The following is a 142,555-nucleotide window of genomic DNA, read 5'->3' on the forward strand; positions in this document are numbered from 1 at the left end:
GCAGAGTGGGTGCTGCTGGGGGTGTTTTCTGGCATGCACAAGTAATGGCTTTGTCTGGGTGGGTGCTCACCTCAGGCAGACGGACTGGGAGCACCTTGCATCTCCAGGAGAAGTGTCATACCTACCAGCCCAGCACCAGGCACCCAAAACAATGTGCATGCAGGATTTGCAAGATTTGTGTGCAGCAGAAGGGGGGCTGCCCCATGCTAGGATGCTGTGGGTGAAAGTTAGATGATGAAGAGAGATTTGGGGGCTCATTCACTTCCCAAAAAACCCACCTTCTCATTTAAACCTGTGGGCTCTACAGCAGCTTCTCTGTGACAGTTCAGGGATGTGCAGCCTGGTCAGCCTGACTCTGCCCCTGCCTGCAGTGGCACAGCCCTGTCCCAGGGCGAAACTACCCACTCAGTGGCAAATGAGGCAATTTCCAGCCTCTCAGGGGGACAGTGAGGAGGACAAATGAATGGCACAGAGCACAAGCCCTGGCAGACCTGAAGAGAGGGGTGCACAGGTACCAAGCAGTTCTGAACTCCAGACTCTGCAAACTTTACAGTCAAAGCCATTATTGTATCAAGCAAATACATAAAAATAAATTAATTTAGGTGGCCTGCTTTGCACAGCAACGTACTACATGTACTGGGGCTGAAGTCTTTAATGAGTTCCTTCCACAGTAAATTCTGATCTTTTTTATTATTATTTTTAATTCAGCACAGTTCCAGAAATGTCATCCTATTTCCCACTGTCATACAAAGTGCCCGAGGCCGTGATGGAAAAAATCTTATGAAAAGACTCATATTCTGTTTCTAATCTGATGCGTTTCTGTCTTTAGAGCGTCTGCTAGTTTCTTTTTGCCTGCATGCCTTTTCTATTTTGATCTAACCTCTTCCTTTCCTCCCCCTGCTGCAGTACCTCTGTCTGCAGTGCTGGTTTCTTCTTCACAAGTAGTTAATGCGAAAAAACTACATTGCCCCATATCTGGGAGGTCAGCTTCAAGCACTCCTGAATCACAGCTTCAGCTGATGTTTATGGTGGCTAACAATGAAAAGATTTTTTTTTTTTTTTTCACACTGAGGATAATGGTGTATTTTGCACTGTAAGACAAACCTTAGATGTAAAATCATTATTTATTTAATAGGAACATCAAAGAATACCACTGGAGAAGGGAACTTCAAAGTTTCCCAGACTAATCAGATTTCTGGTATTATGGGGGGTATTTTTTCCTCCTAACTCTGTAATAATGAGAAATAAAAGTGTAGTTATCAGAAATCATTGAAAGCATTACCAGATTGAGATAAAAGAAGAATTAATTTCCTTAGAAGCTAGAAACCTAGTAAGCAACAGGACTGCAGGGCTAACGAGCGAAAAGACATCCAACTTGGAGCGGACTGCGGTGCTTCCGAAACCCACTCCCGACCTCAACAAAGATTTTATTTTGGGGAGGAGGAGAAGTACCATTTGGAAAGCTTGTTGCTCCATTTCCTACAGGACTTGCCTTAATTAAATGCGTATTTAAATAAGCAGGAGCTCAGTAGTGAAAGTATCCTATAGCACCATTGTGCATTGTGCTCCAGGGGTACAGAAGCACCACTGAGGGCAGCCCCATCCCCAAGCATTGCCTATTCTAGGTAGAGAGTGCCACAGAAAAGACATCCTTTGTGGCTCTCCCCTTACAGATTTGTCTGAACGACTTTCTAAAGCCTCTGATGACTGACTGTGAAACAAGGCCCCAGTTGATTAAGGAACTGAGTGGCTTGGCAGAAGAATGGGGTCCTTCAGTTAAATTCAGGCTAGTTTCCGTTTTCTTAGTCCTTTCCATGGCTTGCAGAGAAATCCCTCAGAATTTTTTAACCCTTTGCTCTGCCTGGGTGAGCTCTGGGAAGACATGGGCTGTGTGGCTCGCCATGAGCTTTCTTTGTCGGCAGCACCTTGCCGCTGGACCAACCTGGTGGCCCTCTGGAGCCCCAGCGCAGCAGGAGGAGGCTCTCCAGGTAGGGCTTGTGGGAGAGGTGGGTCCACTCTCCTGATGGGCAGAAAGGAGGAACCGAGGGGAAAAAGGAGGCGTTCAGCAGGGGAAGCGTGTATCTTCCAGCGGGGAGCATGAAGGTCCAGGTGATGCAGTCTGTGGCTGGGAGGGAAGCTTGGTGGTATCTGTCAGCCCAAACCCATGTGCATCTTGCTGGCCACATCTGTGATCTGCCCATGTCTGATGAAAGCCAGGATGGAGCATCTCCTGCTGTGTGTGTGACATTCAGCAAGCAGGCATTTGTGTTTGCCGTTTATATACTCAGCTATTGCTCCAGCCCAGGCATGGTTGTGGCCACAGAATTGCCAGGTTTTGACAAGAGCTGTGAAAGGTTTCTTCATCCCGAAAGAGCAGGGTTAATTTCCTATTCCCACAATAAGTGCACTGTTTGCATTTGCATGTGTTGGGAAGGAAGAACAGTGTCCAAGTGGGTAGGGCAACGATCAAGGTCTCATTGGACCTGACTTCTTGTCCCACAGCTGTCAAGGTCTGCTCCATGGCCTCCAGCAAATCACTTCACCTCCTCATGGCTCAGTGTAGCTATTGTGAAACAGAAATACAGGTGCTGACCCTTGGTAAGGTTGATGATACACTAACTCCCATTAACAGAGAGTATGGGAGGTTATACCAGTATTATTATTACGGCATGCATAAGGAGAACAATAGACAGAATTGGAACAAAACCAGATGAAGTGGAGGAGGAGAAGGATGGAACTTAGACTGGAAAAGAATATTTTATAGCAGTGACAGCAGGCAGAAAAAATAGTTAGGTGAGAACATGTCCTGTCGCCTAAGAGTAACCAGTGCTGCCTCTGTACCTCAGGAGACGTGGGTGACCTCTTGATGTCCATGTCTGATCTCCTCACCCAGGCAGGCTTCTTGAAAAGAATGTGTGTGTTGCAAAGCTCTTCCCAGCCTTTGGTTTCATTGCTCTGCATCCTCGGGCAGTGCTCCATGGTCAAGGCAGCTGCAGCATGCATGGCCCGTGGTCCCAGCTCACTGCTGGCTGCTTGTGCTGCCACATCTCCCCAGCCTGAGCTAATGAGCCCTGTGAGGGCTTGTGGTGGTGCTCATACAGGCACGTGGCTTCTGGCTGGCTCACAGGATGGCTGTAACGCACTCGGGCATGCCTGCATAGGGCCTGTCAGGGCCCAAATGGGATCTGACTTGCCAAATGACAGCTGTTTTAAAAACTGGCTGGTGAAGAGCAGTGACATCTCCAAAGGCAGCTTAAGCTGCACGCTTTTAGGTGTCCAGGAGCTCTAGCCAGGACTTCACCCTTCCAGGGATGGCCAGTGCCCTCACCAAGCTGACCAGGGGCTATATGCAGCACAGGAATGTTTCAGTGTGGGCTGGGCTGCGGAGGGATCACCAAGTTTAAACACTCGTTCTTATATAAAGTTTGATCCCAGAAATATATACAATTCTATAAAGGTACTTTAATATCAAATACAAAGGTAAATTTTCCTTCTTCCTAAATATCACACTTTTAAAATGGTTTGTGGCTCAAGGGGGTCCAAAGCACATGACTGCATGCTTTTCAGACATAATCATCTGTAGGTGTGTTCCACCCCTGGACAGTGATGGATCTGCCACAGAGCGTCCTTCCCACGTGGAAAGGGGCTCCTTTTCGTGGGATGTGCAAAACAGCAGGAATGCAAAGCTTCAAAGGATATTGATCTGTGTATAGGTGGCAAAGATACTGTCAGTTTAAAATCAATGCAGGCACTTGTAATGATTCCTAATTGCATGAAGTGTGACTCTTACATCCTTTGGCATTAGGGCTGGTGAAGTCAGGACACAGAACTTAAGTGGGAAAATAGTACAGCCCTAACCATGCCAAAGGACAGGAGAGAAGGGCCAGAGTTTCACAGTGTAGTTCTCCACCAGAAGGATTTTTATGAGGGGTTAGGAGAAATAAAAAGGAGGTTTATCCTCAATACAGTACAGTATTTTGGGGAGAATAAGACTAACAATGATAGCACATAGAGCTGTTGTTATAAGGACAAATTTTTGTGGACCAATTTTAAGGAACAGAGGCTGGACCAAAAAAGCCCTGCAATAACATGGGCGATAAATACAATACCTTTCTGAACCTAGAAAGCAAAATAGAAAGGCTGGAAAGAGTAGTATTTTGTATGAGAATTGTGGTATTTTTGTGGAGAACTGACTAACAAGCACATGATGTGCATCTTGGAAGAATTGGGGGAAAGTGCTGGGACAGAAACCTGAGCTTTCGGAGAAATTAATCTCACTGACTTTAAAACAACCTCAGTTCAGACATTTGGAGGAGAAATACTCAAGTGCCAGATTTCTAATTAAAAGGTAGCCACGATCAAGCCATGAATAGCAAAGAGGCATGGCAAAGGTTTTTTAAAAATGGCAACATATTGAGGAAAATCTATATGGAATATGTTGGCTCCAACTGCAATATTGAGACAGCTGTTGAATTGCAGCCTGAAAAAGCGTAAAATATTGAGAACTGGTAACACAAGCTCCAGTTCTGAAATACTTGTGTGACAAGCAGAAGAGAAACTCGTTAGGCAGCTGAAAATGTCACAGAACTAATTGCTTCATTTTGCTAGCTACCTTCTGTTACATGCACATCAAAAACCACTCAGTAAGATGGGGGAATATTCAACTTTTGAGGAGCAGTAGTAGGTTCTGTGGCATCTGAGCACCTCCATGCTCCAAACTTCTGCTTTCTGGCACCACAGTAAAGAAATGCCACTATTCCCATTTTACAGACAGGGAGGCAGATCAAAACAAATGAAGTGATTTTTCTAAAGGCTGCACTGAGAGTTTGTTGGCATGTCAGGGACTGAACCCAAGTCCCCAAAGAACTAGCTAAATCTTTAGCCACTGGAATTTTTTTTGCTGAATTGTGAGACAGGTCATTGTTAATAATCCAGAACTGTTATTCTTTTCTCCTTTGACAGATTTAAGGGCTTTCATGTGCCACCTCCTTGTTCTCTTGTGCGTTTATATGGAGTAGGCACTGCATATTTGGTTGAAAGCCAAGTGTGCCCCAAGTTCCTCATCTGCTCTTTTTATGTTGCAATTTATCTCCTATCCCACCTCTGCATTATCTTTTATAAGTGTATCTCTAATCTTAAGCGCCATTTAGCAAACCGAGATACCAGTGTCACAAGGGGTGACTGCAACAGTAGTGCTCCTCATGGTCTCCTCTAGTGTGCCTATGGAAAACTCGAGCAGCCCTAGGAACAGAGCACTAGGTGTCTGAGATTATTTTCAAGAACCTTCGCTAAGTATTCACCAGGAATAGGGAGACAGCTGTTAACACTCCAGAAATACCAAGTGAAGGTTTGAATGCCAATCCAGAAAAGGAGTTGAAAATATAGTAGATGATTTATCAAGGGCATATTGGAGAAGTGTGAATAGAGATGGTGCTGTCATGATGTATCTTACAGTACCCGATATTGAAATGACTGCTTAGAGATTTTCAATTTGATATGGCAAAATTTATGATAATTGCCAGTGTTGAGGGAGTCTATGTTAAATAGGTACCAAAAGGCAAACTGTGAAGAGCCTGAGGACAATGGAATTTGTGTGGTTGGGTTTGTGGTTGGTTTTTTTTGTTTAGTTGGTTTTGTGGGGTTTTTTTTGGAACATTCTGACAGAGATTATTATAAAAGAGGTAAGAGGAAAAAGACATTTTATCACCATCCCACTTGCCATCCGTGGCAGTTCTCCCCCTCCCTAGCTCCAGAAATGAAAGGATGGAGAGAGGACAGAGGTCTGGAGAAGAAGTGCCTCGTGCTTCATTGCAGTGTGGGTGGTGGGGACTGAGCATCTGCTGCTTTTGTTTCCCCCACTTTGTCACTGCTGGTTTCAGAGGCAGCTGGGAGGTAGCTAGTCATACAAAGGAAGTAACTTAATACAAATAATAGGCATTGGTAATGAAGTATAAAAGGATACTTGGCAAAAGGGTTGTACAAAAGAATAAATGTTTTAACCTGAGGTGGGATCACACCTGAGGTGTGAATTGCTGAATGCAGTGTGTTTAGGAAAGATAGATGCAAAATTGAAGGAGCTGCTGGCACTGCTTGAGTGATACGTGAGCTCGGGTTTGTCTATGTCACTTGGAATTGGCTTTTAGCTTCTGTTGCTCTATTATCTGCACTGTTTTGACAGTAACTTAAAAAGAGTAGGAGCCAACTGCTCCGAGGGATCTGTGTGTGTCCAACCTGGGTGTTCAGTCCAAGTCCAGGCTGGTGTCTAGCTGGCCATGTGTGTGCACAGATGCCACTTTTATGCACACAGTTGTTATGCTAGTGCCAAGAGATGTGGCATGCGCAATTTGTGCAGGCACATATGCAAGTAGGTAACTCGAAATTCTAGTCTTGAAAGTATTATGGTTATTACCAGAGATGTAATTTACCTTGAATCTGTTTAATAATAGCATTTTAGAATGAGTCAATCCTTATGATTACAAAAAGAAACCTGCAATAGTTTGTCCTCACATGTTCCGTTCATTTTGAATACGGTGTATGGATACTAAGCTCCGATTCTCTGCCTTTGATCCTCAGGTAACTATTTATTCCTACACAAACTGGGCTCTAAATGCTGCTGAACTGGAATTCAGTCATCCTGTGTTGCTCTGCTGATGTGAACAAACCACTTCTGAAAGGTGAGAGAGCTCTGTGGTGCTTGGTGGGTGCCTGACACTGGTTCTACGTGTGTGTGAAAGGCTGGGGTCAGACTTGCAGTGATTGACTGAAACGCTCAGGCTTAGTAAAACTGTCTTTGTTTCACCTCTGAAGGGAAATCATATCCAGTAGCCAGGTCTCTGCTCTTGATGACAGTGAACACTCAGTACAAATGATGTAATATTAGATTGCTCAACACTTGACATGAAAAAAAGCTTATAAAAATTGGGTATGTGAAGATTTATTGAGATAAACTGTGGCAAGCTACCAGGAATTCTTTTGTGTGAGAAATAACCACCCTAAGAAAGAGCCCAGAGCACCTCTGAGGACTGGGCTTGCCAGAAGTGACAGTGAGAAATGGCTTCTCTGGAAGCAAAGGGAATTTGAAGTGCTCTTAGAAGAAATGGATGGATATAAGAGGCTGGTGCTTTGAGCTGTCTCAAAGCTACTTTGAGCCTAATTCCTGGCCTTTCTCTTCCAAGTTACTAAAAACAAGCGTTTGATATATGCCATCTTTTTCAACACAAATGATTGTTCAGCCTGAACAAATACCAATCACAGAGGGCAGGCATAAAAGCACTGGGCGAGATCGCTACCTTTGGACTAGTGTATAAACCAAGTGGGAAGTTTCTAAGAAAAGTTAATATTGCTTTATGCAGCTCATTGCCATCTGGAATAACTTCCTCTACCTTTTTGATAACAGGCAAATTTCCAAAAATAGCTTCCTCTGATACTGTAGGACACAAGAACCAGTAACACAACGCCCAGGCTAATGCATGTGCCTCCTGTTGATTCATTCACTTTTTTCCCCTTCCCTCCCAGGGCATAATTAGTAGAATCCTCAATGGGGGGACTTAACTGCAGTCATTTTTAATCTGGGTGGATGTTTTACATGGTCCTCCATGACTTCTGAACCACACAATACACCAAATGAATTACAGATATTGGCTCCTCCAAGGCATTATGACTAAAGGGAGGTACACCCACATTTTACCACAGAAATACAGCTCTTGGTGTCAACTGTCCAGGAACTCATGAAGTTAGAAACTCTAATCCATGTATTTATGATCTTTGAGTAACTAACTCTGGAGACAAGCCAAAATGAGCCAGCATTTCTGCGGTGATCTTTTCTCCTCGAGCACTGACAGCTTTCCTGAGTGCTGTCATCTCAAGGGAAGGCACCGAGGCTACAGCATCAATCATTTCTGAAGTGCTGTCAAGCCTGATGGGGCAGAGCAAGGCTGAGCTGGGGACGCTGCTGGCAGCGTGCTAGCTTTCTGACTTAAGAGCTTATCCACTGGGCCCAAATGGTGCAACTGGAAAACAAAGCAGCAAAACTCTAGCTGACAAAACTGGACGGAGGCAAGCCAGGACTAGAACAAAACAAAAGCTGCAAATAAAATATAGATCATCTCAGCCCAGTTAAAAACAAGACTCTCATGCGGCTGGGAGAAATCTATGCAGTGTTGGGCACAGAGCGGCCTCAGACGTTGATTTCTGTCCCCTCTTGTGATGCTGAACCATGGTAGGGGAAGGCAGAGCTGTCTCCCCAGAACAAAAAAAGAAAAAGTCATGTTTGTTTTCCCTTTAGAAGGAGGTAACATGAGACAACCCCAGGTTCATTGTGTCCTGTCTTGGTTAAGGAATAGCTTTGATCTCTGGTCTGCTGGGGTATGTGTGTTTGAGCGGAAAAGGTGCTGACCCAAGGAAGACCCTGAGAGAGAGACTTTGGTGCAGAGCTGAGGTTTTCTGAGGCTAGCCCACAAGCCTGCCAGCTTACATGTGGTTTCAAAATGCAGACAGCGGACACAGCTTGGAGATAGAAGCATATCCCCAAGTACTGTTATCATAGCTGTAGAAATGCCAGTCACCGTCTGCAGAGCTACAGCAAGATGGATCACTGTGGCAACATCCTCTGTGCAGGAGGAGGCACTCATGGTGCTCAGGTACCAGCCAGAGGTCCACACTTGCGAGGGAAATGTGCTCCACCAGAGCTGTTCAGACCCATAAGATGACTTCAGTGTGCTTAATTGCTTCTAGAGGGAGCCATCAGCTGGTCTAACTGTCTAACCTCCTAACTTCTGGCATGGTGAAAGTTTTCCAGCCTGGGACAGTCTGAACATCATCTTTAGCTTTCCTAGTGATGCTAGGATTCATGGATGGATCCATCTGCCAAAGCCTTGGCAAGAGGGAGCCTGTGCCAGTGCAGCAGGGAAGGGGATGCAGAGGCAGGGACGCAGGCAGGAGGGCTGCTAGCTAGCCCATGCCAGGGGCTGGCCTCAGCCATCTGGCCAGGGCTTGACCTGGCGCTACCACCGAAAGGGCCAAGAATAAATGAAGCAGATGGGAAGTTGTGGTGGAGGCTAACCACAGGGAAAGAGCATGGGCTACATCTGTCTGCAACATCCACATCCCATGGGAATGGCCCTGCTGACGCCCGGGAAGCTGTTCAGCACCCTGTCTGTCCCTGGCTTCCCTGTATTTTAACTTGTGGCATCATTCCCTGTGAGAACTGACCTGAGCAGATGCAGCATATTTAAGCTTCAGTTATGGCATATTTAAGTTTGGCTACAGTAGTATCCAAACATTCTTCTCCAAAATGTTTTTGACGGTTACTTTCACCCTCTCCTTAATTTACAAACTTATGTTTTCACTTACCAGCAGCAGGTGGGGAAGCACACACCACCCTCACCAGAGGCAAGGCTTCAGTGTCTTCCCTGGGTCTCACCGTTACTGATGAGCAGCCCAAGGCTTCTGCCAAAAAAATAAAAAAAAACACTTAGGGGACTGGCTACAGTTGCGTAAGAGTGAATTGAGGGCAAATACGGTTTTGCTCCTTGGCAGCTGATGCCTTCCTGCCGGCTCCCTCCAGAACAACATGCTGATCAGGACTGTGATTCCGGGCTTATTTAACCCCAGTCCAGCTAGTGCCTGTCCCCTTGTCACAGACCACTTGGTTTTCTAGAGCTTTCTTGGGCACCTCTAAGTGAATAAGGACAGAGCTGTTTCTGCCCAAAAGACTACCTAGCTGTGTACACTAAAAGGCAATTCCATGCCTTTTGTGATTAAAGGTGTTTGTTCTGTTATCAGTAGTTGTAAAAACTGTTTCCTCAACCTTACTGTTTCTCTCTCTTTTTTTTTTTTTTTTTAATAAACAGAGCATCTGTCTCCCATAGGGCTCCTTGGTTTTGCTTTTTAATTAAAAAACCCTCACAACTTTTTAATGTCATATATGCTTTTACATATATTCATCATGCACTGAAAATATATGAAACATTTCCTTTTAGGCTTGTAGTTGACTTTTTAGTCCTAATGCACAATAGCAACTAAATCTAAAAGAATTAGATTTGTTTGTCCTCATCTTTTTTTGTTACATACTGGGAGCGAGTCCTCCAAAACAGACTGCTCTTGTACATCACAAAATCCAGAGGTTAATTCACAAATTAGCCTGGCATTATTAAAACCAAACCCCACCCCTTTCTGAAAGAATGGGCTTGAACTGCGAACCATCCAGTCTACTTCTTCCTTCAGAAATCAAACCTTCAAAAACTTCAGAAATTATGACTTGTTAGCCTCATCTCCAGGCCCGAGAAGGGGACAGGGGAAAGGACCTTTCCCATCATCTCTCAAATTATCGTGATATGCCTTAATTCTTAAACCTTTGAAACAGTTAATCCTGTCTTCATTGTTGTTGCAGCACAAACTGACTCAAGGGGATGTCTGGAGTAAACTATAGGCACGAGAAGTTAAACCCAAACTCTCCTACCAGGCAGAGAGGACATCCCAGTCCTGGAAGAAGCTGGTGCCAGAATGCAGAAAGCGATGGGCAAACCCAAGACACTGAGGCATCAAACACCAAATGGAGGTGGTGGGTGGAGAAACAAATTGGCAAAATAGAAAAAGGGATCAAATGTGTTTCCAAAGAGTGTTTATCAATATGGTGATAGGAGTTCTATATATAAAAAAGAAATACGTATATATAAAACTTCACCTTAACCAGAGCTGAGTGTTTAATTGCTAAGCCCTAGAGACCTAGAAAGGTTGTGAAAAGCATGACAGAAGCTGAAGACCATTGGCATAATCCAAATTTAAGTGCCAGCAAGAAAATAAAGAGAGCAGAAAGGAAGTACAAAATATCTTGCTAAAAAACAATAGGGTTTTCAAAGCAAGACCTGAAGTATGTTAATTAGTTGAAAGATAAGAAACCTTTACTCTTAGCCAAGGACTGCCTAATCTGCCATCTTCTACGTCATTTTGGTAAAATGAGCAAAGAAAGATTTCCTGTGAGCATTACTCCAGCTTGCGAACTCAGAAGTTAGCCTTTGTTTTGGGAAAGGGCAAGCCAAGTTGAAAGGCTGAAGTTTAGCTGCGGTGTCAGGACTAGCTGACTTGTGATAGGGGAAGTATGTCCCAGTAGAAAGCTGGATGGCTTGCTTTTTGGGGCGAGCTCTTGTGCTTTATAAAGGAGAAGCCAGGTTAGGGCAGGGAGGCAGGAGCAAGGTACATTTGCATTGTACCTTGGTGCCTGCTGCTGGGTTTCCTTCCTGCCTGAATGGCAAGTGATTACAGGCTCTGGCTGCTAATTATTTCAGACAGTGGTTTGAACCTTTGGGGAATCAAAGCGGTAGCATTTCTCTTCTGGACTCTTAACTTTGTACTTTAGACATTTACTGCTGGCTGAGCAGGCCAATAGTGTGTTCTCTGGGACAGGCTTAGCAGCAGCCTGTCTCCTCCAAGCCGGATGAAATCAAAACCCTGAACCTTGTTCATCTCTACAGGCCTCTGAAAGAGAATAGTCATCTAAATTGATTGAATATTCTTGGCCTGAATATAGAGTTTCTCTTTAGACATTTTACTGATAAAAAGTACTTGTCAGCCCCAAAAATCACTTAAATGGCAGGAAAAAAAAAAAAACAACCCAAAACAAAAATCTAGAGTCTGAATCTGTAAATCTCTGGGGACAGTATTAGCTTTTTATTGTTTCCCTATCAGTAAAATGCAGGAAATGGTTCAAACTGCCCCACCTCTACAACTTCCCATTATTTATCACAACAAATGTCTTTTCTAGGCTCTTTGGTTTACTCCTACAAATAGATCCCATAATTCAGCATATGGAAAAGAACAGATCAAAACTCTGTTCAACCAAATGCAAGGTGCCTTCATGTGCTCCTCATTGAGACTGAGCTGACCGCTCTCAGAGAAGGCAATGCACTGTATTGTGTTGTGACCCGAGAGTATGAAAACACCCAGGTAGTCTCAGAAAATGGCTAATCAGAAAGCATTCACTGGAGCTGGCAGGAAAGCACATTTTGCAAGTGCTTGTTTGATAAATACTTATTTTCAAAATTGAATTTTGTGAATTCTCAGATGAGAGAAGCCCTAAAACAGTGAATAGAAACTTCAAGTTTGAAAATCTGGTGTGTTTAATTTTTGAATTTTTTTTAAATATTCTCTACTGTCTCTTTTCTTTTTTTTCAGTTTGAAATAACTGAAGAAACTAAAATCTTTAAAAAACTGGCTCAGGCAGAGTGTAGAGCCAAGGCCAGGTTTCCAGAAGAATGTGTCAGTAAGAAAGAAACCTACAGCTAGTAACCAAAATATCTCAAATTGATATCATTATCTTGAATAAAAGCTCTGTATTGTGTATTTCCTGACGAGCATGACCAAAAACTCATTGAGACCATAGATCTCCCAGTAACTTATGGCTAAAAGCCCAACTAATGTTTTATGCCTCTTTTTGGTTCATATCCAAAAAGATTTGCTTGTTTTTGTTACTCCTGAAAAAAACCCCCAGTGATCTCGATTGGGATTTGCAATACAGAACTCATTCTTCATTTGCTAGAGAGTGCTTCCTCCAGCCCATAGAGAAGTCGTTTCCCAGCATAGAAAAATCTGTACTGATGTGGTTCAGATTTAAAATTTAGTAATGTATTTCCTGTACTGGGGACATTCTGAATTTCTTTGGGGCAGTGAGTCACTCTGGTGGTGGCACCAAATTCAACTTATTTATATTGAAAGGCAAAACAACAACAAAAACTTTCCCAAATTTGAAAATATCACTGAAAAAAGAATAAAAGTACAATTGTCTTCAGCCATTATGGCTGCCCTAATTTGAATCACATGGGAAAATGCTTTGTTAATGGCTTTCTTCTTTTACTCTTCATTGGCAACAAACCAAACCAAACCAAACCAAACCCCTTTCTTTGTTCTTTTTCCTTTATGCATTGCTTTTCCATCTGGTTTTAGAAGAAGCTGGTCCTGTGGGTTAGCAATTATGTTGAAATACTAGAGATCTGGGGGTGTTTCCACAGACTTCCTGAATAGCCATGGACTGACCACTTTACCTCCACTACTCTTCTGTAAAATGGGAATAACTCCACTTCTTCTCATAAGGCTGTTACTAGAAAATCTATTTCTTGCTGCAAGGCACCCAACTACCACTGGAATACTCAAGGCATGTATATTTTGTATTTTTCCTTACAAGTGTGTACTGTGTAGAATTTAAGCTAATAAGTTCCGACTATGATTCATGACGATATGATGATTCATAAGAGGAAAAAATTTGAATAGATTTAAATATGTACATGTAAAAGAAATATGTGCAGCCTCCCAGCACTCTTTGAAATATAAATGTGAGAATTCCTTTAGGTATAATGCTGGAAGCCTTCATGTCAGACCGTATTGGCAGGTGACAGGCAGAAGAAGCCAGCCAGCAGGACTGATTTATTTGGCTTTCTGCCGGCAGACCCCAAAGGCTGCAGCCCCACATTATTCCAAACCGTGGGGCGGGTGGTGGGATATGCTCCACTAACGCCGTCTTCTGCTTTTAAGCCCAAGTAGAGGAAATCTTATTCCCATGTGTTCTGGACTTGTGCTCTTTTTTGTGTGTCCGCTTTTCTACACCAGCTTCTCTGAGTTCAATTTTAATTTTCTTCCCCATTTTATTCCCCTCCTTAGAGTATTATTTACAACTGAATAGCAAAATGTTATAGGCTGAGCAGACAGGACACTATATATAGCAAGAGTAGGGCAGATCCCCACTCTAATCATCTCCTTCTGCTTTTATGTAGATAGTAAATGATGGGCCACAGAGGGAATTGCCATTCTTCTCTAGGAAATGTGTGTCAAAGGGGTTTCAGCGCTGCATCCTGCCCACACCAAGGGAAGGTAATTTAGGCTTGACACAGCAGTACTGTGTTTTCCTGGTGCTGAGGAGCTGCAGATGAGATCTTCCATCCTTCAGCGGTGTGCTGAAAGCCCACATTTTAAAACAGGGTATTTACAATAGCATTCCCAGCTTGGAGTAACAAGCAAATTTCAGACCAAAAAAGAAAAGAAAAGTGGTGTTCATTCACATCATCCCCATCTGCTGACCCCGTTGCCGACACACGCCTCTCAGCCTTGGGAACCCAGCCATGCCTTGGCTGATGGCTCGGCTCTGCCCAGCCAGGGCCAAGGCCAGTCTCAAGGCTGCCATTTGCTTTGTTTGTGCTTCAGGCTCATTCCTCTGACTTGCCTCCCCCAAGCCAGCGGACTTGTCCGTACTTTTTTCCCTCTGCCAAGTCTGCTTTGCTGCCTTCTTTCAGGTCTGGAGCTGTTCTGTTGCCTGCTCTTTTTACAGCTGTCCAAGTGAGCAGAAATAGTTGAACCAACAACACAACTTTGCCAGCTCCGGTCACTTGGGTCCTACAACTTAAACACTGCGTGCAAAAGCTTAAGCAGCAGCTTCGCTGATGGGGCTTAGTCCCAAATCCACGCAAATCCAAGGTAATCTGGAAGCAGCTCAACACCTTCTCTTAATATTAGTGTCAGACATCTTCAGCTGAGATGGGGGCTGAGGGAGCTGGGAGCTGTGTGCCTGCCTTGTCAGAGAAAGTTTGTGATCTAGAGGTTTTATAATCTGCATATTGAAAACTGAGAAAGCTTAGGGCAGTGGTTCTGCTTTTACCTCTGCAGAGCTGTGGGGCACAGGTTGAGGCCCAGCTCCAAGAAGCGACTGAGGTACTGCAGCGCCCAGGAGCAGAGGTGCTGAGGACAAGGCTGTCAGTTAAATTTTCTGCCCAGCCTAAGGGTTGTTCGTGTATTTTATCCACTGGCTGATTAATGTAAAATACAAAAGCGTTCTGCCTTGCAAGCAGGGAGTGGAACTGCAGTCTCCACCCTCCCAAAGGATGACTGAAATATGAGGCTACAATGCCATGCTCTTCCCTTCCTTCTGCCTGATCAAATGCATTTTTAATTCTTTAATGTAAAGTAGGAAGGCACCAGCACAAGAGTTGAAGAGCTCTCCCTTGCTCCAGAAAACCCTCAGACAGGGTGGCTAGAGACCTCTCCTGGGAACACCAGCAACTCTCCTGCCTTTCGTGGATTTAAAATCACAGCCCCCACGTTCCGAGTGACCACCTCCCTCCTGAGGAACGGGATGAATGGAGCGTTGCCCCTTCCTGGCTGTGTGCTGGAGCACTCACCAGGTACCATGGCATGTTGTCCCCAGGCGGTCTCAGCAGTGGCCAACAGAGTCAGGTCACCCAGCGAGCCACGCACAAGCCTGATTGTACAGGGCCTGTGGGCAAGAGCAAGAGCACAGGTTTAGTCACCCAAGGTATATGAGCTCCTCCTGGTCCATTGCTGGATTTCAACATACTTTAGGAAGTCACTGTTCAGTAAGAATTGTTTTATACCCAATTGTCTACACAAAATGCAAACAAATCCAGTGGTCTTCCAAAAGTAAAATAAAAACTGGACCTGTTGTTTACTCCAGTTGTCTATTCATTACAGGCAAAGCGTTTCAGAGTCGTTCCTCCTGAGGTACTGAGATACACCTGCTGTGGAGTTTCCATTGCAGGATTGCTATGACCCAAGTCACTGATACTTTCTAGTTAAATCACTTCAGGTGAACACAGTGAAAGCAAATAAATCAACAAGAGAACTGTTGATTGGGAATGTTTTCCTATACCTGCCACCAATAAAAGCAGCCAGCAATCTGCTGTGTTTGCAGGGTGAAACAGAGTACAAACTTTTTAATCCTCAATCCAGAGCTCACCTAAAAGATTTAGGGCCAAATATTCCTATTTACACCAGTGTAAATTTAGGGAAATTTCATCCAAGTTAATGTACCGCCAGGTGGTTTTGCCTCAGATCTCATTATTTGTTGGGCTTTTATTTATATTCAGCCACTGTGTGTATACGCATATACAAAGCAGTAATTTTTGCCAGCAATGAGAAGAGAGTGGAGTTTGCTATATAAATCAGTATTTCTCAGTCAATATGTTGCAACCCCTGAAGGGGTTATAAAAACCATCTGGGGGCTTGTAAAGCACTGAAAATTTTATAACAATCTAAAGCAAAGAAAATGTCATTTCTTTCACTCTCCATATAGCAGCACCATTCTCTTGGCAACCTGTCAAAACCATACAGAAACAATAAATTCTATAGGCTTATCACTTTTACCATAATTTTTTACTTTAGCTTTATAAAACACGTATGGGAACTGTGAAGTTTCTTTTACTTTTATGTAGGATTTCCAGTCTGAACTGCTTGAGAAATGGTGCTTTAAAATTTTTGGCCCCAAAAGGCAGTAGTTTGCACTAAGGGCCTCCCCCTTAGCCTTCTCCTAAGCTGCTTGTTAAAACTACAGCCTATTTTGTCAAGCTTAGGCTTGTTTGTGTTGGAGCCAGTTTTTCTATTTCACCGCGACTTTCTGCCTGTCAGCTTCCTCTTTAAGCCTAAATCATCCAGGGAAACATCAACATTTCCCTCTGTGGGAAGAGATGTTTTGCTTCAAGTGGAAAAAATGGGTGAGATTTCCTGTATCCTCATTAGCAACTTGGTATATGGTTTGAAATCTGCCCTTCTAAAGTGAGATATCATCTGAAGAACCTTTTAAGTATAGCCTCACAGCGCATGCAACTTGTAAGTGAATTTTGCTTTCATGTACACATCTTTAATTTCTGTGCATAGGCACTTATCTATGAAATTAATTCCAGTAGCAACAAAGTGTATCCCACATGCACCCACCTAAAGGAATCTATTGTCGGGTCTTGCAATGCCTCCTGTGGCTGAGTTTCTGCAGTGGTTTAAGCCAGTCTCGCTCCTGGCTGCTTTGGGCCTGGCTGCTTTGTTGTTCCAGTGGCTCCAGCGTTGATCAAGCCCCTCAGAAGGCTCCTTCAGAGAATAAATTCAGAAAAAAAGCTCAGTGTTAGGTTTTTTCCCTGCCAGTATGAGGTGGGTCACACAAGGGCCTGGCAAACAGCAAAGCTAGTGAGGCTCTGAGACCCTCAGAAGAGTAGGGGAAAAAGGAAGGGATGGTAGCGCTCCCCTTTTGGCAGCTGTTAGGTTGGGTTGGGCCAATCTTATGCAGCTTCACCCCAAACTCCTCTTGACTCAACTATTTTTGCCTGATGCTTGAATTTCCACAAATGAGTCTTCTGCTGATGTGAAGTACTTAACAGGTGTGATGCCTCGCTCTTTCCAAAAAGTGTGACTAGTTAACTGTTTAATGGGATCAAATCTGATCATTTAAACCTTTTGCTATCAAGGAGAAACAGTGATTTCTTGCCTGGGTGAGAGGTGGTCGCCCACAGCAACTTCAGTTTCTAGCTGTGGGCTACATGGCAACAAGGAAGGGGAGGAACAGCATTGCCTTCTGGCTGCAACCCTTTAGCTCCAGTTTTACGGGACTGGCACCATTCTGCCCAAACCATGTGTAATCAAAATTGAGCCTATTTCACGATAATTTGTTTGGAACATAACTTTTCTTATCCCTGTCCTGTTTCTACTGAAGACAGACTACAAAGTTTGTGCCTGCAAAGGCTGGGTTTGGAGACAAGCTGAGGGCGTTTGGGGGCTTGGCTGTTGGCTTAGGTCTTCAGCCTTTCGGACTAGAGCCAGGATTCTTGCTCCAAGATCTGGGTGCAGCTGGCTGGTCACGATCTGGCTCTTCTGACCCCTGTCCATAAGCCACATTGTACCAAAAGGTTCCTAAAGCCACTCAATAGCAATTTTCCATGTGGTTTTCATGATGTTAAGCATTTGGGCAGGAGATCTGACATGGTCTACATAGCTTTCCGTCTTCATCTGTGAGAGAAAATGGATACTCAAAGGTTGTCCCTGCCAATATGAAAAATCATGCAAAAGGTGGGGTTTTTTGTTGCTGTTTTTATTCACCTCTATTCTCAACTCAGAAATTGGACCTGTATTTGTAGAAATGATGCTATGAAGCATTTTGGGAAGAAGAAAAGAAGGTATTTTTTAATTAAAGTAGCAAAATCAAGCTAGTTAGTACACAGCCTCAGAAACGTCCACCTCAGCTGGCATTGCCCATGAAGAACCCGTTCCTCGACAGCCCAGCCTGCTGGTGCCAGCACCTTGTCTCAGCTAAATTCCCCTTACCCTGTTGAGGCTGAGCTCCTCGTCTCCCCCTGCCACCATGCTGTCCCACCTCCCTCAACCTGCCTGCTAGCATTTCGGTTTGGCACAGGTGCCCTCCACAGAAACCCCACCTCAGTGGACACAGTGCTCTCCACCTTAAGGATCAACAGCAGCCACCACCACTGCTGCTCGGGCTCGTACCAGGAGATAGGTTCATGGGTTTTTGTATCCAGAAGAGTCCAAACTCCTGAGGGAAAAAATGTGGTTTACTGCATACTTGTCCTGTTTCTTCAAAGCTGGACTGCGCCACACATGCACAAGTTTTTGGAAAACAGGCGCAGAAGGGATGACTTCACAAATCAGTGTTGTCCTCTGCCGGACCAACACACTGCCTGGTTCTCCGGGGTGGGAAGCAGCACTGTTTTGGTATGAATAGTGGAAATTCCATGTGATGCTTTGTCAGCGGAGGAGTCCGGGGCTGTCAGTCGCTGTTAAGACTCACATGTGATTACACCTGTGTCCCGCCATGCTCCCAAGCCGTTACGCTGGAGGGGCAGCTCGCCTCCCTCAGGATCCCCTCTTGCACTATTTGTGAAGAGTAGAACCCCAGTGCCACATGAGGGGCCGAGGTCCCAGGCTGCTGGCACCCGTTTCCTTGTCCTCATTGCTAGAGGACATGGGTGCAGCGGTGCCAGCCATGGGGAGCGTGCAAGAAGGCTGGGGTGGCAAGAGAAGATGCCCCTTCAGCCGAAATCCTCGCATCTCCCACAACAGCGCCGCCAGGAAGGGACCTCATGGCGTTGGGGGACAATTGCAGCCCTTGGTCTCGGTGGTCTCCATCCCCTCACTACCCCTTGCTTTGTTAGCCAAGCCGGGCCTTGCCCCCGTGGGTACAACAGCCACCTCTGCTTCCCCTTCTCCCCGCCGTGGTGCCCCAGGCAGAGGGGCAAGAGCTGGTGGAGGGGCTCGGGAGGTACCCTGGGGCAGGGGCACAGCCATGCCGTCGGACAGGCCTGGGGCGAGGGGCTCCAGCCGGCCGTGCCCAGCACGACGGGCCCTAGGGTGCCACAGACGCCACGGGGCACCGCCCGCAGCCCAGCACCCCGCGGGCAGGCCGGGCTGCTCCCCTCAGCCGGGTTCGGGGCCGGGCCGCCGCTTCCCCCCCTCCCCGCTCCACGGCGAGCAGCTCTGCCCGGGGCGGGCGGGCGGGCGGCCGCAGGGCTCGGCGGAGGGGCGGGCGGGCGAGCGAGGCGGGGCGGGCGGCGGGCCCTATAAACGCCGGGCGCCGCCGCGCTCCGGCCGAGCGGCGCGGTGCAGTGCAGCGGTGGCCGCGACGAGAGCGGGCTGGGAGCTGCCGAGGGGAGGTGAGCGAGGGCCGGTCGGCCCCTGTGCTGGTCCGCCGCGGGGCTGGAGGAGGAGAAGGAGGGCCCGGGGCAGCCGCCCGGCGGAGGAGAGGGGGAGCCGGAGTGGCGTGCGGACTCCGTGCGGGGGGAACCAAAGTTTCCCGGCCGATAAGCCGGAGGCCGCTGGCCGCGGACCCCTTGTCCCGAGTGCCGGCGGGCTCTGCCGGGTGCTGTGTCCGGTACCCGCGCCCGTAAGTTCCCTAAATCCGGCTGTGGCGGGTGGTGCTGGCGTGGTGAGTTTCTTCTGCTCGTTGGTTTTCCGGCAGCGAGGAGGGTTTTTTTCCCTCCACCAGAGGTGGCTGGTAGCCCCGCGCTCTGCCGGCCCGGCCGCCGGTGGGGAGCTGTCGGTCCCCGCTGCCAGCGACTGCCTCCCGGTCCCCGCCGGGCGGCCGCGGCATCCCGGGGACCCGCGCCTCTCCCGGGGGTGCCGCGGAGGTGGAGCTCCCCGGGCATCCGCCTCGTCGGCAGAGCCAGAAAACTGGAAGTTGCTCACTTCGTTAGTGTCTCCTCTCCGCTGCCAGAGAGAGCTTGCTCTTCTTGTACGTTAAAAACAATATATATATATATGTAAATTCAGTTAGTAACCGAGATTTTGTTTACATATCAAGTGACAGAGAAATGGGAGCGAAGTATTTACAGCCACTGCAGTTTGGAGAGCAAAGGGTGTATATATTCTATTATTAAAAGAGGATTTAGCTAGTGCTGGTGGCACTAAGTGTGTGTTGAGGCAGAGAACCAGTTAGCTAAAACTCTTACCTTGGCTCTCTTTTGAATAATGCGGGAGCATGCTTCGTATACTGAGTTCTGAGAGGATTTGGAAATGCAAAGTACACCTCAGGAGAGAGTCTTCTGTCTCTTGGTTAAAATGGTGTTCAATATCTTGGCTCAACGTAGTACAGCGCAGGAGGATCTTCATAGAGAAAAGAAAACCTTTGGAGAAACCATTGTGCTAACAGATAGGTGTTAAAATGTTAGATTTCCCTTAAAACTCGGGAATATCTGCCTATGGATTAGAGGCCTCAGTGTGATTTATTTCTCTTCCCCCTTTCTCATGCCTGCATATGATTCTGAGACATGGTTTGGTTTTTGTGGTTTTAATTGCATTCTTGGGCAACTTCCTGAAAGAGAAACCTGGTAGACTGATTGTTTTTTTTCACTGCTCTGAAAAATGACAACTTCTCCCTTCGCTTTCTCTAATGTGAACATTCAGTAACTCTGCTCTCCCCAGGAATTCATTAGAAACCTGGTTTTGTAGGGGCTATTCACAAGACGTATGTAGGTGTAAGCAGCTGTACTGTTGTGTAGCTTCGAAACAGGGGAGAAGCTGCAGAAATCCATGAGCAAAGTGAAAAGCAGCTGCATCCCTGCTGAGTGATCGGATGAGTCTTTAAAGCATGTGAGGTGAAGACCAATGCAAATAAAAAGGCAGAATGATTAAGTAGATTGATTCAAATACATAAAAGATGTGCTAGCTTGGAGTTTTAGCATTTTATGGGGTGTGATTAAACCTGTGAGAATAGCAGCTGTTTGGCACAGGAGTGAACTTTGAGTAATGAATGCTAGTCTACAGCTTCTTTACAGTTACAGACAAGTTGTATGTCAGACAATCCGTCAGCGAATTTTGTCTGTGCTCTTAAGGTGCTGAAAAGCTTCTTATCTGGACGTTACCCTTGCATCTGCTACCTAGGTATCAGGATGTTATAAAAACTCGTCTTTGCTTTTGAATGGTGATACGGCCATCACTGTAGACAGCTGTGTACATATAGCTCCGTGTACCTCATGTGGGAGGTGGCATAAACTCATGTCAGTACAAAAAAGAAAGCAACAGAAATCTGCAGTGGATTTTGTCTCAAGGTGTATACAGAAGTGTTGAAGCTTCTGTTTGGCGTTGTCATTGACAACCAGGAGAATAACATGTCTTAGTGGCATGCGGAGACTTTTAGTGTGGGTCTCTAAATTGCACAGCCGGAAATGTGTTCCAGTCCTAAAGCTTCTTAACAGCATACTGTTAGGCAGAAAAATGTCAAGCAGTGAGCCCAGGAAGTTGCACTAGACATTTTTAGACTAGATTGAAGCGTGTTGTTGCATATAAAAATAACTGCCTCACCTTATTGCTAGGAATTAAAATGTAGATGGGTGTAAATTGCGTGCATCTAGAGTAAGGGAAGAGTTCAGAGAGCTCTGGCTAGAGATCTGTGTTGCTTTGGTGGTGGGCTCAGCATCTACCTGGCTTGTGCAGCTAGTTGCGGCTTTTGATTCTCGCTAGGCAACTGCTGTGCTCCTGCTTGAAAAAACTGAGGCTCAGTGGAAGGCTTTTCTTGGAAGCCGGAGTTAGGGTTGTCTGGACCGCTTGGATTGCCTAATCACAAGCATGCATGAGAGAGTGTGCTTTTGTAATATTAATTAGGGGGAAATCCAGCCTAATCATCAAAACACTTCCAGTTAGTTGGTCTGTTGACTGGATTCTACTATTCTTTAGGGTCAAAGGTTTTATACATGGGAAGACAGGGAAAAGATGGATTAATCATCCCCAATCTGTAAAGTGTTGCTGGATGCAGTCATCTATGTGTGCCTCCGGGCGTCCTCCCAGTCGCCTGTGACATAACTTACAAATCACGTTTTACAGCAAAGTAGTAGCCTGTAAGTACCGTGTAATTCAGTGCACCTATGCTAACCATGAACAGCTTAAATAAGCAGAGTGATATAAAGAATTGCCTCCTCTTAGCTTTAGAGAGCAGGTAGCATGGAGTAGCCAACAGCCTACACATGAATTCAAAGATTAACAGTGTAAATTAGAGAACTATGAAAATATGAAAAGGTTTTTTCATTAAAGTAAATAGCTTCTGTGTGTGAAAATATGGGAAAGCTGAATATGTGCAATCATGTGCGTGTTCAGGTGTGTTTCCTCTGCAATAGGTGAAATGATGGGGTGGAAGAAGACCAGAAAGAGATGAAAATAAAGGTGGCAGCATTCTACAGCTGTAGCTACACAAATGTTTAGGCTGGCATGCTATGGGAAAAAAAACTGTCCTGTGTTCTGCTTTTTCCTGTCTCCTCTTTAATACTAGAATCTAGTTCAGTACTCAACTACATGGAGACTTCTGCAAGCACAGAGGAGGTAGCTGCTGAAGCTGGAGCCAGTGATCATGGACAGGAAGAGGATGGGTCGATTTTAGTGGAAATGCTAGTATGAGCCATAGTTTCTCGAGATGTTTGTCATGGTCTTGAAATACGCTTAAGTGCTATCTGAAATGCTTTATTTATCCTTTAGTACCTCCTCTTGACCAGTGTCTGTGGAAACACACGAGTTTTGGCAGCTATTGTATCTTGTCAGTGGTCTGGTGTTCACCTTTAATAGCCAGAAAGATGCTTTTGCTTATATTTCCAGGCTGAAATCAGGACGTGACTCATGCTGGGGTCTGATAAATATACCACAAAGCGGTTTAAGCATGAAAGCATATTCATCTTGTGGATTGATCTCCCTGTGGTGGAAAACTCAGTCTTGCTGACCATGGTCAACAACATGATGTAAACCATGTGCTTCAGGCAGCCTCCTGTCCTCTTCCTGGGCTTTAAAAACAGTGGCCTGAAGCTCTTTTTTGTGTCTTGGGACCATGAGAGGAATTACGGAAGATATCAAGACTGATTACTGTTGAGTTCTGAACTGAAGCCCCCTGCCCAAGGCAGGTGTGTATGTAGTGGCCTCAGCACGCAGGTAGAAACTGTTTGAGAAATATTAGTTGTCAACAGACTGTAAGCTACAGTTGTAAATCACACTGGGGTCTCCAGCAGCAGTATTGAGAAATGTTGGTACATCTTGGGTCTCATAGTTCAGCTGATGTGCAGATGATATGAATTCATCAGCTATGTAGCTTTGACCAACCTTTGTTTTCTTATTATTCAACGACTTGAACTTTAAACATCTATTCTTCCAGAAGCGCATGTTGTGGTATTTAGTGGTCCTCACTGCTTCTGAGATGGCTGTGTCATCTGGTCTGAACTGTAAGCTCCTGTTGGCCAAAGGTTGTGAGTGGTTCCTGAGGTTTCTTGTTTTGTTTTAATAGGAGAGGGGCAGTCTCTGTCTTTGGTTCTGTCAGGTTACAGGTACAAAAACAAGAGAAGAACTAGACATACCTCTAATTTTTCCTCTTCCATTGTTATCTTCTTACTTTACGTCCTTAAGCAATCTAAGAAATCATGTGTAGAAGTTGGCTTATCTGTTAGCTGTATGTCTCCATCTTGCCATATATCTTCATCTTCCAGAAGGAGTAGTTCGTGTAGCTTTCTCAGCAGCAAAGCAAGCTTGAGGCCTCCAGCTGCTCTGGCAGCTCAGCTTAAGAGGCTGCTTTCCCAGCTAATTGCCTACTTCCTCTGCTGAGGTTCGTCATCTGCATTACAGAAATAGCGATGGACTGTGCGGAGGCTTCTCAGCCAACGCAGCTCACAACTCAGCCTACAAACTTTCCATCTGAACTGAATCAGATGGTTTAATATGCCAGGTCATGACTTGCTCTTGCAGGATTCTTGTGCATAGCTCATATTCAGTTGTCCCTTTTTTTTCTATGGAAATTTAGGTCTTGCCTTCCCAGAAACCTGTGGGATTAATTGCAAGCGAGGTCAGATTATTTAAGAAAACATGCTCTTTTCTTTACAGGTCTTCTAAATAGCTGTTAATTCTCTTATTAACTGGTTAATGTAAGTCATCTTGTAGATGAGTGATGAGGTGTCTGAGTATACAGTTGAGGTTCCCAGTACAATCCTTCATTCCCGCATCCTCACTGGGGGTGACTCCTGCATCCCTACAGCATCTATGAGTTCTGATGCTTTTGCAGTTGGCTGCTTCTGCTTCTGAAGCCAGTGAGGGGATAAGTAAATGTCGATGTGCTATAAAGAAAAATGTAAATATCCCTATCCTTTTTGGGTAACCTTTAAGCTTGTTCTGAAATGATTCAGAAAAGGCCACTAGAAAACTGTTATCTGATGTTTGTCAGCTTAAGTCTGTTTCAGTGATGCTGGCCTAGAGAGAGAAAATCAATGTTTTTTTCATCTTAAATATTGATAACTTAAATCCTTCGCTACATTACATTTAAAGAGTTACATTTGTTATCTAGTATTTCAGATAAGGATAGGATTTCTAAATTCACTTACAAATAGGAAGCAGTTGATTATAAGTATTGTAGAGTACGATTAATAAGTAAATAAAAGGCTAGCCACCTATCGCTCTGCAGATCTCCAGTTGCAAGAGAAGTGGTTAGAACAGTGCTCCTGATCTCTCCAAGTATTTTGTCAGATGGTGGCATTCCCTAGATACAAATGCTTAAAGTTTCAGGTCTTGCATGTCAATGGGTCTGTGTAAGTACAAGCTCTTATTATGAACAGAGAATGCTGGAGTTGTTCCAATCTATTTTTATGGTGAAATGAGTGTATCAGATACAACTGTGTAACTTCACAGAACTGCCAACACTGTTATTACCATAGCCTTACTCCTTGTAGGAGGAACAATAAGTAAAAAGTTAGTAACATTGAATTACTTGCATTATTTCAAGTGGGGTGTCTGAAAGGCCACTTGGAAGACTGAGAGCCCATCTCTCACTACCAGTTGGGCACCTCTAACCAAAGCACGCACAGGCTTTGGTTAGATTCCATGTGGCTGATACCTCTTGCTATATCTCTTAGCTTCCCAGGAGTATAAAAATATTATTGCTACATAGAAAACACATTTTCAGTTGTGCTGTAAAACCCAGACTGAACCATAGGGTGTGGAATTATGGGAACTGGGCTTCATAGTGTGTTGCTTAATAGGAAATACAAGCACCTCTCTTTGTAAAGTAAACTAAACCTAAAAGGTGTAGAATCTGAAGGCAAACAATCATCCATCTTCTACTCTGCAGCAACTTGCATGCCTTGTCAAAGCTCTACTGAAATTTTCACTATTGATTTCAGGACTTGATTCTATGTCATTAGCTTTCATTTTCTTTTACAATTTTTTTTTTCTTTCCTTGACAGTTTTCTAGGTCTGAGTGTAACAGATACTAGTATCTTAACCCTTCTGAAGAAGGATGTGTACTGGCAAGTTCTCGATGTTCAATCTGCTCCAAGCACAGCTCTCCATGCACTCTCTAGTGGCTATGGAGCCATCTCCACACAGCTGTTTCTGCTCTCTTAGCCTGGTATCTGCAGGAGATGGGGCGCGTGCCCCTGACCAGCAGATTAAAATTTCCATGGGGAGAGAAGGAGTAAGTTTCAGTTTTCTCTGCAGGGGTGTAGAGCTGCGAGGGTCCTGGTATCAGGCGGGTCCTGCAACAAGTGGAAATGAGTACGGGTACCAGATTTCCCTTTAATATTCTTTAAGGAAGAAAAGGACAAATACTACAGCAGAAGTGGGGGTTAAGGTAAAGGTTGGGGGGACATACCCGAGTTAAGGGGTAAGACACTGGCTGTTGTTAGTCTAGGACCTTGTGGAGTTACTTCATAAATCTGTACTTATTGCCCATTTCCAAAGACCTGTACCTTATTAATGGGAGCTTGCAATCCCGTAGGTTTGCCTTTGGTTCTTAATGAGCCTGTACTTGCATAATGAGCATTGTTAATATCCAGTAGATGTGGGAACTGTGGTTCTGTGAGGCTTTTCTTCCACAGAAACTTAAAACGGGAGCCTGGGTTATGAACCTGCTGCTAAGTTTGAGGCGAATGCTTTAATCACAGAACCATCGTTCCCTCTACTGGGGCGAATCCAGAGCGAGAAGGTACAGCCTCACCGCTGTGTTGTGAAACACCACCGTGCTGCGTCTTTTTGGGAAACTGGTTCTGCAGCATTAGTCATGATGGGCTGACTGTCCCATGCTGTTTCTTCATTATGTTAGAATAACCACATTGCATAAAGAACTTAAGATCAACAGAACCACTTCTTTAATAAAGGGACACCAGTAAATTAAAAACATAATTCTCTTTAATCTTCCTGATACTGTAAGACTTGATAATCAATCTTAGAGAAGACAGTGGAAACTTTGCTTTAAATACAGGACTAAATGACACACAGCCCCTTTAACAACAGCTGTTGAGCCTACTGTAATGAGAAAATATGGATAAAATTTGAAAATGGTGGTAGAACTGTAAAGTCACAGCAATGTCTCCATAAGCCCCCTGCCCTGTGGTATTAGCATATTGATCTCTGCTTCATGAAGCAGAGATCAAGTTGGCTTCTTTTACTGCCATCCCTCATTTATACATAATTAAAGCGAACAATACATACATGCCATCTATGTTCTTGAAACTCTGAATAGTGGTTGTATAGTTGTAGTACGGTTACGACTAAGTGGTGAAATCAAAAGCTGTCTCTGGTCAACTTTACATGATGTGAACTTGGTCTTTGTAGTGAACTACCATGAACCACCACCAAACACTGTAGGAGACAGATACTGGTGGGAAAATCAGTCTGGTTTACAAGCAGGAGACATAGTCATGAGGCTACAGGAAGTTTTAAATGGAGCTTTTCTGTTCTTCAAGCTAAACAGACTCCCAAGAAGTGGTGGTGAGGGCTCTTCATAAAGAATCACTGAACTCTAACTTTCTGCTCATGTGGGAGCTGTGCTTGGACAAGGAGATGGTTCCTGTCTGGGGCCAGCCAGTTCTACAAGCCAGTGCTCTGCTGGGAAATTCCCCCTTGGCAGGGGAGGCTGGTTGGACACAGCTGAAAGGGAGGCATTCCAGATGGAGATAGTCCATCCTGAAACAAACACAAATGCACTAAAAAACTGAGAGAATTAGAAATAGCAGAGAAAGGATTAAGGTGGAGAGAGGAAAGCCTCAGAATCAGCACCATGTTCTTTGCACTTGTGTGCAACGTTGGCTGTAGTGCCTGAAGTCAGACCAATATCTTAACATACAAAATGTTTTTAAAAAAACCTTCCAGCTTATCTCTGTGTACAAGTTATGTTTATCTCATGTTGACAGTAACTTGCTCCTCTTCAGAGCAATATAAGTACTGAGCTGTTTAAAAGCTAGCAATCATCCTTTCTCAGTAACACCTGAGAAAACCTTCCAGGTATTGAATAATAAAAATCTGTTTTGTCGTGTTAAGTATTTTAGATGTGACCTGACGTGTTGATATAACATGGCTTTTATTTTTGTATCAATGGGGACGTCTGTGGGGTTTTTCAACGCTTCTTTAAAGCAGGAAGCACTGGGAAGAGTTGTTAGATGAAAGGGAAGAGCCAACATTCTGGATGTACCAGAAAACCTGGAGGAAGATGAAACATTTCACAGTTCTGTCGTGTGGAAGAAGCCACTTCTGAACTCACCTGAATTCAGACCATGGGTCCTGCTGCTCTAAACCCAAAAGCCTGTTTAGATGTAGCAGAGGCCAGGCAGCATGGTAGGAGAGGATACTGAAGCTGAAAGCTTTGGTATATAAGAGGTTTAGGCAGAAGGAGAGTTGTGAATACCTGTGAGGGGGAGAGGAGAAGCCTATCAACAGGCTTGAGCGTTCTTAACATGCTGCCAAGTGTGCATCATCTGAAAAAACAAGACCCAGCATGTGACCTTCCCATTGCAACCAGAGTGGTCTCATTGCTCTGGAGAAACAATTGCTGTGTGTTCAGCCAGCTCCTTAAATGACTGTTAACAAGTTTGGTTGAGTATTTATTCAGTCCTGCTGGAGAGAGTTAGTTAAATGCCTGAAGTGAAACTGCTTGCTTTGAGCTCACATGTCAGTTGAAATAAGACTTTTAAATTAGTAGCACAGATGGCACTGACAAGGAAACATCAACATCTCGAACTTGGAGAAGTCCCTGAATGTTTGTCCTGGGCCAAGTTTTGCTGGGCACATAGGCTACCCGGTGCCTGCCACGTGGGGTCCGGGGCTCCGAGCTTTCTGGGCTCGGTACAGGGAGACCAGCAACGCTGCAAGGCTCTGTTTTTTTTTAATTTTACTTTGCTTAGCTGCACTTGCTGCTGTTTTGGGTACAGCTATTCACAGAAGTGAAGTCTGGTGTCTAAATTTCCTTATGCTTGGATATGTCTTTAAAGAAACTTGCAGAATCCATCTTGCAGCTGCAAGAATGAGCATTTTGGGTTATGCATAAACACTTGGAGATGTCTCATAGGATACTAACTTAGTGCAGTCGGTACAGATATCTAAAAAGCTGTGTACAGTTCACTATTTCTTTCTCAATTCACTTCAAAGTAGTTTTCAGGCTCTCTGGGACTGGTCTTTTTCTCCAACTTACATTTTTAAAATCTGAGTATTTTTTCAGCTCATGTTTTTGCCTCTGATCTTGAACCAGACTAACTTCTCTTTCTCCGGGGAAGAGCGCAGCAGCTCGGTGTGGCTCTCTGAAAACTAAGTCCTTCCTAAGCTAGTTCTTTCCTGTAGCAGGATCTCCATGCTCAGCAGCATTTTGCACCTGGGGCTGAAGATGTAACTTCTCCCTGCTCCGCCAACTGCCTTTCTAGACCCAGTTCAAACAGTCCGTATTAATTCAACTTTGCTTTTTTACCAAGCATTCTGTAAATGCAGGCCGAAAGCATCGTGTCCTCTTTGTTGAGATAAATACTTCCATAACAACTTCAGCCAAAAACTTTAGCTATGTGTTCTGTGGGTGATGTGAATAGCTGAGCCTAGTGAGAGCTGAGTACGCTGCCCACTCTGTGTGAGGGTTAGTGTTCACAGCACCGGCTGGAGGCTGAGGTCACCCACAGATTGGTAGCCTGGAGGCGTTTCATCATCTGTCATGAAACAACCCAAAACTACCCCTGCAGAGAGGACACACTGCGGTGTTCCCCTCCTGCCTTCCCCAGAGCTCTGCGCTTGTATAAAACTGCGCAGGGGCTTCAGCCAGGCTCTGCAGTTAGATACAGGCAGTCAGTGCCAGCGTGCACGCTGGTCAGGACTGGGAACGGCGCTGCTCAGTGAGGTGGGGGAGTGATGGAGTTCCCAGTGTGCTGCCGCAGACGGGCATCCCTCATATACAGCTGCAGACAAGGCATCCCTCATACAGCTGAATGCCTGTCACTGTCATCTGTTCTGTTCAGAAACTTTAGCATTAGGGTTAAGATCCAGATTCACATAACAAATTAAACTTCGTTTTTTTTGTTATTTTCTAGATGCATTTCTCTGGGTCAGTGTCAGTATTTCCATTGTCTGTTTAGAAGTTTAAGGTGTGGGGTGTTGTCCTTCCTGCAAGTTCTCAATCTAAGAAGTGGGCAGACTACCTTGAAGAGGGATTTATTTTCAGTCCAACATCTCTCAAAAGCCCACACTTATGTAAATGAATTTGCCTATACACCTTCCTCCTTCTCAGTTAACTTTATAAAAATATAAAGGTCATAGGCAAAGAAATGCCTAGCTTGTATTTTTGTTTGGCTTTCTGAAGCATTAGATTCAAATTTAACTACCACTGGGTTTTTAGCTTCAGCATTATGAAAGCTTGTTGAAAGCTTGTTGGTATTCTGCATAGCAGGTCAACTGTTTTCCATCCTACACATCCTACATCCTTTTGGATTTTTTTTCTCCTTGCACTGTACTTAAGCTGTTTCTTTCTTTCAGGATATGCAAATGTACTCCTTGTCACTGAACTGCATAGAAGTTGAATATACTGAAATCCGTGCCAGAAGCATTAATAACATGAATGCCACTTCTGCTCCAAGGTGAAATTAGCTCCTCAGTCAGCTGGTTAAGCTACGCAACGGGCATGGCAGGGCCAAGAAGCGACTGCTCTCTAATGCTGAAAAGTGATTTTGCTCCTTCCAGAGCACTCGCTGCACAACTTTGCTTTACTTACTGAGTCTGTATCTGATAGAGGTTGTGCTCTGAAATAGAGACCAGCCTGCCTTAATGGCGTAGCAGGAGGGAGAGGTTAGGCAAGCATGGAGACCTCTGGGGAAACCAGGTGCAGGGGATAATAGTTTTTTCCCTGAAACAAACAAACAAAAAAAGCAAACCCAAAATCCTGCAGCAGTGGCCTTGGGAGTGGAGTGAGGGGATTTTGACAAGGCTTCATAGATCTGTCATGGGGAAAACACAAGGCTCTTGGTAGCTGTCGCCCTGAGGCTGGCAGGGGCTGTCACCAGTGAAGTAGAAAACTTGGGACTTCCAATATATTGTGGTAAAGGCAAAGAAGAGAGAAGTGTCTGATTCCAATAAGAATTGTGCAGCTGCAGTACATAAAACAATGTTTTGTTGTCATTTATTTGGTTTTATGGAAGTGTCACTCCTGTCTTTGCACTCATAATATACTTCTGGCACTGTAATGTGTCAAGGGTAGATGTGCTCAAAATAGCCCAATCTCTTCTGGTTTGTTGGCTGGATCAGGTGGAGCTGCCTCAATCAAAAGCAGGGTTTTCAAATTACAGCTCAAATTGTGTGCTCTGATTGCCTTGTCTGTTACTATCCCTGGTCTCCATCGCTACAGGGGACAGGCAGTATTTCACCTACATTAACTGTTTGCTTGCTTGTAAGTGCATCTACTTAGAATCTCTTAACAGTTGTGGGGTTGTGGATTGGTGGTGGTTTGTTGGTTGTTTTTTTTTTTTTGCCACGGTACTAGCTAAAGGTAAAAGTCTGATTAATATTGGGATTAAGAATTTTTGGTTAAACTGCTCCTTGGGTCTCCAGGTAGGGAAAAAGACATGGTCAAAGAAAACCCAAACCCCAGCTTCTCTTGGAGTGGCCAGCTGTACTTGCCTCCTGCAAGGCAGCGCTGCCATGAGTGTTGAGCTGCTGCCTGGGCAATAGGGAGGCCTTCCCCCTGAGAACAAAACTAGAGGTTTCAGGTGGTTGGTTTGCGCTAGTAGCGAAGAACACTTAAGAGTATTCCTTAACCTTTTTAATATAAAATGTACAATCTTGCTTTCCCTGTCAGGCTGCTGGTCCTCCCTGTGACTGCTCCCTGTTGTAGCCAGTGGTGTGGGATGCAGGACGAATCCAGGCAGTGACTCATGTAATCTGCTGCAGGTGGCATTTGTGTTTTCCTCCTGCAGGTCTTGGCTGCAGCCGGCCAAATCCAGTCTAGTTTTCAAACTGAGCTTGGATAGTGCCAATTGATGGCTGGTACGGAGCTCTTGTGGAAGGAATTGTACTTCATTGACTCCAGAACTGCTTGGGGGATTAGCAGGTTGATGGGAAAGACTTAATTAGTGGGCGGGCCGTTAACCTGCTTTGTAGGACAGCTTTTTCACTTTTTCTTGCGTAACTTAAATCAGTCCAACAGGTTCCTCTGGTCACAGCTATACTAACCGTTGGGTTTGGGGGAAAAAGATGTCTCAACTCCTGCGTTATTTCATGTTCAGTATTTGGTTCATTCTGTGCTGCGACAGCAAGCTTTGACAAAGCCGATTCTGTCCCCTGAAATGGTGTAGAAGAAGGTGGAAATGCCATATTTTTTACTTTTGAGTGTTTTAGCCCAGTTAAAGTACATGCTATTAAAAGATGATTAAACGAATCTGTACAAACACCAGCTGGTTTTCTGGTAGTGGAGTGCTCCAGCATGGTTTGAAGCTGGCAGCGTGGGTAGGCTGTGAGATGGCCCTGGTGCTCCCGGGTGCAGTACGAACGCCCTTTGGGGCGAGGGGGAGGCAGCTGGGAACAAGCAGCGCCTTGGCCAAAACCCTCTCCCCGCCTGGATGCTGTGTCTCTGCTGGCCTCCAGCGCCGGGACTGCTGGAGCCAGAAGAGCAAGTGTGCAAGGCTGAGCAGAGGGCTTGAGGGATGGAGAGACCTGCTTTGGAGTTTTGCATGTGGTATGCAAATGTCATTTTAATGAGTTGTATACCTTCTGCAGCCTGATGAGCCTTTGGTGAACTAGGGATCTACCTGACTCCTCAGCGTGTTTGAGAGACAAACTCTTGGAGCGCTGAAATTGGCTCAGTGGGGGAACAGGCTCACTCATTGGTCTGAAAACAGGGAGTCAGGACTCTTGAACTGTGCAACTGAGATGTCTTAAAATAAAAATGTTGTGATGGAACTGCTCAACGGTGAGCAGGGAACCTAATTTCATGGAATAGGAGATTATTGCGTGGTTATTCCTATAAGTACCTGTTTGCCCTAACAAAAAAGGGATTGAATCCACTTCCATGAGGAGGAATACAGCCTAGTAGTTACAGTACCCGGTGTTTAAGATTTGGGCATGGTTCTCTAATCAGTTGCTGAGAGGTCCTGAACAAACTGTTGCTGCTGCTTATGCCTCAGTTCCTAGGTAGTCATGGGTGTAACGAAACTGAGGTCTGTTAGATCTGCAGATGAAGGTTGTCCCATTCTGAATGCGAACTTCCTTCTGTGCTCATTAGCTGCTGGATTTTCTTAAGTAGAAAAATACAGGCTAAAATCCAAACTGAACCTTGCGTTTTAAAATCCAAGTCTTTCTCTATATTCCCATCATGGAAAATGCCAGATATGCAGCTCACTCTTATTATTCTAGGCAGGTGTAAATTCCCACAACAGAAGGTCTGTTTGCATATGTATATATGCTTCTGTTCACTGCAGAAAATGGTCTATAAAATGTACTGTGCATCACATTTTAGTGGGCGAGGACCATACCACAAGGCTTCTTAGCACTAATTTATCCTAAAGGGCAGTTTAAATAGAATGCCAAGATTCCATTTAACTGAAACACAAAACTAACTGAACTTGTGTGTGGTGGGAGGTAGTCTTCCAACTTGGTGGCTTTTGTCCTGTTAATATAGTCACTGATATCTAGCTATTTTGTGGTTATTTCTGTTTCTAGAAACCCTTAGACCTAAAATACTGGTAGCAGTAAAATGCAGATGTGAGTCCCATTGCCAGAGGTCTGTAAATGATGCGTGGAGCATGTGCAAGACTTGCCTGTTCTCTAGGTAAATAAGAATTTAAGTTGAAAATAAAAATGCTGTGCTTAGGAAAGCTGACTTAACTTTACCCTTTTGTTCTCTTACAGGAATCTCCAACCAGAAATCATGAACTGGCACTTTCCGCTTCTGTTCGTTCTTGGGACTTTAACATCTGTATGTTCCCAGTTCAGTTTTTATCCTCTGGAGGAACTTAGCTCTGATGTTGGAATCCAGGTCTTCAATCAGATAGTGAAAGCTAAGCCTCAGGACAATGTTGTTGTTTCCCCCCATGGGATTGCATCGGTCCTGGGGGTGTTGCAGCTGGGTGCTGATGGCAAGACAAAGAAGCAGCTGACAACTATGATGAGATACAGCGTAAATGGTCAGTGATTCCTAAGGTGTTTTGGGGTGTGTTTTGTCAGAATCTTTGTGCTGTTTTGAGATGGCTTTCAAAGTGTGGTAGATTGCGTCATACACCAATTAACGTTGTTTACCAAAGCATAAAATGCACAGGCTTGAAGTTAATTGGCAATTTGAGTATGGACATATACATATACTTGAACTAACTTATAAGCAGCTTTGTTAATGACTTCAGGGCCCTGGCTAGAACTACTTTGTCCTTGCAAAATTTATTTTCCAGAGCAGTGTGAATGGCAGTCCAGTGCCAGCACTATGCAGGAAGGCTGCAGTACCCCATTTTGGGCTGTACTGAACAGCCCTTAATGTGTCACTGGGATAACAGGGCAAGAGAATATTTCTCATCACCACATTGAAAGCAATGCAAACTCTAACCATACAATTGATATTTTCACTTTGCTCTTCAGCTTTGTTCATTTGTGTTTCTGCTGTCAGGATCCCTGAATCTGTACTTCTTGTAGTGCCCTCTTCTTGAAACAGCCATTTCTGCTTATCTCTGTGCCTGACACTGCATGCATCTGTGTTTATATTCCTCTGCCAAAGTCTGCCCCTCGAGAGGGTGTAGGCTGAAGGTTCTTGCTGCTTTACTTTGCATGCTGAGTATTCTTGCGAGTGTTTGCCAGCAAGACTTAACATCTTAGTGCCAGCATTCTGCCTTCCAGGAATAGGAAACACTGCAAGAGGTAAGTGCACATTTAAATCTTGAGCAGTATTGTCATATAACGTGCTGTCCTGTCTTCATTTGCTTTGCTGTTTTGGTTCTGGGTTTAAAGTACAGCAAAACTATTTGTCAGCTTAAAATCTAAATGTTATTCATTAAAATTTCTTCATGGGATAATCAACTTTAGGAATACTTGAATGCCCAAAATACAAGTACTTGCAAAAATTTTGAAACATTATAGCAACTGGTTTTATTTGGCCTGCAGACTTTCTAATTCTGTCTGTGAGACACAGAGGTTCTCAAACTCCTTATAAGGTAGCCAGTACCTTGTTACAGAGGCTCGTTACGGGATGCTACCTATCTCTTTGCACAGATCTCCTCTGCTCTTGTTCATGATTGCCTTACAGCCCTTTGGCAACTACAGCAACTGCTTCTTTGGAAAGGTAATAGTTGGAAAGTATTTAATTTATCTTTAGCTGTCTTTTAATGCAATTTAGCAGCTGGAAGCAAAGAGGAGAGCCAGCATCATGAGACCAGCCAGCTCTCCCCGGACCACCAGCAAGTGCTCCGTGGACCACCAGTGGTCCACAGAATTCAGTTTGAGAACCTCTGTTATGGTATGTTCTCCAAAAGAATTTGCCCGTAATATTGGAGAGTGAACATGTAGAAATTCATACAAACAGTACTGCTAAAGCATTCAGGATACAAGAAACAGCAAAGCCATCTGAGGCTTTTTCCTATATGCAGCTAAGAGAATAACTCTGAACTAATTTATTCCCTTCATATCTCTTATCTCAAGTTTGTCTACATGAGGAAGCAGTCTGGAAATATTTTTGCCTAAATTGTATTGGGAAACAGAGGGAGCCCATTAATAACTGCTGTAAAAGCAGCCACCTGAGGATCCTGTTAGGGACAATGGCTGACTGTGAAGTTGCTTGCCTGGCGATAGCTTCCCTGTGTAGACAAGCACTCATTCATAAGCTGTAACAACGGAGGAGAACTGGGTCTGGTGAACATGGCAGTTCTTCTCTGCTGCCGAATGCCTTCTCTCGTGCCCAGGGAAGGAGCTAGCAAGCACTCAATATGAGCTGCTTTCAGGTCCTAAGGATCTTGACTGTAAGCATTGGAACCTACTGCTTTCCCTTTTTCCTTGTTTAAAGGCAAGCTCATGTGCTAAGGGATTGATTCCTGCTTGTAGCTGATCTAGGCTGGGGCCTAGTCTTAAGGAAACTTGGCTTGAGCCTTATTATGGAAATCTTGACAGCTTCCTTTATTCTCCAGTAAATGGAAAGGAAGGATGGTGAGAAAACAGCTTTTGCTTTGCACTCTGAGGTTCAAGGCCACCTGCATGATCCTGCAGACCTGTTGGCTCCGAGTGAACAGGCTGAGCCCTTGGCTTCCTTTGTCACTGTCACAGAACTGACAGGTCAACTGGGCTTATATGATATGAAATATGGTTTGGAACAGTCCGCTCTGTGGAAGAGCGTGGTTAGTAGCTCTGCAGGAAGACTTGAACCTCAATGTTATCTCCAGCACTGTCCGTAGTATTCTGAGCAGACAGAGGAGCAGCAGGCATCACAGTGAAGGTCATCTTTTTGCTGGGAAACAGTAGCGTTCTTCAGATGAGAGATCAGAAATGGGTATTTTGGAAGGCCTCTCAGAATGCCTGCTTTGGTCTCCTTTTCTAGTCCGGCACTTAATGTCTGAACTTTCATGTCATTAATAGTCGCGTATAAAGTAACTGTTTGTTCATCATCTTATTCTAAATTAAACTTGCTGTTCTCTCCAACTAGGAGTTGGTAAAGCGTTAAAGAAGATAAACAGGCTCATAGTCTCAAAAAAGAATAAAGACATTGTTACAATTGCTAATGCAGTGTTTGCAAAGAGTGGCTTTAAAATGGAAGTGCCTTTTGTTACAAGGAACAAAGAGGTGTTTCAATGCAGTGTCAAGAGCGTGGACTTTGAGGACCCAAATGCAGCATGTGATTCCATCAACCAGTGGGTGAAAAATGAAACAAGGGGTAAGTATTGGCGAGTACTTTTTATGCATGGTAGGGTGATGTCTGAGACCTCTCAGTTCCAGATGGAAATACTGAGGAAGGATGGGGACGTAGCTCTGCCTTGCAGCTGAAAACTGTCTTTACGCTGGCATTAGTGTGATGTTTTAGAGCTGATGAGTCAGGAATCTGCAGTCTGACTGTCCCAGCAGATGTGCCTGTCTGGTGGACTTTGAGGGAAGTGTAGCGTGTGTTCCCATCTGCCCATGGGGTCAGGGGAGTTTCTAGTGTTCTTTGCCTTCATAGAACTGGTGAGAAATCCAGTGTTCTCCTGGAGCTTTCTCAAACATAAAAGATACTTTCAAGCAAGTCAGGTGTTTGACTCGGGAAATAAAACTTGTGGAAAGCTGTAGAGCAGTTCAGCTTTTGCTCTTACTGCCCTAAAATCTTGCAAGATGCAGCTGCATTCTTAGTCATGTTTAGTGGAGAATTTTTAATTAACCCTGCCTTGACAGGACTCTCATGGTTCAAGTCTCTTGGCGTGTAGTTGCCAAGCTTACATATGCTGAAGCCAGAGATCATGTTTTGCAATGTATTCATGGTCCAGGTGAGCTACGTTTGCTATCCCTTGGAGTTAAAACCAGCGCCTCCGAGATGTAAGGAGTGTGTTAATGATGTTGGATGTAGTATTTGAGATGAGGCTGTCAAATTCTTCCTCTACCACGTGATCAGTTTTGCATAGCAATGTTGCAAGCAGTGTGTGAATGGACAAGTGCTTCAGCTGAAATTATTACCACTGTAACATAGTCTTAGAGCTGCTCACATGCTGGAAAGGGTAAGGCCCAGTTAGTTATAACATCAGTCTATTGATTAGCAAGATATGTTTGCTTTCTTATTATCCCAAAGGTTTAGTTTTTTTACAAAGAATGCCATTGGCTTTATGAATCTCAAATGTATTGCTCCCTGAGGTGTCGACACACTGGCAGATCAAGAGGCCAAAAGTAATATGTGCTTCAGGTTCTTAATGAACAGTTGGCCAGCATTATGACAGCAAATACTCAGACTTCCTTTATTTCTTCTAGGTATGATCGATCAGGTTGTAGCTCCAGATGATATTGATGGCAGTTTGACCAGACTGGTTCTCGTAAATGCTGTATATTTCAAGGGCTTATGGAAGTCACGATTTCGACCTGAAAATACAAAGAAACGTCCGTTTTATGGAGCTGATGGGAAAACCTACCAAGTTCCTATGCTGTCCCAATTATCTATCTTCCGCTGTGGTAAGCTCGGTATCTCCCACTACTACCAACGATAGTTGTAAAATTTGCTCATTTCCTTCAAACTGAAACAAGAGTTTGCTGTACATGTGGTGTTTAATGGTATTGCTTATTGTGGTTGATGTAGGAGGCTTTTCGTTACAGAAGTATCTCATACTGCTGAGGTATGGATGACTTTGCTGTGCAAGGTACTTAGCAGTTGCTTAAGGTTGAATACTCTGTCAAAGTACTTGCCTTATCCTGTTGCCTTTAAAAAGGAAAATCTGAAGTACCCAAACTGAGAACTTTGCACGTTTCTGAAGCTTTGCAGTAAGAACAAACCCTTATTTTTTAAGGGATGAGAAGAAAGGGCAACTACCAACAGAAGCAGAACCCTGAGGGTTATCTGGTGATGAGTTGTGTATGAAAGAAAGATTGGAGTAGAATCAATCTATATTTTCATGTATAATAAAGAAATGGTATGTGCACAGTTCCCAGTCCTGTGGGAGGCAGAAGAGCAAAGGATTAGTATGTTGGCTGTATATCTCAAGGCGTGAAGCTGCTCCTCAAATTCAAATTGAGTCACAAGTGAAAAGAAGTTCAGCAGGTTCAGCCAGACTTCACCAGAGACTCTCAGAGCTGACATAGGCAGCTCTGTGGGACTGATGATGTACTTGAGAGCTTCAGTGTTGCAGTCCTATGAGGATTTTATTGGTCAAAGTAAGACTGAAGCTGTGATAAAGGAATATTTTCTGTTGTGTTATTCCAAGAGAGCAGTGCTGTCTGGAAGTAGTTTCCATGTGTGCTAAATACAGCCTGAGAAATAGGCCTGAGAATACAGTTTGCTATTAATCCAAAAACCAAGACCCACTGTGCTTTTAAATACCTAGTTTTACTGTTAGTAGTGCTCAAATAAAATTAGTAGAATTTTATTAAATAGATGTAACTTTCTGTCCCAAACCCATGTATTAGGGCAGATATAATGTAATACTTGAAGATAACTGCTGAAAGTGTGAGCTGGGAGAAGTGGGGAAGCCTCCTGCAGTGTATACTACTTGTCTGTGGAGTCTGAAGGAAGTTCATATCTTAAGATGAGCTTTAGCAAGACTTAAAGGCTTTTGACTTTTGATTCTGATGCTGGTTAAAAACTCCATTAAGCTGGCCTATGTTTAAGCTAGAAAAGCTATGGAGGCCAGAAAGGTACAAGAGAAATACTGCTGAGTTAGGACACATTTTAGGTTGGGTATCTCTGGATATCCTAACACAGGATATCTTACTGTATGTTATTTATCTTGTATCTTATTTATGCTTGCAAAAGCATCTTTTAAAAGTTTAAATTTCTTAAGCATCTTAAATCCCATCAGTTGACTGAAGATGAACTCCCCTCCTGTTTGATATGCCTCAGGAGTAGTGACAGTGGCAGATCAGGAAAGTAGTACTTCCTTCTTACCTTTTGTTACCGTCCTCTACCTGACTTAAGCAACCAGTATTTTGATCTGTAGGCCTTAGTCCGAGAACCACTGTCATAATAAAAGGAAATAATCAAACTGCCAAGCTTGACACAGTTACTACAAAATAAGTGCAATACTGCCAGTTTTCTAGCAATATGAGCACAGTCAAGGCAGGTTGCATGGCCCTGGCAACAAGATTAAATTTCTAATGAAGATGTCGATTTTCAGCTTGGGCTGACAAGTGCAGACTTACATGAAGAAAGGGGAAAGATAATAAGATCTTATTGCTGTCCAAAAACTTTCCCAGAAACCCTGACAAGTTTTCACTTGAAAGGCCTATAAAAAGCATTTGCTTCCCAGTCACACGCCAGTAACCAAAGGGAACTCGGAGGAGGAGAGGTTGCTCAAAGACAGTTTTCCCAGCACTTGCAGGAACTCACGGAGGCGTTGCTATCTCACTCCTTCTCATCTACTTGGCCTCCTGCGCTGCCTCAGAGTGGCTGCTCTCCACTGCCTTGGAGGACTTAAGACTGCTTCCTAATGAGATCCTTATTAAGCAAGAGAATGAAGTAATTGCAACAGAGTGCTTCAAACAGGAGCTCTTCCAATAACTCTTGGAGGAAAAAGCTTGTCTACAAAATCTCTTCAGTTTGGAAAGATAGTCTGCTGCTGTGTTTTGCTTTTTGTTTCTCAGTGCTCAGTTGGTCCTGGTACAGCTTGGATATGAAGTAGAGATCCAGCTGACTCACAGACCTGGTGATTTCTAACATAGTGGCTTGTCGCTCTGGGCTGATGAGGTTTGTCTGGGAAACAGTACGCACATCAAACTCAAATCAGTATTTGCTTCATGGTGTCAGCCTGCCTGTGCTTTTTTTTCAAACTAGCATCTGTACAGAGCCCATGCCACTCTGGAAGGGTTGCCTAGCAGGAAGACAGGCAGCCTGTGACTTTTTATAGTCAATTTTAAAGTATGGGTAAAGCTTTCTTAACAGACTCTCGTAGCAGTAAGTGTCTAAAGGTAAAAGAGAGATGTAAGACTGTAAGAATTATGGCTCATTAGCTTTGCTTTTTTTTTTTTTTTAGGAACTACAAGTACTCCAAATGAGCTTTGGTATAATATTATTGAATTGCCTTACCATGGTGAAATGATAAGCATGTTGATTGCTCTGCCTACTGAAAGCACAACACCGCTCTCTGCTATCATTCCTCACATCAGCACAAAAACAATAGGAAGCTGGATGACAACCATGGTGGCAAAAAGAGTGCAGGTTATTTTACCCAAGTAAGTACTAATGTAATCCATTTCTCCTTCAGGGAATGTTTTGGGGGTCATATATGTTTATCTCCTCTGATACAGGAGAAACGGAGTGCTTAAGGCAACTTTCCTGCATAATACTGATTCTTTTTTGTTTGTTCCAACTAGATTTACAGCAGTAGCAGAAACAGACTTAAAGGACCCTCTGAAAGCACTTGGTATTACAGATATGTTTGACCAGTCAAAGGCAAACTTTGCAAAAATAACAAGTAAGTTTTTTTGGTTTTTTGTTTTTTAATCTGTGGTGGTCCTTATTCATAGTTTCTGGCACTGAATAAAATGCTGGTTTACCAATGCAGTTGTCTGTTTTGTCTTGAATAACTGTTACCATGACATTGGAGCAAGTTCTGTTTTGTAGCCAGCCAAGCACGGCTGCTTGTTTCTATTGAACGCTGCAGTGGCTTCCTTCCCCTTGTGTTGCATTACAGCAGTAAATCATGTTGATCAGCTTCTTAAGATGTGTTATTAGACACAAAAGACAGCCTGAGGGTCTCGAGCATTGTCTAAAATCTTTTTTTCCCCAACATTGAGATAATCGGGAGTGTAACTTAAATTCAGATAGCATTTTTTCCCCAGTCATTTGTTTAATTAATACTAAAAATGCAAGTGAACTCTTAGAACTAAAATCATCAAATAAGAAAACCTTGTAAATGGGGAGGAGTAAGATAGTTTATTCCCTATTTTTTTGTAACTACTAACTTAGTGAATGTCAGGATTGCAGCAGCTCTTACTATTCATAGCCGTGCTAGCATAGCTGCTACCTACAAGGTACTTTGACTCTTGCAGTTAGTCTCACTGAAAGTGCTATTCTCCTTGGCTTTTCAGGAACAGAAGGTCTTCATGTATCTCATGTTCTGCAAAAGACAAAAATTGAAGTTAGTGAAGATGGAACTAAAGCTTCTGCAGCAACAAGTAAGCAACTGTACTGATAATTGTCGGACTCGGGAAAGCTCTATTAGAAGACTACACTGCTAAGCAAAGGTAGCCCACTTTGAGACCATTGCAGGAACGTGTTCTCACTTCCCATCGGATCAGCTGATGGATGTTACATAATTCCTCAGGAAAATCCCAACTTGCCAGTGTTGATCACACCGTTGGTATACTCTTAAGAAATAGAAACAGGCTTACTTCTCTAGAAGTGTCTTCTAATAGCTAACACCTTGGCCATCAATGTAACGTTCCTGGCTATCCAGGTGGCAAAGAGGACTAGGCTACTACATCCTTAGGGTGACAAGCCAAGACTCTCTTCTAGCTTGCTGTGGGTCTTGCCTTGTGTTTCTTTAATATGGTTCCCATAAGAATAACATGTAACCTGTGTGGCTTTAAATGTCCAAGTTGGTAGGTTTTAGGCATTTATCTCTACTTGTGCAAACTTCTAGTATACAGTGGGAAACTTCTCTTAGAGTATATAATGTGTTGTGGTACTTGCTTTGTCTAACTTTAAACTTCATCTTTCTTGCAAGCTGCAATTTTAATAGCCAGGTCGTCCCCTCCTTGGTTCATAGTAGACAGACCGTTTGTATTTTTTATCCGGCACAATCCTACAGGTAAGCAGCATTCGTGTGTACTTTTTTTGCTTAGAAGTTGAATATCAGTTATGCAATAGAGACAAAAGAAATCTGGAGGTACTGAATAACTATTGCTTTAAAAAAATCCTGCAAGTATATTCTTACGCCTTTAATATTAGATTATTTTATTTGGAATACAACTCAGAACAGGAAAAAACGTAAGTATTGGCTGCCAAATTAACAGAAACAAGCATGGCAGGTTCATGGGTACAAAAGAACAGTCTTTAATAGTCATAGATCCCCTGAGTGGAGAGGAAATAACTCTGTTACAGGTAGTGAATTGGTGAATAGGACTCAGCTTTCCGAAGGACAGTAAAATAGTGCTGGGGCAAAGGCTAGAATAGGGGCTTTGGCAATGTAGGGTGTTGCCCCAGCCTGCTGTGAACAGAAGTGAGTGTTCAAACATAGTGATCATGGCTTCTTTGCAGTATGGGTTGACTCTCCTAGAGCAGAGCTGCCCCAGTTACTTTGAATAACTCATCTACTTCTTGCAGTGACATGTGGATGATAAATATGCTAGTTAGTAGGGAAGAAGATGCAGCTGCCAGCACCAGGGGAAGAGTAGGCTCCTGGCATCAGTCCCCATCACGAGGCTCCACAGAGCAGTGACAGAACTGTGTGTCTCTAGAAATATGAGCTGGCCACCTATCCAGACACACGCTTGCCTGGGCTCACAAACTTGAGGGAGGCTAGACAAGACTGTGATGAGGTGGCTTGGCTGTGCTCTGTGGACTTCATGCTTTCATGGAAATATTTACAGACTATGGTAATCCTTGTTTTTGTTTCATCCCTCAGGTACAATCTTGTTTATGGGACAAATAAACAAACCTTGAATGTGGAAAAGACCTTCTTCAAGAAGTAAACACTCATGTGACACACCCCTGTTCTGTTAAATATTTTGTACACTACTCTTTGACTTCACTCAAGAGCTAGTTTTAACCACTGACTAGGTTTTGAAGCAGGAGTCGACGTAGTTCTGGCTTTGGGGGGGAAAAATACAGATTGAAAACTACAGTATCTCTTCAAAATGTCTAAAAGATTCTCTAAACTACTGAATGGTTACCTATGCTAACAAACTTTTGAGCTTTTTCTGTATCTACTAAGAATTTTATGTATGGCTTTTGTGAGAGGATTTTAACAGAGAATGATAAACGTTTTTATTAATATTGGTTTCTTCTTGTGTGTGGAAAAGGTCTAATTTTGTAGATACTGCCTATCAAGATTACTTTTGGTTCTTGAGTGTCTTGGATATTCTTGGTAGAAATAGATGAAAAGTTCTAGCAATTTTTATTTTATATAGTGCATGTATCACTGAGAGTTTTAAAACTAATGTGGTGTTAGATACACATCGCATTGTCCTGTCTTATTGTAATGTAAACTTGTCATTGCTAGTATACACTTTCTATTGGATTTAAATTTTATATTTGTTTTTGTACAAAGGAAAAAATAAAACTGCATTATGAACAGTCACTGTTGTGCATCATGGATATGCTGATGGGTATTTGGGTCCAGAGCCTTATGAAGTACTTGTTTGAGACTCCTCCTAAGGAAAGTGAAAGAAGGATGGTTTTGTGAGACTTTGTGTGGATTTTTTTTACTGCCTGTTGCTGATTACCTTTTCTGCTGAATTCATTCTGCTGTGGATGAATTATCCATAGGTTTGGTATCTGAAGAGCAAACTCTCTGCATTTGCTATGCCTAAGTTACTGCTAAAACTGCCATGTGAGGATATCTCAATACACCTCCAGGCTCCTTCTTCCTGCTCCCTGTGGTGTAGGTTATATGCACATTTGCAAGTCTTCAGGTCCTTGCAGGACTCGCCTGAGTGCAAAACTCTTCAAGAAAGATAAGCAGTAAATCCCTTTGCCTTGTCACAGATGGTTCTTTGTTTGCAAGTGTGTTGTACTGCTCCTGTGGCAACCGAGGGATTTGGATGGGGAAGGTAAATCTTTGATATTAGCTGCTTCTCCTCAGGGCACGCTCGCAGTGAGAGGGGGCTGGCTGATGGTGGTCTGTGGGGAGAAATTCCTGCAGTGTTTGACAGGCTCTGCCTGGGTGTAAGTAGACGGCTGTGGCCTGTATCCGCAAGCTGGAGGATGAATGAGTGCTGAGCCCCTTTGTCAGGTAGGAATACAAGATGGAGCGAAAATGCTTCCAGCAGAAAACGTGCCATGGTGACCAGTATAAAACCCAGGACGAGATCTCATAATGTACTGCCACAGGTAACACACAGGTATTCACTTCAGTAAGGGGATGGGGAGTAACAAAACCACTCCATGGGGAAAACTGCTGGCCTCTCTTCCTGCTTGAGTTGATTACTGCAAACATGAGGAGGAATAAATCTGGCTAGCTGTCTCTTACGGGATGTATTAGCTGCCTGCCATCAAGCCCTCATAAGCTGGGAGAGAAGCGCTTCTGCTGTGTGCTGAGGGCTAGGTCTTCTGCGCTCTGCTCCAAAGAGGTGAATGGAGAAACCAGCATGATCTAGTTCTCTTCCTGCCTCATGCAAGGAACGGTCAGCCATGCAGGCAGTGGGGAAAAAAAACTCCAACAACAACCTCTCTACCATCCAAAAAAACACCTTTAAGTATGTGATTGATGTAACTAAAGGTTCCACTGCTGAGCAGGAAAGCTCTCCTGGCTGGCCTAGCCAGGCTTGCCTTCAACTACTTGCATCTCGTGGAGGTAAGGAGCAAAAGGGTTTTTTTACAATAACAGAATTGTACTGAGTTTCATGCAGTTACAGTAACACTTGCACTTGGTTTGTCTTGGATCTAGCTTGGGTATGGTTTCTTCTGCAGAAATAGAGAAATGTTGCTCACGGAAACTGGATAGCCAGGTCCTGAGCTGGTCCTGAGAAGGTATGATGTATGTCAGAAGTGACTACTGGGGTTGCACGGCGCCTTCTTAGGGCTCTGGAGCAGTGTGGGATTGTACTTCGGAGTAATGGTATTGCTATTTTGAAATAAAAATGAAATTACACGATAAGAATTAATTTGATATTTGTGGTAAGAATTCAAATGTTATGGGGTTGGCACTCAAACTGAACTCCCATAGGGTTTGTACAGAGAAACAGTGTGTGCTCTCTGCAGCAAACAGGCTTGGGATTAGATTTGGTCAAGGAAAAAAAAAATTGGTGATGTAAGTTTTCAGGTTTGCCACAGCCCGGTTTCTCTATGAACAACTGTTAGTCCCTTCTGTTAGTCCTGAAATAATTTGCAAAATAAGATGATTGCTTAGAGAGCTGAACAAAGAGTAACTGTGGGTATTTTCTTCTCCCCAACCCCCCACCCCCCCAGCAGACCAAAGCTGGACAACGAAGAGAGTGGCTTGGCAAACGTGAACAAACTCATTCAGCCTGATGGGGCTGAGACTGCCTGCCCAAGCTGAGCTCTGAGCAAACTGGGGAATGTCACACATAGCAGCTACTTGGGAGCTTCAGGGTTCTGCAGTACACGGCTGAAATAGGTCATCCCTCAGAAAAAAAGTTTTTCATCTCTGCCACTTCTGATACTCTTAAGTAGTGTGGTGGGTTTTTTGTTGTTTTTTTTTAGTGCTGGGAAAGAAAAGTTTAACAAAAGCAGGTTTGAACTAAGACATTGATTGTATTTGCCTATAAACTGGTTAAAGGAGATCAGGATGGAGGGAAGTGAAATAAGAGCCTGGGAAGGAGAGGGTTAGGCTAGCTGTTAAAAATGTCCTTTTTAGTAATGCTCTAAAAACACTGTCTGTGCTCTTCAGTCCTGGGAGTTGATTCATATCAAATTTCCAGTCCTGCTCAACAGAGTTCAGTGTGATGTTTCGGTGTCAGGCCTATGCTTACTGTAGCCTTATTAACCCTTACTGTAGCAGTCTGGTAGCTGCTCTTGAAAGGCTCGGAGGAACCTGCCTGCAACCTGCAGAGGTTATTTTTAACTTTTTCTAAATGTTTTTTTTAATCTTTGTCTCCACGAATATCATGCCTAAGGTGAATGCTCGTGCTGCTTGCGTCTGCTTCGATCTATTCCCCTATTACTCCCAACTGCTTTGCAGTTGAACTTTGTCTTCATGGAAAAGCTGAGGTGGTTTTGGGCCCCTGAGCCCTGCGACACAGGCAGCCCTGCTTGAGGGCAGGAGGAGGGCTGGGGAGGAATGGTCCTTAAGGAGGACCAGAGAGATGACACTGAATGCGTAAAGCTCGTAACTCAATGATGGATCAGTAACTTCAAGCAGGAGTGTAACCGTGCAGAATTGCAGCTCAGATGATCTCATTCTGTGTGCTGTTCCTGGCTGCTTTCTCTAGGTAAGCCTCAGCTTCCCCACCTTTAAAAGTGGATGTAACACATCCTCTGTAAACTTTTCTGGGGTGGAAAGCCCAGAGAGACTGTTGGCTCTTCAGTAAATATGAGACTGAAGTCCTGGTCAGGGAATTATTTGGAAAATGCTTGTGGTTACAATTGCTATAGCCTAGAGACTGAGTAGGGAGGAAGAGTTTGGTAAAACTCACCATACATTTCCTGAGCCAGATTTCTAATGAAGAAAGTGGTTATTCATGAAGTAATTAACACGAAAAATAGCAGGCTGTTAATCTGCTAAACTGTCACAACTTTGTTTTCATAACTTCAGAGAGCTCTAAAGAGTCTGCTTTTCTTTTACAACTTCCACATTTCATTAACACTTTGTAGTTTTCAAATCTTGCTTGCTGGACAGAGTGGGGAGGGGAGGGAGGGGCCAGATCCTCAGCCCACGTAAAGGGATAACTACTGTTCATCCCTTGACATCACACCAAATTCCCTGCCGGCGGCCCTCTTCTGACAGCAGCCTCTCCTTTAAAAACAATGCATTGCCTCCCAGCAGCAGAGCTGGTTAATAAAGATGAAAAAGAGAAAGAAATTCAAACACCTTTCTGTCATCAACATCCTAAAAACTCTCCCTTGTGCTTCAAAGAGAGAGAAAGCCCTTTAGCTTAGCCCCACCAGTTTAAACTGCACGTATTTATTAGTAACGCTACTACCTGTAGTGGTTGAAACCTGTCTTAACGCTAATAATTTCCATTATTACTGTGGTGCCAGGAGGCTGTGATAGTCTTGTGTGCTGGATGTGACACCCCGGAGGAAACATGCCCCTGCCAAAGGCAGCGGGGAAGGCAGAAAGGGGATGCAGTCCACCCTCCTCCCCATCCTGCAGATCTCCTTACTCTCCATTTGCTAGGCTTGCTGCTACGGCCAAGTGGGCACTGGTCACACTGTTCGCTTACCAGATGACAATTTTCTGTGAGCTCTTGACTAATGATGCTTTTTGTGTGCTGCAGGGACACAGAGTCACGTTGGGCAGACACTGCTAACTGACAGTAACGCAGCGATCTCAGCTGCCTTCGGTCCTCGCTGTCCTTCAGGTCACACTGAAGTTCTCAGGGATGTCATTTTTGTTTTCAAGGCAGTGGTGGGGATAACTGTTATAGGCAGGAAGATTGGACCCTGTCTGGGATATATGTAACACGTATGTGCATTGACATGCTGACGTGGCCAGTAGGTCAAGGGAGGTCATTCTCCCCCTCTACTCTGTACTGGTGAGTACTGGAGTACTGCGCCCAGTTCTGGGCTCCCCAGTTCAAGAGAGACAGGGAACTACTGGAGGGAGTTCAGTGTAGGGCCACAAAGATGATTGAGGGATTGGAGCATCTCCTTGTGAGGAAAGGCTGAGAGAGCTGGGACTCCTGAGTCCGGAGAAGAGAAGGCTGAGGGGAGACCTTATTAATGCTTACAAGTATCAAAGGGTGGGTTGAAGGATGATGGAGCTGTACTCTTTTCAGTGGTTCCCAGTGACAGGATGAGGGGCGACAGGCACAAGCTGGAACATGGGAAGTTCCATTCAAATATGAGAAAAAACTTCTTTACGGTGAGGGTGCCAGAGCACCGGAACAGGCTGCCCAGGGAGGTCATGGAGTCCCCTTCTCTAGAGATTTTTCAAGACCTGCCTGGATGAGTCCTGAGTAATGTGCTCTAGGCAATCCTGCTTTAGCAGGGGAGTTGGACTGGATGATCTCTAGAGGTCCCTTCCAACTCTGACAATTCTGTGAACCCACCTCCAACGCACGATTAGCCCTGAGCCACAGATAACCTTCCCTAAGCCCTTCCTGGATGCTGAGCCTGTGGCATCTGCCTTGAATATTGGATCTGGGCTCCTAATGCACCAAGTTCCCTGTAATTAAGTGTACCAGCCCCTGAAAGGTGTTTGTGCAATAGGGGGAGTGAATCAGGTGTGTTTCCTTTGGGGCACCAAGCACCTGGAGCCTGTGGCCATCAGTTAATTATACTGGCTGTGAGCCACCCTGCCCTAGACTAAAGGCCTGGGTATGTCTCCTTGGTCCACAGGCAGCATCTGTTTCACTTCCAGACTAATTTGTGCTGGCTGGTTTGGGATCTGAACAGGTAGTGGAGAACGGGGAGGGCAGCACTGTGTCTTTTGTTGTATCTGACCAATGTGGGCCGGGCTCTTCCACCTACATGAAACGGTTCAGGTGAGGACACTGCTGCTATCGGCCTGTTCAAGGTCTCACTGGTAGGTGCATGTCCATGGGGAGCACCTCTGTCACCATGTCTGAATGCCATGTCACCTCTGGCTCCTCTTGTAAAACATCCCTTGCCTGGCCTGGGCGGGCTGCTGGCATCATGGGGCTTCTGCTGGATCAGGGGCAGTGCATGCCCCCTTGAGAAGCAGTGCCTCAAATGCTCTTCTTTGTACTTAAAAAAAAAAAAAAAATACTTCAAACTAAAAAAAAAATCTGAGAGGAAATGGTGGAATTTGAATAGTTTTGTTCTGTTTTTTTCTGTTACCCTTCTTCTGTTGGGAGCTCTTAAGGATGTCCTCTAAGAATCAGGGTCAACTAGAGGGGTCGAAGGGGTGAATTTCCTGCTTTGTGGGCATCTCCACGGGGCGGTATCCCAGCAGGAGCCTCCCCCTTCCCCGTCCCCAGCCGCGCCAGCCCCGGGGGTGGCAGCGGCGCGGTGCCCGGGCCGCTCGGCGGGGCCGCAGTGCCCTCTCGCGGCCAAGGCTGGCACGCACACGCCTCTCCGTAATTAAAGGCTGTTTACTTCAACCGGAGTTATTTATCCAGCCCCGCGGAGCCCGGGCAGCACCGCCGCGCTCCGCCGAGCCCACCTGCGGGAGCGGGAGCCGGTGCTCCGAGACATTCCCGCGGCTCCTGCGCTTCCCGGACGAGGAGGCTGCTTTCCGGGCTAGGCTGAGAGGGTTGTTCAGCCTGGAGAAGACTCCGGGGAGACCTTGCAGAAACCTTCCAGTACCTAAAGGGGGCCTACAGCAAAGCTGGAGAAGGACTTTCTAAACAGGCATGTAGTGAGGGTGAGGGCTAACGGCTTCAAACTGAAAGAGGGCAGATTTAGATTAGGTATTAGGAAGAAATTTTTTACTCTGAGAGTGGTGAGGCACAGGAACAGGCTGTCCAGGGAAGCTGTGGATGCCCCATCCCTGGAGGAGTTCAAGGCCAGGCTGGATGGGGCTTTGAGTAACTGGGTCTAGTGGGAGGTGTCCCTGCCCATGGCAGGGGGGTTGGAACTAGATGGTCTTTAAGGTCCCTCCCAACCTAAACCATTCTATGATTCCATTTTGGGAGGGCTTCTTCTTCCTCCCCCTGAGCTCAGAGCAGGGCTCTGTCATCCCAATGCAGGCAGCTTGAGCAAGCAGCCCTCGAGAAAGGGCTGGGATCCCCCAGGAGAGCCCTTTCCTGCTGGCTGTCCCTGTTCCTGCATGCTAAAGTGCTGGGCATCATTGCCCTTTCCAGGTGTTCGTGGCCCCTGTCACTGCCTTGCCACCTTGTTGGTCCCCTGCAGGACTCTGGTGTGATGGAGCACATAGGGGAGAGAGGCAGCTGATTTTGGGTGGTTTCTTTACCTTCTCACCTTGTTTTCAAGGATACCTGGTGGCTGATGCTGTGCTAATTATGCCTGGTTTAACTAGGAAAGCTGTGGAGCGGTGACTTGGCTGATGGCTCTTTGCCTGTTAAAATGGGCTGGAAATTAAAGTTTTCTCTTCTTCCGCACAACCAAGGCCAGTACAGAGAGTACACTGGCAAAGAATTGCCTGGGTAAGGTGTGCTTCTGTTAAAGACAAAGGAGATGAAATGTGCTGTGCCATGTTCCTCCAGAGAGGCAGAAGCAGGAGGAGGAGCAAGGACCAGCATAGGTAAGGAGCAATACAAATATGGCTTTTATTGACAAAAGAACAGCTTTTGCTGGATTCCTGTTGTGGGAGAATAGCTGACACGATCTAGCCTAAGACACAGGTCTGCATGGAACCTTTCCAAGTGTTGTGAACGCAAATGGGAATCTTGCTGCTTCAGTGTGAGGTGCCACATGGCTCTGGTGTTATTTACCTGGAACAAGATCCCTTCAAACTAGGCTGACTATCACGGCATGCTGTGGCGTGAGCGATTTGTGGAGCACAGGAGAGAGGGGGGAAATGACAGTGCTGTATTTTGTGGCTGTATGGGAGGCAATAGGAGGCAAGCTGAAGAAAGGGAAGAGGAAGAGGAGGAAGGGTTTAGCAAGGAGGATACAGTAGGTTATGATTCTGAAGGTGGAAAACACAAGGTATTTTCCTAACCCCTGTTTCTGTGGAGGAGCTCAGGGGGAGACGGAAGAGCTGGTAGAAGGATGTACCTCTGAGCCAAAATGCGTTTCCAGCACAATCCCAAGTCAAGGTCAGCAGGATGATGAGTACCAGATGATGAGGCCAGAGGGAATGTCTTATGTGATAAGAAAGGAAGGTTAAAAAAAGGAAGACTAAAAAAAGCTCATAACCAGTAGTCATTGAATAAAGTCTTCAGATAGCTGTTCTTGAAAACGTTCCCCTGTGGATATGTCATCCTATAGCTGCACGGTCATACAGAGTCCCTGCTGTGAAGTCTCTCTATAGGGAGGGAGATGCCTTCCCCTCTCTTCTTTGGGCTGAGAGCCAGAATCTCACTCCTAACAACTGGCATGAGCTAAGCAGGTCAGGTTTAAAAAGCAGAGGAATAAGGTATGTACAAGTCTGAGCAGAAAAAGAGCATTGGGCAACAAGGTGCCTTTTGGTGGCTGCTTGGATTATGAGAGAATTATTAGTTCTGATTATAGGTATGTCCACTGGGCTGAGCACTGTGTTGCAGTTTGTAAGCACCAGGAAACCTTGCACAGCAAACATGCTTAAGGCCTGAAATATTGTGTTTGATGGATTTTAGATCCGGCTGTGCCATGTATTTCACTTATGTGGTCATTGCCTGTTGTCTGTACTGGGCCCATCTGTTAGACCAGACCTGGAGTAATATTCTTGTTCTCAGTGACCGAGTCAGACTGCCACACACCATGTCCCCCCTTACGAACGGGATTCAGGCCCACAGCATTACAGACCAGCGCATTACCCAATAAACTATTTAGCTTACCCGTGGAGCTTCTGGTAAAGGTGGTCCTGGTACAAGGAACTGGTAAATGATTCCAGGTGCTCCTGCACAAGCCTGTTTGTAGGCAGCCAGCATCCCCAAGTGCACTGGGCTGAGTGACCAGCTCTGCTGTCTGCTGGACCTCGGCTCCAGAGCAGGTATCAAGCAGTAAAGCACCAGGAGAAACCCTAAAGCTCCCTGTGGTGTACAGCAAAGTGTAAGGTCTGTAGACATGGAGACTGAGAGCCTCCAAAGGAGATAGGTGTTTAACTCTCCTAGATTCAAAGGGGATTCAGGCACCTGCATCCCTCTGAGGCTCTGGAACGGGCTTTCTGGGTAGCTCTGCACAGAGCCACCTGTTTTGGAAAGACCTGTATCTTCCACACATCCTCCGGTGACCTCTCCCTGTAAAGCCTGGGTGAAGGCTTGCACAACCCTGGAAGAAGTGAACGTAGTCAGTCCCTTGTCACAGGGTCTGTTTGTTATCTTGCCACTTCATCTTACAGCTGAGCCTCTTCAGAACCATGGGAGATGTGAAGTCCCCTCATGGGAGGCATGAGGTAGTGCAGGGCTGGATTGACTTGCTGCTTGTTTTGATTGTAGTAGTGGTGCAAACAGGGTGGTGGAAAAAAAGAGATTGAAGAAGGATAAGAAACAGAGAGGAAAAAGCAGGTTCTAAGTTTAGGAACTGGACCAAAAGAGGAACACCAGAGGAAGAAAAGCACCATGACACAGATGTGAGCTGAATGAATGGGGAGTGGGCAGGACTGAGGGGCAAGAAGGGTCGAAGAAAGGGGGATTCTGGAAATAGAGAAGGAATATTAGGAAACAGGGAAAACCTGAAGGCAAAGCAAAGTGCATTTAACCACAAATACTTTAAAAACTTCCAGCTGGCCCCATTCTTACTGAGTCTGTTTCCTTTGCTGTCTAGCAAATAGCTGGGAAACCTAGTAAATCAGAAAAAATTCCTCTCTTGGGGCAGGTCAGGGGAAAGATAATGGCTGTCTGCTGCCTTCTTCCAGGAGCCCAGGGAAGCCTCATTCAGCTGCCCTATCTGCAAGCTTGTGACATGGTCTGTGATGGCTTATCAAATGGTACGCTCCCACCACTGTGCTCTGAGAGGCTGGTCCCCGCCTCGTCTTGTAGCCCAGCTCTTTGGGATGTTCTGTCTGGGATGTCCTGAGCAGAAATAGCTGTGCTCAGCTCACAGTTAGGATTTTCATCTAAGCTTGGTTTGTGTGTCAGTTATATCCAGACACACTGTTGTTCAAATACTTACATATTTTCTAGACCTGGGATTAGAAACTACATCTCTGCTCACAGAGAAGGGTCCTAACCAGCTCCAGTAGCCTCTCCACCAGGAGCTCTGAAACAGCTCCAGGAGCTCTGTTTCGAGATTGGACCCAAAGGTGTGAGCACCACCATGGCCGCGGCAGCGACTGAAAAACTAGCACTGAGGGGAGGAATTCTGCTGTTGATCAGTCAGGTCTGGAAAATATTCAGATGCGCTGGACACAGAGGCAATAACCAGCACAGTCCAGCTGCTTAAGAGCTTAGAGGATAAAGGCTTGCAGCTGCTTGGAGTTTAAAAGACATAGAGAAACTAGCTATTAAATTTCCTGTGACTACACATCCTTCCTCGGTCCATATCCCCCCTGTTAATTATTCCAGGGGGAATATCCTTGTCTTTGCTGCCTTGTCGTGGCTGTGGGCCAGCTGGGCATGGGTGGTGAGTGAGGGGCTCCTTGGGCCACGAGGTGATGGCAATAACTGTATTTAACAAACCACCCACCAGTGGCACAGCCAGCCCTGCCACCTTGCTCCCCGGTGGGAAGCCACGGCCCTCCTGAAGGTGACACTTCCCCACACCGGGCTGGCGGACAGAGACCCCGCCGGCAGCCCCCGCCCCGAGCCGGATCGGTTTTTCCCGCTCTTCCACGAAATACGGCCCCCGGCGGCTCTTCTATTCTAGGGAATACGCCCGCCAGGGGTTGCGCCGCTACACGGGGCACCTCGGCCCGGCGGGGCGGCGCCGCTACACGCAGCGTTACGGCGGCGGCCGGGCTCTCCCCGCCGTCAGCTGACGGGCGGCGGGCCGGTCCCGCGGCAACATGGCGGCCGAGATCCACTCACGGCCCCAGAGCAGCCGGCCCGTCCTCCTCAGCAAGGTCGAGGGGCACCAGGACGTGGTGAGCGCCGCGCTCCTCATCCCCAAGGAGGATGGGGTCATCACGGCCAGCGAGGACAGGTAAGCGGAGGCCGTGGAGGCGCCTCGCGGGGCGGTGAGGCCCCCTCAGGGCCCGCTCCTCGATAGGGGCTCGCCTGGGCGGCCTCTGGGTGGAGGGTCGGGTCCGCTCCGCGCCCCTCCCTCGTCGGTCTCCGCTCCGTGCGGGGCTGGGGCTGGGGCTGGGGCTGGGGCTGAGCCCCCCGACCCCGGAGCCTCCCGAGCCGGGGGAGCAGGGGAAGGTGTCAGCCGGCGGGAGGTGGCAGAGCCGGGGAAGGGTAGCACTGGGGCGGGGTGCGGGTGTGGAGGTGGGGGAAAATCTGTTTTTACGCTCTAACTTTGCCAGGAGGCAGGCAGCCATGACTCTTTGCCTGGAGCCACAAGGAAATAGGCGAAGCTGCAGCTCGAGGGAGGAAAATAAGCTGAGCTGCCTTCCTGCTCGCGGAGGGAGGCAGCGGCTCGGCCCGCGGGGCTGACAGCCTTCCCCACCCGTAGGAAAAAGCTGCTGTACTCCAGGCGTGCTTTCCAGCCCCTGCGAAGGAGATGGGAAAGTACAGCTCCTTTGTGGGTGTAAAAGGGTTCTGCAGTGAGCAGAACCAAAAATGTGGGAATGTGTTCTCTGCTTTCAGCTGTGCTGGCTGAATCACTTGAGGGTACGTTACTGCTTTCCCTGTGTGTCAGGAGAGTTTGGAGCCCCCCGAGCTGCTTGAGTCCAAACAAGCCCGTTCTGAAGGTCTCAAACCTGCTTCTTTCTCACTGAAACGGTTCAGGGAGTGAGTTAGCAGATCTGCGTGAGAGGCAGTGGTGGGCTGCTGAGGACAACGGTTTCTAGGTGGAAGGGAAAATGTCTTCAGAATCTAATCGTGATCCTCGGCGCTGGCTCACAAAGCATGTGAAACATCTGTCATGAAAGCTGGTAATGTCATTAAGCAGTTATTCAGATGAAATGAAAGTGGAAGTGAGGAAGCAGTTATAATAGAGGGTTGTTGACTGGGAGAGAGCTGAGGGGTCTGCATTGTAGTAGTGAGAGGTGGAATTTCCCCTGTGCTACCTGGAAAGTGACTTTTGAATGTGAAGAGGGATAGGAGATGCTTCTTAAGAGCTCCTGCCCAGAAACTGTGGCAGTGATTGAAAGGAGCATGTTAAAGTATGAAAGTGCATTCTTTGAGAGGTAGCTTGTTGCAGAGATAATTTTACTGTTGTAACATAAAACTCTTAAAACTGAATTTGCATTAATTTTTGCATGAGTTATCATTTGAAAAGCCTGACCTTGGGGGAAACAGTAGGGTATGGGTGCTGAAAGTCAGCAGAGCCATGGTGTTACCTGAACTGGTAAACTATCTTTTTTGGCATTTATTATTAGGTCAAAAAGAGCAAACAGACCAGCTAGCAATAGCATATGCTAACTTCATAAGCTTCCTGTTAGCCACAGCATTCAGGATTTGGGGAGGAGGGGAAGAGATCAAGTGCAAAGGATGTAAACTTGTGCTGGTTTAAGTAATGTTTACCAGATATTGTTAGTTGTTAATTAGCTGGCATTAAAGCAATGGAATTTGTATAGGACATGTCATGGTGCTTTTATGCATATCAGGTAGAAACACTGTCAAATTCGTCATACTTCTCAGTGATCTGGTAACATACATATGATATTAAAAATGTAATGCTATAGCTGCACTTACAGAAGAGGATTATCAACACTTCTGAGAAATCAGAAAGCGCTAGTCTATTTTCGCTTCCTGTGAGAGGTGGCAAGAATGCGTTTTTCGTTGGCATGCTAAGAATTGTTTTCAAGTGCCAATTGAACTCTGTAGAAAACAGGCGGTAGAAGTAGTTCAATTTGGAAGAGGAAGACTTAATAAGTAATTCCTTAAAGTGACTAGTGGGATTCTGCCTTCCCCTCCCCTTTTTTTCCCCCTGAAGATTAACAGGCAATTCTTATATGAGCCGTCAGTTATCATCACTGAATTCTAAAAGCCTGAAGCACAAATGCTGTAAGTTTGGAGTAACTGAAGCCAAAGATTTCCTTCTGTTGTTCAAAGGCTATTTGAAAATGTTTTTCTGAAGCATTTGGAGTCAGGCTCTTAATCCTCAAAAATGTTTTTTTCAGCCATCAGATCAGTGTCTGTTGTAATAGGCCATCAAAGAAGCACTCTTAAGTGCATTAATATTAGTGTTAGGGTTATACCACCAACTTCCAGCATGTGGTAGAAATCTTGGTCTTCTTTCCCAAGCTTGCAGAATGCTGGAGTTTTGGGCGCTGGGAGCACTCGGCACAGCATTAGCAGGATCAGAGGATGAAAGGCATATGTGCTTCTGAAACTGCACAATTAGATATTGAAGTGCTAAATATTTTAATGCTCTTAGAGTGCAGGACATCATACTGTGCAATGTGTGCACTGAAAGGTGGGCATTTAAGGGAAACAGAGTTTTGTGACTCCAGAGAACAGCACCTGCCTCTTCGGAGCCTGATTTGTGCAACTCAGTATTACTTCTTAGAGTTTAAAATGCAGTTTCCTGCCTGATAAAGAGGTAAACAGCTTCTTTTGCGGTAGTAATGCCTATGTAAAACCAGCAGGACTTAAATCTTGACCGTTTGAAGCAGTAGTAGATACTGCTCCTTGTTGAACTGTGGCAGTAATTGTACCTAGCTTTCTGCAAGCAGTGACATTAGGGGTGTTTTCTCGCTTTGATTGAAAGGTGGTCTTAGTTGGTCTCTTCCCTTCCTGTGGAAATGACTTTCTGCAGTATATGTTGGATAACAAGTTTTGAATGGGACTGAGCATCTTCCCTTTTATACCATTCTTGTGTGCAGTGATTCTGGTATCCCCTTAGTACTGTGCAGGGTAAAGTGGGATGTGCCCAGGTGAGCATTCTGCACAGGTGAGAGTGTGGGCTGCATCTTAACATATTTGTGTTCAGTTTGTTTTGATGTGCTTCTGGAAGGAGAGAAGAGGAAATAGCAATCTTTAAGAGTTCATATCTGAGTTAAACCTGAACAGAATTTCATGACACAGGCTTGCAGAGGCTTGCCTGTAACAGGCAATGCCTGCCTTTAAGCTTAAAGGTCTGACACTGAAGGTTAGCAGTGTGCGTGCTTAAACTGAATTGATAAGAGCCAAGGATGCAGCTGCATCTTTATCTGGGTGAGTTTTGATGTCAGATATGGACCAGTGTGAGGAGAGTAGAGGCCGTTACCTTTGGAGTGTGTAAATTTCTAAGGGAAGCTTTGGACTCCAGTCTACATTCGTGTATCCTACCTTACTGCAGGAGTTTACTTAGATCTTTAAAGTATCAGAAACTGATGCACTGTATTACCTCTAATCTGGGATACCTCCTACATTAGATCAAAACCTACTCACTCATATATCTATCACCTGCAGTTTAGCGTGTTGGCAAATTTCTTGCTCTCCTGTTTGTTCACTAAAAATGGGGTGTAGGTGTTAATACTGCATAACTGATTATGCTGCTAGCAGTAAGCAAAGTATAGAGTTCAAGAAGTGAAAGAGCTGCTGTGTACAACCTCTTTGAGCAATATATCAGAAGAGTAGGGCCAAAGTATTTTTGATTAAATCTTAATACAGCTAAGGCTGTCAAGTATTTCATAATACCCAGTCAGAGGAATGTGTTTACAAGTTAAGGAGTGAGGAAAACATTGGTGCACAAACATTCTCCAGGAACGTTGCAGATTATCCTCTCGTTAGAGAGTTTTAGTTCTTTCTATTTTAAATGATATTTCCTAGAATGAGAAGTAATGGTTCTATTCTTTTTGAGGGCACAAAAGATGCCATAGTAGATCTGTGAATACGAATAAAAATCTAGCCCTTTTTTTAAAGTTTTGAAGCCAAAACAGGAAGCTGGAATACCCGCAGGAGTTAAATAGTTAATTTTCCCAATCTAATTTTTTGGCAGGATACTTGCCATCTGTGAAGCTTTCTCAGAAGTTACCTAGAAAGGATGATTTAACTCTGTGTCTCTATGGGCATGTTGCCTGACCCTGGCTCAGAGGTGATGTTTGGAATTGTTGCAGTGTGTCCCTCAGCCTGGGCAGCCAGCTCAGGTACCAGCTGGGAGTTAGATCTGTCTGCTCGAGGCTGGGTCCTGTTTTCTGGGAGCTGACACAGGCCAGTGTGGGCTGCACAGATCCAGGATACAGTCGATCTCTGGACTTAGCCTCACCGTCCTTGTTCTCATCAGACAAGTAACTAAGGCAAGATGAGTGTTTCCCAGCTGTAGCTGGGGATGCTGAGGGATGATAAGCTAGTGTACAAGACCCTCAATGCAAGATGATGGTATTACATTTACCACAGGCTAACAGATCTCTAGAGTCACTAGCACATCTGAATGCTGATGTTCTGTGACCGTCAGCAGCTGCTATTGCATTGGAACTACTACTTAAAATTGCGCTATTAAGGGGTTTTTTCAATTTTGGAACTTAAATATTGGTAAAAACTAATGTTTTAGAGAGCAGAAATTGAATAAAAAGCATCAACTGCAAGCTGTGTCCTTGAGCTTGCGTTGCACTGTGATTAAACCAGATTCCTAACGCTGCTTTGGGAACATGGTCAATAGCAGTCTAAATACTTCTGGCTTATTTTGACTACCAGATAAATGCAGTCTTCTGGTTTTGCTAGGAAAACAATTGTTAGTGATTGTTTTCAGATAGGAAAGCAACTGTTAGTGGTTTGAAGGTGTTGGGAAGATGCAGTGCTTGGACCAGGGCTGGTATAGTTGTGCAGTGCTTGCAGCAGTACTTCTGTTGTAACAAGTTTGGATTTGCCTGCTAATCTTTCATCACTTTCTCCCTGACATACGTGCATTTGGCTTTTAGGGAGCATCTTATGTGGCACGAGCGCAGATAGAACCCTGAAGGATTTTCTTTCCTCTCAAACCCTATTTTTTTTTCTCCAGCACTTACTCACTCTGCTTACTCACTCTGTAAAAGAAACAGCAATTGAGGACAATGAAAATCCTTACAAATTGGTAAGGCCACACTCAGTATTGCCTAAAGATGGCTTTTGTGTGAGTTTCTTTATATTATGTAAAAAAAAACCCAACCAAAGAAAAAACCTACTTTGAATTACTCTTCTATAGATGTGCATGCTTTCCAGCTGAAAGCAGCTTCTGGTTCAATACTCAGTGTTAGGGAAGCTTGGAGGTCTTTTTTAGTCTTGTTTTACTTCCTCCTGCTGCTTTCAGATATCCGAGTCTACTGTAACTTAAAAAATATCAGTTCAGTATCTATCTATGAGTTTCCACATTTTTACATCGCTACTGAGACTGCTGTCAAACAAACCTGTGTCTTTCTAGGCCCTAAATGCTTAAGGAAAGGTGGGTGGTTGCCAGCTCTTCTCAGGTGCTGAGCACAGGCCTCTTGATTAAATAAAGACCAAGTTTTGAGAAGAGCGCTAAAGACTGTAGGGTTAATATGGTGGTTCTCTTAATAGAACAGTTTCATGGTAGAAGATAACTGTGGAAGTGACGTTGCTGGAAGACTTTTCTAGTCCTTTAAGCTAGAACTGGTATTTCACGAATTAGTTTGTCCTAACAAAAGGAGATGCACCACAACAAGAGTCCTGTAAGAGAGAGGATCGAGGAGAAGTGGGACTTTGGCAGGTTATTTGCTGACTACTGTGAAACAATCTCTTCAAATTTTGCTGTGTCAGAGCTTTTTATAAAGCTGTCAGCTTATCTTTGCAAGCATGAGGCTAGTGAAGTCTAAATCTTACTTAAAATAAGAAGCTTTCAGAAGTTAATTTTGCTAACTCTTGCAGCTACTTGCTTAGGTTCTCAACTTCAGTGAGGGACTGCGTTGTTGATGGTCGATGCACAAATAATACTTCCAGGATGTTATTTTCTTAGAAATAGCAAATCCTTGCTTCCTTTATATTAATTCTTAGTTTAGTGTAATCGACCAGAATACTGGGAGGAAACAAAGTCTGCTTAGGGAAAATAACCAATGCATGATCTCAATCGCTACAGTAACTCCTATGGTTTTTTAATATCAAAAGTAATTATGTGATTTTTGGCTAGAAGTGAAAGCGTTGAATTAGTAAGGGTGGAAGCTACCATCTGAGATGTTCAGAACAGTTTGAGTATGATGGAGCTGCTATAAAAAGCTGATTAAAAAGCCATTGCAACGCGTAGCTGCTAACTTCTGCTACTACTGGCATTTGCATCACAAGAATGACTTGGAAGCATTGTTATTTTCCTTCTCTCATGTTACTAAGAAGTAGCAGCTGCTCTTTGCAGTGTTAACTTTCTGATTGTGAGGCAGGGTGTGGGTTATTGCAAAAAGGAAGTGATAGCTTTTATGAGAGAGTCTTTATGCAAAATATTTAATGGACTGGAGTAATGTGCAGTTGCCACTGAACTGGTGGAAAAGGAACTTGATTTGAAAGCTGAAAATTATCGGTTTGAGGCAGTATGTATTCAGCTGTATTGATTTCAAGCTTTAGAAGAGGAAAGTACTACATTAAGGGTGGGTGTTGTCTGCTTTATTTTTAAATGGTCTTTTAAAGAAAAGCCCTTAAATGGATTAAAAAATGAGAATGCTACCTTTATGTCTTCAACCTGAAAAGTTCTAGTCCTGATGCAAGATACAAGTCCCCTCCTGTGCTCTTTTTCTTAAACTCTTACTGGCAATCCTATGTGATATTTAGCAAATCTATCCCTTAGGTTTTTTTGTAAAAAAATTCTAAATACCAGGCCCTTTTTTTAGCTAAAAGTAAATACAACAACTCATCTCAATGAAGTCTCCTGACAGCGCTTCCAGGTACACGTTTACAGATCAATTAGGTTTCCATTTAGGAATGAGGAAGTTGGTTTTAAACAGTAACAAGGCAGCAAACAATGGTTTGGAGAGGAAATTTCAAGTAGACTTAAAATAGCCTTAACACTGTCTACATGTGTGCTCTTAACTTCTTGATGTAGATTCCCTTCAAATGTGCGCATTGTTGGAATGTTTTTAATTGACAATAACTTTCCACTTCCTTGCAGATTCTCTTATATCCCTCCTCCCAGGATTTGGCAGTCATGAAAGCAGTGTAATGCTAAATGTTCTCAAGACCCTTTTTCCTTTCCTTTCAAGGCCTGATTCTGGAAGGTTGCAAACTGAAATAAATTTTATAAAGAGCCTTAGCTTGCTTCCAAGTCATCTTGTCAACTTCCTTCAGTTCCTGTTTGGCTGACTAGTAAATCCTGTTCATATTTAGGCCAGAGGAGCAGTGGTATTAACATTGCTTGTCTGTTGCATTCCTACATGAGGGAGTAGAGGCTCGGCTTAGAGGAAATAATACTGAAATAGATATGAGGTACTCCATGGATCCATACATCAGTATTTGGGGATTGAGAGGTCAGTAATGTGCTGGTCTGGAGCATGGGGTGCTTCTGTTAATAATATTCAGTATCTGGCTTACTGAATGATGGGTTGCACAGAGAAGCTGTCAAAATTCAAAAGTTCAGACTTCCATAATGGAATGATTTGCGTTTCTTTTTTTTTTAAACATATCAAACACTTAATCTGCTACAAAACCAACTGTGGTTTACTCTGCCAAAGCTGGAAAGTTCCTGAAACTTGGATTTGACTTAAATCAGCCGGAGCCAAGGATAAGGAATTAAAGGAATGCAATATGTAGCAATTTCTTAGGCGAGCCAAAATAGTATTTCCATTTCATACTTACTGAAACTCAACGTATAAATAGTTTTGAAGAAAACTCTTCAGAATCCACGGGTGGCTATTCTTAGGACTATTATTTTTGTTATGTTAAAGTACTACTGGAGTACTCTTATTTCTCTTATGTTGTTTCTCTGTTATATTTGAGTAGCACAAAAGCTAAGAGGATTGGAGCTGACATATAAGTAATGAACTGGTTCAGATGCACGGGATGATGTATGTACTTACAGCTGTCTTCTCCCTGCTCTTCCCATGACACAGAACAATACGAGTATGGCTGAAGAGAGACAGCGGACAATACTGGCCCAGCATCTATCACACCATGTCATGTAAGTACAATGCTGGAGATGGTAAGTGATGGCCAAGCATAGTGTTGGTTTTGCACCTGTGCTGTGTCGGGGAATACCTCCTTCCCATTTCCACTCAATGATCTTCAATTTGGGAACTTTGGAGCAACTCTAGCTCAGACTTTAATTTGAAAATAGCTGCGTAGTGGGTGAGATCTAAGGCTTCATTCTGTCAGAACCAGATCCTACACCAGCTAAATCACTCTGTGGATCTGCAGCTGAAGATGTCTCAAGTGCTGGCAAATAACTCGTCTGCTGAATAAGTGAGCTTTTCAAACCACTAGCTGAAAGCTCAGACATAAGAATATTTTCTGCTTTCCAAGATGTGCATATTTTTTTTCCTTCCTTTAGCATTTAGATTACTAAGAAAGCACTAGTGAGTAGCAGCTTCAGTGCTGAGTAGATCTTGAGTGTCAGTGTGCTTTTTATGATTTTGAAACCTCACTCAGCCTGGGTGCTTTGCTATAACTTCTTTAATGTAGAGTTGCTGCCTAGGTGCATGCCACATCTAGAAAGAGGGAATACAATGACAAAATAAAACATCATACAAACAAAGGACAGTCTTTGGAATGACAATTTTTGAGGTAATTTGTATATAAATGTTAAACAAAGACCAAAGAATTGGACTCCTTGATGTTCTGTGTCTTTTTATCTGCAGGCTCAGTAGTCTAGGATCTAGATTAGAAATGTCAACTGTAATCTTTTTTTTTTTTCCTGTTAGTTGGTCTAAATTGCAGTAGTTACTCCATTTTTCAGTTTTCTAGATAAACTATTCAGATTGTGCTCTGAAAAGGTTTATACAAAATAAAGTGTGCCTGTAGGTAGTTCCAAGGGACGGACTTGTCCTCATGCAGTATGACCACTGTAATGTTCTGGATTGTCCTGTCTGGCTTTAAATTTCTAAGAACACCTCCAAGGCTACATTTTTAGAGGGTCTTGGAGAAGAAGGTATTAGTTCAGAACACCATATCCTTCTCATCCTTGTAATTTGCAAGTTTTATGAGGACATTCTTCAGTGAAATTTTTCTGCAAAATTTTCATTAGGACACTTTATTGTAATTTTGTTGTCATTGCTTTTCACATCTATTTTTAGCTCTTAAGTTTAAAAAGGGAAGTATGTCTGTAGAGGCTTTTTGTTAAAAGAGACTGTATGTAATCTCAATAACATGAGTCTCCTGAAAATTGCAGAAGTTGAGACATGATTCCATACGAAGTTGACGTGCGATTACATATTTCTGTCTAACACTTTGTCTAATGATACAGTCCTCAAATGTAAAGAACGGAATATTGTTCTTGTATATAATTCGGGGCTCCACTTCAGGCAATTTTAATGAGCTCAAGTTTTTAAGTGTAACTATCTGCACATGAAAACTAGTTACACTAGCAAGGCTTTCAGCCTGTGTAAAATTCCTCTTACTGAGGTGCACCTTGTGGCAGGAAATCATGTTTGCATATGGTTCCTAGCGATGTATCTGACTTAGTCTAGTAGTGTACCTTTCCTCTGCTTCACATATGGGATTTTAACTGTCTTACCAAGGGATATTATCTATGTAGACTAATTTCTATCCAGCTACTTATTCTTAAACAGCTTTTGTCCTCAGTGAAAGAATTGGTTTTAATAAGTCATGTGTATCCTAATACTACTATTTCAGTAACTGTAATGTGCTTGCTTTTTTCTGACAGCACCATGTTCAGCCATGGCATATCATCATGACAGCAGACGAATATTTGTAGGCCAGGATAACGGAGCTGTCATGGTAAGTTGCTGTGACTTTTCTTCAGAATGCAGATTAGAATTGCTTAGATTGTCTGTGAGTACCAGGTGTTGCTGGCAACTGATAATTTGTTTTCTTTCCCTCCTTTTTGGAATGTAACTACTACTAAATAGCTGAACTTCTTGGCAGTTCACCTGAGACGTACATGGGAGGACTGCAAATAAAGAAGAGTTCTTCTGGCTAGATGTGAGCCAGCTAGCCTCAAGAAGTCATTGAGCCATTAGTGTAGCAGTGGACCCAAACTATTACACTTTGTCAAGGAATTGAGTACATTAATCTGGGCCGAGTGCCATGGTGGTGGAAACAGAGGTTGTGGACTTCAGCTAGTTTGCATCTGACCAGAAGTATGGATCTGCCTATGTCTTGCCGTGCATGTGTCTCTGGATTTTCTTCCTGCAGATCTTTTTATGATGTGGAAATTTCAACACTATCTCTAAAATTACAAGAGGCAGGATTGATTTCATTTCTTTATGGGAAGTCTTCCTTCTGTCTTTCTGTAGTCTTGCTGTAATGGCTCTCCCTCTCCTGGAGAGCCGATACATGTCATAACAGAAAGTGGGTCTGTATTCTTCCCCTCTTCTTCTTGGCAAAGGAGGAGAATCTTGTGACTCTCAGATGCTTTAATGGTTCCCTTTCTCTATGAAAATAAGGTCAAAATAATAACTGTCCTATAGGGAGCCAGGATACTGCATGAATGTTATACTGATTCTACTGATAACTGCTGTGAATAGCCTACACAGAACTACATAGAATAGTGGTTCTAGTGATAAGTACTTGAAATTGTAAGCTGAGACTGTTAAAACTTCAATAAGCCTAATAGATCAAATAGAGAATACTCTCACTTAAATCAGTCCATTATGAAGTCTTAGATACTTAAATCCTAAATTCTACAAGATACGGTTTTGTTTGTTCCTGCTGGGGACAAATGAGATCTTATATCTCCCTATAATCCCATCAGCAAACTTGATTCTGAAAGGATGCTTCCTGTTGAAAATGTAGTTCAATAATAACCTTAATTTGCAGTTGGTTTGTCAGTGTGCTATGCTCCAGCCTGAGAAACTGCTAGTTTTTAGTGAGATATATTGGTGCTATGCAAATTTGGGCCTGCTCTTTACTCGTGGTTACTGTTCTTTTTTTTAGTTTCAATATTGCTTATATCACTGCTGTATCCTTTCTAATGGTTCCACTTTGCTTCTAGGAGTTTCATATTTCAGAGGACTTTAATAAGATGAACTTTGTGAAGACTTATCCAGGTAAACTGTTAACCAGTGTCTACAATAACATTTGTGTGAAGGGCAGGCATCTAAATAGTTGGGAAACTGGACACCATCGCAGATTTAAAGCATATTTGGACTTGATTAATCTGACCTTATAGTTGTCGCTTTGTTGGGGATAACTGACATAAGATAAATGTTCTGTTATTGAATAATCCTCAGTCAGTTGAGTCTGAGTTGCAGTCATTATCATGAAGTTCAGTACATCATTAGCCTGCAAATGTAATGAGCCAGAACTAGTGAGTTCAGATTTTGTTCTTGGAGTGGAGTAGTTATACTGCATGAATGTTAGGGTAAGAGCTTTGTAGAGGTGCATTTTGGTATTTGTATTTTCCATCCTTACTTTCTGTAATCTCTGGGTTTGATTACTTCTAGCTGAAGGTAAGAGTCCTGGCCTTCTCTGTCATCTTAGGAGAGTAATAGGGATGAAAAAGATCTTCTTTTTCTGGTATGTGGGAAATAGGGATTGTTCTAATATTTTTGGAGATGCCAATTTCATCATTTGTCTGCACATCTTTAAAAGAAACATAAAACTTGATTGCTGGTTAAAATTGGAGTATTAATATGAAAGGCCTGAAGGAGACTCCTAAAGACTGCAGATTATGTAGCAAAACAAAGTGCAGTTTGTCTTATGACTCCCTGACACCGATAGAAGCAATGTTCTTGCTTAGGAGAAAAAGACCTTGTTCTTAAAGCAACAAACCCCCCCTTTATCCTAAGAAAGATGACTTGACGACTCAGTCAAGGGAAGTACTTGCATCTTTGGGGGCAGGAGGGACTTCTCTCTAATGCTTATGTAACTTCTTGCTTAGTGGCAGCATTTTAAACAAAGCTGGGTGGACTTTGGTTACTGCCACAGGTAACAGTTTGAATTCCATGGACTAGATATACTTTCTGGGGCTTAAAAATATGAGTCATAGAATGGTTTGGGTTGGAAGGGACCTTAAAGGTAGTCTAGTTCCAGCCCCTCTGTCATGGGCAGGGACATTTGCAACTAGACCAGGTTGCTCAAAGACCCATCCAGCCTGGCCTTGAACACCTCCAGGGATGGGGCATCCACAACTTCTCTGGGCAGCCTGTTCCAGTGTCTCACCACCCTCACAGTAAAGAATATCTTCCTAATACCTAATCTAAGTCTCCCTTCTTTCAGCTTGAAACTGAAAAGCATCCTATCGCTCCACTCCCTGATAAAGAGTCCCTCCCCATCTTTCCTGTAGGCCCTCTTTAGGTACTGGAGGGCTGCTATAAGGTCTCCCTGGAGCCTCCTCTTCTCCAGGCTGGACAACCCCAACTGTCTGAGCCTGTCCTCTTAGAAGAGGTGCTCCAGCCCTCTGATCTTCTTCTCAATCTGAGCATAGCTCCCCTGGGGTCAGGAAAAGAGGCACTTAGAGAAAGCAAATAAGGTTTTTAGATGTGTGACATTCTCCCCAGAAGTTCTGGCCTAACTAGAGGAAGCTGAGGGTTTGCCTGCTTCTTAATCAGAGAATCTTGGATATCTGGGATGAACTCAGCTTCTCTCTCTGTGGGAGAAAGGCTTAAATTAGCTGACTCACATGTTTGGTTCACTTAAACTATTCAGAAGGCAAATGCCAAACGGAACAATGCTAACCTTTTAATTCAGCCTAGCAGCAAGTATAGTATGATGGTAAAAATGGCTCCCTGGGGCATTGCTTAGTTTTCATCTTCAGCCTATGTCTCTCTGAATTCGAATGTAAGAACACATCACTTTGATTATCAGGAAAAATTAGTCAGAATCTTTTTCTTTCCACAGCTCATCAGAATCGAGTGTCTGCTATTACTTTCTGCCTGGCATCAGAGTGGGTTATCAGCACTGGTCATGACAAGTGTATCAGCTGGATGTGCACCAGGAGTGGGAGCATGCTGGGGAGACATTACTTCACCTCTTGGGCTTCATGTCTACAGTATCCTTTGAAAAATGATTACTATCCTACAACTGGAGGAGTACTTTGTTCCTTTAGCTCAATTTGTTCCCTTGTTTTTGTGTAAAAAGCTAGAGTGAAATCTAATCTCTTGCAAGTCTGAAAACCCTTATTCTGTTTATATGTTTAATATCGTTATTTCTGTTAGCTGTTGTTAGATAGTAGAAGGCGATGTTGTGACTTTGAGTTACAGAAATTGCAGTGCCTATTAGCTCCTAATTTAGAGATGTTTGTAGCATATTGTGGAAGTGACCAGTAACTGTAGCTATAGCCTGGCCTGTATACTTTCTCAGCAAGTTACTTTGTTCAAGAGATGCCAGCGTGCATTTGAGTTGTTCCAGAGCATAAAACATAACGAAAACCCATTAGACCGTTTTAATTTTTTTTGTCTTTGCTCATGTTAATCTTTTCTATCTTTAAACTACAGGGTACAATGAAACTTTATCCATTCCTAGTAATAATTTGTCTCTGTGCAGTTTGCTTTCCTGCAAATTGCCTTTAACTTTCAGCAGTTGTAGCATAAGCAGTCCAGTTATCATTCAGCTGGAAGTACTTCAGGACATTCTTTATCCTATGTAAAAGACTTACAAACCTAGTAGCTTAAAATGTAGTTCATATGTCAAAACTTTTAAGCATGAGTTAAATACTTTAAATTTTAAAACCATTTTTAGCACTTGTTAATGGTGGCAGTTTAGATGTGGCCCGACACTAATTGGAGGTACTGGTTGGTGTATGAGGATTAATGGCAGTAATGTTGTAGAAGTGGCATGATTCAAAAGCTGAAAGAGGTCAACTGCATCTCTTGGAAAGAATAAGCACCTCTCTAGAATTGCTATATACCTGTGTAGTGCTAAGAAACTAGGAGGAAAACTAACTGCTTGGTTGGCAGCAGCATCTCCAGCCTTCTGAGGTCTCCCATCAGCGCAGACCCTGACTTACTGACAGATTTGTATTGTTGTGCTGTTGCTCTTTTTTGCTATCCTTGTTTTAGAGTTCGGGGGCTTTGTGTCCCACAAAACGTTTCCTGTAGAGCTTGCCTCAGTGGAGTGCAGCACAGAACTGGGTTAATACTGGAGGGTGTGTGTGTTAGGAGACAAGCTCACAGAACAGTCTGGTTCCTCTGAGCTTCACTATTTGAATTCAGTGGGTTCCACAGATAATGCTATTGCAAATAATGGAACATTTTATTATGAAAATGGAGAAAAGAATATGACCTTTTCGATCAGGATAAAAATAAATTTATAAATTTCCGCTGAAGACCATGGCATTTGAAAATGCATTGTAATTGATCCTGCCTTTGGACTTGTTTGGAAGAACTAGCTTTCTGATGTGTGTACTAGGTGCTTAATCTCCCTATCAGGAGGTTCCTTAGGATTTATTTGTTAATGATCCTACGCCTAAGTTTCTGAAAAATACAGCTCAGTCCTATTCTTTACTGGATTAGTGGGGATAATGCTAGCCTGAACTTCCAAGATGAAGAAAGGATCACATGTTCAGGGACTTAGTGGATTTGTTGAACGCAAATTGTTTATCTACAGATTCTGAAGGCTTAAGTGATTTCAAAACGTCATCAGATGACAAAGCCTCTGCTTTTTCACTTGTGGTGGGCTTTTTGGTACAGTGACTTTTTAAAGTTCATCTTTTCTGTTGCATATTATAGACTATCTTGCTCACTGCTGCTTGTGTTTTTGTGTGGCTCCAGGAGGACAGGTGAATGACACACAACTCTTGGGTTATGTGGCATCAACTGCATGGGCTTTTCATAGCTCTTGCTTATATCCTGAATAGCAAAAGCCTTTTAAAGGTGGCAGATGATCTAGTCCCATCCAGCTTGCTATGTGTTAGTTTCTGGATCCAGTAGTTACATAGTGACAAAAACTGAATATCAGAAAATTGTTATGATGTATAATGATTTTACCAAACACGCTACCTTGTTAATAGATAACATGTTAGGATGTGGTGTGGCTTTTATGTCAGTGTTAAATGGGAGAACTCTTTCTGAAATACTGTTCAGTCTTCGATACAGTGATGAAGGACCAGCATCAGTAAACTTGGAAGTGCAGAGAACACAAGAAATTAGATGGTCTCACCTTCTCAGTAGCTAGAATGCTGGGAGTTTACTTCCACTGTAAACTAAACTAGCTGTGGAGGGTCAACATCCATGTATCTTAGTTTTCCTATCCTGGGGGCACCAACTAGTATAACATGCTGGAAAATTTAAGAGTTTGTAGGAGCAGATACTAGGTAAGACTGGATGCCACCCAGTGTCCAGTGAGGTGTTCCCAATGGTAGCTCTGCACTGCAACAAGTAGCCTGAGGAGTTCTGGCATCTCTTGTAGAAGATCATGAATGTGTTCTGTAAATATCTGCTAGAAACGGTGTAAATCTACTTGGCTTGACATAAACTAGGAGATGGATTATCTTGTGGCTTCTCCAGTGGCTTTCTGAAATGTGTCTCACTTGTTTTGCGTACTGTCTTATTTGCACAGGTAGGGAAGGGTGAGGAGAAGAGAGGAATGAAAAAGGTTTAACTATTACAGTCTCCAAGCCCTTTAGAAGTAGTTATGTAAATATTTATCTGGCATATTAAAATGTTCTTTTCCAATTTGTTTAGATTCTGTAGCTGATAGCTGTGCTATCCGTTTCAGTTCTTAAAGAACAAACGAGGCTTCTCCTTGACTGGTGTTCAGATATGATTATGAAACTCGGCATGCATTTGTTGGTGATTATTCTGGACAGATCACTCTGCTGAAGCTTGAGCAGAATACATGCTCGGTTATCACAACACTCAAAGGGCATGAAGGTAAAGTAACTCTTCCTCTAAATTCCATTTGACACAGATTATAGTACCCCTTTGTAAATAGGGATGAGGCATTCAGTTGGATATCTACCTCTTAAGGATAGATACTGGATAAACAACTGGTGCAGGTTAGTAGTTATCAAAAGCTGTTCAAAGCTGTACATATGACTATCTCTTAAAGAACAGACACTTTCTTGCTGAGGGGAAATCTTGGCCTCATAAATACTGAAAGTTATTTTTATTATAGATGAAAAATAAGGTAAACGTGTTCAATTAAACACGTTATCCACTAGATGGCCACCTTTAAAAATGTCAGTCTCCTTAACGTTACACAGAAAAGATGAGAATGTGTTCCTTTCCCCCCCACCTTCTGGAGACCTTGTAGTATAATAAAAATACCTAAAGCAGCTTTAGCAACCCCAGTCTAGATTCTAAAAAGCCACTTAATTCTCCCCAATGCTGACTTTGATGTTCTGATCATTCTGTATGAGACTCTAGTTCAGTTTCCTGTGTTTAGCTGAAACTAAGCTATATGGAAGAAATTAAGAGAGCTTTTGAGAATCAACACTGTCTAGTCAAAGACAAATGTCTTGTCCTGTGTCATATAGCTTACATCAGATGAAGAACCAAATAGTCTGTAACATGATATGGAGCCACTGTCTGCTGTGATGAATATGGCAAGAATGCAAATGACAGAAGAATACGTAATTTAATAATATCTTGAGAGAAATAAACAAGACTTGCTGCCTCTTCCCATGTGGTACTGGCAACTTCCAAATCAGCTGACTAGTTTGGGTAGGGGTGAATTACTGGGTCATAAGTCTCTGATTCACTGGAAAAGGCTGCTTTGTTTAATAGCTGTAAGTATAGAGTAGACTTTGTTAAAGCTTGGTAGACTCCTGATTTACAGATGACTGCAAAATGATTAAGCTGGCTTTGAATGAGGGAGGCAAGTTGAGATTTTCAAATGATAAATTCCTCTTCTGCTTTCAAGCAGAATTTCAGATTGTTTCAGTTAAGAGCAAAATAATTCTCCTGGCCCTAGAAACTCCTTTACGTCTGTATGCTTTTGCACTAGTCTGTGTTAAAATGCAACTCCTTGATATATATTATTGATAGTCTGCAATCAGTACGTCTTGATGTGGCACTAGATATAATGCGTATTCTATCTATCAAGTTGCGGTGGGCTTCCAAGCACTAGCATCAGCAGTGCTGTATGCGTAGCAGACAACTTTGCCTCATATATAAGTATGATCCTCAAAACAAGAATTGATCTAGTATAGAAGTTGATTAAACCTGACAGCCAGAAACAAGTTTTTCTTCAATTGAGGTAATAGTAGCTCCTTCATCTTTTTCTTTTTTCTTTTTTTTTTTTTTTTTTTTTTTAAGCAAACCAGATTGCGTAACCTTTTTTCCTCCACAGTATTTGTGTAATATTCTCAAGGCCTGGTAACTCTAAATTTGAATGCCATCTAGTTTTTCTCTGAGTGCAGCTGTGTTTGCCAGACTTCAAAAGTCTGACTTCGTCTTGTTTCCTTTCTAGCTCTTGCCTAGCTGAGACTTCATAAGCCAGCAAGGTTTGCTTTGCAGTTTAAATGGTTTTAGAACTTGTCCTTCAACAGTCAGCTTCCAGAATTCTCCATAATTAACAGCTTACTCTGTGTGATGCTGAGATCATACTCAAACCGCCTTTTGTGATGCAGATGGTCACTGTTCTCTCGGAGACAACTATTCCCAAATGGGTCTGTCTGACAACAGTGTAGCCCTAAAGGAGGCAAGAAAAATCTCTTGCTCCAGAGAGCTGGAATGGACTGATTTGGACTGCAACGACTGTTCGTATTGCTTTCAGACTAAGGCTTTCGATGACAACTGAGCGATGGAAGGATGCTTTAAAGGGAAGGCTGTCTGTAAGGGATTAAAACGTTCATGCGACTTCAAAACTATAGGCAGCATGAGTGACAAAATTACTTCTTTAGTCTCCTGTCTACATTGTCATGCATATGGGTTTAGTATAAAGACTGCTACTGTCAGATGACTTGTTTCTTTTTGTATCTGACTAATGAGGTGCACAGCTCGGTTGGGCCTTCTGAAATCTAGTTTTGTAATTTAGTACGTAGTGGCCAGATTTGCTAGCAGCAGTGAAACTCGCTTAGTTTCTTATTCCAACTGTTTTGAGATTGTAAATGGTTGTGTAAGGGAGTTGGTTTACCTGTGAACACTGTGTGCTGTCCCACAACCACTGCACAATACTTAGTGTACTGTAGATACTAGTCTCTGCTTGGCAAGTGTTAGTACTTTTCATCTTCCAAAGATCGCATAACAACCTGATGACTCTTAAAAACTGCCTAAATACAACGGGCTAGTAACTCAAAGTTTCTGGCTTAATCTTTGCATCTAACTTTCTTCTTAGAGATGTTTTGTTCTATTGTCAAATGTTCTTTGTCTCTCTAGCAGGACTGTACGTTGCTGTTGCATGCTGTCCTTTGCCTTAAGGCTTTCGCTATCTATTACTGTAGTAAGGGAATACCTTAGGTTTCACTTTGATAGCCCAGAAGAGCATCATTATGCTGGGGAGTGGCTCCCTTAGATCTAACTGCAGAATGTTCTTTCCTAGGAAGTATTACTTCCCTATGGTGGGATCCTGTTCAACGACTGCTCTTCTCAGGTGCCTCTGATCACAGCATTATCATGTGGGATATTGGCGGAAGGAAGGGGCGAACACTGCTGCTCCAGGGACATCAGTATGTAATGGTGTCTTATTTTTCCTACATGTTCTGTAATGAACACAGAATCCCAGGAAGACTTAATAGCATGGGAAGGTATCTGTGTCCTTGTGAGTAATGGAGAAAATAACATTTTGCAGAACTCTGAAGACTTTGAGCGGGAAGAAGGATAATCGGTACTAGGAGAGCCTTACTGATAAATCTTTTTTTTGCTTGTGTTTGATACTTCTAAACTATGGGTAATGAGAACATAACATAAAAGTAGGTTATAGAAAGAGGTGGGTAAAAATCCTAAATCATCTTGCTTGAACTTTGTGTAAAAGTTGCATGCTTTTGTATTGTAAATACCTCATCGAGCTGCCTGTGAGGGTGGGGCTAGAAACTTATGTATAAGCATGTTTGTTTGCCCATGTAGAATAAGTTTCAATATGTTCCTGTTCTCTATCAGTGAGGTGATAAACTGATTGGCTAAATGACAGGGGTGGGTCTCTAGACTTCAGAAAAGCATGTAACGTCTCACATCTGTGGATTAGGTAGGTAGTTGTCTGTATTTAATCAACTCTTTATTTTTACAGGCATGTCACACTAGCTGCCATTTTTAAATCTAGGGCCTTAATTCAATCTGACAGGCAGTTCACCACTGAAGATATGTTCTACTTAGAAATGCAGTGGTAGTAGAGATCTTGTTTATGTTTAAAGATGTATTTGTATAGTGCGTTCTCTTGTCTAATTCCGTAGATGCCTCCATCCACCTTTGATCAAGACTGATAGCCTTAGCCCTAGAACTCTTGTTAAATCTTGAGGATTTAGTTTTATGGCTAAAGAACTAATAATAGAGTACTGGTTACAAAAAAGTAACTGAAGTCAGTGACTGGAGGACTTTATACTGCTGTTACTGCTGCATCATGTGTCCTGGTGAAGACTTAACACTGTTAGTTTCTCTTCAAACATCACACTTAGCATCAAACTTCCTACTGAATGGGAAAGTAAGTTCTTCTGAGAAGCAGAATGGCTTTCTTAATTCAACTTAGATGTTGCAAAGAATCTAATACCGTTGAGATCCTTTGTGTAGTTTTTTAGGGTAGACTTATTTCGCCATGACTTTATTTAGGATTAAACTGTCTTATTGGTGAATGCATGTCTTGCTTTGCAGCTACAGACTTACTGACTGTGATTTGTTAGCAAAAGTGGACGCTCCAGCTGCTTCCTAGCTATATCTTGAAACAAATATTTCTCTTTATTTTTCCAGTTGTCTCTGTTTTGATAACTGGCTCTCCTTGCCAACACACAACAGTATTTGCACGCACACTCTGAGCCAGTTGACACTCAGCTCAATGTCAGTGCTTACTGCCAGCAAGTGTTAACATGGAACTGTACCTCTGGTCAAGCCTGTAAGAACACTGTTCTACGCAACATCCTGGTGCTAGGGTAGTGCTTAGGTGACAGCATCTGTTCTCTCATCTTCATAGCTCTACTTAGTAGACTTAGCAAAGTGTTTGGAAATCGGTTTTGGCTTCCTATGTAGCTTTACAAGGATAAACTGGGGTTTGCTGGGAAACTAAGCTTTGTTTAAATACCTATGGGTAAATAGTGTCTACTTTATTTGCAGTGACAAGGTGCAGGCTATCTGTTACATCCAGCTGACACGGCAGCTGGTATCTTGTTCAGCTGATGGAGGAATTGCCGTTTGGAACATGGATATCAGCCGAGAAGAGGTAAGATCATGTCCTAGGTCAAGGATTTTTATTATTTTTAGGATTCTTTTTTCCCTTTTTAGAGGCTGATGTGGCTTTGCTTAGTTCTGTGGGCTGTTTTCCTCATATTGCCTGAAACTATAAGGCTGAGTGATATTATTAAAACCTGTTAGTGGCTGTCCATACTGCACTGCAGTGGATGGATTCCCAGGACAGGAGAAGTGCAGGGCAGGTTTGGGACTGCTTAGAGTCATGTCTCAATGAGACATGTTCACTGGAATGGCTACAGCCCTTGCTGCTGGAATACTTTAAGCAGGCAAGCCTTTGCAGTATAGGAACTGATGGACTGTGCTTCAACAGTCCTGAAGTAAGTTCGCAATTCATGTCAAAGCAGGAAAAGAAGTGAGATGCAGTTTTTGAGATGCAGTTCAGAATGTAGACATTCAGTCCCCAGACAATGTTGTGTTTGTTTTTTTTTTAAAGACTTCAGTACACAGCAACCGAGCCTGCCACTCAAATTCTTTCTGCTTCAGTTCATATCCATCCTAGGAGCTGAAAAGATGTATATTACTACTATCTTTTGTTAAACCGTAATTATAGGAGTTGTTATTGGTTGCCCCCATAAAGTATTTAAGGCTCAACCTTCCTTACCCTGTTGCTTTTCCTTAAATGCAAGTGTCATGGGTAAGAACTGTTTTTCTGACATGTTGAGCTGTCACCAACTCGTTACCTCCCTACCCCCCATGCTGGACTCGTTACTGCCCTTTACAATATTTTCCACTGGCGTGGGGGAAGGAAGGGGATACGATCAAGGTTGAAGATGTAGGAACTGGGCATCTGGTATTAATAAATATTCATGGTGAGATAATGGTACAACTGACAATACTATTGTTTTATTACTATCAACAATGAATGTAAGTGAATTGAGAGGAAAAGCTTCTTTGTTGTTCCTGCTTTCTTCCTCTTGGATTTCAGGGACACTCCCCCATCAGATGTGTAAAGTCGTGTAGAATACACATGTTTTAATTCAAGTCTATGTACGAAAAATATTGTGCCTCTTTCTGTCCCCTACAAGGATGCTCAGTTGAAGTATCTGAGAGTGTTGAAATGTGCGAAAGCTCTAACTATTGTCATTTGGCCAAGTCCATTTATGGCAGGAAAAATATGTGGGTGGGAGAAGGGATGCATAATGAAGATGTGGGCAGGATGGAAAATGCAGATGAGTTCTTAATTATTTCATACTGCAATCCTAGGGAAGCAGAAAAGATATTTGCTTCTGGATCTCCCCTCTTAGAGGGGATGACTGTCTCATATCTTCTACAACTTGGATTACACTAGCCTTTAAAAATCATCTGGGCAACCAGAGCAGCAGTCTTTGAATGCCTGCAGCAAATTTAATTACTTAGACGTTGAATTAGTTTTCTTATTAAGACTGTAACATAACATACTGCTGTGGGCCTAAAAAGTAGAGGAGGTGTTTAGGTAACAAATAACTGTAGTCTTGGGTTTGGGGATTTTTTTTGTACTAAGCTTCCTATGTACTATACACCATAGGCAATCTATTGTTGTGATGTCTAGAGCTGAGACAGGGCATCTTTCCAAGTAAAACTTTACGTTGGGCTTTTAAAACAAACTTTCTTGGCTGTCTTATGAGGAAAAATAATTCTGATTGTTTGCATCTCTTGCTCTTTTGTAGGCTCCTCAATGGCTAGAAAGTGATTCCTGTCAGAAGTGTGAACAACCTTTCTTCTGGAATATAAAGCAAATGTGGGACACAAAGACATTAGGGTTGAGACAGGTGAGATCACTGCTTTGAGTGCTTAGCTCTACTTCAGCACTTAAGCCAAATGCAAACAGAAAACCAGTAAAGCTGTTAGATCTTCTAAACTGTTGGTATTTTTTGCTGCTTTGAAGTGAGGGTTTATTGAGAGGTCACAGCTTCTAGGCAGTGCTAAGAAATTTCCAAATTCTGTGGGAAGTGTTGCACCAAACTTCTATCGCAGGGCAAAGCAGGCTGTGCTGGGAGTGCTCTGTTGGATTTCTCTGAATATTTCTATACACTGAAGCTGTGGACAGCTAGTCCTCAAGTGTTGTGTGAAGTGGCACACAGTGCCCCATAACTGAGCAAATTGCAGCCTAACATGTTGTAAGGTACTCAGTTCAGTAAAGCAGCAATGGCCCTGCTCTTACTGGGCTGGAATGTGAAAGCTTTCCAGATAGCTTTCTTGTTGGAGGGACTGATAGGCACCAAGACGCTCACCTGTTTCTGGCTTTCTTAGACTGTTATTTCCTTGGTTGCTTGTTCAGCCCTCTTTTTCCCCTGCTCCCAGAAAGAGCTTGCAAGAGAAGAGGATGGACAGGGAGAATATGGAGGTAAATCTGTTAATGGCCAACAAGACTGTTCAGAACTCCAGAGTCCTTGGTCTTTGCTTGAAGAAATAGAAAACTTCATAACAGGTTGCTTCCTAACAGGTTGCAAAACAGAAACTTTGTTGTTGTTACTCATTGAACACTTGATAAGGTGGTCAAGTGGCACAATATGGTGATTTATTTGTTTGTTTGCTTTTTCCTCCATGAAGCATCATTGCAGGAAATGTGGGCAAGCAGTATGTGGCAAGTGCAGTACCAAACGGTCAAGTTACCCGATCATGGGATTTGAGTTCCAGGTCCGTGTCTGTGATTCCTGTTTTGAGTCAATCAAGGATGAAGAGTGAGTATTAAGTAGTAATAGATTAAAGGAATACTGCTGAGGTGCAGAAACACTTGTGCTTGCTCCACATCCACATGCAGTGCTACACAAACATGCCAAGCTGACTCTCTGCTAAAAGGCTACCTTTGCTTTGGGCACTCAAACCACTACGATGGCAGAGATCCCTCAGCTGGCTCTGCAAGATGATTTAAATCAGATGTGGTATTACAACTTTTTTATCCACTTTATTTCTTCTTTTCCATGAGCCCAGATCTAGAGTTGAAACTTATTTGTCTCAAGATATCTGTTCAGGTAAAGATTATTGATTGCACTTAAAATTGCTAAATGGGTGCCTGCCAATGACATCAGAGCTGCCGGGATGTATATGCATTAGTTCATGTACACTTACTGAAAACTGTTCCTATGGGAATATTCTTCACAGCCCAACATTACTTTTCCCATGCAAGCAAATTGGGTTAAGCATCATTTGCTTTCTCATTAAACTACTCTTAGCCATGAATGAACCCCCTTTTTATCTTGGTATGAACAACACTTCACTGTCCTGTTGCCTCCTTGGACACTTGGAGTGATAAAGAACCAAAGTAATCAGATGCCAGTTTTGGGGGTGTTGTGTTGTTGCTGCTGTTTTGTTTTTTGGTTGGTGTCTTTTTGTTTATGTGTTTTTTTTTGAAAAAGGGAGGTGCTGTGCCCTAGTTGACTCGCTCTAGCCAGCAGGAAAAAAATGTAGCTGAGCTTCATTTTATAACCAAGAGTAGAATTATTTACTAATGCATTGTCCCGCTTCTGCTCTAGTATTATTAACAATCAGGCTGCAGGAAGCCAGGAAATGTCACACCTGTATAACTACACAAGCAATGCCTTAGCATGACTTGCTAATTCAATTCTGTCTCCTTTAATATGGCACTGCAGTTCTCAGGACTGATTTGTTAGTACTTAGGCAACTCAATTTTCTTGTAAGTTTATTTTGCACTGGTATAATGATGCCATCGAGCTTCATCTGATGGCTGGCTTCATTTGAATTGTTCTCTTGCAGCCGTACTTCCCTGGCAACCTTTCATGAAGGAAAACACAACATTTCACACATGTCCATGGACATCTCCAGGGGGCTAATGGTGACTTGTGGGAGCGACCGGATTGTGAAGGTATTAACGTACCTGTTTCCTGCATTTATGACAGATATTTAATAGAGAACTAATGTTTGTATATATTTTTTTCTTTCTGACAACTGTTGCTGCAAAGCTAACTGTTGTGGGCAGCAAGAATTGTATTTGTTGCAGACTGTTCCTCCTGCAGCTGAATGAGGAAATGACCTGTAACTCCACTCTGTAGAGTCTTGTTGTCAGAACTGGTTACTGTTGGTGTCCTCTGGACAAACAAAGCAGACACCAGCAGTAGGAGAGTCCACCTTAAAGACACAGATGTGATGAAATGTGCAGGCTTCCTTCACTCTGAGCTCCCTGGCTTCTTGGAGCCACTAAAAGCCCTGGTTATAACAGTGACATGGAAATCGGACTGATGTAGGATCTTGCTGTGCTTAAGCTATACATCCTCCATGCATGTCAGAACTGAGACTGTTCCAGTTTGTCCGTTTTTCTGTAAGCATGTTTATAACAAACTGTGTAGCCGTTTTTAAAACAGACCTACAGAGAACTGCTAGAAGACTCTCTTAAGCCCAAAGTTTGGCTTTTGGTTTGTAAGGCTCGTATAACTTTATGACATTTTTCTCAAGTATAGTTTAAACACGTTTTGTTACTTTGTGTGCAGCAAGTTCTTTATGTTTGCTTCTATGCCTCTTACAGAAATACCTCTTAGGTCTTACAATAATTCTATATAATTTTCGACAATATTTTCTTCCAGATCTGGGACATGACGCCAGTAGTTGGTTGCAGCCTTGCAACTGGTTTCTCTTCACGCTGATCTCGTACCTGACAGGTTTATGCACCTTATGTACAGCAATATGCACCGAATGAATGGAATCCTTCTTAAGAATATTACCGCAAACACTGGTTGCTTGATTCTTCTCCTGCTGCTGTTCCAGGATGGACAGTCACCTTTGTAGAGCACAGCTTTTCTGTTGGGCTCACCAGGAATCTCCCTGGTGCAGAAGTGCAGTTTCGCAGCCTCTTGGACTAACGTAAAATGGCTTACTGGCAACGTGACACCGTGGTGAAAGGACCTGTTGTTTCTCAGTTTACATATGTAGTGTTAACAATGTGCTATCTCTGCTGATATATCTTGTACAGATACCTTGTAACTAAAACATTATCAGAGTAAAATGAGTATAGTAAACTCAATTTGTGCAAATAGTAAAATAACTTATTTTCTCTTCCAAAAAGCAGTTCTGTAGAAATACTTTTGAGCAGTCACTGTCTAAACTGCCTCCAAAAAGTATGTTGGTTATTCCTATGGAAGGAGGAGATACTTCAAAGTGGCAGGTAGCTTCTTTCAGCTGAGATAGTAAGAGAACCTTTGATCACACAAGATTTCCTTTATTGGCTTTCTTGTAGTGTTTGTCTTCAAGTTCAGTTATTAGTGAAGTCACTTTTGTGGGACAACTGTTCTGTTTAGGTAGCTGGTGAGTCTTCGAACAATTCTAGGCTCTTTGAATAGTGTTTTAGCATAGCTAATACAGTTCCGTAGTTCTTATGAAAACGTGCAGCCCAGCTACTCTACTTTAAAGACAGGTTGTAGGTATGAGCCATGTACTTTGACAACTCTATAATGCTGTTAGAATGGGAAGCTAAGCAAATCTGCCTTGTTAAACGTAATGGCTAAGAAAAAATGGCCAGCTAAATCTAGAGACTTTTTCCTGTGGAAAGGCTGATGTTTCTTTAATAGTAGGGAACCTGTCTAAGTGCAGCATAAATTCAAATACTGCCTTGGTGTTGCTTAAAACAGATAAATACTGAGCAATAATTACTGAGGTACAGAACAGCTGCTTTTTTCCCTGCACCCAGGTCTGTTAATCCTGATGTATCTGTATTGATCTTTTCCTGTTTCAAAGCTGAGAAGTACGAAGAAATGCTGGGAGGCTTTTATGACTGTGCAGTTGGCACGTACAGGAAATAACTAGTGAGAGATTGTCAATAAATTGGTCTTTCAGTTGTGTGAATTTCCTACATTTGAACACTGTATGGAGAACTTATTTTGAAACTTTGAAAGCCAAGGTATATGTCACAGAATTTAAGCTTGGAGCTATTTAGATTTTTCTGAAAACAGATGCATATGTGTGAGGACAAAAAATGTGGGTAGGTCAGCTGGCCCAGAATAGATGGTGTTGCACAACTCTCAAAAGTAATAGGCTCTTCATGGCAGAGGACTGAAGGGTTAGACTGTCTTTCTTTACAGCAACAATCAAGTGGTGCTATGAGTGTTAGTGAATTCAAGTCCTGGATGTGTAACTTGACACTAATAATCTGCATCGGACCATGCTGTAGGCTGAAATAGATGAAGATCATGGTATCGTTAATATGTCATGATTCACTTGCATTTTAAGCCAAAAAGCTGATAGTTTCCAAAGGGCATTAGAATCCAGAGTACATTAGTTACTGTTATTTTGAGTCTGGCTTTGTCTGCCTTTCTGTGGGCTTTCTCTGGAAGTTTTGTGAAGAGTCTTTTCATTTGCTAGGCTTATTGGGCCACTGAAGAATAAACAAATCCCTCTTTTGTGGAAATCCCAAAACTTCTTTTACCTTCAATTTGGGATTTAGCACTAGTCACACTGATTTAATTAATCCCTTGCTACATGCTGTATAGCTTACATTTTTTTATGAAGGCTTATTTCTAAGCTATTGAGAGAAAATCACCTTGTACTGGAAAAAAGTTGCAGCTTTCTGCTCTGAAGGCTTTCACCCTTGTAAACCAGGAAGGAAACTGAGTGGTTGAAGGGGTGAATAAGCCCTGGTAACGCTCTGCATTTACTTTCAGACTTCTTCCTATCTGGCTCTGGAAGAGAATGGAAGCCTTCTTCCTCGCAGCGTGTAAGGCAGAACATGAGTTACGTTGCTAGAACTGTTTAAGATCCTTCTGTGCTGTGGTAAGGAGGACCTAGGGTCATGAGTTAAGCTGGGAGATTGATGCAGATGTGGGATAAATAGCATCTCCTTCAAACCAGACATTCTGAAATTTACACCATTGATACTGAGGTGTAACTCCTTTGCAGCTAGCACTCCTGAGCTTCAGCTTTTTTAGTTCTGATTAGTCAGCGTGCCCCCTGCTCAGCATGCAGCTCCCCTCCTTCCCTGTGAATAGTTCCTCTGCTGCTTGACAGCCACCTATCTTACATTATGGTTTTGCCACTAAATATTATATTCTCTACTACATATTGTTAAACCTAAGGAATCTATTTTCTATAATTGATATACTTAAAGGTAGTGTCAGTTCAGATATAACAAGACAATTATGGCTGCTAAATCATTAGTCATTTAAGTATACCCTGGTGTTGAATGAGTAATGCTTACAAACCACTAAAGAGATAGTGTTTTTGTTTATAAACAACTATTTTGAAGGCACGTACTCTCTCATGAAATTGAACATACTTCAACGATGTCAGCTCAAGTGTGCAATTACTGAGAAGGCTTGATTTGAAGCATTACTACTCTCGCTTGTATAACCTCCTTTGTTGGGGCAGGGAAGGGGAGCAAAGGGTACTAATATGTGCTAATTCTTTACTATTACTGTATTTCTGTACCCTGCATAGTTAAGAGATGCTAGATAAATCTGTCCCTTGCTCCTTCTTGTCTGTTTTTTAAACTTTGATTACATGTACAATAAAATATTTCTTGGTATTCACTTAGTCTATTTGGATGATCCATTCTGTGAGCGCACAACCCCCATTGTATGCTCTGGCTCCTCCTTTACATGGCCCATGTTCAAATTCGAGGTTGGAGGGAGAGCTCGTCAGGTGTGTTGTATTGGAGGTGAATGAGCTGGAGCAGTGGGGTGAAAGGCCCATGATGAACCAATGAGCTGAGACAAACAACTGCCTGCATGGTCCCAGCTAGTGATGTATAACACTATCCTGCGTCCTGCTTGCCAGCTCGTATAGACCTCTTTTCTGGTTCATCTGGTTCCCCTTCAGAGGTCTGCAAAGGTTCTTACAATGTAAAGTATCAGAGGATCAACCCCTTCCCTGACATCCCTTGGACCTCTCTGAGGTATTAGAAAAGTATTAATTTATATTGTAGACTCTGCTCATCCCATCCAGCATGATATATACAGAGGACACAAACTGCAGCCACAGGAGGTGGTTAGGCTTGTCTTGTGATACTTTCTCACTGAGAAAAGGATGCTTCCCAGCTTGTCCCCATCCTATCCCCCACAGTTACTTACAGCCTTCACAGGCTCAAATACAGCACTGGCTGGATTTTCAACACCTGGAATGCCTGAATGTTGACCTGTTAACCTGAGGTGTAGCTCACTGCTCCCTCCGGTTTTCAGGAGCAATAGGAGGAATCTGAAAAGGTTTCACAAACTCTTTCCATCTCTGAAGGGTGGCTGAGGAGCCTGTGTGGTATATAATACTTTAATTTTATTTATTTATTTTAACAAGATGCATCTCATCTTAATCAGCTTAAACTTTTCACCTTTCCCAAGGCAAAATACCCTGTTTTCTACTTCCAACAAAAACTGACTGGAAACTATATGTTCTTACTGATCTGTAGTCAGAAAAGCCTGTTTAGACATCTGTGTAGACCATGTTATAGAATGTTTTAAATAAGGCATATGAACTCTAGATTAGTTAAGTTTGAAAAGGTTTGAGAATGCAAATGGTGTCCTTGTGGTGAAAGCACTATAATACATGTATTGGTATTCTAAATGAGAATGCATAGTTGAACACTTCTTACATTCCTTATGTTGCAACCTTCATTTAAGTTTCAGATAAGCTGTGTGGCAGGTCTTAGCAATGGGTTTTGTGGTGTGGTGTTGACTTTGCTCGTTGGAGAGATTTAGAATGTACTAGATGCAGGAAAGGAACAGGTTTTTATGTTGATCAGATTTGCTACTACATACTTCAGAAGGAAAGCTCTCTAAGATTTTTGGCTCTGTAGATGAAGTCCTCAGTTCTGAATGACCTGGCTAAAAGTGAAATACCATGATCAATCTGTACAGAAAATGATGAATTTCTGACAGATTAACATTTAAAAAAACTTTTTTTGTCATCATCTTTCAGTGAGTTGCAATGTGGCCTTTGAAGGTTTTCTCTGCTTCTCTCATGGGTATAAGGCAAGCCTTCTCAACGATCTCTTAAGTGACTGCTACCAAATTATCCCACAAAGATTTTTGTCCCTTTGGAGAAAGTGAGGGCACGGTCTCTAGGTAGCTCTGTGTGGTCTACTGGACTTTATTAATATGTAAAAGCTAATAGTTGAACAGATTCAAAGACAGTAACACTTACTGGTTTTATCACTTAGCAATGGAAGCAAGCATCAAAATAAAATCAGTAATAAAATCTATACAATTTATTTTTCATAAAATTAAATATAAAATATTTTATCAAATAAAAACTTAAATAAATGGGGTCATTAGGAACTTTGCTTTCTGCTTCTACAGCATGAGCCTTTTTTCCCTCCAACATACAGGCAGCTCAGAGTTGCTGGACCCAATTGCCCGCCAACTAACTTGTGTACCCAGGGTCTCTTACCAGTTTAACTGTATAATCTGTGCTCACACAGGAGTTGAACTGTATTCTTTGACTTACTCTTGATGTATTACACTAATTCGTGTGGGATTAACTGACTTGTCTGCAGAATATTTGGTGCATTCATTCCTAAACTGCTTTTTGTCACAAAGATATCATGGATTGCCTTACGTCTCGCTATTATAACTGAGTTACTAAGTAAATCCTGTCAGTTTTGTTTACAAAGGCCCTGGTGTGCGTTGAATCATGCTTTCTATGAGACACCCAGAGGCTTAGGTATTGCTTAGCATTTATCCAGCTCAAAACCAAGATAAATTTGTGTAGAAATACAGGTTGGCTGTAGGATTTCCCACCCGTGCTGTTATACGTTTTTCCTCTGAAATGCTTTACATTACCCTGTTCTTCAGCAAACTGGCTTGCAATAACAAATGTTATGGAGGTGCATGCTTTTCTCCCCTCTACCTTGTTTATAGGGAAAGACAGAATAGGGTTTAACTTGCTCCTGGCTTTGCTACTGTAGCTGTCTTTCAAACAAAGAAGATACCATGACTCAGTGTCTATATTGATTTTTATTTCTGACGCCTGTTTTCCTTATGGTTTCAGCTGCTCTCAAAATCTATATGCCTTAAAAATATAGCATATATATAGCTATATATATATGCACTATATATGCGTGTATCTGTCGAAACTCTTAAGTTTTAATGAGCTGAAGTGCACCCCTGTGCTGCTGATCACAAGTGGGCACTACTTGCTAATATTCCTTGATGTTGTTGCTGCTAAGCCATAGCTGTTTTTCTGTTCTAGTACTGTCCTTTGTCTTCTCTCTGTTCTCATTCATTTCTCCTTCTTTCTCTCTTAGTTTATGGCTCCTTCTCCAGGTTTCCTCTGCAGCAGCATGTCCATGTTGGAGTTCAGCTCCTCAAGACAGGTGATAGCAGCTCCTGAAGCACAACTGAACTGCTTGCCTGAGCCTCCTCATCTGTAAGAGTGAGTGGGTCTTGCAGTGGCTGAATTAAGGATGACCAAGGCAGCAGATGTGGAAGGTGAGTCTCTTTTAGGAAATAACCCATTACGTCATCCTGAGTTAGAAGACTGCATCCCACTATCACCCATAGCAATGCAGCCATAACTCACTCTTCTGTTTGCCACAGCCTTTGCAGGTTTGAAAAGAGGACTGTAAAAGCTACTACCTCTTATAACCCTGACTGTGGTGTCTCAGCGAAGTGGTGGACATCGGAGGTTTTAAGCTTGGTGATTGGTAGGGAAGGTCTGGGATCAACAGGACTGTCAATAATACCTACAGGTTTTGGAGAATGTCAGAGTCATTTCTGTAAGAGTAGAAAAATGTTGCATGTGTCTAAATGGTGTCTTTTGGGACACTCAATTTAAAACTATATCTCATAGGCATTATCTAAAAGAGGGAAATAAGGCTGTAAATTGTGTTCATTACAGTCCTTTTATGGAGAAGAAATGCTGGGAATATAAGCATGCTTACAGGCAATGAGGGATGTTGTAGTCATCCTACTCCAAAACAGCAGTTCTCTTGTTTTATGGTGTGAATGTACCAGCTGAGCACTCTGCTGCTTCAGAGCACGGTCTGATTATGCTTAGATTTTACAACCAGGATGGAAAGAGGTAAAACACAAAGGAAACTGAGGGAAGGCAGAGAGGGCCAAGAACTGAATGATGGTGTGGTTAAAGCATGCAGACCCTTCATTTAAGGGGTTGTAAGGAAGGACAGTATGGATCTAATAGCTGTTAATGCAACTGAACACAAGAGGGCTACAATAACACATTTTCTCTTGATAGAAGGAGAATTCTGGATGGACCTTTATTAACGTCTACCTTTTGGCCTGCTTTTAGTTTTATACAGCTGGGAAATGAAATAAAATGCCATTTGACACCCTTTAAGTACTTCTGTACACATATTGCTTCAGTACATGCTATATGAGGATTTGAGACTGCTATTTTTAACACTTTTGTAGTACTTTGCTTAAATGTTGGAACTACTTACTGAATGTGCTATTGCTGCTGAAAAGGTACTAATATCTGTGGCACATATATGATTTGATATGTTCTCTAGTGATATGAATGCTTTGCTCTGCACTTAAATTGTGGAGGATCCAGATTGTGTGAGCAAAGTAGGAAAAGGGAACATATGAGAAGCAGGGGAAAATTGTCTGGAAAAGTACAAACCCCTGCCTAGTAACCAAGAACAAGTGTTAGATTGCTTCTCTATTGATCCAAAGTGCAATTAAAAGCTACCTCCTGCAGCTGAATTTAGATTGAGCTTTTAAAGTTTTCTCTTTCCCCTACGGCCCTAGTATCAAGTGGAAAAAAACCTGCACAGCAGGTCTCCTGTAAAAGCATCAAGTGGAGTGTGCATCAGCCTGAATTCCTTGGTTTGCACAGGGCTACTTACCTGAGGTGGTCGGTGGCTCTGTGAGCCTGGCAGCAGCTCGGTTTAGGTGCTGAAAAATCACACCAAGGCTAGAATCAGTGTAAACGACCAGTGCTCTGCTTCATTTGTTGTGGTACTCTGTGCCAGTAAAAAGGCTTCTTTCTGCAAAAAGGTGGGGTTTTTTTCAATTTTTTTTTTGCAATTTTTTAGAAGGAAGTAAGAATGTCATATTTTGTTCTATCTTTGTTGTCCTTCAGACAATGGTTTGTGTCATTTAATTGTAGCTTTCGGGATTTGTTTGTTTCCCTGGAAAAGTACGTGAATATAACTTCCCAATCAATTGTAAGTCATTAGTGAATGTATAGCTTTACTTATATGGTCTGGGATTAGCTTCTGCACTCTATAAAGTTTGCAGAGATTAGGAGGGCCTGATACAAAGCTCGTTGCAGGTTTAGGACTCCGTCAGTCCATGGCATCGGACATTTTAGCCATGACTTCTTTTCAAATAAATAATGTCCAAGCTCACCAAAACTTACAGCTAGGAGCTAGAGAAACTTTTATCAGCAGTTGTAGGCACACAAGGCTCACTGAAGCCACCGTAACTCTTGGTGTGTACATTTTCTACTTCTGAATGTGGTAGGTTGCTGGAAGAGTGGAATGTAAGCAAAGAGGATGCGCTATCTAGTAGCAGTAAGAAGCTGCTTGCCTCACTTTGCTTTTCAGAGGGCCCTCAAGGAAGGAATATGAGCCTTTTCCTCCAGGCAGAGACAGAAGCCAAAAAAAGAAGGATCTCGGCCTTTTGCAGCCCATTTGGAGTTAGAGAAATAAATTTGCATTACTTTGTAAGCTTTTGTGTTCAGATTAATTAACTGGGCCTAAGGGAAGGAGTGCATGCTATGGCATTTTTCTGGCATGAGATCACCAGTTCACCTGGCACAACTGTGTGCCACAGCAGCCTCCCCCACTCCCATTGCTGTCCGACATTGATAACCATCAGCAGTTCCTACCTGGGAAGTTTGGGCTATCTTCTTTATCAGAACATTATGCAGGTACATTGTGCCAGTGGTATAGAGGCAGGGGAGGGGGGGAATTCCAACTCCTCACCACTTCTTGTTAGCCAGTCATTAAGTACAGCCTGGCTTTCTGTGCTGGAAAGCATCTAATTTGGGCAGGAATCCTGTATCTGCAGCGTTGTTTCTGTAGGGCAGCAAAATTCTCTCTGCTAACCTGCGAGATTGCCCATAATGAGTTGATGTTGGCCACCGCTATTAATGTGCACTGTATACATGATGTGTTTGCTGCTGCTGCTTTTTTTTCTAGTGTACTTGCAAAAACACAAAAGCAGCAGGCTAGTTCTCTTGAGTTCATGGGCCTAATTAAGGTCTTTGCACAGAAAAAATAAGATTATTGGGAAAAGATTGTTAAGCAGAAAAAATATTATTGTCCATCATCGAAATATATTACATAGCTAGGCAAGATGTAGACTGCTGAAGAGAGTTGTTTTCATGAAACTTTTTAAAATTAATTTTGGAGATGAAAGTGTTGATACCCTGCCTCTCTAGTTCAGCTGCTCTGTGGTGTCCACATTCTTGCATGTTAGGCAAATCCAGTTCCTAGGGTACCCAGAGACATGGCTTTCCCAATGCTGCCGTGGTATCTAGGGTCACTCCCTGTTCACCAACAGCAAGGAACGTTTGGGGTTTCAGTGCAGAGCCAGCTCCCTGTTGCTCCGCAGAGGCCACCTGCTCTACTTGCTGGTAGAGCTAGAAGGGACAGGAGCATGACCGTGGTTGTGGGGAAGGCAGATGTTACTTCCTGGGGAAGGCAGCATGGGTACTGCGACACTTCGGGTGGCCTGTTTACTCTCCCAGCCCTGGGAATCTAGCAAAAGGCTTTGGTCTACTTTATCAGGTGCTGATAGCAGTGAGCATGTATTTGGCAGGCTCAGTGAAGCTTATGGATGGTGCCCCAGCAGCACCAGCCAGTCCAGCGTCATCTGGCAGCGTGTGCTGCACCAGGGCTGGGCAGAGAAGGGCGAGCATCTTCATGCGGTCTGTAGCTAGTGGTGCTTTATGGGCTGGGGATGTGTACTCGGGAAGCGACAGGCCAGAGGCAAGCGAGCAGATAAAGTATCAGTGAGATCTGTAGGCAGCTGGGACTCGTATTTTTTGTGTTGTGCACTCCAGAAGCAAAACGAGAGCACTGGGCAGCTGGCAGCATCACAGCACGGCACACCACACATCCTGCTTGGCGGGACGGGGCTGGAACATGCAGAAACCAGAACTGAGCAAGCAGCAGTGGAGGGCTCTGTGAACACTGTGACCATTTGAAGCTTACGGAGGCAGAGAGGGAGTAGGCATGCTTAGGGAAACGTGGAAATTACTTCCACACTGTTAAATGAGCATAAGGAGCACACCCCTGCATATGCTCTCTGCTCTTGCAAACAAGCGTTTCCAACTGGGAGTGGATTTCAGCCCAGCTGCCCTCCCAGCCACGCACACACAATTGCTTTTGACCGAGGGACCTCTCCCGCTCTGCTGCAGCCAGAGGCTGAAGAGGGGTTCCACCGGTGTCAGCCATTGGCACCAGTGTCCCCTGGAGCGCCCGTGCTCCTTCAGGTTTCCCTTTCTCACTGATGGCTCAGATGCATCTAGCACTGCACACGAGCAGGGCACAGCTCTGCCTGGAGCAGGTGGGATCCATATCCCGAATCAGGGGGATCGCTCTCAGGGACAGATGCGTGCTGTGCGCTGGGGAGCTTCTCTGCTTTAGACTACAAACGTAGGACTTTAAACGTCCAACGTTTTCACGTTTTGTGCTCGTGTGGTAGTTTGCATCTGGATCAGACTCCTGGTAAGTGCTGGAGAAGCCTCAGGCCTGGATTTAGAGCTTTTGATTCAAGTGCTGAGTCTGTGGATGCTGCACATTCTTTTGGCACCAGCTGCTTATCAGCAAATCCCTGCCAGAGGTTACAGGGATTTGCAGAGCTGCTCACGTCTTGCTCTCTCACCCAGCTCCACCAAAAAGCACAGGCTGGCAAAGCCCAGCCATTTAAGGTATTTGAAGTATCCCAGTTTCATTTTGGTGGAGAGGGGCTGCAGAGCAACCATGCCTGTAGCTCCACCGGAGCATCCTCAGGGTATGAACGCTTGGCAGCTGCCGCCAAAGGAGGACACGAACTGTGTCTTTATTAAACTTGAGTTTCGCTGTGTTGAAAAAGGTGTCCTTTGAGAGGTCCGTGGTGACAGCCGGGGTCACCCCTGTGCGGACGGGGTCTCTGCGGCCCCGGCTCCCCACAATCGAGCCCTCTAAGGGGGCGTCCCTGCCCCGTGTACCCGTTGCCAGAAACCTGCCCCTCTGCCCGCGCCCCGCTCCCCTCTCCGGAAGCGCCCGGGACGGGGTCTCTCACCCCCAGGCCGCGGCCGGGGAAAACCCGTCTGAGGGGCAACACGACGGCCCGACGGCCGCTTCCCGCCCACCGCCCCGGTCACCCGCTCCCCCTCACCGCCCCGCGGCCCCGGCCGGGGCGGAGGCGCCCGGGGAGTTCCCGTTCGGGGCATTGTGGGAAGGCGCGATGCGGCCGGGGCCTCACCTGCCGCGGGGCGGGGAGGGAGGGAGGGAAGGAGGCGGCCGGCAGCCAGCCGGGCCGGGCCGGCTCCCAGCCTGCCGCCGCCGCCACGCCATGGTAAGTGGGCCGGAGCCGGGCGCGAGCAGCCGCCCCCTGTCCCGCCGCGACCGCCGTCCATTCCCCCCCCCGCCCCCGGGCCGGCGGCGGAGCCCCCCTCGACGTGCGCCTTCCCTGGGCTGGCCGGAGGCAGGGCGGAACGGAGCCGCCCCCGTCCCCCTCAGAGCCGGGGGAGACCCGCCGCGGGGCCGGGCTGGACGTCGGTTTGCCCGGAGCCGAAAGCAAACAGGAATGGGGGGATCGCCGGGAAAGCAAAGTCCCCGCGGAGGGGCCGGGCCGGGGCAGGGCGCTGCCGGCCGAACCCCCCTGCCCTGGCGGGGCTGGGGAGGGGGCTGGCCCCCAGGTGGGGCGCTAGCGGCTCCTTTGAGCTCGGAAAAAAGAAACTTGGATTATTTTTTTTGAAGAAATCATTCTGCTGGAATAATCCGAGTTGGCTTTACGTAGAGGTAAAGTGTGGTTTTTAAGAAAGCGCGTGCCAGGTTGCCTGCGAGGGCTGTGCCGGCTGCGCCCAGACCCAGAAACGCTGTTCCCCAGCGGGTTTGAACAACGTTTGCACCTGATTTGGGGAAACGAAAGTTACGTTCCTTTCCTTTCTCTCTTCTGACCCTTGGGGTGAGCCCGGGTCAGGCTGACAGCCTTTCCTAGCCAACCGGGAAAACAAGGCTGTTACAGGGAGAGGTTTTATAAAGTCTTCCTGTAACCTGAGGAGCTGAGGTTCAAGTCAGCTCCAGTGCCTAGAGAAGGATCGAATGTGGTTTCATGTGGATCTGTGTCTTTTGGCTGGCTCTGGTGTCAAAGCGGGGCAGCGTTGGGCAGTGGGTTTTCTTGGGAAGAGCTTTTCCCCACCTGTATTCCCTGGTGCCGGGTGAGTGCAGAGCTTGGGCGGCCGCCTTGGGTGCCTCTGCCCAACTGCCTGGTCCCACGGGGCTTGCAGGAACTTGTCTCTGCCTTTCCATCAAGCATTGTGTGTGTGAGAGAGTGCATGGGTCTGGTTCTGTGCCTTGTACTTTGTCTGTTGGCAGCCGGTCTGTGTGTGCGACCCGGCTTGGTGGCTGGGGAGAGGCGGCTTGTTTTATGTTTTAGCTTGGAAGGATCCTGGGAGTCTGGATCCTGGCAGAGAGGCCCTGTGGCTCTCCAGTTGCTGTGCTTGCTGGTGGTTCGCTGGGATCAGAGAAGGTTGGCGTGGTTATTCTCTTTTGTTAAGCGTGATGACCAATATCCTCAGAATAATGGCTAGATTTTTCCCCAAGGAGGACTGCGGGCTCTCAAGCAGTAAGACGGTCAGCGATGCCTCTTAATTGAGAAACCATCTTGCTGCTTGATAATTCAGAGTTGGGGCAGGCTCTGTGAGCGTGTCCCAAGCCACTGTCTTGCCCAGTTTGCCTATTGTGAGCATCTGTAATACCAGTTACTGGCAGTGCCGCTGAGCAGAAGTCTCTCAGCTCCTTCATCCACGGCCAAGTTTTGTTGTTTGTCTCTATCCTCAAAGGCAGAGCTATGTTGTTTCTTTTAGTGGTTTAGCCAGAATGTTAAATATGTGTTAGTCTAGTGTATTTAGAAAGGTGTACCTGTCATTATATTTGCAAATAGAATATGCACAGTAATGAAATTTACAGATGGCAATGCAGTCTCCATACTTAAGTCCCCGTAAAGGTGTAACCTTTCTGGTTACACCCCGAGACAGCCCTACATATCCACTTCCCTCAGGTAAAGCTTATGTAAACAACTGGAGTTCCTATTCTGCCCTCGAAGGTCAGTAAATATGGGAGCTGATTTCAGGGAAGCTGATCTCAGAACTCTCCCTGATGCACGCACTTCACAAATGCCAGTTTTCAAAGCACTCACAATGGTCCCAGGGGAGTGCTGCTTACAGCAGTGCTGCTTATTGACAATTTGGAAACTGTCTGCTGTATTGATTGTTACAATTTTATAAGGTGAGTGTGCATTCTTACAATTAATAATATTTATTTTTTCCTTTTCTGAAGCCATAGTACAAACCGTTGCTGGCGTTACTACATGAACTAGTGCTGTCAGCATTATCCAATTCTGTTGTTGAACCAGTGTGGATGAAAGGGTGCTTTTGTCAGGCTACTCTTTTGCTTAAAATTCCTCTGTCTGTCATCCAGTTTCCATGAAGGGGTTGTTACACTGGGTAACGCATCAAGAAATAAGGGTTACTGGGTTACAAACCAAGAATAAGCCTTATTCAGGTACACGAGCGAAGAACTTTCAACAGGTCATTTAAACTCTCTGTAGATCCATTCCTCCGGTTTGGAATGGCATAGTTGTGCTTGCTACCTTTATTCTGTGTTTTGAGATCTCACTGGAATGTACTTGTGCAAATGGTACAGTGTCTTAGCAAGAGGGTTGTTTCAATTGCTTGCTCTATTGTAGATTTCTAGGGAAGTTTCAGGGAAGAGTCTGTTTAGCAAAGCTAGCTTCATATCCTGCTGAGAAAGACAGCTTTTCTGCCTGGCTGCTACTTTGTGACATGTTAAAATAAAATAAAAATAATAATAATAAAAAAAGACTTTTTAGATAAGAGTCTAAATTCTGCTCCCTGACATGTATAGGTGCAGCAGAGAAACATGTGCTGAAGGATTGCTGTCTGGACAAAGTTGAAGAGTAGGGAGAGAGCAGAGAGGAGAAACTGATTAGTTTCCCCAAGGATGCGTGTTGCTGTAGTCTTTCATGCTTCTAAGTGTTGCAACACCTGGATTCTGCTGCCACCTCAGTGTTATCAGTAGTACTTTCGTGACAGTACGTTACTCTGCTTGCATACCTTTGAGTGCAGAATTGGTGCCTGCACGGTAAAGGGCCTGCTTCCCTCCGACCTGTGCAGCTCATCCGTACAGTGAGGAAAATTAATACATGATATGAAACCCTGGAGAAAGAGCAAAAGAATCCCATCGAGCACAGGGGATCTAAAAATGTACTTGGCCTGAATAGAAAAGGAGTTGGCGAGCATGGGTTCCACTTTGCAGGACATTTGATACCAGTCACTGGTCCAGAAGCTTGGGTGGAAATACTAGTTGAAGTAACTGCAGCTGCTGACACCTGCCTGGTGTTTGGAAAGGAACTCTCAGCTATTCTGAATATTGACCTCACCAACAGTCTCAATGCCCTCAGTTGTTACAATAGACACAGATCTGCAAGAGATGTTTTCAGTGCTGCACAGAATTTACTATCTACAGTTTGAAGAAGAACTGTTTTTTTCCACTCTGTGATACAGCTGTGTATTGGCCCAGCAAAGACGATGAACTTTGCCTCTCGGCATTTACCTCTGAAAGACAAGAAGGGCAGCAGATTAGAATAGATGAGTGAAGGAGAGAAAATGACAATTAAATGATTCTTCTTGTTTGAGGCAGCCGTTCTACATGGAAAAAAAAAAATCCATGTGGTATTTCTTTGTTTATTTATCTTGTAGTGACCTACTAGTGTGGAGTATATAATGGTAATGGAATGGCATTCCTTTTAAAAGATTTTGAGTAGATAGACTGTTCAGCTTGGGGAGAGACGAGTACAGGGGAAGTGGTAGAAATGCATGAAATCATGAACGCTGCAAAGAATGGTTGTGACAAGAAGAGTCAGGGTATATCCTGTGAAATTTTTAGGCACTAAATGTAAAGAAAACAAAAGGGAATATGTTTTCACACAGCATAGATGAATGTTTTTAATCCACAGCCAGGGGTGTTGTGGGTGTCCTAGTAGTTAGGCAGTTCAGGGAGGAAGGGTCCACAGGTGGGTTGTCTGGATCCGTTTTCTGGCCTTGTATCCTTAAACCTGTGACTCCTGGAGACAGGACTACCAGAATGATTTCACGCCTGCCCTATTACTTATGCTCCTGCCTTCTGGAAGCTGCTCAGATAACAGATCACCCTCTGAGCAGTACTGCCATCTGGTATTCAGCTACTCCATGACATTCAGTTGGACTTTTGAGTACCATTTTGTGGGATTTGCTAGGAAAAATGTTTTTTAGGGTTCTTCTCAGGAAGGCTGTAATCTCTGACTGTTGTTGTGATCCTCTTCCAGTTTTGGATGTTCCCTGCCAAGTACTCAGTGTCATTACGGATTACGGTCACAGTTACACTGGAGACTGCTCTGGGCTGGCTGGCTGTGCAGTAACTGCCACGCACGCTTTACTGTCTCCGGGTAATAAGCTCATTTCCGGAAAGCAAAAGAAATATTATGCTAGATCATCTGCTGATTCTTTGCTTAAGTCTTTTTTTTTTTTTTTTTTTTTTTTTTCAAAAATTCACTCACAAATAAGGAAGTTGTAGGCATGTCTCAGAGCCAGGAGTTGCTGGGATGTGGAGTGCCGGGAGGGCTTTGGAGAAAGCCGAGGCACCTGGGGTAGGCAAATGCAGGGAGAGGGCTGGAGGGGTAATGGGCAGCCTGGGCTATGAGGAGGCAAGAAAATACTGCCAAGCATGTGGACCATGTAAAATGTTTGCTGCTTTTCTGTATCTTTAATTGCTTCAATTTCCCATGCTTTATAAACCATCCCATAGACCTTCTGCCTCCTGAAGGCATCAGTTATGTGCCGAAGCAGCAAAGAGACAAAATTAGGAAAGCACTGAGGAAACTGATGGGTCAGGGAGGCAGAGCTGCTCCTCCCCGAAGTACTTACAAGATTTATGTTTTGGCATATACATCAGGCATTTATGTCAGCCAGTTGTAGTCTTTCCAGTGATGCCTAAATTAAAACCGTACTGCTCCTGTAAAAATAATTCTTTCTGTATCACACATGCACAGCTACTAATTGCCATCTCTGCCCATTCATTTCCCTGCTGTCCTATTCCCACGGGCTGTCATCTGCATTTCCTTGGCTGCTTTGGGTGTATGCTTTCTCCAGTGGCCACCCCTGGGCCCTGGCATTTTTGCAGATGTTGCAGTTTAGAGAGGTGCAAGATCCAGTCCTGCACAAATGGTATTTTGTTTGTGAGCAGGAATATAGCATTCAGAGTCACTGGGGCAAGATGGGAAAATAAAATTTACATTTGTGTGTTTGAAGGCAAGCTTGGCGTGCCTTTCTGGCCAGACATGTCTTTCTGGCCTAGTGTGTCCTGGGTTTATGTTTCCCAATGTCACAGACGTAACCCCAGGTGCTCTATGCATCAGTCTTTTTTTCTTCTCTAACTTGCTGGATTTGTGTAGGATGCCCATCTGCTATCCTCTGTTCAGACCTGAGAAGAGAGGGCATTAAAATCCCTCTTTTCCAGCCCAGGGATGCCTGTTGTTGCCTTGGTGCTTGCCTGGAGCTTGAAGGTAGTTTTGCTCAGACACTTGCAGTTCTTGATGGCTCGTTAACCAGTGCAGGAGCTCCTGTGTGGTCATCGCCCTCTGCTTAGTCCCCTGAGGCGAGCGATAGACACAAACCACAAAGGAATGAGAAATGGCATCAGTTTTGTTTGAAGGAAATGGGGAAATTTACCATGTCGTGCCTTTGCAGCAAGGCTGCCTGCTGGAAGGAGGACACGGGAGGTGTTGGGCGAGTGTCTGCCTGTCTGCTCCGAGCTCTAGCAAAGCCATGGGTTGGCTGCATGAAACTCTCACAGCTCAACAGCCAGCGGCCTCAGGAGATGGAGATGGGGAAGGGGCAGTACCACAGGCATTTCCTTTCCTCTAAGTCTCATGACAAGACACAGATGAATAGCAGAATTAACCTTTCGTCCATTTTTTCATTCTGGAGTCTAAATTCCGGGCCAATATAAAGCATTGTGTGAGATCCTGTGCTCTGGCCCTTCCTTCTGTAAACAATGGTTGCTTCTTTTATGTTTAGATTATTAAATCTATGTCAGTTTTTTTACCTGAATAAAAAAATGCCATTTTAAAAGGGAAAATTGAGAATTTCTCTATTGAAAATGCCTAAATGAAATGCTTCAATGTTTCCAAAAAATTACTCCCGTGCTCTTTCAGAGTCATTCACAAATGTGACCCTGACTTGCATCTATCTTTGGTCCTTCCAGAGCTCAGGTTTTCCACGAGCATCTTTGTTGGGAGCTGGAGGGTTGGGTGTGAGGCCGCTGCCGTGTTCCTGCCCCACCAGGCACGGGCATCCCGGGGCCACAGCACCGTCTGTTGTCTGGGTGAGGAGCCGGGGAAACTCCTCACCTTCTGCTGTGCCCGCCCTGTCCCAGAGCAGAACTTTTTAGCTTTGCTCCTTGAAAGGTCGGAGGCAAGGGAAGGGCGCTGTAGTGCCTTCACGTAGCGGGGGTTTGCAAATGCCTGGTAAGACAAACTGGAAACGAGAATAAAAGAGGCTGCACCTTTTGCCAGAGTCCATCGGGCTGGATTTTAGCTCTGTTTCTTCACCAGCTGTTCAAGGAACAGACCGGGAAAAGGGCTTCTTATGACTGTAGAGTACACTGGGGCTACGGTGAATTAGGGATAGCTCTCGGTAGCTTGTTCAGCCTCTCACCTGGTCTCCTCCTCCTTGTAGTAACCTAATGAAGATTTCTAATGCCTCCCAAAAATGTATAAACATTTATACTTGTTTATATAACTCTGAGAGCCCAGCCTAGGAGGCAGAAGGGATGTGATTACCTAGTTAATAATTGTTCTGAATATCTTCAAAAATTGTGCTGCTTTCTGCACAGTCAGCCAGCTCAGCATCCCTGCAGCTGAGACCGGAGGTGTGAGTGCCGTCTCCCTGGTTGACACGGCTGTGGCGCGGTCACTGGCCTGCTCTCACATCCCAGAGTTCAAGGCAGGTTTTGTGCAAACTGCCTGCCTGGATTTGTTCTTGCTTATTGCCTAGAAACTGCAGTTAATTCCATTTGCAGGAATAAAAAAGCACTGATTTAAGAAAACGGAGAGTAATTATCTTCTGTAAAAGATGGATGTCATTGCCTGCATCTACATCTGAGGAGCTGTCTTAGACAGGTGTGCAGTCTCTCCTCTCTTAAACAGATGTGCTGTCTCTACTCTCTGGAGAGGTGCTGGAAGCCTGGCTTCGCTGTTGGTGGGACGCCCGGCAGCCTGCGAGGAGGAGGCACAAGCATGCCTGTACCATAGGGAGGACGTTGTTGAAGGAATCCTTTGGTAGGGATCAGAAGTGAGGAGCTTCAAGATGTTTTTGGTTCAGAGTTTGAGCTGAGCTATACCGTTTTGATTATATTTTATTTAACTGAAGTGAGGCTATCAAGAAGGTTGTTGGCTGGATCGATACTATATGGTGTAAATATCCTTTAAATGCTAGTATGCTGGTCAATTTAAAATCTTCAGTAATAAGATAAGGGTGACTTCTGCATCGTGCAAAACATAAAATCAATGTGTAACTATAGTCACATGTGCCTGTAATGATCTGGCACAGCTTTTATTGCGTGGACTTTGGATGTATTGTTTAGGGGAAATTGTTCAGAAATGTTCCTAATGGAGATTAAGTGAGAAAGAATTCTGTGCCAGTTAGGCAGCAGTACGCTACTCTGCTATTTATGTATTGCTATTTTTCACTTTCTTTTTTTCCTATTTGCTTATATCATACAGACTAAATACGTGTTTTAAATTTTAAAGCTGAGGTTCTACAGTATTTAACAAACATATCTGTCAGCTTCTGTGCTGCTGTGAATAAAAGTTTTAGTAACAGAGTAAACAAATAAGGAAGTTGAATATTCTTAATAAAGTAGCCTGTTTTGGATTTTACATAATTGCTTTAAAAGTCCCTAAGACTCCAGCATGTATATATTCAAGGTCAGTAGCCAAGTGGGGACTCTGTGCAGCAGCAGAACACCAGAATACCTATTCTTCAGTGTGTTATTATTCTGGCTCTTCCTGATGCAGCTAGATTGTTAATACATTAGGTCAATAGTTGTCCATTCGGTACATCTTTCTCATTTCACCCTAAAACCTAAGCCTGGCATTCCAAACCATCTGTGTGTTCACAGTATAGGTATTATTTAAAAAAAAAAAATAAAAAAAAAATCAGTATTTAGTTCCCTCCCTCCAAAAAAAAACCCCTAAACAGAGCAAAGTTTAAAAGGAATTTTTTAGTCTTCAGATATTTTGGAGAAAAAAATAGCTAATGGCTGGAATAATTTGGATGTTTATACTTTTTAAAAGAAACAATTTAATGAAAGTAGGTTTTGTTTATTTTCAGATGTAATGTAAAAATAAATACCAATAAAAAAATTCTGGACAGCTGTCTATGTTGGGAAATACATTCTTTCATATCGGAGGTGAGAATGAAAAATAGTAAAAGATAAGCAGAATGTGGCCTCAACTAGACTCAACAGTGCCAGAAGATGAAGCAGACTTCAAGGGAGTCAGAATAAGTTAAAAGAGAACTTTATGGTATAAAGTGGCTTCCTCTCTACCAGGTACAGCCAGTCTGTCTGGTTTTTTCCAGGCTTCTGCCAGCAGCCGAAGGTGTGGCTTTTTTCATCCTACTTCCTTTTTTATGTGGTCCATGAGTTTTTCCTTATTAGCATGTCTTCAGTTGCCTGTTGCCCTCCTGGCAGCAGCAGGCTGAAGTGGAAGGTTCCGAGTTCTGCCAAGCTGTCTGTTCTAGGATAGTAATTCCTAATTTGCAAGTTTCAGTTAACTTGTGAATTTCAGGAATCTTTCTGTTTTGTAAAAGTTAGATTTGGGAGGGCTCTTAACTAATTCAGAAAGGTTACAGCTGAAGCAGAGTCTAAACCCAGCGCTGCTGGAGTGGCAGAGCTGCCTGGCCGAGCAAATCCTTGCCCAAACCAAGCAACCAGGGAAGAGGAGGATGCTTGCTTTTCCCAGTCTTCCAGCCACCGTCTCCTCTTCTGCCTTCTGTCCCCTTAGGCTTCTTGGAGCCCTCCTCCCTGTCCTCCTCTCCCACCAAGGGACGTGGAGCTGCCACATGCCACAGAACAGGTTTGAAAGCAGTTGGCAAATGTTATGCAGGTTGAATTACGGGAGGAGGAGAAGCATTTCTAGCACATGTTGTTCTCACGAGGTGGGGAATTAGAGCCTTGCAGGAAGAAATGTAGCATCTTTTAGATGTTTATGTCCTTGGACAGTAAACTGGAGAAATGACCCTGGCAGTCAGGAAAGCCACTTTGTCTTCACAGGTAGTCGTCTTTATTTGATATCCCTACAGGTGCTTTGTTCTGTATGTAATAGAATATAGTCTGGAGTCCTTTAGGCTGTCGTACTAAATGTTGCAGTACAGGTTAGGTTAAGTTTTAAAACCTCTGTAAAAGCTACAAATGATCCAGGTTTGAAACCAGTGAGCCAACTGTGAAGTGTTTCATTGATCTGCAGTGTGAAATGGCCAGGTACTGGGGAAGGCTGCACCGCAGGGGACCTCGAGTCTTGGCCAGGAACAAGCTTGAGAGAGCTGCTTGTCAGATCATGACAGCCCGTTAGCAAAAGGAGGGAAAGGTCTCCCAAGGAAGGTGGATAAAAATCACATTGTGTGTTAGTTTTACTTATTTAACTTATATTTGCTCTTTGTGAACACGTAAACCTTCTGTATTTTGCTTTTTTGATGTCTGTTCTATTTCCTGTTGAATTATTTCATGTCAAAGTCTACCATTTGATTTTTTGTGTAGCCCTGAAACTCGGGGTGTTGTTTAACTCGGGGTGTTGTTTAACTCGGGGTGTTGTTTGTTATCCTGGTATAGTTCTCGATAAAACAGAAGGCCCTGTAACTTTCTGACCTGCTGTATAACTTACAGCTGCAGTTGATTCAGAGATGCACAAGAAGGGGCTAGAGTTCAGGTTTAGAAATCTGGTTTAAATGCTTGATTTAAAAAAAAAAAAAAAATCCTATTTTTCCAACTAGAAAATAACGGCCTACAAATATACCATGCAGTCATTTAGGCTACTTACTGACGTTTATGGAAATCATTTTGCACAGTGGTGTAGGTGGTTGGGTCTGATTCAGTAAAACAAGCTAATAAAATTACACTCAGCCCCAGACCAAAGCTTTTCTCCTACAGACTCCACATGCGAAGGCAGGCGATGCTCTCATAGGAACTGCACTCCTCATCCTGACCCACTCAGGCTTGGACCTAAAAATTCCCTCTGGCGTCGCCCCTGGGTCTGGTGATGGTTAGTCATGGCCAGCATGCCCTGGAATGGGAGGAAAGGAAACCAGGCACCCTGGTTCAAAGGTATTTTGCTTGAAGCAAGCCATTTGCCTTTGTTTTCTGCTGGAATTTTTGAAGATGAGTAAAACATTGCAGGATAATCTACCTTGATTTGTAGTTTGGCTGCTGAAAACCCACCGAAAATTCTGTAATCAACATCCATCTTGTCATTAGCACTATAGGAAAGCAAATATGTTTTCACAGTCAAGGAACAAAGAGCAGATGAGCTCTTACGTTTGTGTTTGTGCAGTACTTGAATGTTTCCAGGTTTATTGATGCATCAAAATCTTCCCAGTGAGCTGTAATGAGCAGATGAGAGTGAGGAATGTGTTGTATCATGTCAGTGTGGCCAGGCAGAGCAAAGCTGAACTGAATGAAACAATGTCTGTAGCAATTGGATGCTTACGCTTACAGGAATTAAGCCATTTAACCTCTTGAGAGTGAAATATTATTTACCTCCTAGAGAGTTCCCCAGATTGAATGGGCTTTAGAAATTAGAAAGAGGAAGAAGAGTCAAAAGAGGAAAAAAAAAAAAAAAACCCACAATATTTTTTCTTTTAAGTATCTGCAACTTTCTAATATGTTGTTTTGATACAGGAGCTCTCAGCTGGCCAGTAGTACGTACCTAGGCTTGAGGGTACACTGTTTTGCTGTAGACTGTAAAATTAGAAACAGACTACAGTAGAGGCACTTACATATTTTCTATATATTTCTATAAAAGTAAAATTGCCTTATGAAGTATGCAGTTATATCCTGCATATGAAATAGTATGGGATGGGAGACCCAAAAGATAGGATTTTTGAAGTTTGTGTATGAATCTTGATGCATTTCAGAGCATTAATGGGTATTTTCTGATTGCAAAGAATGTTGCCTTTACTCATGAAAGTGGTGGTGAAACGTCAGCTGCATCTATATAAGAAACAGTGGAGTTTTCAAAGCCATTTCAAATGGAGAGCAGCTCACTTTCCAATGGGTGAAGCATAACATACTGAAGTAAACTGATCAGCAGAAAATAGTAATAATATTCATAGTAATTCCTTGGCTTGTCGGTATTTAACCTTTTAGAGGCATAAGGTTGCTATCCTGGAGATATATGTATTACTCACAGGCACTCAAATTTAAGGTCCTTTGGGTCCAACAGCTGAACTTAAACCAGAATACGCTTTCATTATCTGCCCCTATAGAAGCGCTGCAGGCAAACATATTCCTTCCTGAGGATGTCTCAAACAGCACGATCTTGTTATGCTGAACATGCTGTCAGCTTTTGCTAGGGATTCATCGACTAATTCCGTGCATTTTCAATCGAATCTGATCATCCTCTCCTATCTGATTCACCATATTTTTAGAAATTTGTTTATCAAGTAGCTGCTACCTGTGCCTGATTGCTTTTGAATGGACACCTGCTGACCTGCTGCGCTTATCTGCAGAACCTACGCTCTGCTCTCTGAAATGCACTCATCTTTACAAAGCCTTTGGAATTAACATGCTGTGCAGCAGGCAAAATAGTCTTTTCATTCGTCCAGCTCCTCTCAGTGGACAAGTGTATGGACAGTAAGTACTGTCCCTTCATCTACTGGGGAGGGGTAGCCCTGACAGCTGGAATATTACCATGTCAAAACCCAGTTGGTAATAGGGACGGAGAAAGGCAAGAACATTGTGCTTTGATCTTCACTGTAATCAGGGCATGTGTACTGCCAGCAGCATAATTGTTTTTATTTAGCAAGCTCATCTGGAGAGTATTACAGGACTCAATACAAGGCAGCTACAAAATCCTTGTAATTTTATCAAGCACATTAGACTAATGATGGTAAGAGCCATATTTCCAGCACTAGATCCTGCCACAGGCACATATGAATACAACAGTCCGTTTTTCCCTAAAATGATCCCACATTTGAAGTCTTTCCCAATATAGTCAGAACTCTTATCTCCGGATTACTCAACAACTGTGCAACTTAATAGTTCAAGAATGATTCTGAATTATGAATGAATGCTTTGTTTAAAATCCAGTAGCATGTTTGTTTGTTTGGTTTGGTTTTTTTGTCTTTTACATAGAAGCTTCCCTAGTGCATTTCTCTGCTTGGACTTCACCGGAGTGTGAAATGATTTTGTCTTTGCTGAAATCTGCATGGTAATCTTGATAGTAATTGTGAACATTAACTTTAATCCTCACTAGGGAGATGGAGTGATGGGGAAGTGTAGGTACAGCAATTAACTGGAATAGAAAGCAAGAGGGAGATACCCTTCCTGCAAGTCCCTGGCCTCCAAGCAATGGTACTGGTGAGAAAAGGAATGGGGATGCCTGTCAGGAACAGGGCAGTTCAGAGTCTTCAGCCATTGGAAGCACCTCTATCCCTACTAGGGTTTTTTTTTTCCATTTAGCAGAGGATGTCCCGTTGAGATGGATGTCATCCCCAAATAGATTTCCTGCATTCTTAAAACCTTTTCTGTGCTGTGGGTAGATGACTTACTGTATTCCTTAAAGACTTAGTATGGTCAGTTATTTTAATCTGCTAAGAAAAGTATTTATGTAAATGTGAATTGATACTTTTCTCCTAAAGACCCACTGGCACTTAAAAGCTAGCACTTCTTATTTCAATAATGCTGCTAATGCTAAGCATGAAAAAATCATGGGTCAAACCACGTAAAATTATTAATAGCTTTAAAATTGAACCAGGACAAGTGTACATACCATGCTTTATTTAATGTAATATCCTCGGTCACTGAGGTCTGTCCTTTGTCATCGCAGTCATCTGTGTTTCATAACCTGGTGATGTCTTCAGTAAAATAGTCAGGCTCCCTTTCCAAAGTAGTTGGTTTCTTCTGTTCCTTATAGCCTCTTCTGGGAACATGCTGCTTTGTTTGTGGCCTGAAACAGTGCAATATCAGAAATGTTAGTGATGATGATTTCTATTTAGGTATTCATACTTCTGATCTTGTGCCACACTGCATCCTTGATCTCCCTGGCCCTGTTGTGTATAGGTCTTTATTCCTTCACTAAGATGTCTAATGTTGCTGGAGGAGGGGCTGGGACCCTCTTCTCACCACTGCAAAGTGGTGATGCTCCTCCTGTTCCCCGGGGAGGCGGGATAATGGGAAGCAAAGCAGCTGTTTGCACAAGGTAAGGGAGGGCGGGTGGGAGAGGATGCAGAGGGGATGCCGAGGGGAGAGGTCCCACAGGGAGGGGAGAGCTGCTGGGGGAAGAAACAGGAGAGGGGAGGGATCTCCGCTCCCGTGCTCAGCCTCCCCCAGACCTCACTGATGCCACATCCAAAGGTCACACCAGGGCTGGAGATGCCTTCGCTGAGATCTCACAGACATGTGGCACGGGGATGCTGTCCTCTGGCCGTGGCCCCGGCGTTAACCATGTCGCTTTGTTTACTCTAGATACACTTTATACTGCTGTTCAGTCGGCAGGGGAAATTAAGGCTTCAGAAATGGTATACGACGCTACCTGATAAAGAGAAGAAAAAGATCATTCGAGAAATTGTTCAGATTATTTTGTCTCGCAATCAAAAAACAAGTAGTTTTGTTGACTGGAAAGACCTCAAGCTTGTTTACAAAAGGTGTGAGTAATTTTATGAGAACATGTAATTACTATTCATATAAATAACACGTGCTAGAAGAGGAAAAATAAAGCCCCACTAAGAAAAACACCAAACAAACCCTCAGTGCTAGACTAAGCTGGTAGGAGCCTGCCATCAGCAATCTAACAGCACAGTGTCCCCGGACAAACCAGCAGGGTAAATTGCGGGGTGAAAAATACTTGTACAATCTGTCAAATGAGAAAAATGGCAGTAACCTAATAAGTATTAGTGGTTGAAATTCTGTTAGAAGGCTTTAGGCTTCACTGCTCCTTCTAATTCCCCGGGGTGCCCTGCTGGGACGTGTGCTGGGCTTTATCAGGCTCTTCAGGAGGCTGCAGGAGCTGTTCCGAGGCATTTCCAACATTTTGTCAAATTTTGTCTTTGAAATATTTTTGCTCTGGAAAGTGTTTATTCCCATTTCCTTTTCCAAACAAATCTCTGGTCCCTAGTTACATGATGCTTAGCATTAACTGCCTTTTAATTCTTGTAAAGTCGTAGCAAACAAAAAGTAGCCTTAAGGTATAGCACAGTGTATAAATTAAGCAGCATCTCCCATTTAGCAAAAGTGGATTTCCTTGCTGTGAAGTGATGGGTGTAAACATCTGATGGGTGTAAACAAACTTGCTGTGACAAGTTGGGGCTCTAGCTACAGCATCAGAGAGTTGAGGTCGATTGTTAACTCCCATCTTGGGTTGATTTAAACATAAAGTTTTGCTGCAAGTGAGTTATGAGGATTGTTTGGCCCAAGCAGTTTCATGCTTTCTGTCAGTCATTTGACAGCCAGCAGGCTTGGTGAGGTCTAACTCCTTCCGCCTTTATTTTTGCCTTTATTTTTATTTTTTTAGTCAAGAGCAGTAACTCATTCTGCAGTTTAATTAACCCCACTTTGTTGTGCTATTGCAGCAGGTGAGGGAGAGCTTTAAAGTACTACTGATTTACTGGTTGTTTTACCAGTGTTGGAGGTACCCCGCTTTGCTAAGGGTGCAGTTTGGTTTTCTAACTAAATTAATAATTTGCTTAAATTATGTGATCTTTTTAAGTGTTTTCTGGGACATTGAGAATGAAAGAAAATTATTATTGTAGAGACGAGACAGACATTAACTGTCATTTGCATAACTTCTAAGAGACGAGCGGAGCACTGAGGATCCAGCTGTTCACTCTCACGTTTTTTACCTTTGTTTCCCGTAGGTATGCCAGCTTGTACTTCTGTTGTGCAATAGAAGACCAGGATAATGAGCTCCTGACACTAGAGGTCGTTCATCGATACGTGGAGCTTCTGGACAGATACTTTGGAAACGTAGGTTTTACTTTCTCTTTACTTGCGCTCCTGGCTGTCTGATAAACAAACAGCTAGTTATCTGTAGCTGGTTTGCTTCATGTTTCTCTCCGCACTACTTACCTCATAGATTCTCTTCATCCAGACTGAAATTAATTATTAGAATATTTCATGAAATAGTGCTGAAACTATCATAAGATTATTTTTTTCCATCCATTTCTCCCCCCAAAATTAATCTTGATGCCTTGATATGCAGAGCAGATTTCAAGGGGAAAGCTTGAGGAAAAATACATAACGCCCTCCACCCTGGGTCACAGTTCTTTAATTCTCCCTCCATCTTCAGGTATACTGGTTTTGTTTGTTTCATAATATTGTGTGAGGAAAAGGTAAAGTGGTTTGTTGTTTTGTTTTGGTATTTTTTTAAAGAAAATACCTGAAGAAGGTCCAAATAAGTCTTTCAGTAAGTCTTTAAAGACTTCAAGAGACCCACCTTCTCTATGACTACTTTTGAAATTGTCCCCACTACCTTAATTCATCTCTTACTTAAATTGCTGTGCCGTGACTCACATTTGTACCGCCTCAAAACAAAAAAGCAGTTGGTGACTGCAAGGTCACTAGGACAGGGAATTTGTCTGGCACTGTGAAACTGTGCGTGGACATATGTAACCCATATTACCAGAGCTATATAAGACCTATTAAAAGGTTAGTAGGCTAGGAAGTCAGCTTTGTTCTCTGAAAACCAGTATGGAAGTACTGTATCATATAAAATACAGTAAGTAGAATATCTTTGCTGTAAGTCTAGGCTATATATGTGGAGAGAATATGTGCAGAAGCTGCAATATTGCATAACATGTAGTATCTTTCTTCACCCTGCCACAGGAGTGCATGTGTTGAATACATTTGATAACTTTTGGCCCAGTAGTGCTTATAGTGTTGTAGAAGTCATTTAAATGTTGTGTGTCCTTTTGTTCTGGCAGGTGTGTGAGCTGGACATTATCTTCAATTTTGAAAAAGCTTATTTTATTCTCGATGAGTTTATAATTGGTGGAGAAGTACAAGAAACTTCAAAGAGGTCTGCAGTGAAAGCCATAGAAGACTCTGACATGTTGCAGGAGGTAAGGCAGAGGAAAACAATAGGCAAACACCACGTCTTCCTACATCTTCCTTGTTTGACATGAGCTTAAAATATAGCTAAGTTTTGATAGGTACAACAATGCAGTTAAGGGAGCGGTTACATGAGGTTTCAGTTCAACCCTCTTGCATCTTGTGGAATCATCTGGAGGCTCTTTCTATACTGCTATTGCTCTCTTGCAGTTTAACTGCTAGAGTTTCTCAGATATTGTATTAATAAACAGTGTAACAGGTCTAAGATATTTATAAGAACATCATTTAAGATTATATGTTATGTATACAGATACAAATACGGAAAAATCTATTGTGTTTCACCAGTACATTGGAAACAGATGAGCTACTATTAACAGTTAAAATTGGGAAGAGCGCGTGCTGGCAAACTCCACTTCCATTCATGAACACCTGTGTAGTTTTTCTGCAGGGCACAGATACGTAACCTTTATTCAGAACTCTGCAGGAATTCGTTTCTGTAACTTGCACTGTTGAGCCATGAATGGCAAAAACAGTTGAATGTGATGGATTTACTTATTTTTTTCCAAGGTAGTGAAGGATCCATTCTAATACTGAAGGGAGCAGCACGCTGGTGGAACTAGCCAGGGGCACACTATGCAGGTCAAACAGTTTTTCACAGTGACCTGGCATTTGCACATGAAAAGAGGCCAGCTACGTCCAAAGGCCAGCCAGACATGATGAGTTTAGCCACAAACGTGGTATGTCATGATTTGAAGATCAGATTCTAAAAGGCTGTTACGGGTTTTTACAGCAGAATTATTCCTACATTTTAATTTATCAGATCTACTTCCATGCAAAACTACAACTGTCTTCAAAGAGAAGAAGAGGGTTTGTTTGAATGTTACTGTACCGCTCCATAATGCACAATTGTTTCTTTTTTTTCTTTTTTTTTTTTTTTTCAGACAGTAGAAGAGTACATGAACAAGCCTGCGTTTTAACCTTAAAACTACCTGGAGAGGAACTGCTCTATGCACCTGTAAAATGCACTTCCTGAAACTGCTTCCCAATGTGCCAGATCCTCAGAGAAATACCAAAAACCAATAACTACAGGGGTTTGTTTGTATAATGGTGAAGATGAAGGTCAGCTAATGTAGCACAGGGTTTAACAATTCTGTATTTGCATTACTCTGCAAATCAGTTTCTCAGAATTGTTATTACCTTTGATCTAGTTTCTCTTCTCCTTGCTGGACTAAACACTTGTTTTTTATCATGTCTTTTAGCTACGGGTTTTGTCATCATAAAATGTTACTCTGACAGTACTTTGAAGAGGTATTTTTACTAGTTTTGGTCCACTGCTGACCGTATGACTCTACTTTTGTACAAATGTCCATTATTTTGAATGTAATGATTATTCTGCTCTAATAATAATTTTTTTTCTAAAAGCCAAACTGTTGTGGGCCCTGATTGCACAAGCTTCTTTTCAAAAGATTAGTTCATCTAGTTTAAAAAGAAACATGCGTCTCTTTGATCAGCCCCCTTCTTTCACTGTCTTCCTTCTGTTTTCTGCTCTAGTCTGCTAATAAGACTGCCCCAACTGCTATTAGAGCACACTCCGCACCTCTGTTTGATCTGGAGGGCTGTGCTGACCCGAGGTAGGCTTCTCCCAGGTTTAACGAGTCCTCCTCACTGCTGCATGCAGATGGCCTGTTTCTGTCTTTTTCCCCACTTTTCTATCCCCTTCCTAGATTCCCTGGACCTGGACAAAGACTCCAGCCTTTAGAAGTGTGCAGCTTGGCAGCAGGAGATATCCTGAAGAGAATAAATTAGTCTTTGGGATTTTAGGGTGAAGATCATCTCATCTGTCTTTTGACTCTGGATCTGCCAATAACCATCTTTCCCAGCAGAGTTTTCCTGTCCCCAATTCACACACCTATTGGGATGATCAGCTTTCTAGTAGTTGAAAACATGACCTATTTTTGTGAATTTAATCAACCTTTTATAACTTTGCAAGCTGCACAAAGGGAAAAAGGGTAAAATGGTAGAGAGGAGAAGAATGAGCTGGGCTGTGCATCTGGCTGTGTGTTACAGAACATTGTAGCTGTGGTGGGGAGCCGCGTGTGTTAACTTGCCTGTCTGTCTGTCAGTGCAATTTGGACTCTATAAACTGTTTGAACTGCCTTCCTTAGAGAGATTATTTCGTCCTTTAACAGAATTCAAAGCTCAGATAAATTCTATTTATCTTACCCCATAACTCATAGCTAGATGTTTTGTCTCTGTCAAATCATGAAATCATCCTATACAAAGATTAGGTAAGTTACCAGACAAATATGCCAGAATGATCTGAGCATTGATTCACGTTGCATTTCAACATGTATTTTCTTTGATTTCTGGGATGTACTGTCAGTATTTACCTTCAGGGATTTTTCTAATCTTTAAATGTCTTCCATGCTTATTCCATTTTTTTCATTGCTCCTTCCTTCTCAGTCTATTTGTATCTTCAGGGGGAGGGATTTGGGGTTGTTTTTTTCTTGGAGGGTGGGAGCACTTTGATACAACATGACAACTTTGCTAATTGTCAACCCACTTTTCTGCCTGTGTTATCTAGTCTGTTAGTAAAACTGTGACAAGATGGTTCATAGCATCATGCTGCTCTTTTTATAATTACTTTATCCATCTGTTTTCTCTATTGATGTCAAAGGCATACTTTCAGCATTGAAAAAATAGTGAAATTGCTGAAGGGCTTTTAATAGCTCTGAAGACATGCAATTTAATAGTAAATTAATGAAATAGTATGAGTAGTATATTATTTTCTCATGGTTTGAAATGAAGTTTTTTAAAGTAGAGTGTTTAATTGATTAAGAAGCCACTTCAGAATGTGCAAAGAGGTTCTTTCCGCTCTTTACTTCTATAAGTGACTTCTATTCAGTGAAATCATTAGTAGTTTCATTTGCTTTTACTCTTCTATGGAGCCATGCTGTGAGTCTCTGACTCTTATAACTGTCATGTTCCTTGAATTCCAGTGTATCAAAATAGGAGTTACAAAAAGATTTCTTGGTATGAATAAGGGTATCATAAGCCTGTCTTTTCAGTCATTCTAAGAGGAGCTGTAGGACATCTTTCTGTCTCTTTTCAAATGAAGAAGAATTCTCTACAGAAAAAAATAATACATTAGCTAGAGGTACTTATGCCAGCCATATTAATATAGCATCTGAAATAAATAGCATTGCCAAACTGATGTATCCAGTGTTAACTTGAGAAGCGTGAAGAAATTATTATGGTTTCCTTGCCCTAGTGCAAAAGGTCATTGGAATATGGTGTGCCTGTTGTGCCAGCTGCCTTTGTGCTACAGAGTTGGATGGAAAGTATATGCTAAGCACACTAAAGAACTGCTAAATTATATTTGTGTTCTAAGAAATGTCTACAGATTCCTGTTGCTTTTGCCTATAGATGGGCTGCACAAAGTAGGCAGGTGAGAGTTACCTAATGTGACTTTTGCAAGTGTCAGTCTGTATAGCATGCTTAAGAACAAATTGGTTTGAAACATAAAACTTCTATTTATATTTTTTATAATCTTCATTAAGAAAGGAGTCACTCACCTAAGTGGTGTTATAATGGCATTCAGCTCAACCCAGCTCTTTCTCCAGAGGGGGAAAGCCCAAATGAAATACAGTTACTGTCAGGTTGCCTTTAGGTCACTGTATCAAAATGCCTGTGCCGCCTCCTTTGTGGAACTCCTTTGCCATCAACAGGACTCTACATACGCTAGTGCACTGTGGAGTATGGCTCATCAGGAGATTTCTGTTTCTCTTGATACCCTAGTTCTTTGATTTTTCTTAAAGCAGGAGATACATATATCTTTGCCCATTTCATTTGTGGTTGATGTTGATGTTTCTCTTTCCAACCTGCCTGACTACTCTAGGAAATGCTCAATGTAAAGTTTTCTGAGATTACTTTATGAAATTGTTATCAAAAAAAGTATTAATAAGCAGGTTCCTTAACATTTTTCCCATCTCATTAACACCTTTTGTGGTTATCTAAACTCTCACCTTGCTGAGAAGCTTCAAGCACAAATGTCCTAGTTTGCAAAATTGCATTTACTAAAATAACCATTAATCATGGTCATGTTGCTAGCCTAGATTCCCTTCCTTGCTTTTGCCAGCTGCAACTAGCAAAAAGCTTCTTGATTTTCTTGTTAGCATCTCTGCCTGGAGGTTTCTTACTGTGATCTTACTGCTTACCAGTTGTGACAGGGCTGGTTCTCTGTCGTGCAACTGTTTGCAACTCATGAGTTGTGACATCTTTGAACATATCATGGCAATTAAAAAGAGAGAAACAGACATTAGACTGGGATAAAAATAAGTGTAGTAATGTCAAAAGGAATATTAAAAGTATGACAAATCATCATGAGTGAGAGGCAAGAGTGGCAGGATCTCACGGGGTTCATGAATTCTTACCATTTCTGTTTCTTTTTTCATTATTCATTTCTGAGTGTTGTGGCTCATTAAAAGGTGTCAACTCTTACAAATAGCCGTAGGAAAACTGGCGTTCAGGTTATCTCCTATCAGCCTTTGTTTAACAGAAAGCCACTGAAAGTGAATCTTCAACACCTCTCCCTACCTGCTCCTACAAGCCCCCCTGTGCTTTCAGAAATCCAGATGGGAAACTTACTGTGCAGTTTAGGTTTGGTTCTGTGTCTGAATTTATGCTGGACAGAGTAATGCTGTACTTATGAAAGGATGAATTACTATTTTTTCATTTATTTCACTGTGCTTCCAATAGATAACACATTTTTTTATCCTCTGCTTAGCACTGTGCTGCGTTGGAGTAATACAGCGTGCAGTTATGGTACATTAGGGGTCAGGAGGGATTGGTTTATAGGGAAAGATTAGAAGAGTTTAACAGTGTGAGTGAGGCTTTCAAAGATACCCAGTGATGTTCCATCAACAGTCCCCTCAAAATAACAAGGCTCAATACAGTTCATAAAGAGAGAAAACTCCTGTCTGTGTCTGTTCGTGATGTTCTACTTCACTGAAAACATGTTAGAAAATACTTCTGTTAGCACAGCTCCGGTGCGAGGGGGGTGTTGCGCTCACCCTGCAGAAAATGACTAAACCCAAAGGTCTCAATTCTGCAGTTTAATCCCTACAGTGGGATTTTCATTAACTTCATCTGACTCCTTTATGAGCACGGGGCCTGCATCATCACTTACATCATTTTATTTTTGTTTTAGACGGTTGCCAAGAACTTGTGAGCTCAGACCAGGTAAAAGCATCCTGGGGAATTTGACAACGTTCTTACTGACTTCAGTAGAGCGCATCTTCCTTAGCGTGATCATGATACAAATAAAATATAGCTGATGATTTACATGACTATTAGGATTTTTCAGGGAATTTTTTTCATGAAGATAGCTGGTCTAGGTTGAAGTATAGTAGCGAAAGCTTAGCGTTTATAGCAGAAATAACAGGCTGTGCTGCAAGAGACTTAATGTTTGCTGTCATGGAAACCTGTTGCCTTGGAACATGACTAATGAGACCCAGGCTAAGGGAAAGGAAGAAGCTATTCTTGAAATTATTGTTCAGCAAACCCTAAGGAAGACCAGCAATATATATTATCATAAATGATAGTTATTTAGAGTTCCATTGCCTAGTTCACTTAACCTTAACTTTTTATTTACTTATTTAACAGCTCTTGTAACCAGATGTTTTAATACAAAGAATGCTGTAAACCAATTCAAAGCTAATCTCTTGGCCATCTAGAAACAAATAGCATCTTATTTGCATTCCTCTTTCCCAGTACACTACAATATTTACCTAACTTTTGTGGAAAGGACACACTGAAAACAAACTTGTGGCTGGTCTGGAATGCCCTGTAAGCCGGGGGACAGTTCTTAGTTTAGCTGAGGATTTTTGCCTTTGGTTGTAGCTGTTCATTTTAAAGACAGTCCAGGTATATGAGGTAGGGAAGATTTTGCTGTACATATCTGTATTGAAAAATGCACTTACCCCTGTGTATCAGTGGGGTAGGTTTGCTGCTCTCTAATGCTGAAAGGAAACTTGGTGGCGGGAACATATAGAAGGTAGCTTAAAGTTCACTTTGCCCGTCTGTCATCTGCTTCTAAAATTCCTGCTGAAAATTATCCTCTATTCTTGAGCTTCTTGCTCCAAACCCAATATGTTATCATTACACACCAGATTCTGCAGTGGAGAATAGAAACTTGGTAAGGTCTTCTGAGTGCTGATGTTTTTTTCCTGCAAAGGTGAATTTTATGCATTTGTTGTAAAAAAACAATGCTGAATATAGAATCCCTGATTACACAGGGTGACAAATTCGTTACAGCTTGCTGTGGATCTCAGCTGCTCTCTGGACCGGGATCTTGCATGAATAAATTGCCAACAGCTGTGTAAGTCTCCCTGCCTTGTGGAGATCACGATTCAGGGTCCTTCTGGAAGCCAACAGTGAGAAGTCAGCCTCAGCGGAGCAGAGCCGACAGTGACAAATCACAGAGGAACATCTTCACAGAAGTTTCAGGTGAAAGAATATGTTCTTTTTTTATTTCTCGAGAGGGCTTGGGAAGTGGTCCTAGGTGAGTATTATGCTGGATAACAGCTCTGAAAGAACAGTCTGACAATGTGGCAAGAAAGGAATATTCTGGGAAAAAAAAAGAACAAAGAACTGGCTAGGTTTGTAAGCTGACAGCTGCATTTGGGGCGAAGGAGGATTTTTTCCGGTGTCTGTTGTCAGTGACAAGGTGGTCCTTGTTCTCAGAGGGAAAACTGGCTTGGGCAATCAGTTCTTGTTTGGCAAGCACTGACACAGAGTGTTAAGTTGGCAGTAACAAGAATGTTCTGCTGGCAAAAAAAGGTACTGCAGAGGGCAATGAAATATTATAAATTATTTTTAAATATGGTAATAAAACATTGATTCATTCTGGTTGGGTTAATATGGGGAAAACTGCAACGTTTAGCATGACAGCTCTGTCTGAATGATGATGAAAATAACTAGTATGTAAAAAATGTTCTGTAGTAATGTGTATTCTAACATTTATATTTAAAGCCAGCATAGAAGTGGGAAGACTAGGACCTTAAGAAATCATACTGCTCATCCTTCAGTCCCAGGCAGGGTCAGCTGCACTTACATTGGTCTGAGTGGTGTTTTTCTAACTTCTTAAATGCGTTTGTGGTGCAGATCCCAAAAGGTTCTTGGACAGTCTGCCCTGAAACTAAACACCCCCTCTCAGCTGAAATGCTCGTCCTAATGCCATCTCCTTTACTGCGACGTAAGCCCAGTAATACCTGTGATATCAAGCATAGATATAGAAATCCCTTTCATTACCGTTCTCTCTGCAGCAGCCTTTTAAGGGGTTCCCTGTTTTGCTGTCTAACTCCCAGGTAATGCTTAGAGAGCAAGGATGGCTGTGCCTTCAGTCTAGGGATATTGGGTGGTTTTAACCTTGATTCTGTTGCATGAACCATATTCAGTTGTGGCTCATTGGTTGATCAGATAATTTAAATAACAACTATACTGATGAAAAAGCAGAAGAACAATTCCTTTCTCCTTCTCCTGTTTTCTTACACTCTGTAACTGCTTGTAACAGCTGTGCACGAGGCCCGGATTCAGCACAGTGATTTGGGGTGCCCTCTGTTACAAGCAGGCTCAGACTCCTTTAACGGGGCCACCTGCGTTTTTGAGGTTTAAAGGAATCCCCCTGCCTCTCTGGCTCAGCACTGTGGAAACAACTGTTTCTTTTCAGATGTAGAAAAAGGGAGTTCTCTTCACTATTACAACTCTGGGGTCATGCTTTAAAATAAAATCAATGAGAAATAAAGGTTGTTTAAATACTAACAGGTGCTGGCTGTGGGTGGGAGGTTCCTGCACATCCTTTTCCAGCTGGAAAGCAGCAGAAGAGCTCACCCTCTGACAGGCAGGGCTCTTCTGGAGGAGGGGGGAAGTCAAAATACGAAACTGGGGATGTCTTGAAGCCAAGGCAAACAGGGAAGCGAGACATTACAAAAGGGATGATTTCTGCCTTGCCTGGCTTCTCTGCCGGGGTCAGCAGGGCTAGAAACAGGGAAGGGCAGTTGGTGATGTGCTTCAGCTGGGCACAGCTGTCCCTGTGGGCAGAGGTGTGGTTTAATAAGACATGGCCATGCTCCATAGAATCATAGAATGGTTTGGAAGGGACATTAAAGACCATCGAGTTCCAAACCCCCTGCCATGGGCAGGGACACTTCCCACTAGACCAGGTTGCTCAAAGCCCCATCCAGCCTGGCCTTGAACACCTCCAGGGATGGGGCATCCACAGCTTCTCTGGGCAACCTGTTCCAGTGTCTCACCAGCCTTACAGTAAAGAATTTCTTCCATGTAGGATTCAGCTTTGAAAAAGTGTATTTACTTAAAATGCTTTTACTCTGAATTGTTGGTGATCAGTGCGTGGGAAGGGCTAAGAGCACACACAGACAGCTGATCTCTGAGAGTCCGTGGTGGTCGGGTTAGTCCCGTTTGGCATATAAGCACCCAGACAGTGGCCCAAGCCGCTGCGATGGCTTCCAGAAGAAGTGGGAGACCGAGCCGTTTGGGAGCCCGGGAGGAGGGGAGCAGCAGGCTGGGAGACACAAAGGTTTGCTGTTGGTTGACTTGTCCTGCCACGGGTTAACAAGCAGAGCAGCCTTTGCATCCTGTGCTAATAAGATTGCCCCAAATATTATAGCCAAGGTGGAGCATCCTGTTGTCCCCTAGTAGATGAGGAAAATCTGAGACCCCAAATATTTGCAGATTACTCAGGTAAAAGGAAAAAACTAACAGGAAAACAAAGGGGTGCTTAGGGAGGAGAGCCTCGGTTTTCCTTTCGTTCATTTTTTTCAACTGAAGGTTAGTCTAGAACAGGAAGGTATGAGAAGACATTCAGACTTAATAAATAGGTGTCATCCTCTCTGAATTGCTATAAATCCCAGGAAACAAGGAAAAGATTAGGACATCTTTGAATAAGGCTTGTGGGCCATGTGTGGAACAGCGATTCCAGGGACTCTGAAATCTTCCCTCAGCTTTGTGAGTGGATGCCGTTGCTTGGAAAAAGGAGTGGTGTTTCTTAATGAAAATAGAAGGACTGTATTTGCTTAAAAGAAGGTACTGATGAAAAATATGTGGTTGTTGGGGATTTTTGGTCATTCTTTTTAGTAATGATGTTAATAGTGACTGCAGAATATGTGAGGCCAAGCAGTAATAGTGCAACACAAGTAAACAGGAGTGAAAGTGCTTGCTGCTCCCTTTCTGCTCCAAGGTGATCCTGGCCAGGAGGAGGAGGGAAGTCCTCCAGGGCTCTGGCAGGCAGCTTCCCCTTTGCACAGCTTGGGGAAGCGGGAGATCTCTTAGTCAGGGATGGCTGCCAAGAGCATTAGAGAAGTCCTTGGTGCCAGCTGGCGGCAGGAGGGACGGGAGCCTCTCCTGCTTCCAGCATCCCCGCTGGAGCAGGGAGCAGGACAAGGAGAGAGTGAGCCACCCTACGGGCAGGAGAGAGTTTTTGCAAGAGTGAGGAACAAGAAAGAGGTTCTTCCAGATGCTGTCTTCACACCTTTTGGAGAGGAACATTTTCAGTAGTGTTATCCACAGCTTTCCATTCCGCATGGGCTGACACACACCATCCTCCCCCATTACCACTTTTTACAACCCTTCCCTGTTTTCTCCAACCTCATTTTCCTCCCTTTCCTTTTCCTGCTGCCTGCTCTAGCATAAATTCCCCTTCATATCTCGTCTCTACTTGCTTTTAACTGACTTTCCATGGAGGGGATGAAGGCTCTGTCTCACCAGGGCAGGCAGAGCCCAGGAGCTATACCCTGCTCAGCTCCTGCCGCCGGCACTTCTTCGATCTGTTCCTCTCTTCTCCTTTCTCTGTTTGTTTCTGCCAAGAATGCCAATTCTTTTAGAAATCTTTGAGGAACGCCTGCATTTCTGGTATTGTGTTCCCCGTTTCTCCTTCTGAAGTAAGGAGGGCACCCCCTCTGGCTCGGGTGCATTCTGCAGCACGGCGGGGCTCTCTGCGGTGCCTTGCTCCCACTGGAGAGATGGCAGCTCCGTGCTTCTTCAAATTGAAATGCTATTTAGGGCCTAAGTATGAGGGCCTAGAGATTACGAGGCATGTGCAAAATTCAAGCCTGTTAGCACTTCATTGCTGATGGATTCTAGAAAGATAAGCAGTAAGAGTTGCAGTAATAAGTATCCTGGAAAGATAAGGAATAATAATTTTCACTCCCATTTTAGCGTGCTCTGTTGTCTGGAGTTAGCGTGGACACCCAGAGGCCATTTTTGCTGTGAACCTTCCATCTCTCTGCTGCATATCTGTGTGAGAAAACACATTCTGACTCGGACTGCAGAAAGGCAGAGACCCCATAGAAAAATAAGCAGATAACCGAGTCAAGGCTAAGAATGCTAACAGAGCCAAAAGGTCAGACGGTAACCCATTTCTGCCAAGTGACATAAAGATAATGTTGATTTTTTAATGTATTTTTTGATAGAAAAGTGTGTTGAGCAGAGACTCGTGCTATGGGAACTCCTGGCCTGTGTTTAACATCCTTTTTTTCTGCACCTTTTATGTTACATATGTTTGGTCAGTCATTTCAGTCATCCTGGGGCTTTCGTATCGTATCTGGCCTGACCACGCAAGGGGGAAAGCAGTGCAGGTGGGAGCACAGCCGTGCCCCCGCAGCATTTCCCAGCCCTGGCACAGCCCCCTGTGCCCAGGCAGCCCCCGCCGTGCCACAGGCTCTTCCCGAACCTCCGCTTGACTCCCCAGTTGCCTGCCCTTGGAGAGGAGACAGAGCTAACAGCAGTATTTCTGCTTCCAGCGCCGCGCTGGGGGAAGTCGGGAGTGACGGGCCGTAAGCCATGCTGCCCCCCCAGGGAGCCAGACACATCTCCTGTCCCTGCCACCACCCATCCCAGCCCAGGAGCCAGCCTGGGATACGCTGCCGCCAGAGCTGGGCTCGGAGGAGGCTGCGGCTTGGCTCTGCAGCCTAAAGCTAGCAGAGAAAATAAAGTATCGCAGATGTTCATAATTAATCCCATGTAAGGGCTAAATCTGAAATTACCCATCTTGTTCCCCTCTCCGGTGCTTTGCAGATTTTCTGGGTAAATGCCGTTGTCCGTGTGACAGAAGGACTTGCCGTCTGTAGTAAAAAGCTGAATTTTAACTACAAAGAAACATCCCCTCTCTAGATTAACTTCTTTTGCATCTAACTTTCATGGCAGCGGGCCCAGGTTTTTTCCACAAAGATAGGGAGTCGTGGCTGCATTCACATATATCTCTTCTCATGTCTGCACGTTTCAGCGCAACCTTAGCAAGGCACGGAGGCAAGGGGGGGGGGGTGTGTGTCTTGAATTTGGCAGCGCTAGACTTGCTGATGCTTGTCCGTATGTATGTTTGGCCACCTTTATCGGGTGTTGCTGGGAAGTGTTATTTGGGCAGTTTGAAGGACCACTTAACAGCTACTTTGGGCCGTGTAAACATCTTGTGACAGTGCTCCCACCTGGCTGCGCAGGTGGGGAGAGTTCAGATGCGCCGCTCGCAGCCCCGCCGAGCAGGGAAGCATTCCTGCGAGATGCACGAGGGGCTTTGGTTTGATTTTTGAGTCAATATCTAAAAAATCAGCTTGCCCAAGGAAATAAGTTTCATTTTTTTTAGTATTCAACGGAAAAGTTTACCCTTTGAAGGAGCCGTCGGTGCGTACGCACGGTGCAGCTCTTCGGGCAGCAGCAGCGGCGGAGATGACCCCTGACCAAACCCCGTGTGTTTGGGAGGAAGTTCAGGCTGTTATGTTGATACCTTTTTTTATCTTTTTAATGAAACCTCCTTCCTGCCATTTCAGAGGAGAGGAGGGTTTGACGTCATGTGCTGATGAGTCACTGCTTTTAACAGGCCAGCAAGCAGGGATTGAGAGTGCTGTCTGGAGCAGCTGCTCTGTTAATCATTCACAAAAAGCCGAGAGAAAGCTCAAGGGGAATGCTTGTGAATAATTAAATTTCTGTTTTCATTATGAAGACGCAGTTGATTTACCTGGATCTGCTAGAATCCAGGTACTGGAAAGTGAGGGAGGAGGACAGTGATCTCATCGATTTATTGATACTGCTGTAAATAGCTTTTGGAAAGTCATCGGTGTCAGTCAAGCATATACATGATTTAACAATTTAATGCAAAGCTTATGTAATATAGCTCTGACTGGCAGGTACATCTCACTTTCTGCAACCAATTCAACCATACCCATCTTCTCTAGAAGAGATTTCTTGGGGAAACAAATGCCCTTGATAGGGCAAGACATGGATTTTACTGAAAGGCTGAAGATCTGGCATATTACGTTGCCTAAAGTCATGTATTCTCAAAGGAAGCAGCGTTGTCCAGGTTTATTCACTGCTGGTTCTCCTGCTCATAAACACCTTTCTTCTGAGGATGACGCCATCATTTTGAGTTAATGCTGAATCGGATCTTGGCAAGATATGTTGCACTCATCCTTGTTGGGATGAGCTTTAACTTCAGTTGCCAACATGCAATGATCAGAGAGTTCATTAGATTCTGCTTTGGATGAGTAGGATTGTTATTTCTGTGAAGGTCCAAACTGGATAAATTCCTACATAGTGAATTATTCACTGCTCAACTCTTCCTCTTCTAGGTTGTTGAAGTGTCTTAGACAAGACAAGAGCTGCTGCCTTTTACCCAGAGGTGGAGTTAGATGGGCAGTTTTACTCCCAAAGCAAGCCCATCCCCTAAGTGGCCAGTTGAAGCTGCCTTAGAACAGAATCCCGACACCCAACTTTGACAAAACGTTAGATTTAGCTTCACCTACGCAGTTGGAGTGCTGGGACCGTTAGGGGAGTTGCTTACAAACATTTACTTTAATTATCTATACGATGTGAGTAGAAAGTTGGTATTCTGGCTGACAGGAATAATGAGAAAAAAACCCCACACTATGAAACCATTTGCGTCTGAAAAACCTTTGTGGTTTTGGGCATTGTTTTCATGGATTCGTGATATCCCACCGATGTGTAGGCAGAAATTAACTAGCAACAGCCATTGAAAGAGCTAACTTTTAAATAATTTGTTGAAAATGGAATATGTTTTTCTTCTTTCAGCACTGTGGCCACTTTACTGTGGATTTACCTTCTTGAATTGATTAATAGAAATCATATCAACTTCTCCATATCCACATTAGTCCTAAATTCTAACACTTTTTACCACAGTAAAATGCACTTATTCAATGGGCTGCACTGTTCTTGATAGATAGAAAAAAATGTTGGTAGCTGAAACCAGATAGTATCAATATAGAAGAGAGAGTTGTCCTAGAAATGCAATAGCTGATGATTTGCCATTTCTGTAATGAGGTGATTTCCAGAACCCACTTCTCAGTCTGCAGATACGATGACCAGTCTTTCAGAAGAGCTGACCTCACTCCCTGAGCTTATACACACGTCCTGGTGGGGTAGGAGAGGGGGGTGGGCTATATAGATATTTAGGGGGGATAGCAAAGGACCAGCAGAGATGATATGTGAAATCTTTTGCGGGGAGCAGGGGGTTGAAATCTGTGATGCCAGCAACAGGCTGACTGTCCTGAGCTGGGAAAGGCTTTTCCTGAGCTGGGAAAGCAGAGCCGGAAGGATGGGGAGAATGGGGGGCTAAATAAGCAGCTGAGCTGTAGCAGCTCTGAAGAGCAGCAAAAGTAGAGGTAGATGAAGGCCAGAGGGGCATTGGAAGGGCTTCTCTGCAGACCTGTAGGAATTGGCGTTGCTGGAGAAAGCAGGAGGTCCCTGCTGAGGAGTTCAGAGGATGGCTGGACTGGCTCTTTCCCAAGAGGACCAGAGATGAGCCTGAGAAGTGGTAGGTGCTGGGACCAAGATAGCTGATGTGTCTGTGAGGTGAGTTTGGGGTTGTTTAGGTTTGTGTGCTGTCTGTAAGCAAATGAGAGATGGTGGGTGTACCTGGATCATCACACAGCACAGGAGACCAGCTATGGAGAGACTGGGAACAAACTGGGACTGAAGGGGGAGAGCAGGATGGGAAAACCAGTAATGCTGTGCCCTTTTCGCAAGTGTGACCTGGTATCTACCAGGGGACATGGCAGGGAAAATTTTGGACTTGGCAGAAAAGAAACACTGAAGAAATTGTAAGTGAACGGGTTGTATCTAGCTTTTCAGATCATTGCCATGCTGTAGTGGGTAGTGTTGTCTATGCAAACCCATGGAAGGTGTGATCGGAAGGAAATGAGGTTTGCATTGATTTTGGCAGTGGTAGAGCTTGATTTACAGATGTTGACAGCGAAAGGTTCTGTATATACCCAGTCCCAAGTGATCGGCGATCATGAACCATGTGTCCAAGTTCCTCATAGAATCACAGCCTGAGAAAAAGGATGTCCAAGGATGGCTGATTAGTAACCGTGGTCCTGTGGCACGTCCTTCCTCGAGCTCTTCTTGTTTGACTTCTGCCTTCTGAGCCTTTGAGATTCCTATGTTCGAGTTCCTATTAATTTTAAGGCCTGGAGAAACTTCAATATTGAAAGCTGTGATCACAATAAATTAAGGACATTATAAGTATACCTAGCTTTACTAATAACCCCAGATATTGTGAGATTTCAATTCTTCAGTGTCATGAGACACTGAGTCTGGGATGTGGGATAGAGCCCAGTTTGAATATCACAGCTCAGGGAGGTTATTTGTACCAGCAGGGGAAAAGGTATCAGCAAAGCAAATCGTGTTGCTTGCAGATGGAGCATATTTTGTATGGTACACAATAACAATGAAGGTCATAGCAAAGTTGCCATTGAAAAGATGAGGAACATTGAAGATAGAGGAAATCAAACAGGAACTTATGAAGTATAGGAATGAAACAAAATCAAAAGGAGGAAAGCAGTTAAAATCTAAAAAGAACACTGTTTCTGAGGCCTTGTCAAATGTTGATTCTACAAAAGATGCTTTTTTCCAGCTGCTCATTAAAAAGGGTCCTACTGCAGAGTTATTGTTCCCTGAGAGATCAGATGCATCGTGTAGTCAAATATTATATTAAAAAAAGAAAAGGATTTCCAGAAAGATGTGGATGCAAGAAAGCAATAAAGCCTGAAGAGGTTGTTAAAAGCCACCCAGAGAAGTTGGCTATGTGAGGTGTATTGCAAAATGGAGAAGCAATCAGCAACACGAAATCTTCTGGGACACCAAAGCCTAAGTCTGCACATAATCCTGAGCACCTGGGAGCCTCTGATCTCCCTCTCCTGGAGGCCTCACCATGTGGATGAAGACAGCTGATGGCCTTTGCTCTGTCATTTCTACAGCTGGAGGCATTCTCTGTGGGAAGGGCTGGAATTTTCCCTATTCTCCAGCCACATTTTTTTTCTCCTGATTGCAAAGCAAGTATAGGGCTTTTTTTTTTTAAAAAAAAATAATATAATAACTGATTCAGCCAGCCATTTAATCTCTTGCTCTCTGTACCCAGCAAAAAAGTGTGAGTTTGTCTGGGAAAATAATAATTGGAGAAAGATTAACACAAGGGACCAAAGCCATCTGCAATTAAATGGTAGGCTCTGGAACCCTTCACCACCCAGTAACCAGAAATTGTCCGTTGGGTTTTGACCTAAATTGTGGTCTCGGGCCAGTGTTCAGGGGTGAGCATCAGCCCTAGGACATTAAAGGGTGGGTGTTCCCTCCCTCAGGCTCTCTCATCGGAGCGCAAGCCTGTCTGCTTGCCTACCTCGGTGCTTGTTAGCAACGACAGTGTTGTGGGGTAGGAAAAAGCACAACTGGTTGCTGGTCAAATAATCAGATTTCTTCCCTCGCTTGTGGCCTCTTGATTTGTGCTTGGGAGAGCTCGTCTACTCCTGGAACCTGCTGGCTCTCTAAGGCTGCAGTCAATATCTTACTCACATGGCAAAGCATTAGGGGGTTCTTGTAATGCCATAGCCTATTACCTTAGATGTGTCATTATTAATTATTGACAGAGCACTCAACGATTGGATTGTGACATTTCTGCTCTTTGTTTCTTTTATAAGAAAAAGAATAGTTTCTAAAGTTAAATTAACAAGTTTAAAACTTTAACAAGATGCTTGTTCTCCCATGCCTGAAGGATAGGCTTCTAAGGTCAGGAATATGTTTCGCTTCCAGCCTTGATCCAACACCGTGACACAGGCTCTGTCCCGTGTAAGCCAACACATCAGATGACTCCAACACATAGGCCACAAGCTCTTCTCACGGGTATGGTTCCAAAGGCAGAAGAGTAGGTGCAGTTATTCTGATTTTGGTGCAGTTATTAACTACTGCTCTGTTCTCAAAAGTGGCTAGCAGGCATCACAGAATCATAGAATCGTTTGAGTTGGAAGGGACCTTAAAGATCATCTAATTCCAACCCCTCTGCCATGGGTAGAGACATCTCCAACTAGACCAGGTTTCTCAAAGCCCCATCCAGCCTGGCCTTGAACACCTCCAGGGATGGGGCATCCACAGAATCCCTGAGCAACCTGTTCCAATGTCTCACCACCCACAGAGTAAAGAATTTCTTCCTAATATCTAGTCTAAATCTCCCCTCTTTCAGTTTAGAACCATTGCCCCTCATCCTATCGCTCCACTCCCTGATAAACAGTCCCTCCCCATCTCTCCTGTAGGCCCCCTTCAGGTACTGGAAGGCAATTATAAGGTCTCCCTGGAGCCTTCTCCAGGCTGAACAACCACAGCTCTCAGCCTGTCTTCATCAGTGCATCCTCAGAATTGGTCACAGCTGAAATAGATGCTTATAAAGATGGAAATATCTGTTGCACCCCCTGCTCTGGCAGCCTGATCTTGCCTGTCACTAGCAGCATCCCTCCATGCATTGTGGCAGGCGTTCTGAGTGTCCCCATGAAGCTGTTCTGCGTTTCAAGAGCACGGCGCTTTGTCTCCTCAGAGAGACACAGACGTGCCTTTCTTTTAGATACCAGCCTACTGGAAAACAAGGTCAACCTGATTGTTTTGGAACAGATGGCTTCCTTCCATGTAGTGGCATTTCCCTGGCTAAATGGAGCCTGACTATACATAAATATCAAATGTGGCTATATGTGGATTGATAAGTATAGTAACAAAGTACAAGGTTAGGAGAATTTAGAGCGGCTGAAAAAATGGCCATTTTTTTTTCCAAAAAATCAGTCAGCATTTTAAGTTACTAGTTTTCTTTATCTTCAATGGTCATCCTTTAAGCTAAGCTGGCAGGTGACAGGTTATCCCAGTCCCTCCTGGGGAAAGTTTTCAGAGGAAGATGACTGGAAGCAACTGCACAAGAAGAGCTTGATATATTCTGAGCCGCCTCCCCCAGCGGAGAGAGCTTTTGTTGGATTCTGTGGAAATGTGAGCTAAACCAGATCTGATCTGGATGCTAACACATGAGGCTGACTGTGAAGCATGGGTAAGGAGGCTAGAAAGAATACAGGTGGATTAATTGGACACAGAAAGACTAACTGTGCTTGAGTAAATGTGTGCTGTTGTCCGTTTTGCTTGGTTTTTTTCAGAATATAGGAAATGATTATGGCCCAAATTCTTGTCTGTCTGTATTATAACATGCTTGGCAGGGGGTGGGGGGAATCACCTACATGCCTTATGAGAGCTTTATTTGAGATTTCCTGTGTTTTTCAGGATGTCTGCATGCTCTTCCTGGTCCTAAAGAAATAATTTAGATTATATTAATTAATTATTTCAAATAATATTGTGCAGAAGGGAGGAGGACCATATGACCTCCAGAGGACCATTCCAGCTCTATTTTCCATAGTTGTAAGAAAGCTGGTGGCACCGGCAGTGAATGTCACTGATGGAGGCTATTTACCCCTGTGTGAAAGGGTAGCCCGGGCAGCCTGCGGAGAGCCCTGCCTTTCCGAGTGTGGCATTCAGAGCTCTCCCCTCAGCTTTATCTCATTAGCTCTTTTCAGAAAATACAGAAGAAATATAATCCAATCACTTTGGCATTCCGAGGCCTTGGCTCAGCGTAGGACACTCCAGCTCAGTAACGAGAGATGCTGCTTCATGACTCATTTCCTCTCCTCGGCCACTGAGTCACTGTCCATCCTTATTGCTAAAAACTACCCGAAAAAAATCTGAATGGATTCCCGGGCACTTAGTGTTTTATCTACCTTTAGGTGTAGAAGGAGGCACTTATGTGGGGGTTTGTTGCCCCCTCCAAAACACCCCAAACTGTGTTGAAATAGAGATTTAGCAAGTGTGTTTGAAAGCATGGCTTAAGAATGTACAGATTTTCTTTGCTCAGTAGGTCATCCCTAGAAAAGGCCTGAACCACAAACACAAGGACCTCAAAGGGGTTCAAATCCAGGCTAGAGCTGAAACTCTGTTTTGTAGCTTGGACTTGTTTCCAGAGCAGACCAGAACTCAGATCTGGGTTTAAAATACCATCAATCTTGTAAGTCAAGTACCAAGTTCAAGTGTACAGTCCAGCAAGGACCTTGACCTTGAGATCTCCTGGCTGTGCCTGGCCATAGTTTACATGCCTTTGTGCTTGTGCAACTGTGCAGGAGGAGAATCCCTCTGAAACATCTCCGCCCTGCCTGTTTGGCAGCCCGACAGCTTTCCTCTGCCCAGGTTTCCTCTGACTGTATCTTTGTCGTCTTCTGCTTCCAGAAATGCTGCCCGCTCCCCACGAGCTTGTCTCTCCTGTGGGGTTTCGTGGTGCTCTCATTGGCTGCATCCCACGAGTCCCCCTGCTCCAGCTGTCAGCCCAGAAGCCGAGGTGGCCTTAGGACCGAGCCCGCTCAGCCTCTTCTTCTGGCCCATGCAAGCCAATCCGCTCCTGGCAAGGGATCCAAGGTGTTTTAAAAGAAAACCCAGTTTATTACAAAATAAACAAAACACTGAAACAAAACATCTCTGTTTATTTTAAGGATTTTTTTTTCCTTTCTTCACTCAAAGGGGGTTTTTTTATCTTTATCAATATTAAAGTCATCCTGTTTTAAGAAATTTAGGTTTTTCTCTTTTGAGATGGAAACTAATTTACCACAATGAATCCCAATATGCTGATAAAAATAACTTGCTTGTTTAGACCTCTTCATAAATCCCAGGGAACAACTACCAGCATAAGCATTAACAGACTGAAGGGAAGCTAGATGCATCATGTATTTTCCCATGAATTTAGGGTAGCCAAACCCCAAAATTCATACCCTTTCATCCTTTTTCTTGTGTTTTGGTTATCTAATATAATCATTATGTAGTGATGTGATATGATGTAACATTGCTGCACTCAGAGCTTGTATTTAGTGCCAGTAGTTCAGAAGGAGACCTTCCAACCTTCCCAGAGCAACCTGCCAGAGGGCAAAGTCGTTATGGAGAGACCTGCTTTACGTAGATGTCCTTTCTGCTCCCAGGTAAAAGTGATCCAAATCTGATTAGTAGTTTTTGCTAGAAAATGCTGGCAACACAAAGATTTTATTTGTGTTGTTTCATAGACATTGGCTGAGACTAAATGACTGAAGCTGAGCAAGGATTGACACATGTGCTTGGTTTACATGTGCTCTGTCCAAAATGATCTCAATGTTCATGTGCGAGTTTAAATGTTCCCAGAGTCTTTACAGAAGCAAGTCGCTGAAAATTAGCTTTCAAAGGCTGGAAATCTGTTTCCCCAGAGCTCATGGATATTTAAATCCCTGTTATTTGGCTCTGCTCATTATAGGATGCTTCCTTCTCTCCTGTTTAAGATGTTTATAAGATAAGTATGGTCAGATAAGCACATATAACTGAGACTGATTTATGAGTTATCGGACCTCAGTAGCCCCTGATGATTGATGCAGTCTCTGTGTGGTTTGGGTGGCATCTCCTTGGAGCTGTCTTGTGGCTCTCCTTCCCTCTGGGAGGGAGAGGGACCATCCCTGGAGTCTGAACCTGGCTTTTGAATTTCTGCACTCATTTTAAGTTTGCTTTTACTGAATGTATTTGAGACATCTCATGAAGGGACTTAGTAGTAGGGTGTTGAGTATTACTGGATACTGAGGTTTGGTTTTAGTTCTATAGCTGCATTTTAGTTTGTCCTCTTCTCCATCGTTTAAATCATAGTAAAATACAATGTATGTTTTGGAACAGAAAATTAAATGTTCCAGAGCAATTTGAGAACTAGTAGCTATCAGGAGCTAAATTTAATTGTGTGAGCAGCCTAGGGGTTTGCTGTTCTTGCAAACAAGTTTTCAGAAAACTCTCTGGGTAAGATGCAGAAAGGTTGCATCATTGCCACAGCTCTGGCTGGCAAAACATGCTATAAGAACAGAGTCCTGTTGCTTAGCGACTCATGAAAGATGATTAACCCTTTCCCAGTGATGCCCAATATTTGTGTGGAAGCCCTCCTGAGGCATCTTTCTGGACAATAATTGAATATGAAGAAACTACTCTTATATCTCTAGCTACTGGGTGTATTAATTTATTCATCATTAATGTCAAATGAAGGACCATCTTAATCTTGCCATTAGTTACTGAAGGAGATTGCTAAATAAAAAGTCATTCTTCCAGAGTATGACATACAATTATTGCAAAGAAAGGATCATATAATTACAGTAAAGGCGGAGTAACAAGTAATTAAAAATAATTTGGGGGTGATGGTGGTTAACACTGCTACTGGTATTTCTTCATATGGGCTCAAGTATTTCTAAAACTTCTGCAAGGTTTAAAGACTGAGTCCGTGTATTGACATTTGTCTTGCACAGGATACCTTAATGAAGAGTTTGGTAGCAACAGTAGTTAGGGAAGTTCCTCACCTCTCATCTCCTTCCAGTGCAACAGGGAAATTATAAAGACCATGTCAGGCTGAAAACGCTCCTTTTAATTAAAAATGGAATTAATCTCTGAGGTTGATGAGCTGAAAAATTTAAATTTTCTTCTTCGAAAGGTGCCTGAAATTCAGCAGGAGTTGATAAGCAGGAATGTGTGGGTGTGGTGGGTGTGTTTGGTTTTACCTGGTGTCGCCCTTTTGCAGATACTATGGTGCAGAATATTCTCATACGGTGTTACTAACACGCTCCAGCCCTTGAACTGATATATTTTTCAAATGTGATCAGTTTGGATGGTGTTCACCTCATCCAGCCTGAGCTGTCTTAAAAATTGGCTGTGGAGTCACTGTAGCCACCTAACACCAGAGCGAGAGGAGGAATTCTGATGGGTCATTCATTACATCTCTTAAACATGCCTTTGGGTGGGCTGAACCACCCTGGTTTGCCAGCCTTTGAAAGCAGCCTGGGAAGACCATCGCACTCCAGGCTCCAGCGGGTGTTAGGCGAGATGAGCCCAGCCCTCTGGTTTCAGTGGTGTCTTGTGCAGCGTTATTCCCTCAAGGGTGGCTTTCTAGTGCTCAGGCTGCTGCTTGGTAAGAGTGACAGAGCAACACGGCTTTCAACTGCAGCAGTGGAAAAAAACCTCACATGGGAACAGAGGTTAAGGCATAGATAGAGGATTTTAAATTGCAATGGCCTCTCTTTGTGAAATTAGCTGGTAATAAAGGCAAGAATTCCCCTGCAGCAAGAAACAGTCTGGGTTTCACCTCTCCCCCTCGCACTGTTCCAGCAGCAGCAATTAGTTTCTGTAACTATTGGCCCTCAGTTCTGGTAGCTTGAGAGTAGGTTGGGGCTGTTGACTGCTGAGAACACTGCTGTGTACACATTCATCTTTGTGCGGCATCATCCCCAGCTTCTTTGTGTATCTGCTGTCGTTACTAGAGAAAACTATCTGAGCTAGAAATATTTTGTATTTGGTGGTGTTGAGATTGTGTTCTCCTCTTGTTTGCAGGTGGGTTAACTCTGTGACCCTGGCAGAGACCTGCAAGGCGTTAGGATCAATCCAGATGACAACATCATGAAAACAGCCTTTCCTACTTATTACATATCTGAATGCAGTCCCCACGTTTCTTAATCTGTCCTTATTCAGTGGTATTATGTGTGCTCCTATCAGGCAAATACAGAAACTGCTGGAGATCTTGTTTCCCAAATGTCTTCTCCTGACGCATTTAAGACTTTCAGCTCCAGCGAGCAGCCCGTGTGATAAACAAGCTGACTGCAGGCCATGTGGCGTTTTGCACTACTGCTTTTCGCAGGAGTCTCCATGCCACTGAGAGATCTCGGGGGAGATTAATACTGTAACACAGGCACAAACCAAAGCAGTTCTGAATTGTTAGGCAGATTATTTACTGCTGTTTTGAACGTGCTTTCTTAACTCGCCAGCAGCAAGAAGAAACTTGTGCCACCGATATCTGAGCTGTTTTCTTTCACTTAGTAAGAAGATGGAGCTTGCAGACTGGGATGTTTTGGCATTTTTCTAGAATGGATGGATTCGACTTGTCTGAAATATGATTTCTGTTGGTGCCTATCAGAGGAAATACCCGTTCATCTTCCCTTATGCTAGCCAGTGTGTCACACAGTGGGGACAGCATGTGTTGTCAGCCCAGCTTTGTGCCACTCCTGGCAGGCGTTTACCATACGAGTTGAGGTGTTTTGGTTATGGGCAAGTAATCCCCCACTTGTGCTTCCAATTTCCTTTCTGGGCAGAGACCAGCCTGGGAAACCCTACCAGAAGTGCCACACACTAAAAAGTCCAGCAGCGTGTGCTCGGAAGGAGAAACAAGGAGCACGGTGCTGCCCAGGGGCTGAGGATGGACAGGGCTGAAGCACCAGTGCCCCAGGCTCTCCGCTGAGGGGGACACCTCTGCCTCTCAGCTCCTCTCCCCCTGCTTGTTCATGGGGGCTGGAAATCGGATCACTGGCACTGCTCAGCACTGATGGGCACGCCGGGGGGCAGTGAGTGTTCACACTGTGTGCTCTGCCTCGGCTGGACACTAGATTTCTGTCTTCTCTTTGGCCTGTTTCTAGAGGGAGTTTTCAGAGTTGAGATGCTGGAACTTAATAATGTGCTTTTAAGAGAAACAAACTTAAGGCAGGATTTTTGTGGGCAGTAGGGCCATAGCAAAGTAATATGTGTGGATGAATCTGGTTGCCACTGGGAGAATGCTTGGGATTTTTTGTACCTTTCTAATTCAGGTTTTGTGCGTAGCTGAAGGCATCATGATTTTGAGGAGCTGTGTGGTTTTGTCTCTGTAGGAGAGTCTGCGCTTTGGACAGGTTCTACCTTGCTTTGGTACTGAAACGTAAGAGAAAATGGTGCATCCTGGGTGGGTACGTGGGTTTTGGGTGAAGGGTGGTCCGGGGGCTAAGATGCTTCTGTGGGCTAGGGCAGACTAGGATCAGTTCTGGGTCCATGCAGACATCCCGTATGAGCACCTCGGGTACCTTGGGCTTAGACTCTCTGTGAAGCCACAGTTACCTGTGAAGTAGTGTCCTCTCCTCTCCTGCACCAGGGAAGGAGTTCTGCGGAGCGGAGGAAGCTCAGATACCCTGGTGATGAGTGAGGGGGATACAAGCACCTGAGAGCATGCTGGGACCTGCTTCTACCCATCTCCATGCGCTCCAGGGCAGATGGACCTGCTGTGGTCCAGCATCCACAGAGCTGTGTTAGCACCATGCTTGGCGAGTACACAGTGTACCTGTCCACAGGGATCAAATTCCCATAAAGTCGTTAATTTAGGGGAAAAAAATCTGAACGTGCAGATATTCATTAGGTCGAGAGGTGCTTCAGCTATGTGAATGGTGAGTTAAAAAATGGCACATGAGATTCTAGTTGGTAGAATGCGGAAATAAATGGCAACCAATCTAGAAATTATTGATTTTTTTTTTTTTTTTGCTTTTTCTTGGTTAATATTTTACCATCCCTAGCTGTGCTTGAACACAGTTGCAAACACAAAATGTGAGACAGGCAATAAGGAGTGGCTGATCTCATTTTAACATCCTTTAATTAGTGCAAAAAGTAGCCTGTCGACCGTATCTGAAGTGGAAGGGCTGCACACTGAAGTCTTCAGCGGGATGAATTAATATGTGATTCCAGGTGAGGCTGTTTCTTTCAGTGCTGTCAACAGTGAGCCCTGGGGAGTTTGTTCTTTCCAACCGGATGACAGCTCGTGACAGATTTCTTAATATTCGTTACAGCGTTGATGCCTTTAACTGTATGGCACATCAGGAGAAAAAGATTCACTGCTCTGAATAGCTGAACCTGGCCTTTTTGTTCTCACCATTTGAGTTTAATGGTATAGCTTAAAATGTAAAGCCTGTGATACGAGGTTATCAGAAGCTCTTTAGTTAGACTGTAAACTGCCATATTTTAAATGGCTTTACATTCATCATGCTTCAGAGCTAGAACGACCCTTAATGCCACAATGCTATAGAACACAGAAATTTTTGTAGGCAACTTCTGTATAAAACCACAGAAAACTCTTTTAAGGCACAGTACAGGAGGCTACTCTGTCACATTCCTCATTTTTTGTGGGTTTTTTGAGTACTTTTCTGTCCTGAGTTGTTTTCCTTCCTACCCCCCTCAAAACCTAATGAAAATGTTATTATTTTTTTTATACTAAAGTCTATATACAGTCTTGAATGCTTAATGGTGCGATGGGCAGGGAAACCTGTCTGTGCTGCGGAGAAAGATACAGGGAACAGAGAGGCCCAGTGAGCTGCTGGACTCCCTGCAGGAAATCCATGGCCGATGGGGGAAGGCATGCTCTTGGTTGCCCTGTTAACCCACGGGGCCAGCCTTGGGTGGCCCAACCCTAAGCAAAATGCAGCAAATTCTGGAAAGAGAAAACCCACAGCTTTGCGTGGGTGTGCCTTCAGATATAGTGCAATAGTGACAGAATACTCTCTTTTCCACCCAGAGAGATCTCTGGGTGCCCACGTAGCCTCTCCAGCCGGCGTGGTAACGCAACAGCCTGACCACTGCTATACTCTCCTCACCAGCAAAAAAAGGAGCAGAACCTGAAGCCCCATTATAATCTCGCTGTGGAAACAGCAAGTGTCTGGAAATCATCATCTGATTTATCCTCAGTGACTGGGTAAACTTATTGCTGTATTTGGTACTGCAAAGGAGAACCTGCTTTCTGTCTAGGCTCTTCCTCTTGTAGGCTGCCAAGTGTTAGCAGAGACCTAGTAAAAGCAACTCTTAGCACTGTTTCTTTCCACCGGGATGTAGATAACTATGGAAGGATGGTTGTAGCTATTCAGGACTCTCTGTTGGACCTTAACCACTCAAAGCCACAACATACAGGCAGAACGGCTGCCATCACTGCTTAGTTTCTTCAAAGTCTCCGTCCAATCTGAATCCCTTGGCCCATAGGCAAGTGTTGATGGAGAACAGCTCTATGCTTTGCCTTCAAACATTGGAGAGCATCTGCTAGTTTTCCTAGCAAGTATTTCAAAGTTTTCCAGCTCAATAAACTTGGATGGTATTGCAATGCAATGGCTGAAGGTAGTGTTTTGCAACCATTACTAAAACTGAAAGTTCGGTACCTTTTTACAGATACTGAAGCGATCTCCATTAAAAAGGCTTCCCCCTCTGCCTCCAAGAAGTTCCTGGTGATGGTAACAGCGGTAATAGTTGAATGTTTTGACTCTGTCTAAAAGCTAATTTCCATAGTATGAAGAGGGAGAAAATGCTACAGAATCACATAGTTCCAGGAAAGTACATATATAACAAATGCTATATTGTGAGAAGGAGGCTATCTGCACGTAAAAGATATAGTTATTATTGAGCAAGATCAGAAGGCACCCAAGAAATATATGACTGAAAGTGTATTTGATAGTAGACAAAGATGGTCATTGAAACCAGAAGTCTCACAGTTACAGATATTCAGTGCACTTCTTGTGATCTGGATCACCTAATTCCGTCTGATAAACATTACCTTTAGTTTGGGAGTGCTTTTTCTTCCCCTTTGATTTTCCCAGCCCATTTGCAGCAGCATGTAATAGCTAAGAGTGTAACTTAAGATGTTGCACAGGGATTTACGTCCTGGGATCCTGGCTATAGGTCACAGCTTGAAGCATTGACAATATCCAGGAATGAGGCAGTGCCATGTCAGATACAACTGGATGAGTTATTTGTAGCAAACAACTGATTTAATTTCTTTCCCTCAGTCCCTGAATGATCTACTGTGAGGTTTTGACTGCCAGAGATCTGCGTGTGTGAAATGACAATGACCGCTTTATGCAAATAGGTTTCATGCTTTGGATTGCCTATCAGCTATTCAGAGAAATTATTTCTCATTATTTGCTATTTCAGCTGAATGACAGTCCTTGCAAGTCACGGGGCATTGAATGAGCAGCTTCCAAACACACATGGAGCTTTCACAACGATCTTGCAGTAGGGCTGTATGCGTGCTCTGAGCATGAACCCTGATGAAAACCCATTTGCTGTGCTTTCTTCTTCCCTTCGGCGTTCCTCTCGATGTTTGTTCATTGCTGGCAAGGAATGGGAGTGTTCCCCAGTCTGTAGGGCAGCCAACTGCTTGTCTTCAGACACAGCTTTGTGAGTACTTTTTGGCAGCATTTTCTTGGTTGTAAGTAGGGGACGCATTGGTACAGGAAGATGGGGTTGAACGTACAGGCAGCATGGCACTGGTTAGTGGGTGACTTGCTATGGGCTTGCTGGTGCCTCCACAGGTGGGTTGAGGCAAGCCAAGCCGTGCCGGTGGGGCTTGGGGACTGTCCCTGCTCCTGCAGACAGCCACCAGCGAGCCCAGGCTGCATCACTCCTTCAGCCCAGGCTTTGTGTCTGCCTGGGAAAGAGACGACATTTGCTGCCTTCCTTATGTGCGTTTTCAGCAGGAGGTTGTACATGAGAGCGCTACATCATTTGTGACAGTTGTAGCTGTAAATAGGAAATGATTAATATTTCATGATTATTTTTCTGTAAGGCATGATTCTTGGGAGAATGCATCAGTCTGACTTGCTGGAGAGAATGAGCCTGCCTCGCTTAGCTTCAAATCAAAATGTGGTCAGGCACTGCATGCTAATATCCCTATATTAGAGGAAAACTCTCTGTCTGTCTGACTAACGCTCTGCTGCCAATGCGTCAGTATGAAAGTGAACACTTATGCTTTAGAAACTTCTGTTTCACTCTTCAATCTTGCACATTAGCTGTCTTTCTGCCTTTGTCTTGTGCACCTTTAATCTAGGCTTTAAAATAGTGCAGGAGGCCGTGAAGATCCACCAGTTGCATCAACTGCAAAATCTGATTCTGATGAAAATCTTTCCTTTTTTCTTATTTATTTATTTTTCCCTTTCTTGAGTTGTAAGCAAACCTCCTTAAAATATTTCAGGATTGCAGTGGAGAATACCAAACAATCGGTCAAGGAAATGTTCTTGTATCTGTAATGTGACTTTTCTGTGAAGGTAACTATTCAAAATGCCTCAAGGTAAATATATTGGCAAATATCTTACAGAACTTTTGTTCTTCTAATATTAATAGGATGGTCCCAGAGCTACTGTTAATTGGCAGCTAGGCCACCAAGACTTTGACTTATGCCCTGGAATGCTCACAACAAGGTCTACAGGAAGGTCGTGGAAAGGTTTGTAAGAAAAGTGTAATGGAAGCCACTCTTCTCCTTTCTTCTCTGCAAGTCCTTCTGCAGGAAGACTTTTGCCATATTGTAGTAGGACACTGGTAAGTGCTTCAAATGAGAAAGAAAGAAACAGCGGGACAGGCATGTAGGTTCTGTTCTTTAGTCTGATCAAAGTCAGACCAGAAGAAAATAAGACTAAAAGGTGATGTATATTCCCACAGACTAGTATAATAGCTTAATCCTTGTGCAGCAATACTGGAATATAAATAATTCACAGCAGATTCTGCTGGTCCCAACTAGGGCTTCATTCTGTTAAACACAGTAGAGAATACTACAGAAACGTGATGAAGGAGAGTTAAGATTGCAGAGAAAACAGATGTTAGGAAGTGTCAGCATTAAGGTGGTCTGTGAAATGTTAATTTACGCCCCCCCACACACTTGTTCTTAATTATAATCATGTCTACCCGCTCTATCTGTACAATGGAGAGGACATGCTACAACCCAGCAAAACAAGGGCTTCTGGTTCTTTCTAGGATGCTATTTTAGAGTTGGATTTGTTTTTATACCACATCTGTTCCAGTTTTTTTAAGGGCTGTTGGTAGACTCTAAATAAGGCAGAAGGAATGTGTAGGAACGGCAACATCTCTATGTTAATTAACAATCTTAGTGTTTGTAAGACATCTCTACATTCACAAGACACTTGTAAATACGTTTTGGAGAGGAATGATTTACAACACTAGAAGTATTTTGAGACCTCATTGAGAGACAAGGTTGTCCCAGAACTTTTGTCTGCAGTATCCAAGGATTCAGGAACTTAGAAAATTACATAGCTGTATTGCTTTGCTTTTCTGTCTGAAAAAAACTGATAAAACAACCCCTTTGGGGTGTGTATAATTTTCTGCACATGTGGGTATTTGCTATGGTATTTGACGATCCATCATTTTTAAGCTAATGCAGCTGATATGTCAAGCGAGACTTGCTCAGCATTATTAAAATTCATGTTGCTTTATGAATTTAGGACTTAGATCAGCACAATGCAAAGTATGAATTCAACAGCTTCTTCAGAGGTCAGAATAGTCTTCAGATAATATAGGAAGATACCGTGTTTATCAGTGGATTGTGGGCACCTTTGTAGATGTTACTTTTGATGCAGCAATCCAATTTGCAGGCTTGTTTCATGATCTGTTTGCCTGAAAATCATTGTCTGTTTATTTGTTTCTTGGGATCTTTTCTCTTAAAGTGTCATTATTTGCTAAAAGGAGTGGTTAGACTTGTTTGTAATGATTATAAAAGGGAGGTTTGGTTTTGTTTTGTCTGATGCCACTGGCACAGAAAAGCCTCTGCAGTTCTTTTTGGTTTCCAAGTTGGGGCTGTCTCAGTGCTGCCGGCTGTCGATAGATGGTCTCTGAGCTGTGGCTGTCTAAGCAGCTGTGAGAACTAACAGCATAAACTTAGCATTAAGAATTGTCAGTAGTAATTAAAAATCACGGTTAAGGGCTCTCATTCAGCAAACACTGACTGCTCCTCAAAGCACTTAGGCGTGTTTTTAATTTTGTGCATATTCTGAATTTATTTGGTCTTATTACAACCAAAGCATATACTTCCAATTCTATCGTTTTACTGCTTTTTTTTAAAGCAAATGAATGGCTGTAATTCATATATGTCCTTGGTGGGTAAAAGTCAGGGAACATAACTGCAGTTGTATGTATGGATTTACGTTCAGGAGCAGGTTCTGTATTTCTGCTTCCTTTGCAGGTTAATTGTGCTGGGATTTGCTCTGTTATGCTTCTCACTTCAGCTCATTTTTCCTAAGATTTCTTTTATTTTATAAGCCTCATTTCCTACATTTAATGTCACTGTTCATCAGCCTAATTACCCTTTGGTCCCACCTCTTTGGCACAGACCCTGAAAGAGAGACTCGATATTCCTGCCTCAGCTCCTGCACCATCTGGTCCTTCCAGCTAGGAGCCTTTGGCCATGCTCTCCAGAGGAACGCGCGTCTTCTCAGCTGGGCTGTCTCAGGCGCTGCAGCTACATCACTGACAACCAAACTGTGTCTTCTCACATGTTGCAGTTCTTCCTTCCCATTTCTTCCTGTTCTGTACAAAAAACCTCCATACGTCCTTCACAATGCCTAGCAGGAGCTCAGGGATGACTGCTCCTGCACAGGACCACATCCGTACCCACCACCCACTGCCGGGTCCTTGCAGAAGAGAGGATGAGGAATAAGAAAAGGACCTTGGTGGGCCAGGGTGAAAATCAGCCAGTGGGGACTTGTGCAAACAGCCCCTGAGGTGGGAAGTTTCTGCAGCCGTAGTCTGAGAGAGAAGCCAAGCAGCAGTACGATGCTCTGTGGAGCATGACGTGCATCTGCTGCAACAGGCAACAGCACATCAGGAGAAGCCGAGAAGATACCACTTCAACAAACATATGGTCATGACTTCCTGATTAAAAGCGAGCAAAGTCAACCCAGAAGGGTTGTGTTTGGTTTTGTTTGTTGTATAATAATATCGTGAAACAGTTAGGTAAAATTGAGGACCTCATCAATATTACATCTGCAACAGATGATGAAAACCTCCCTGCATGGACAAGTAATCCGTTTGGTTCTTCAGACAAGATCTCCAGTGCCAGATGTAGTATCTGGCCTTTTGATTCAGCTTTGAGATACGCTAGTGGAAAACCACAGCCAGCCAAACAGCTCCCTGTTGACCCCTCGTTTACACAGGAGCGTATGCAAGCCATGCTCTAGGTAAGGCTGACAGTAATTCATTGCCGTGCTTTGCAACCTGATTTTAAACAACTGCAATGAATTGCTTTTGCCTTGAATTTCAAATGATTTATTTTGGGTGAACCAGAACACTTGTATGGGGTCCAGCACCACGCTGAAAGCAGTAGATACAGATGACAGGATACCTGTCATATTTTGGAAGATGGCCACAGAGTCCTTGGAGGACGCAGCTTGCATGTGTGAGCAACTATGGGGCTGTGCTTTTCTGTGTGCGCAGATCTGCTGCTGGAGGGATGGACCTGGGGTGAAGGTTTGCAGCGCAGGGGCAGTGCAGCAGCAGGACTGCTTCAAAATAAAGAGCTACAGGTCTGCTGGAAAATGTACCATGCTGATCCAGACCTTTCCCCACCACATTGCCTTGTACAGGGGAGATCATCACTGAAAATTGGGTTGGTTTTAGGGACAGGCAAATGGTTTGTTAAGGTGGTGAAATAGAAGAGGTACAAAACCAGCACTAACGGTAAAAATGCACAGACCTGGGTCTCACAAGCAGCCCCGGCTCTGGCCCTACGCAGTGCCCCTGCGCCGGGGAAGCCTGCTCAGTCTGCGGAATGAGGATAGCACTGGGGCAGCTACTGCCAACATCACATAAATCCGTGTTGCTGCCATCAGACGAAGACGAAATAACACTATCTCAGTTGTCACGATGCTCACATGATGCATGTGGCAACAAAAGTCGGTTTTCCCAAACTCAGTTGAAAAGCCCTCTGTGAAAATAAAAGGGCTTTTCTGGTGTGAGCGCTTGCAAATGGAAGCCAATAAGTCAGTCCCATCCTGCTGGAGAAATGCATTTCCTGTAGCCACAGCCCCAGTGCAGATTCTGGCTGACAAGACAGGAGCAAACACTGTCTATAGCATTCACGCTTGATTTTTAAATGTATCTGGGAGAAAATTTCCGGAGTAAGGATGCTGTGGATTTGGGGTGAGATACAATAATGTGTCTGTTTACTTTCAGATTCGAATCCTATTGAATCTGAATTATTAGCCCAGCACTCAAGTAGCTATTTTCATGACAAGCCTTCTGTCGCCTGCAGGGACCCCTGGAAACAAATGGTTTGCTCTGCGTACATTTCATTCGATTGGAAAAATAGCTTATGTTTAATATTTTATAAATGAGGCTGTGTATTTTATCTTTGCTGGTACAGAATCTGTGCTCTCCATCTACTTGTCAACATGTATCCAATTTTTTGCTCAGTTCCTTCATTCTGAGGCAGAAAAAAAAATGATCTTACATCACACAGCCCTATCTTGCGCTGAAGCTGGGGCTGCTCAGCAAGATGCCTGTAGCCATAAGCTGTGAGGACTAATATTCAGACAAGACAGTGCGTGGGCTACTGTCTCACTGGGTATTTGTCACTTCCCCAACTTACTTGTTCTGATACCACTTTCCTACCTGAAGAAAGCGCCGGTCAGTGGGTTGGCACTCATCTGCCTCGACCCAGTGGTGGTATCTTAGCCTGGAGCGGGTTTCCATACAACCCAGTGGGTGGGCGGCTGGGTGGATTGGCCCAAGGTTTGGAAGAAGAGCAAAGCAGGAGCCTCAGGGCTGGGAAGGGCTCTCAGCCCATCTCAGGCACTTACCAGCAAGGTGTATCAGACAGAAAGTATTTGCCTTAGGGGAAAATCTCAGCATTTTCTCCTGATTATATGGATTTTACTTGCCAGTCAGGGCTCTGATAGCTGAGAGAGAGATGCAAGACTGCTATCTAAAACAGTTTGGAGGTCCAAGCAAATGTTCTTCCCAGCTTGCAGAGGTGTTACTAGTCATGTAGATTGCAGCCTGTTTGGGGAAACAGTGTCACCGCTTATGTTTTGACTTTTGCTAGAGAAGGGAGCAGCCTGCCTAGCCCAAGAGACCTTTTCAGGATTGCCTGATAAGAAAAAGCAAATTATAGATGTTAACAGAGCTCTTAATCTTTTCAGTGGATGGATGCATTGTGCCACGTCCCCAGCTGCACCCACCCTCTGGATCCCACCCCATCCCACGTTGGATGGAGCACGGTGGCTTGTCCACGTGCAGTTATGCAGGGTGGCAGCTCACGGCTCCCAGACCCCATTGCTTGATTTCTCTGTCTCTTGCTGTTCAGAATATGCCTCCTGCACACCTGGGCGATGGCATTAAATCCTTACTGTTCAGGATAAGTCTCTGCCAGCTGATAAATAGTCCGTACTGGAATTCTGCTCGCTGTGGGAGCTGCGGGGCATTCTGACCACAGCCCGGCTGCTCGGAGCAGCGAGGGTGGCCGGGCAGGGGGCTGGTGCAAGGCTGGAGGGTAAATGACTAACCCTCTACCTCTTCTGCTTTTTGCACGGAGGTTCTGGTCTGGACTTGCTTTGACCCTACAGTCACTAAACCAGTGAAGCTGCCATTGAAGCCAGCCAACTCTCCCTGAAATTCAAAGTTGAGTACAGTTCAACCCTAAAAATATAAGCTCTCTGCTTTAATGCTGCCATGGAAAATGTTACTAGCTATAACCTCATGGGATGATATGGATTTGTGCTCTCATTTTGATGCAATTACTCATCTTTATGTTGAATTAACTTTTAATTTAGTATACGTTTTAAAAAACGGGTGCGGCATGAAGCAGTTCTGCCTTGTCCACACGAGCTACCAAATCAAACTCTTTGCCCTATTCTTGGTAGAAGTTGTCTCCAGGAAGAAATTCTGTAACATTGGCTCTGTGCTGTGCCTCGCACTGAGTCTCTTTTTTCTATTTTTGTCATATCCGTGACCGAATGCTAAATTTGGTTTTGACCCAGATTTATATAAATTACTGTAGCAATAAGGTTGGAACCTATGTAAGCACATACTTACTAAGCAAAGAAGGACAAACCTATGGCCGCAAAAAAGTCTGTAATGGCACTGGTGAAACTGATGACATTAGCAAAGACAATGCAAAAGAAAATTGTGGTAATGTTTTATGGAAAGGAAACAGAGCATGGCTTCTTAGTTTTAGTGGGCGGATTCTCGCACTCTGTGTTGCTAAAGCACCCATTGCCATACTGGCTTGGGGATGGAAGAACATTCGCCCACATGAAGCAAGGCAAGCATTGAGAATGGTTGGATTCTCAGAAAAAAAAAATAAATAAAATAAAAAAAAGAGTAAGAACAGGGTCATTAATTTTGGAGTGGCAATTTTGCCACTGGAGTCCTATCCTGTGTTGTCAGACAAGGCAGCAGATAACAAATGGAGGTTTTTTGCCAGACACAGGGAGATCCAAAATCACTGAGCTTTTTCATGTTTATAAGTGATTAATGTGAAAATTAATGAGGCTTTAATGTAAGTAAGGGATAGAGATGGCTTAGCCCCAAGATCATGAAGTTTCTGTAGAGCAGAATTGCTGAACTGATTCGGCAGAGGAGTAAATAAAGTAAGTAACCTTATATGCAGCTGTGAAAACACTTCTATCTGTTAATTTAAAATGAAAAATCACATAAATGTGTGTACAGATTTGTGTGCCAACTTTTTCCACTCCCATGTAAAACCTTTGTGTTCTCTCATGAAAAGACATCACTGAAGGTCAATCTTGGCTGACCCGAATACCCCAAGGTGGCCAATGCCCCAGGTTGGACCCTCACACCAGCCAAGGACCTTGACACGGGTAGGCGGCTCCCACCTGGCAAAGAAGAGACAAACCAATTTTGCTGTCTGCTGTTGGTGGTTGCTGCCGCCGCTGCTCTGAAGGGCTCAGAGGTTTCGGTTAAGGTATCTCAAATGATTTGGGGTGAACCCGTGCAGTTTCTCCCACTGCCAAGCCATGTCTCCTTCCCCCGTGACCCCGCAGTGGCACAGCTCCTCAAAAAGATACAACCTGGTTAGACGCAACCATCGGGTTTTTTTGACTCAATTTTGGCAAAGGAAAGTTGGCTGGGGCTGGAGTACGGGCTGCATCTTCTGTACCCGAATGACGCTAAAAGCTGCCGGGTCGTGCAAAGTCTCGTGGGTGACGCAGCTTGTGAGCAGCGAAACGTCCCTGAGCACAGCGAGCCCCGCTGCCAGGCTCCTCCGGGTGTCAAGGAAAGGGGAGCCTGCCCCACGCTAATTAGAACTCGGTTCTCAACTTCTCCTTGGCAAGGTGCAAAGAAATCCTCTTTTCGTGCTCAACAACTAAAAATAAATCCTATTTTAGGTTTCAGAAGCAGCCGCATGACTAAAATGAGCCGTTTGGTTTCATTCATGTTTGCTGTCTATTAATCTGTTCTCCTCACCCTCAGCAGGGTATGACTCAGGGCTTCGCATTGTCTTCCTCCCTAACCTATCTGTGTTTTGACTTTAAATTCTGCCGTCTGACGCAAAGCAGTGCTGAAATCATGGCAGTTTGATCCAGCCAGCTCCCAGGAGGCTCTTGATCTTTACTGGCTGGTAAATGTAGCACTCGGAACAGCTATGCAGAGCAGATATTGATATTTTTACACCAAATGTTGGTAAGCAGATGTCACAGGCTTGTGAAGAGCCTTGAAACTCTATGGAATAAAATATGTAAGTATGTATGTGGGGGAGGTCTGAAGATAAAAATAATCCGGTGGTTATATGAGAAGACATATATTCCTTAATCTGTTGGCGTTTTGCTATTCCTGTTCATGGTACTCAAACTGGAGGCTGCACTGGAACAAGGATAACAGTAAACTCTTTCCCTGGTGATTCATCTGCTGCTTTTACATGCTCTTTCCAGTGGAGGCTTCTCTCCTCCTCTACCCTTCCCGGAGCTGGTGAGCAGAGGGTCTGTGCTACGTGGTGGACCCCAGTTATCCCAAGCTTGAGGCGTCCTATAGCGAGTGTAGGTCATTGGACCGGGAGGCAGGAACGGTGAGGCAGCAGGTCTGGGCTCCTCCCCCAGTCACTGGAGAAAAGGAGAGGCACTTCCACGGGTGACAAAGCCCTGGGACAGGACTCACAAGCAGGCATGGCACAGCTGAGCCGCAGATGACCCCCCCCCAACCCTGGCACAGGAAGGCTGGGCTGCTGTAGGTGCAGAGCAGTGTTTTCCATTACCAACCACCACCAATTGTAGTTGGCCGTGAGCCGTGTCCTCAGGCTGAGCAGCTGGGCCAGGGTGGCTCCTGGAGGCACGGAGAGAGAGCCTGCGAGATGCCCTCAGTGAGGCTGCTGTGCTGGTTCGGCCACCTCCTCAGTCCAGGGTCTGTCCCCAGGGCAAGGAAGCCTCAGGTGTGGCTGAGAGCCTGGGTGGGTAGGGGAAACCCCACCTGTGGCACGAGACGCTTGCACTGAAATAGTGACACTCACAAGGCTGTTGGTATGGCCACGTTGCAAAGGTGGACATACCCCCGTGCCTCAGAGGCAGCAGCTGAGTCTTGCCCTAAGGCTCCTATTTCTATGTAATTTTTTCTTTTTAAATGCAGGCAGCATGAAATCCTGAACATGTACCTGTTGGGTAAAAGTCAGGATTTCTTTTTTTTCTTTTTTTTCTTAGCAAAATCTGTTCTTGAAACGTCCCTATGGAGCGAGGAGCAAACCTTCAGGGAGGTATGTCAGTCAGGTTGGTGGTGAACCTACTTAATCTCATTCCAGCGTGGAATAAAGCCCAGTGATCTACAGCCACCAGACGCTTACCTTGACGTCCATGCTTTTAAAGGACTGTACAAACTGTAAAGCCCTTACTTTTCCTTACAATGTTATATTTTTCCCTCCCCTTACAGCTTCGGTAATGAAATTTGAGCCATTTATTATGTACTAAATTTAGGGAGGCCAAAAATATTTACATACAAATATGTTTGATCTTTCAAGCACACAAAATGCGCACAAAATAACTAGTCTAATGTTGGACACGAGCAGAGTTCAAGTATTTTAAAATTGAAATAATGTAAAGGAATCTATATCTGTGATGGCAGATGAACTTTTTCTGAGGAAAGGAAACCTCCCCCTTCTCGTTACATACAGAATAAATGCAGATATTCAAGTCAGATATAGACTGAATTTAAAATGTGACAATGGCACTTATTCTGCAAGAATTGCCATGTCTGTAATGAACTGTAAATTATTTTTAGTTGCCGCTGGAAACAGAGGAAAAAGGGGGGAATAATCAATATTGACACAACCCCGCTTTATTTTTAAGCAGTACTGATCTTTGGTGACACCAATTAGAGGAGGAGAGAGCTAGAGCTGAAGTGATCTGCACAAACTGCAAACTATTTTGGTGTTTAGAAAAGAGCCACCATAGCCAGACAAATGTGCCGCCTGCTGCCGCGTGTCACTGCTGGGATGCTCATGCTATCAACGTCACTGCTGCACCCTCTCATGCCAGCTGGGCACCTGTGGTGGGAGGCGGGTCTCACCAGGAGACCGCGGTCCATCAACGGTGGTGGTTCTTCCCACCATCACCCCACCAGTGCCGGTGCTGTCCTGGGGACTGGGCACCAGGGCAACGACACCAAGCCCCATGTCAGACCTCGCTACCACCCAGAGTCAAGTTGTCTGACTTTTCTTTCTCCATTAACTTTTAGGGATGGTGAACTTCCAGCTGGGTATGACACAGCACCGTGGCTGGAGTCCTTTTGCCTCTGTTTCTAACATGAAATGAAATAAAAAATCTCTCTGAATCTTTACTTACCCCTAAGTTAACATGCAAGATGCAGGGTTGATTGATGAACATTTTGGCTTCTCATGGTGCATACCTATGTAAGGCAGAGCATGTGACAGGGCAGGCCATTCAGAGAAACCATTATGTTTATTACTGGTCTGTTCCCAGGATCCACAAAAGGATGCAGCGTGGCCAAAATGCGCTCGGAAAAACAAGATTACCAAGCTCTTCTGGTTAAAGAGTTGATATTGAGCTAGTTCTAATGCAATTTCCTAAAATTCAGAGATGTTGTGATGTCATCTTACTCTTGTATAAAATGCCACGGAACCTCTAATGACAGCACAGATCAAATTTTCTGTTGCATGACTCACGCTGAGGAACAGAGTGCCATATACCCAATATGGGGGGAAGAAAAAAAGTACATTCACTAAGGCCCTCCTTATAGGACTATGCGGATGCAATCAATCATAAGCACGAAGTCCAGGCAAGGCTTTTTGAAGTGGCGTAAAATTGACAGCTGAATTGTGGATACCCTTCGGTAAATTTTATCCACTGAACCCAAAATAGCCACGGCAGAG

General features: G+C 43.8%; 3 protein-coding genes across 7 annotated transcripts; all 3 read left to right on the forward strand.

Moving 5' to 3' along the window:
* Positions 1-14,356: 14,356 nt before the first annotated feature.
* SERPINE2 (serpin family E member 2) lies at positions 14,357-43,402 on the forward strand. Of its 4 annotated transcripts, XM_074153005.1 has the most exons (10): positions 19,370-19,427; positions 33,376-33,650; positions 34,844-34,963; positions 36,140-36,367; positions 37,426-37,623; positions 40,134-40,332; positions 40,474-40,574; positions 41,191-41,277; positions 41,829-41,912; positions 42,729-43,402. In XM_074153005.1, exons 2-10 carry the CDS (start codon positions 33,395-33,397, stop codon positions 42,764-42,766), a joined length of 1,311 nt encoding a protein of 436 aa, XP_074009106.1. In that variant the 5' UTR covers positions 19,370-19,427; positions 33,376-33,394; the 3' UTR covers positions 42,767-43,402. The 4 variants fall into 4 exon arrangements, with proteins under 4 accessions (XP_074009109.1, XP_074009108.1, XP_074009106.1 ...); XM_074153008.1 differs by lacking the exons at positions 19,370-19,427; positions 34,844-34,963 and adding an exon at positions 14,357-14,460; XM_074153007.1 differs by lacking the exon at positions 34,844-34,963 and having other exon boundaries at positions 19,367-19,427.
* A 10,030-nt stretch (positions 43,403-53,432) lies between these two features.
* WDFY1 (WD repeat and FYVE domain containing 1) lies at positions 53,433-81,297 on the forward strand. 2 transcript variants are annotated; one of them, XM_074153225.1, is made up of 13 exons: positions 53,437-53,596; positions 61,506-61,573; positions 63,275-63,348; positions 64,565-64,619; positions 66,412-66,562; positions 69,271-69,383; positions 71,995-72,121; positions 73,713-73,818; positions 75,494-75,595; positions 76,377-76,507; positions 76,758-76,798; positions 77,541-77,649; positions 78,365-81,292. In XM_074153225.1, the coding sequence occupies exons 1-12, from the start codon at positions 53,460-53,462 to the stop codon at positions 77,615-77,617; spliced, it is 1,182 nt and encodes a 393-aa protein (XP_074009326.1). In that variant the 5' UTR covers positions 53,437-53,459; the 3' UTR covers positions 77,618-77,649; positions 78,365-81,292. The 2 variants fall into 2 exon arrangements, with proteins under 2 accessions (XP_074009325.1, XP_074009326.1); XM_074153224.1 differs by lacking the exon at positions 76,758-76,798 and having other exon boundaries at positions 53,433-53,596; positions 78,365-81,297.
* Positions 81,298-84,093: 2,796 nt separating this feature from the next.
* On the forward strand, positions 84,094-106,685 carry AP1S3 (adaptor related protein complex 1 subunit sigma 3). The gene is made up of 5 exons (XM_074153535.1): positions 84,094-84,190; positions 102,682-102,860; positions 104,070-104,178; positions 105,135-105,272; positions 106,203-106,685. Exons 1-5 carry the CDS (start codon positions 84,182-84,184, stop codon positions 106,236-106,238), a joined length of 471 nt encoding a protein of 156 aa, XP_074009636.1. The 5' UTR covers positions 84,094-84,181; the 3' UTR covers positions 106,239-106,685.
* The last annotated feature ends 35,870 nt before the right edge of the window (positions 106,686-142,555 follow it).

This window comes from Numenius arquata, chromosome 9, assembly GCF_964106895.1.
Source record: "Numenius arquata chromosome 9, bNumArq3.hap1.1, whole genome shotgun sequence".
Lineage (NCBI taxonomy): Eukaryota > Metazoa > Chordata > Aves > Charadriiformes > Scolopacidae > Numenius > Numenius arquata.

Coding starts and splice junctions, on each gene's coding strand:
- AP1S3 (XM_074153535.1), top strand. Junction 104,179..105,134: donor TGGACAGATACTTTGGAAAC/GTAGGTTTTACT, acceptor TTGTTCTGGCAG/GTGTGTGAGCTGGACATTAT. Junction 105,273..106,202: donor ACTCTGACATGTTGCAGGAG/GTAAGGCAGAGG, acceptor TTTTTTTTTCAG/ACAGTAGAAGAGTACATGAA.
- SERPINE2 (XM_074153005.1), top strand. CDS start 33,395: ATGAACTGGCACTTTCCGCTTCTGTTCGTTCTTGGGACTTTAACATCT. Junction 33,651..34,843: donor GATGAGATACAGCGTAAATG/GTCAGTGATTCC, acceptor AATGCAATTTAG/CAGCTGGAAGCAAAGAGGAG. Junction 40,575..41,190: donor AAACTTTGCAAAAATAACAA/GTAAGTTTTTTT, acceptor TTGGCTTTTCAG/GAACAGAAGGTCTTCATGTA.
- WDFY1 (XM_074153224.1), top strand. CDS start 53,460: ATGGCGGCCGAGATCCACTCACGGCCCCAGAGCAGCCGGCCCGTCCTC. Junction 53,597..61,505: donor ATCACGGCCAGCGAGGACAG/GTAAGCGGAGGC, acceptor CCCATGACACAG/AACAATACGAGTATGGCTGA. Junction 66,563..69,270: donor TCTTGGGCTTCATGTCTACA/GTATCCTTTGAA, acceptor ACTGGTGTTCAG/ATATGATTATGAAACTCGGC.